Source organism: Triplophysa dalaica, chromosome 9 (genome assembly GCF_015846415.1).
Source record: "Triplophysa dalaica isolate WHDGS20190420 chromosome 9, ASM1584641v1, whole genome shotgun sequence".
Lineage (NCBI taxonomy): Eukaryota > Metazoa > Chordata > Actinopteri > Cypriniformes > Nemacheilidae > Triplophysa > Triplophysa dalaica.
In genome coordinates, this window is record NC_079550.1 from 9,867,396 (window position 1) to 10,011,574 (window position 144,179).

Sequence of the window (144,179 nt, forward strand, 5' to 3'; positions counted from 1 at the left end):
TTACCTTAATTCACCTCTCAGCTGCTTCCACAGCCTTCAATGCAGCTACAGGGACTGTGAATCCATTATAGCTGCCAATGTTGATAGGCTGCATTGACAGATGAGCGTGTGAGATGGAATATAAGGTGCCAGAATCACTACTCGGCACATCTGTTAAATCTCCATTTAGCACCAATATGCTGGATGTTCATTATACTGTTCATTTATGCTCTGCGGTTTCCCCTTAAAGGTACAGTAGAAGTAATTGTGGACTGTACTTTTTATTATCATTTTACCGAAATTTAAAGATTTTCCAAATATAATGTTTTTTTGAAATACGGTAAAAACCGTTCAATAAAATAAATAAGACTGTAAATTTACAAGAACAACTATTATTGCTGCCAGAAAATGTCTGCTTTTTTACAGGATTTATTTTCTCAGTGTTTGCCGTGGCATGCTGAAGATCACAACAGAAAATAAAAAAGTGAGGTTCATGACTAAGTAAAACAGTTTTGCAGGAAACACAAATGTTTAGACTAGCCAAAATTCTGGCTTACACGATATAGGTGGCTGTTTCACAAAACCTGTTTCGGGTGTCTAAAAATGCCCATTTTTGCAAACATATTTCCAAGTAAAGATATCATTACTGTTTACATGAAAATCCGAGAAACGAGACTGTGAAAACTGTGATGTCATGCGGATGGTTATAACATGTTCAGTCTTAAGGCATGTGCGAGTACAACCAAAACCACAATGGCGAACTTTAGTGTAGATTTACTCAACAGTATTAACATATGCCAAATTCTAAACACACATATACGCCGACCAAAAGGACATTTGTATTAAACTTGGGTATGCATATATATTTCTTTACCACGGAACGTTCCCATACTGGCCTGGCATGCATAATACAGTGCTTTAGGATCATTTTTGTTGACATGTGTGAACGCGGATTGTTTTGACAAAGTTGTTGTGTGTATGTGAAACTTCAAAAACACTAGAAAAACTATTTAGTTTACATTGTTGTCATATAAAATATAGTCTTAGTATAGAGTTAGTAACAAAAATGACCAGACATAACAAAACACTACCAACTCCTTAATGTGTGTCGACATCTAAATCCTATTGTGAAAGATTGAAGTGGAAGCTTTTTCATTATAATAGTTGTTTACATTCTCAAGTTAAACGTTTCCTCTCAAGTATAACATTAGTTGCTCTGCTCAATTCAGAAGTATTTGTGTAATTATCATCAGAAAGAAACATCTGATGTGATGGCGACAAGCAGTCTGGTCTTCTGTGCCAACCACGACATTGCTCTTTGCGTGTGTATATACTTGGATCACAGACGACCAGCAGTTTGTTAAGAGTGCATATCTCACTCCTCACGCTGCAGAAGGGACAGGCAGCCACAGACAGCTGTCTCATCAGTCTTATGCTTTGTTCCTGCACACATCTCTGGGGTCTGATCTCTTTCTCAGGGCACACGCCTACAGCTAAGGAAACTGCATGAAAGAACGGTCCATCAGACATTCTGCTGTGGTAGAAAGTGAGAGGGTCAAGGGGTCATGACCTTGTTGGTGACCAACAAGAATGATGAGGCACACTATGCACAGTTGGTACGGATGAACCTGATTGTGCATTTCTGCGTGTGTGTAGTAACATTCTTGTTCTGACACACAGCAAGTTCCATCTCTATTATCTGTTGTACTTTCTCTGACACATTCATTTTTAAAGAGCAGGTGGCCTCCATAAATACTTTTTAGCTGTTCTCGGTTCTACTGTGCCTTTTACATTTGTCATTGAGCTCTTTCAGATTTTTACAGCTTTGTTGACTCAAGCGTAATACTGTAACAATTAACCCTTCGCTAAGCCATCCCCTGAAAACCGCCACAGGCCAATCGTGGTTTAGCAACCGTAACTAGGCACGGGAGGTCTGTCAAGCTTTCAAGCGAGGGAAACATGGTATCATAAAAGTTTGGACGGGGCGGTGGAATTTTTTACTTCCCGAAACCTAAAACCCAAAGGGAGAAATGCCGGACGTGGATCAAGCTGTGTGGAAGGCCTTATTCACAACTATATGTTGACAGGATTAACAAAAACACCTATGTTTTCTCAAAGAGAACGCTAATGTTAGCTAGCTAGCTAACTCAGCACATCATTGCTTGGAAATAATGAAAAAGCTTGACAGGCGTAGCAACAGTAACTAAGGGCGGGGCTTAGCGTAGAGTCAATTAAAAGGTTAACTCATGCCGTGTTAAACATTTTATGGGTATGCAAAAAGATGCACATTCAGCTAGTTATTATCGGCAAAGTAAAGCATTTGTAGAGATTAAATATTGATTGGAAAAAATATTGAAAACAAAATGACAAAAGCATAACAAATTGCTAAATATTTAACTTAAAGTAAAAGCTAATTTAAAATATTATTAAAACAATTAATCTAAAATCAAAACTACAAATGAAAAAATAATTCATGGTTTAAAAAATAAACTTTTCATAGACTGTTGTTCCACAGACCTTAATTCTTGGTCCGCTCTTCTTCAATTTGTTTATGCTCCCACTTAATAAAAAAAGTATCATATTGCCTACCACAGCTATGCAGATGACACTCAGATCTACCGTACCTTCTCACCCATTGACTACAGGCCTATTGACTCTCTTTGCATTAATAAATTAACTGATTTGAATAAAGACAACACTTATTGTATTTGGTAACAAAGATGAAACTAACAAGGTAAACACATACCTTGACTTAATAGGTCTAAAGACACAAAGTAAGGAAATCTTGATTTTGTCTCAAACCAAGATATAGAGAAACTAGTTCATGCTTTCATCACCTCCAGGGTGGATTAGTGGACTCCTTACAGGTCTTCCCCAAAAGACCATCAGACAGCTGCAGCTCATACAGAACACTGCTGCCAGGATTCTGACCAGAACCAAAAAATCATATCACTCCAATCATCAGGTCCTTACACTGGTTACCAGTTACTTTTAGAATCAACTTCAGAGTATTATTAATTGTCTATAAATCACTCAATGGTCTAGGACCTAAATACATTTCAGATATGCTTATTGAATATAAACCAAACAGACTTCTCAGATCATCAGGATCAAGTCAGTTAGAGATAACAAGGGTTAACTCAAAACAAGGCGAGTCAGTGTTTAGCCATTACGCCACCCGTAGCTGGAATCTGCTTCCAGAAGACATCAGATGTTCACCAACAGAAGCTACTTTTAAATCCAGATTAAAAACACACTTGTTTAGCTGTGCATTCACAACCTGAGCTCTGTGCTGGTTTACATCAACTGCACCAATATTTCTAATTTCTTTTTCTTTGTTCTTAGTCTTTTTATATATACACTCACATTTTTAATCAATTTAATTGCTGTTTTATTGTTTCTTAAAATCTAAAGTTGTAAATCATTTGCATTTTAAAGATACGTCTCATTTCTCTTTGTCAAGCATTTTATGTAAAGCACTTTGAACTGCCCTTGTGTATGAAATGTGCTATATAAATAAACTTGCCTTACCTTGCCATAAAACCTTTCATAGAGAAAGTCTATGTGTTCTTTCAAATAGTTTGCTATGATTAAAAATGCATTTATTTTAGGCTATAATAAAGTAACAACTTACAGAAACTACACTAAAAGTTCCCTAACTTGAAATGTCTTGGTGTAACAGCATACAATACAGTTTATAGGGGCTGAAACTTCTCACAAAGACACCATTATACACCATACCTCCCGATGAGGGTATGAATGGTATCTTATCAGCGTACGCTGCTTTGAGTGATGAGACACCCTGGATCTCAATAAGGCTGATGTCTGGGCAAATACAACAACTCAGACTGTCTGTCCTGGCTCTCCAGAATGTGTGTGATAGGGTGTGTGGGAATGTGGATATGTGTGAACAATCACAGATGCGGCCACTGATATGCCTTGACAGTGTTTTGGCAGAACAGTTCTGCCATGAGCAAACACATTGAGCTTCAAATGCAGGGGTCTTTGTGCACAGCGGGACCGCTCCTTGCTTTTTGTGTTAGCTACTGCTATGGGCTGTTCTGACAGGCAACATCTCTGTTTGGAAATCACATTTGATTTTAGCAAATCAAACATGTATCAGTCTAGTTCTTTGCTATGTACAGTAATAGTTTTTTTACTTAACATTACTCAGTGGTCTTATAATAATAGTATTGTCTAATTTTTAACACACATATTTTAATCAATGTATTTAAATCAGGCACGCCAAAATAGTTTCAGCTGAGGTCCTATCTATGCATTGTGTTTGTTAGGTGTGGCTTTAGGCTCTTGCACCTGTATTTTTAATAATATAGGCTCAGGCAAACTAAAGGCTCTGTGTTTTGTTGAGAGTTAACTGTTTTTGGTTCAATTATAGAGCCGCAAATAGTCATAAAATCGATAAGTCAAAAACTATAGACAGCTTCAGTGGGAACAACATAAACAAATGTAATGTGGCCCAAACTTAACTTCCGGGGGACCTCCGTAAAGAACCAATAACTGCTGATTACTTTTAATGTAAATTGATACAATTAATATACAATGAAATATTAATATAAATTAAGACGTATGTAAATTAAATATGAAATAATACATATGATATGTTGGTGCATTTCTTGAAGAAAGGCTAATCACTTCATGTTCATTTACATAAATGCATGTAAAAATTAAACATGCGCAAATATGGTTGGACATTTGCTAAATAACATTTAATTTGTTTGTCATCTTATGCATACAGTTTGCATTTTTTTTGTCAAAATACAACATTTTTAAACATAATAAATTGTTAAACATAATTTACAATTACATAATTGTAAAATATGGTTAAATTGGCTAATTTTTCTTGCTGATAAAACAATTATCTTACTAAATTAATTAGATGAATTCATTTGGTGCAAATGTAGTCACATCAAAATTATATTTTCAGAGTATTCTGTAGATTCACAGAACTGACGCACACCAGTCTCGGCCTCGTCAGCATAAACCAGTCCTATAGCCCATGGCTCAGTGGCCCCGCAGTATTTCCGCTCTCTGAGTCGTGACACATGTGTTCACATATTGCATGAGAAAGTGCTCGGCTCAGTGTGGGAAACACGCATTCCACACCCTGCTGTTGACCTGTGTGAACTCTGCTACATACAATGATGTCTCAGCAATGTTTTCAGCCGAAGAAGAGGAAGTTCGACCCTCTCAGCTGACGGTCAAACACACACACATGCATACAAATAGAGACACACATATGTATCTGCTGCAGACACAGATGCTAAACTCTGTGCGGACACATGTCTGACTACCCATATGTTCTGAGTGGAACCTGATACGCACAGCTTGTCCTAGACATCACAAGAGAGGATAGATTTCAGAAAATCCTCTTTGTTTGCTATGAATAATCACACCGTGATGGCAGAAAGAGCTCTGAGAGCATCAAATGTTTTTCAAGCGATATTAGGTATCATAAAAATACACGTGTTATAAAGTCAAGTGAGGATTATGAAACACACAGGACACACCAGTGAACATCTGTTTTCTGTTTTAATATTTGGAATCATATTTGTAAAAATATAATCTGTAAGTAAATACTCAATTGTTGTAAGTTAATACAGACATTCTGTTAGCATAAAATATATTTTTAATGCGACATGATGTATATTATGACATATTTTCAAGTCTGTGTTTGCAACGCAGGGTAAGTCTGCTGGTGAAAAATCACCATTGGTCACTTCTTAAGTAAGTGTTTATGATAATCTCTATACAGTAGTTTTAAAGAAGAAACTTAACATAATGCAAAACAAGGTCTTTAAAATATGTATTTTAGATATAGTGGTGATTTTTTGTTGTTGTATTGGGGTGGGATCCTTGGGCTAGTTTTGTCACACAGATATGGCAACCCTGTTGCATCATCTTCTTGCTATATTGCCCTAGAATTATGACCCAACATTGAGATGACACTGACACAATGCAATTTGTCCTCCTCTAAAGACATGACATACCTTATGAAATGTTTGAAATCTTACAAACATCACAAGGAAACAACTTCATTCCTAGAATAACTGTATGCAATTCTGTATGTAATCAATGAACTGTTCAACAAGCATTTTAGTCTCAAATCATCATAATTGGCATAATCATTATAATAACAGCACTAGTTACATAATTAAATAGCTTTTTAGAACAACATGTGAGTGATGCTTGCCTATAAAAGCTGCCGCCTAGATGCTAAGCTGTTGTGGGTGGTTAGCTAACCCATAGTTACTGTACATCCTGGAAAGCACATTGGGTGTTCTCAGTGGTTGCTATAGTAGGTCATTACTGGGAGGTTCCTTAAGCCCAAGATAAAAAAGACCCCCTTTCAAGTCTCCATGAGTCAGTGTGCACTTCAATTTATCAGAATAAAGAAAAAAATAGTAAAATGTTTTAAAATAGTCCAACTCAAATCATACGGGCCTAGGGGCTCATTCACAATTGCATCTATTGCAAGCACAAATACATTATTTAAAATGTGGACGCACTCCTATTTCTAGGCGCCGGCACTGCATTGAGATGAAAATATTTCAACTTTTTAACTTTGCAAGTGCACCGCATGTCATGAACCAACCCATCTGCTTCACTTTTTCTGGAACAACAATGAAAAGATCATCGAGGTTGGAGAGAAATATAATCACAGCATAAATAAATCTAGCAGCAGAGTTGCTTAGCAATGGCAGATGGCAAGAGAACGCAAGCTCCTAAACGCTTTAGGAAAAAAGATATTGCGGCGTGGCTCATATTTTACGAGCGTTTTTACACGCAAGATGTGAACGGCCCTTTACTGAACTGAACTAACAGACCTGATGTGTAAACCTTGCATACGTACAAAATCGGCATTGAAATGTGATTATATGATTCATAAAAAAAATATTTAATATAAATATGTAAAGAATGGAATATAGAAGAAAATTGGGGTGAGATTTGACAATACCTTAACAATACCTTGACAATACCAATACCAAACAAATACCTTAAAGGAGCAATTCTTTTGCTGTTTTTGAGGCTTTAATTATGCTATTTGGGTGTTTAACAATGTATGTTCATGTTTCTAATTTCTATATTTCACATATTTCAAATCTTTTGTTCACCGCTGTTCCTCTTCTAACAAAATGACTGGATTTCTTACCGTCTATAGAAAGTCCCTCCTTCCGAAGCGCTCTGATTGGTAAAGCTGACCAGGTCTGTTGTGATTTGTTCCCCGCTAAGAGTGTGTGTGTGAAGATGTCCCACCCATACCATATCAGCGAGCTTCCACTTCTCAGACTGTTGTGATTGGCCGGTGCCCCTCTCAGTGCATGTGTATTCACAAAATTTTAGCAATAAACAGTAACAGTGGCGTCAACTTCAATTTATCAGTTAAAAACATGTGGATCGATCGAAGTGTAACGGAGGTCTGCTAGTGTATGTGCAAACGTCAATCTTTATTCAAGATCGCAATTTATTTTCCTACTATGGCGGGGGGAAATGACACCGCACCGCAAGCCATCAGACTGGTTATATTAATCAACACAAAAAACAAAAGCCTTAGTTTTGCCTATTTATTTTTGACCCAAGATGGATGATAAACAAGCAGATTGACCAGGAGACATTTGCAAGCAGGACTTCAATGGACGTTTTATAGAAGTGTTTTAGAGGTAGGCAATGCGCACACTCACACACAAACTAAGACACAATATCATTGTATTACACAGAACAGCTTTCACAGACGATGTTAAAGTCATGGAAGCTTTAATTTGACAGTTGGTTATTTTAGAATGTGTGTAGCTGAATTCTTATTACCAGCTCAGTCAAATGTTTACAATCTCTGATAACCAAACACTACTCCAGCAGCTCTTCCTCTCTAAGAAGGCCGCCCCCCTTTTTGGACGTATTCCTTAAGGCGAAGGTTATTAAAAGCACTTGGAATAGTGACATCATGTACCCGGGAAGTAGAGGGCTGTTGTCCGATCCAGACGTTCTCTGTAGTCCTTGAAAAGAGAATTCTATTAAAGACAATATCTCGCTTGGCACTGAACTTTGAGCTTTATCATTTTGCAGGTGTTGTTTATGTTCCAACAGCAACATTACACACTAACTTAAATAGAAAAATGGGATCGCGTGGAATGGGATCTATAACATGTAGCAGACACTTTTATCCAATGCAACTTACAGTGCATTACAAAGTATATATTTTATCATTTTTCATTTAATTTAATCTGTGACCGTTGTGCTGATACAACAATGATCCCAACTGAGCTACATGATCACTCAAATAAAACGACCTTACTCAGTTATTGCTTAGCGCATATTCCTGATGTAACCTAGCAGTGCATTAAAATGCTCAAACTTGTCATAATTTTGGCCACTGAAGGCTGACAGATGGACTTTCAATGAATCTAGGTGATGATCCACAGCATTAACTCTCACCCACAGCAATACTGGAAATGAACAATTGGCAAAGACACTCATATGTTCCACTCTATATGTCATTATAATAGTACGTAGTAAGGTTTTTGCACCTTTTGGCATTTTGATCAACTTTACAAATCTCCTACAAATAAAGAAGCTTTGTGGCACTGGTGGTGTTGTTATGTAAGAGACGATAATGAATTATAGAGTTAATCAAATTGATCAAGAGTGAATTAAATAGAGACAGCATCAGACTGAGCTGTGTGCATTAGAATGAGGTCATTTTCAGGCAAAGGGACTTTTTCGGATCGTCATCTTGTGCACATACATCCAGTACATATAACATGAATACACACTATTTATGTTCTCCTGAAACGCATGCTGTGCATTAACCAACATTACACTCAAAAACATAAACACACAGTAAGTTTGAAAAGGTTTTTATCAACCATGGAAAGGACCAGTCAGTGAAATTCAGCGCCATCTAGTGGTGATGTTGCAAATCAATGCAATCAACGGCTCACTTCACCTCTCCCTTTTAAAGCTCTATGGTGGCTGACACAGGACTAGGATGTCATCACGTTTTGGCTTCTTTGCGGAAGGAGCAGTTTTTTTTTCTTTGCGTATTTACTCTGTAGAGCAGTTTGTCTGTTAAGGGCTACTGTAGAAACAAGTGGGGAAACAAGGGGACCAAGGGTGAATATAGATAGAAATAGCTCATTCTAAGATAATAAAAACATTAAGCTTTATTATGTAAGGTCTTTATACACCTCTGAACACATAGTTATGTATATACTAGGCCTGGACGACTATTTATCGTGATACCACTAAATCCTATTGTAATCGAGCTGGCTAGGATATGCAATGTGTCGATATTTTTTTTTTAATGCGTAGCTTGTCCGTGAAGCATGGCTCTGGGATCAGTAGGAAATGCTGCTCGATCTAAAAGCAGTTCGAGTTTGAGTCGCTCATAATGTGCCTTTGAAAATGTAACACCCGTCAAACATGATCATTATAAATATACTTTATTATCATAAAAATACCCGATGAGGCTAGAGTAACAGTGAAAATTTTTTGTCAGTGGGCATTTCCTTGATTCTAGAACGTGTTATGGTCTTCTTCTGCAGTACATATTTGGAGTTTCCACACGAGAGCGCCCTCTGGCTTTCGGATGCAGCAGCATTTTCCTGTACTTCACTCAGAAGCTGTGCATAAATCACGTGATATTTATCGTTGGTTTATCGTGACAGCCCTACTATATACATTGCATTTCCGCTGTCCACAGACCCTCCTTAATCTTACACACTGGTCTTTTAACAGACATGTTTGTTTATATAATCTTAATATGCATTAGACTATGTTGTAATAAAGCAATCACAGACCTTTGTATATCAATACATCCCCAACACCTTTCAAAATTATTTCCCCAAACAGATAAACCGCAACTCAAATATGCCAGGAAAGTCTGCGGGCAGAATGTGTGCATATGCAAGCAAGAGGAAAGTTTGGCAGCGGGACCTGATGTCTCTGACTCATCTCAATTATCAGCACAACCTAAAGACAGACAGCCATAGACGGCATTAGTGATGTCATAGTGCTGCTATTACGCATCATTGGCGAGTGCCAGTGTTGCTGCTGCAGTGGACCATTGAGACGCAAGAACGGCAATGAGAGGAATGAGATCATGATCCGGGGTAATATATGATCATCTTTCTCTCTATTCCATACTGTGATCTATGACACTGAATGTGATTCATGACACATCCTGAGCAGCTGTGGAATCATTTGATGCAGGGCTGTGTCTGACGTGCCTAATGATGCAGGACCTCTAAGTTGAGAGTTAGGGATTTAATACGTCTTTCCTCCTAGGCACTAAGAAAGAAAAGCAGATTTTTATGCTTGGCAAACTTCATCTTTTACTATAATAGTAGTGTGGGTTGTTTCTAAAAAAATGGATTCGGGCTATTTTTGGACTAGCATTCTCTTCTGACTGATTTGGCAGTATGAAGTACATTTCATTTTCTGTATCCAACGTATGCCAAGTACCAAAACGTACTGTACAGTATAGCACTTTGCAACCAGTACTTTATCCCACAATGCACTGCACTCAACCTTAAAGTGACAGTTCACCCAAAAATGAAAATTCTGTCAATGTTTATTCACCCTCTTGACACACATTCACTTTTATCGTAAAGACACAAAACCAATGCCAGTACCACCGTTGTTCCGGTTCCGGGTTTATTTTGTCTTCTACAGAGGGAAGAAAGTCATAAGGTTTGAAATGAGTACATTTGGATAAAAAAAATATTTTGAGGTGAACTATTACATCTCTTTTTCAATTCATTATTTGACCAGAGTGCCACAAGACATTTAACACAAATAAATGGACGGCACTCACTGAAGTAAACGTGCAATGCGATGAGGTCATGTAACAGCAACACTTTCACAATATTTCTCACACTTTAAAACAACAGCCAGCATGCAATATATTACTTTGCATTATTTAATTAGCAGAAGGTTTTCAGAACACAGCCTATGCTTTTAAAAGAGCACCCACGGAGATATATAGCAGATGCTCTCTTTTCATCTTTGGGGCCCCAGATCCAGTCCTTAGCACCTGGGGGTGTCGGATTAGAGAAAAAGAGTGAGAAGAATAGAGGAGAAGGAGGAAGGGGGGGTGTATTAGGGCATAGGGGTGATGGGGGTGGGAAATGTTTTGCTCATGCAAACAGTGGCACACTTCTTGTATGGCACGACCCCCAGTCTCTCCAGGTCCTGGATCCATACAAAAGGGTCCGAGCTTCCCTGGCCCGTGTCTTTCAAACTCTTTACAGGCCGAGGTTGGCCCACAAGCTGGTTGAGTCTTAGCACTATGGCCCAGAGCCCCACCGCTCTGCCGTATGGGCCACCACGTGTCTCCCCGCGTGTGATTTGCATCATTGCTTTGTTAGCGAGTCCCCTGTGCATAATGGGTGCAGCCTCTATTCATAGTCTACATTTAATATGATGCAGCGAGTGGTAATGCTAGCAAGCATGTAGCAAAAAATACTGTTTCAAATTAGATGAAAATGTAAAGCATATCTGCGACATTGGTCAAATGTTTCTTTACAGCATGGTGTTTGTATAGATATGGTTTGTATTATAAAGTAATCTACTAACCAAAGTTTGCTGGAGTGTATTTTATGCATTTCATATATATGTTTACTATCATGTCCTGTTTGGAGAAGTAAGAATACTATAAATTAAAGGGACAGTTCACCCAAAATGAAAATCCTGTCATCATTTACTCACTGTCATGTGATTCCAAACCTGTGTGACTTTCTTTCTTTTGCAGAACACAAAAGACCAAATAACATTGGCTCCCATTGACTTCCATTGTACAGACACAAAACAACCAAGACATTTCTTTTGTGTTTCACGGATGAAAGAATCATTTACAGGTTTTGAACAAAACAAGGGCGAATAAATAAGGAAATGTACTTTAAAATGCATAGCTTGACTACACTAAGTTGCTTTGGAAAGTAGTGTTTGCCGAATCTACAAATGTCATTAAAGAGAAGTTTTAACTAGAATAAACCAACAGTTCAACTAGACTAGACTTCATCTAAACAACACACTACAATGTCACAGTTTAAAAATAGATTTGCAAATGACAGCAATTGAAAATCTGAAATGCATAGTACAACTTTAAGATTATATCTGGTGGAGCGGGCGCAACTGTGAGTAAACCTCTCCCTAAGCACTTCCTGGGAAGAGCTGTATGATGTGGACTCTTATTGAGTTACTCTTATGTATCGCCCTCTTGTGGAGGTAGTAGGTAGTTGTAGACACTGTACAAAACAGTCTGTTTTTGAATGGCTTTTGTTGGGTTGCTGTTCCAACAATAAAAAAACAAAATCCAAACCCTGGCCAATACTTGAGAAAAAACCAAATATCATTCCTTTTGTTCAAACATGTCTATTAAGGAAAATAAAGATGATTTATTGTTGTGATCATGCCTTGTCTTTTGTAGTGCAATATCATCACCTTGTGGTGATGAGAAACCTTGAGAAAATCTAATTTGTTTCTGACACATAGATTTTGACATGGATCTGGTATTTTTCACAGAATTTTTCAATGCAGAAATACACTCTAAAAGTAATCGTATAATTCTTATGATAATTCATGCTCATTGTGCAAAACAAACCAAAGTTTCACAATGTGTAATACTGTTCTATACAAATACGTATTTTAAGTTAAAATGTAAATGTGGGAAGTGTGAGAAATGCCATATTCGTACTTTCCATACTTAATAAACCAAAAGGAAATGAAACCATGCAGCTAGGAAGGTGACTGCATGAAATGTATAACTATATTTTTGTTTTGAGTCAGAACAAGAAAGTTTAAAAACAAATGATTAATTTTTCAATGACGGTGGAAACACCCGGATGCGACATACATACTTTCGTTTTACTGTGAAAGGCTTCAGCAATGACACGTGCAGGTGTTGGAATAGAGAGGGTAATTTTTATTTATGCAAACTTTATACAAACAAGAAAAAAATATTCCGTGGAACGTAAAAATTGACACATACGATATAATACTGGTATTGAGGACCAGTGTTTTATAAATAGTTTTGATGTTAGCGTGTTAACATTAGCTTGTGTTGCTCATGGATTTACTCAAAGATTAATTTTAGTTTTGAGGATGTTGATTCGATTGAGGGAAATTATTTGATTGATTTACATCATACAGTGAAAATGTGTTGACAGAGATAGATCACTATCTGGTTAATTCAGATCGTACGTTTTTGACTACAGTTAGGTAGGACGCAGGGCCAACCGCGTGTCCATCGGAAAAGTGCAAATCCCGGTTAACTTTACATGAATTAGCAAAATATTAATTCATTGTGCTGAGGTCATGTTTGCATGTCTTAGTGATTTTAGTCATTTAGTACGTTTAAATGCATGATTCGTTTGTGGAGACGAATTGTTGAAAAGCATTGTGCCTGTTTTTAACATTTTGTTAGTATCCTTGAGTTTTGGATATCCCTGTACAAACATGTTAATCTTTGTACAGTGCTCACTATTTTGAGTGAGCACTGTACAGTTTACTATTTTCAGGAGCATAATGAGCATGAATTTTATTTACAGGTACCTGTTCAGTGTAAAGATACTGAAAAAGTATGTAAATTACAGAGCACACAATATCTTTACATAAACAATGAAGCTATCATTGTAGAGCAGGCAGCTAAAGATTGTATTACAACTTTATGCAGATTTCAGTTCCATGTCAGGATGATCCATTCGGGTTTAACAGCGAGGTAGTCTTTGATGATATGTCTGTCCCCTTAAGGAGATGCACACCATTTAGCAGGACAGCAGGTTACAGGTAAACCTTTGAAATTAACCTGTAGCAGATGTAACACAAATTGTATTATAAAAAATGTCTGTGTTTTGTATGCTTAGAAATAATCAGGTATAATACCTATTTTCCCCCAAAATTATTTAGGATAGTAGTTACTGGAGAGAATCCAGAAAATGGTGAGTTACATTTTTTATGTATTTGTTTCAAAATTAAATTAAGATGATTTAACCTATTATTTTCTAAATACGCATCCTGGTCTTATCAAAATGATGTCTTGTAAAATTATGGTATGTAATGCCCAACTCCTAATGAATAAGTCCCCACTCCCCACCCTACTTTTTTCTTAAATATGTTGATTCCCTCAAGAACGTTTACAAGTAAAATGGGTTTTTGTTCTTTTAAATTGTGAAAATCAGAAGGTTTTCTTGGGGGGTAAACACACATCTACAGAATTAAGCTAAGTAAATGTGTGTGTAAACAGGTTAGCTTGCCAAATGTCTTCCCCAAAATAGTGCAATTTACTAGTGCTCTCGAGATACAAAGCTCCATAAATCGGCCAGTAAATATCATGAGCCTTATATAAAATCAATGGAAATCTGAAATTGACCTTACTAAAATAATAAAACAGACAGAAGAGTGTGTTTCTGTGTTCTTGTGGTATGTGTTGTTATCATATATGTTTTGTTTCATCAGCGGTTGGTCAAGTGCTGGATTCATTTGCTATGAATGGATATGTTTGTGTACCTATCCATCAAACTGTCAGAGATGGTGAGATATTTCCAGCTGTTATGAAACTTCCGCATAAAGCACTGTATGTTGCTTCTATCAAGAAGATTTAACATACCTTGATGTATGTGTACCGGCAGGACTGACTCCTGAGATGATGGATACAGACAAACGGTGCAAAACACGGACAAAAGTGCATCCAAACGGGAAGAAGAGAAAGGCTAAGAGAAGAGGAAGAAAATAAAAAAACATTATCCAATTACAAAAAGTTTTCGGTTAGCTGGAAATTGTAACCGAAATATAAAAACACTATATTTTTGTTAATATTTATAGCTTGTGTCTTATGTTTTGTTCTGTTTTTCTATAAGCTCTAAAAAACTAAATGTATAACTCTAAACGTATCTGTCCTAAAGCTAAACTATGGACTGTAAATAACTGCATTTTTCTTTTGCTTGTTAATAAACCTAAAAGCAGACATAAATAAAATGTGTCATTCTTGATTGTAAACAAATAAAACCAGTTAGAAATAAATAAATGTAACTGAAACAAAATCGAATTGAAAAAAACTAACAGTATCACATACATGCTGTACAGCTTAGACGGTTTCAGATTCATCAGACGCACACGCCTGGCCTGAAGTTAACTTCCGGTCTGTGTTTGTTGATGGCTAGTGGCTAATAATATAACTGTTTATGTTTTAATCAATTTAAATTAATATTAATTTGTGTTCATAATTTATTGTATAGTAATTGTATTAAATAAATCATTTTGTTAGTTGTGTTAAATGTATATTTGATTAAATTAACAATTTGTTGAATGGATCGTGTAACTTTGTCGAATTTAAATTAAGCCAAGTAACGGTTCTTCTACTGGTAACCCAAAATAGTACTGGCTAGACATACTTTTAACTACAGTAGCTAATTTAATTTACTTGTTATTTACTTTGCTTGTTATCCGAAATAATCTGCAGGGACTTTTCTTTGCGGATGTGCGCCGGAAGTTATGTTTGGGCCCCAAAATCACGCCTACGCAATAACATTTGTTGTTGTTGCTTTGAGGCCGTTTTAGGGTTGCACGGCGTACCGGTGCTACGGTAACATCAAGATGCTAAAGCTTTAAAATATCCACAATGTGTCTCTATTTTTGACGGTAACGGTAGTATCGTAGTACCATAGTTAATATTGCATATGAGCATTGATATTCATTTGAACACTTACATCTGCCTTTTTGCTGTGTTTCTCTCCTAAGTGAATGTGTGTTTTGAATGATTCGGACGAGTTAATGATTCAAATTGGCGTTTGAACGAGTAGGTTAAATGATTCACTAACTCAGTGGAAAATAGACGCCACCTACTGGCCGTTTTAGCTCTACTTTAGTATTTACTACAGTAAACTTTAATAAATACAAAATGTTTCATCTAAATCTGTGTTTTTTGTATAGATTTGAATTTCTGGCATGAACATGGCAAAGCATAGTGATACTACTTGGTACCGAGATACTTCAGCTGGTATAGTATCGTAAAACATGTTTATGGTAACGTGACAACCCTACCGTCTATACACAATAACTACAACATTCATTTCCTTACCAAAAGGACAATTTAACGTTTTAACACCTGATTCTTTGTAACTTGGTTGAATCCAGTTTCAATATACAGTAGCAACAGGTTGATGTCCATACACGAAAAATACATGTTTCTTACAAAAAAGAAACTAAAAATTCAATGGAGAGCTTTTGTTCCGTGGGATATCACAACTACAAAATGCAAATCTTGAAAACAAGGAATAACTGGTTTCGCAACAGGAACAAAAGCAGAAATCTAAAGAGCCACAACCCGTTTAGTTGTGTCAGACGGTTATGTCTTACTGGCATGCAGTTATGATAGTGTTCACAGCTGTACTGTGCTTCTTTCCAAGGGGTTAAATGTTAAAACTGGGTGGTTCTGGAATTGCTGAAACAGATCGGATGAGCTAAAACATTTCACAACAATTGAGAGACAACCAGAAGAGGACCAGCGCGGATCAGAAATCATGTAAATTATAAAAGAAATCTTTCTATAAGCATACACGATCTGTTATGTAGGGGTGTTAGACAAATAACTACAGCAGGAATGGAAAACTGCATAGAGCCAGTGACAAGTGCTTTCAGACAAACAGCCCTTAAAGAGAGAGGTAAGAGAAAATACATCTGAAAACACTTAATTCTCTGTCATATTTAATTGAGTTTATTTCAATTCTATGCAAGAGATAACTTTGATCTCCTTTGTATTATAAAAAATATATTATTAGAAAAGAGAAAAACAACTGAAAGTTAACTTTAATAATCGGATGTGACACAAAACTTGACGTCATACACGTTTATAATGTACTTCCGGATTAGTCTTATTGAGGACAAAATGGCTTTTGCTGATCAAAAGACGGTAACATTTTAATGCAAATTCCCTTTAGCCTATGTTTTTTTAATAGTTGAAAGCCAGAACGTAGAGTATTGAAAAACTTTTCGGAAATGCAAAATAGTAAAAGCTCTTTTAAGCATAAACGTATTTCGGCATCGCACATGGCAGTAACATGTTTCCTTGGGCGTGTTTTTTCCACAAAATGAAATTGTTTGTTATAGTCTCTGTGCTATGTTATCAGATGATCGTATGATAGTTTTCTGTATGGCTGTCCGTGGCCTGGATTTGATATATATTTTGATGGTGGGAGATAGAAAAGTTGTGTTTTTGTTTTTTAAAGTATCCTGTCCAGTGTCAGGACGATCCATATCCATCTAATGGCGTGGTGGTGAGTGGAGAGATGTCATATCCCTTCCATAGATGTACCTCTCAAATGACTGGCTACTGGAGATACTTGTCTAGGTAAGACTTAATGGAAATTTATCAAACAGGATATCATGCAGATTGTAAATCTGTAAGTCTGTCTCTAACTAGCAACCAACTACATTTTGCTCACTTTGCACATATAATTGCACAGATAATTGTAATAATTGTGTATTTGTTTTGTTTACCTAAAGAAGTAGTGCAGAGGCATTGCGAGACCCCCTTTAATGGGCCACGTTTACAATTTTGTTTATTTGTCAGCGCAGGGGTGCTGCCAGAAATTCTGGGCCCTATGGAAACCAAAATTTACCAAAATTACCAAAAATATAGAAATATGTACTTGTTTACATAAAAGGGAGAACATTTATTATCTCAAACTGCTCAATCAGGAAACATCAGCTACAGTAGAGACACGTATTATTCAATTTTATATAATTTTTTTCTGGGGCATTTTATTCATATTAAGAACGTCAAGTTTGACAGCATCGATCGTAGCAGCAGCACTGTCACTTCACAGAACACACGACACGTCAAACTGATTTTGTAATTTTTGAAGCGTGTAGATTACTTTTTGTTTTGCAAAGTTATCATCATGTGGCGAACACAGTAGATAAGACGTGTTTAGAGGCTTCAATCTTTGCGAAGTTTCGCGCTCAGGCTCACCTTGTTCGGCTGAGACGGGGGACGTGGGGGAAGGAGGACGTGGGTGTGCAGCAGCCGCTGAATCTGTGTCTACGAGACATGATAACCCGTCCCGGAGAGAGCAGAGATGTTATTATTGTTGGATGTAAATCATAATTCAGTAATTATTTTACTTAGCTAGCTAGATAAAAGCAGGTCATGTAGCAACAAAAATAAGTTTTGGAATACAGGAATAGGGCAAGAGACCTTTCTTTTTGAAAAACTGTGTGACATACTGTCGACTTTGGCGTTCTCTGTCTTCTCTTTCCTTCTTTTCTTTCCGTTTTTGTTTCCCTGACTTTTGATGTGACATGTCTGCGTGTGTCACTGTCTGCGCTGCATCATAACAAGTCCAATAAGCAAGAGACGCTACTCTAGAGATCGTAGCTCGGACAGCGCAGGTGGAATGAACCATTGTGAGAGGGAGCAGGGAGGGGTTTGACTGGAACAGTAATACAATATTTTTTTTTAAATATTAAATCTATGGTCAAAACGGACAAAATACAAATTTAGCGCACGAGGGGCCCTAGCATTTTGCATTTAATTTATGTATAAAAAAGAGAAAAGAAATAGGAAAATAAAAAGGGGGTCTGCTCTTCTGGGCCCCAAATCAGCCTGGGCCCTTAGAATCGTCCTAACCTTCCACCCCTTTACGGCGCCCATGTGTCAGCGTAATCATTTACACTGATAATAGCTACAAAAAGCGGATATAGAGTGTTGTGAAAAAGTATTTGCACCGTTCCTGATTTTTTTTGTTGCATATTTGTCATTCTTAAATGATGCAGATCATCAAACCAATTTTTATATTACACAAAGAAGAACAGAGTAAATACAAAATGCAGTTTTGAATGATGGTTTTATTTACAATCCAAACATTTCTGACCATATGTGAAAAAGTAATTTCCCCCTAAACCTAATAACTAGTTGTCCCACCCTTGGGGGCAACAATTACATTCAAGCGTTTGCGAAACCTCGCAATGAGTCTTTCATGTCGCTGTGGAGGAATTTTGGCCCACTCTTCTTTGCAGGATTGTTTTAATTCAGCCATATTGGAGGGTCTTCGAGCACAAACAGCCTTTTTAAGGTCATGCCACAGCATTTCAATTGGATTTAAGTCCCGACTTTGACTAGGCCACGCCATTCAGAGGTGGAATTGCTGGTGTATTTTGGATCATTGTCCTGCTGCATAACACAAGTTTAAGCTTGAGGTCACAAACCGACGGCTGGACATTCTCTTTAAGGATTTTCTGGTAGAGCGCAGAATTCATGGTTCCATCAATTATGGCCAGTCGACCAGGTCCTGAAGCTGCAAAGCAGCCACAGACCATCACAATACCTCGACCATGTTTCACTGTTGGTTTGATGTTCTTTTTATGAATACTGTGTTAGTTTTACGCCAGATGTTATGGGACACACAACTTTCAAAAAGTTCAGCCTTTGTCTCATCAGTCCACAGAATTATTGTAGAATCATGAACACTCACCTTAACTGAAGCCGGAGAGGCCTGCAGTTCTTTAGATGTTGTTCTGGGATCTTTTATGACCTCTTGGACGAGTTGTCATTGTGATCTTGGAGTAATTCTGGGAGGCCGGCCACTGACGGTTTACCACTGTTCCATGCTTGCTCCATTTGTTGATAATGGCTCTCACTGTGGTTCGTTGGAGTCCCAAAGCCTTAGAAATGGCTTTGTAACGCCTTTCTAGACTGATACATTTCAATTACTTTGTTTCTCATCTGTTATTGAATTTCTTTAGATCGCGGCATGATGTGTTGCTATTTGAGATCTTTTAGACTACTTCAGTTTGTCAGACAGGTTCTACTTAAGTGATTTCTTGATTCAACAGGTCTGGCAGTAATAAGGCTTGAGTATGGCTAGTGAAATTTAACTCAGTTATTCAATTCATCACAGTTAATTCAGGATGGCAATTACTTTTTCACATAGGATCAGAAATGTTTGGATTGTTTTTTCCCTTGATAAATAAAACCATCATTTAAAAACTGCATTTTGTATGTACTCTGGTTTTCTTTGAGTAATAGTAATTTGATGATCTGAATCATTTAAGCATGACAAATCTGCAAAACAAAAAAATCCAAAAGGGCAAATACTTTTTCACACCACTGTATATGCAATGTAGTAAACTAATTCATGCTTGTAAAAGCGACGCAGTCACACAGTTTAACCGGTCCGAAACTAATAACTGCCGTAATTTGGTGCAGAAATCCATGTCTGTGCACGTCTATGTGTTTCCTTGCCCAAAATGCACCACGCAGGTGCGCAAGGGTGACGACACGCCACTGAGGTAGGCTATGAAAATATGACGAAACTAAAGAAAGTTTCTAAATAATATCTATCATCGTATTCTGACTCGATCATTAATAGTCCTGTAGATGAAAAAAACTTTGTTTGGACTTTGTTTCTTTTTTTTAGATAAAATATATTTATTCAGCGAAGTCACAGGGAGACCAAAAAATACTGTAAAATTTTCCCGCTCAATGAATAACCCAGAATGCATTATGCACTGCAGTATTTTACTGTAATATACACATGCAGTATTGTACTGTGGATTTTTACAGTAATGTGCTGCTAAATCTACAGTGACTTCTAACAGTGTATGTTCTTTTTATTAGTTGGAGTCATAAAACGACTGGTTTCTTGAAATATTGATTGTAAATTCTTGAAAAGATGTAATTATTCATTGTTATCAGTGTGTAATGAATGCAGATGTGGAACAAAATTATCATGTTAATAACATATATTTTATATTAAGTTTGTTGACAATACTTAAATATTTTTTAAATACATAAATGTTAACCTTCCTCATTATTGTTGAACTGTAGGATTAGTGGTTTCAGCAAGGGAAGTTTTTATAGTGCACTGTGTTGCACATTTCTTGCACACAACAGGTTTTTAAGTGAAAAGTGATAGAAAAAGTAATGGGGGCCTGTGCCCCAGCAGAGCTTTAAGTCTAGCAACGCCTCTAGACTAGCGAGTAACTTTTTTGACAGAAATGCAATCTAGTATAGGCCTATATAGCTTATCATAGGTCTTCAGAGGTGTATGACGAATCGTTATATTTTTATTACCTTAGAACGAGCTATATCTTTTATACATACACCGCAGGTCCAGCATGTGATTCGGCATGTTTTGTCAGTCCCTGTAGTGCTTCGAAATGGAGGGGGAGGGATGGAGTGAGTCGTTGATCGAATTTGTAACATCAGCGCTAGATGCCGCTAAATTTCACTTACTGTTCCTTTAAAACGTAAAACTTTTAGCTGTTTAACATTTTACCCTGCATCACTGTGTCAATAAAATATAGAGCATGATCAATTAAACATTCAAATATGCCACAGTGCTTAATAATATGTAATATAAGCTAATGAAAAAGCTCCACGAAGTAGGCCTACATATGTTAAACATCCTCAAAATAAGGCATCTCTTACAAAAAATAACCAAGGTTTTCTTCTTAGGAGGTGGAAGGGGGGTTTCACGTCATCTGTAAAACATATTAGCATAGCATTGACGATATAGTTGGAATAATTCGGACAGTTGACTTATTTGTGTATTTTATGCGGTTTTCCTGCTCAGGGTTTCTGACGTAATCGTCGTCCCGATGCGACAAACTGAAATTATCTCCTAAAACAATGTAACGTTAGATCTCGTAGTGCCTTCTGTTGACTGGCTAGTTGTTAATAAATAAATACGCAGTTTTAAGTCACCGTGGAGGTGCAGCTTTTTCTTCTGGTGGATTCCTTGGGATTTCACGTTGGGTTTGTTTTATTTGTGTTCCACTAGAATTATTTTGTTTCTTATTTTTTAGAGCGGCCATCATTGAAGCAGAGAACAGGAATGCTGGTGAGATTTCTTTATTTATTTGTTTATCTATTATGTATTTAGCTCGCACAAGCTATGGTTAGACATTAGACATTGAACTTGCCCAATGCAGATCTAAGAATCTGTTTTATGGCAAGGACAGTGTACTAATGACGGTTTCTTGTAACAGATAACGCATTAGGACCCCATTATGGACACGGAGGGAACCGGCCTCATCCCTTGGAGAGAGATGGACCTCATGAGGAAGAGAAGAATTTTCCTCTAAAGGAGGAAAAGAAAATACCCCAGAAAAAGACGAAGGAAAGTATCCCACAATGTTAGTCAATGGAAGGGCTAAAGGTTTACCATTAGTCTATGTATTCCTGTAAAACATATATTTTTCACTGTAAAGTATTTTTTTTACAATAAACCATTGAACCATTCATATATGCAAATGAATTCATGCAATCAATACTGGTGTTTCTTGATAAGTAGTATTGTTCAAACTACAACTAGAGAATATCTTCTTCCCAAGCATTAATTCACACATAATAATGCAAGTTGGCTACATATCAAAAACTTAACAGACAGAGAAATTTAATTAACTACTGTGTAAGGTCTGAAACGTCAATGTGTTGTTTTCCGCTGAACTAAGATTAACAAATAGCAGCATCAAGTTGTGACTGAACATCCTCTGATAACATTTCAGCTCTCCTTAAGGCTTTTACAGCTGAAAGGGGGGTTGGTTTAAAATTTTCTTTTAAAGAGTACCTAGCATATGGTTTTTTAGGACCTACTTTGGTTTATGGAGTGTCCAACAACAAGTGTATGTAAATACAATGTGTTTAAACACTTTAATGTCGTAATAATAGGCAGTTTTTCGTACCTTACTTCTTGACTGACTCTCAAATGATTCGTTCGGTTTACGGATTACAGTATTACGGTTTACATGTCGTTGGATGTCACGTACATTATATGTGTAGCTAGAGATGGCGGCGATTTTACCAATATGAGCCCGAGTCTAACGAGAAAGAAGACACTAATCCACAACAAACTCCACCACGACTGGAGCAGGATGTTTGTCAGTGGCAAGTGACAACTCTTGTCATAAAAACTCCCAATGTGACAACATGCATGTTGTGCTTTTGCTCATCAATGAAATAAAATATTTTTTTCTTAAAATACTGTTAATACGTTAGTAATACTATTATTTCGTCTAAATTGTGCGTTGCCATGGTACATAGAGCATTTCAGAAAGTCGACGTTATGAAAAATGATTGTTATATCAACCGAATATTTCTATATAGGTGCACGTGCGGCAAATGTGTCAACATGCAAAGTCAATTACCAGATAAACAAACTGTAACACCCCAGAAATAACGGTACATGCTAATGTTAGCGTTATATGCATTAGCTAAACACAGACATAAGGTACAAAAATATTTCTTGAAGTTAAGACAAAAATCAATAGTCACACTTACAGGTTGTGATTCGGTGGGGCTAACAGGTCCAAATAAAGTTGCCATTGCCCCTTCTTTCAAGGATAGTCGTTTCACATATCCTGCACTGAATGCGCCAATATTATTAAAGCAATCTTCGGTGAAATGACGCGCGCACGGTTAAACCCCGGGGTTATAATCCTTTGGTATCGTTTGAAAAATGAATTGTAACCATTTTTCCTTCAGACATTCTTCCTTTGGTAGTTAAAATAAGACGGACATGAACACAGGTTCTAGACATGATACACACGCATCACGAATGAGCGACAGTGTTTGGGGGAGGAGAATTACGTTTTCACGTCAGTCTCAGCAAAACGTAGGCGGGGACTATGTCTAGTGACGTAGATACACGGGTGAACTAGTCCACGTCTCGTTTGTGTGATTCAGAGTCGACTCCCATTTTTACAAGCAAATAACTTTGTTTTTTATTCACCTTCGGACTTACAACTTGGCAGACAGCTTACTTTCAAACACGGCAACATAACAGACTGCATGAAATGTCTATTCATGATCTCATGCTACCTACTCTTTAAATTAGTTCATCAATTTATTTTCCTTCTAAACCTGTTTGCCTTCAGACGCTCTTTTACTATTTTCCCATCAGTTAAGGTCAGTGATGTTTTCCTAAGTGAAGGGTTTTATATATTTTATCTGGGTTCTATATGTTTTATCTAAGGGTTTATATCTATTGCATTTTCTGTGTGTGTTTTTTCATATGATTATTACGGCTTACCTAATATAACATTGCATTATTTTACTATGTTGAGTAGGGTCTCAGAGTTAAGGGAGAATATTAGTGCAAAACGGAATTTTCAACAGGATGTGGGGGTTGTGTGTGTGTGTGCAGCATTCCAGGCAGGAAAGGAGGACAGGAGACATAGTTTCCAAGTCCGCTTATAATCCGCGACTTTGGGCTTGTTTTTTTATCAAGTTGCGGTAAAAAATCATAAGTCGCGGGTTGCGTTTTTTTGGGCTTATTTAAAAAATAAATGTTGCTTGTTAGGAAAATTTGACAAGCAACTTTGTTACTTTAATTTATGGTCACCGTTTTACTCGCATGCATTGATTGACACTTTCAGATTACAACTAATTGCCAATCAATGAAGTAATATAAATTCTGTAACATATGTCGTCAAAACATTCAGCCCCCTCCTCCGGGAGTCCTCCTCCCCCTCTCCCCTCATTGGTGAAAAATCGAATTCAAAGTGCAGGCGCGTGACGTTGTCCAAGCGATGACATTTAGATGGACATAAATAAAACATGTAAATTATAGCAAACAATGGCACCAACAAAGTGGTCCAAGTATGGAAAAAAATACAACACAGACTGGGAAAAGGATACAAAACTTAAAGACTGGATATGTCAAGTGTTCGGTGATCAAAGCAAAGCGATGTGCAGGTACTGTAAAACTGAGATTCGTGCTCACCATGGAGACCTCTTACAACATGCTAACACAGACAAACACAAGAGGAATGCAAAACCATTTTCATCAACACGCTTAACAGATATCGGGTTTACAGTGTCAAAACCTTCTTCTACAAATCAAAAGGCTGAGCTTCAGCTAGCAACCTATATTGCTTGCCACACAGCAGTCAGTTCAATTGATCACTTGGGTGAATTAGTAAATTCGGCCTTTGAAAAGGATTTGAGCATCCATCGTACAAAATGTACAGCACTTATAAACAATGTAATAGCCCCCTGCATGTTCCATGACTTGCTGAAAGATATCGGAGAGACTCAGTATTCACTGGTTATTGATGAGAGCACAGATGTCTCTTCCGTAAAGCAGCTGTGTGTGGTAGTGCGTTACTTCAGTGTCTCATTGAACAAAATAGTTTCAACATTTTTGGGCTTAGTGGATTTGCAGGGAGAGACGGCAGAAGCCATCGCGACAACACTGACTCAGTTTCTCGACAGTGTCAGTCTTGATTTCAAAAAGTGCCTAGGCAGCGGAACTGATGGCTGTAGTATCATGGTTGGACGGAAAAACTCAGTTTATACTCACCTTCTCAAAAAGAATGAGAAACTACAACTACTTAAGTGCGTGTGTCATTCGATTCAACTTTGTGCCAGCAAAGCCGTTGAAACACTGCCTCGCAATCTCGAGTTTTTAATTTCACATTCGCACAAGTGGTTTTCTCACAGTGCTCTGAGGCGCAGAGAATATGCAAAAATTTACCAATTAATCAACCCTGGTGAAACGCCACTGATGCTCGTGCAGCTTTCAGGCACTCGATGGCTCTCCATATATGATTGCTGTGTTCGTGTATTAAAGCAGTGGGATGAGCTGAAATTGCATTTCCAGCTGTGCAAAGATGCAAAACGGTGCTATGATGCAGAAGTGCTCTACCAGATGTACTGCGATCCCTTGAACAAACTGTACCTGGAGTTTCTTATGCCTATTTTAAATGAGTTTTCTAGAGTCAACAAATTGTTCCAACTCGAAAATGGGAATGCATTTAAAATGCTTGACTGCCTACAGTCATTTTTTCGTACACTTATCTCAAAAGTAATTACACCTAGCGCCATTCCTCCTTCTGATTCCAAACTACTTGATGTCAGTTTGAATGACACAGCCCATCATCTGCCCGTGTGTGCGGTTAATTTCGGGGTGCAGTTTACTATTGTTCTTGGAGAAGCGAAGCTCGACAGCACTGCTGAAACAAATATGAAGATCAGATGCCGTGATTTTCTTCTGGAAGCTGCAAAGCAGGTGCAGAATAGGCTGCCAGCAAATATCAATACCTGGAAATCCATGGAATCATTCAGCCCATCCATGATCCTGTTACAGAGCAAACCACAGTTAGCCGCAGTATCCATGCTGAAAATGTACGCTGGTGATCTTGGGGCCCTGGATACACAGTATCAGGCAATCAACTTCCAGGAGTGGAAAACAAAAGAAGACTGTCAAGCAGAACAGTTCTGGGTTGAAGTTCTGAACTACAAGGACAGCAGTGGAGAGCAGTGTTTTAAACATCTGGCCCTGTTTGCGCTGTCCCTTCTTGCAATGCCTTTGAGCAATGCCGACGTTGAAAGGGTGTTTTCACAAATGAACCATGTCAAATCTAAACTGAGGAACAGAATGGGCCAGAGGACTCTCAGTAGCATATTGTGCATTCGCTATGGCCTAAGAAGACTCAGGATTTGCTGCAAGGACTTTGTTCCAAGCCAGGAGATGTTGCAGCGCTTCAGTGTTGGGATGTACAGAGATGGAGAGGAGACAGGGGAGGATATGGATGGTGCAGGGGAGAAGAGGGATGACTTTTTTTTAATAGGTAAAATTTTCAAAGATTTTGTAATTAATTAATTATCACAGGCTATAAATAAAAAAACAAGTTGTCATATAGAATACTAGTAATAGCAGATACATTTGGTTCTAGTTGATTTTATTAAGCTATAAATATGTGGCTGTGTTGCTCCCTTTAAGGCTCTTATTTTTTTTCTTCTTTTACATCTCTCCAACCCTATTCTTGCTCACATGTCATCGAGAGTGGTTAGAGTGTGCCCTCACGTTTTGTTGCAGTTTGCTGATTAAAATAAAAGATAATTTCCAGTTTAAATGTTGTAGGCTCATTTATTGTACAAAAATTGTTAATTATAAATTAGAACGATTGTAAATACATAATAAAATTATATTGGGCTTGTTTTGGGCTTGTTTTTAAAGCTGAGGTTGCTTATTTGTCTCGCGAGAGTTGGCAACTATGACAGGAGAGTATGCTACACATCAACGCACATACCCATATAGCGTGGGGTCTAAGAAACAAAGTTTATGTGGAAACTGGGTGGGGGAAGTGTGTTATCTTGCAGGTAGTAAAAGAAGAAGGGAGTAGTCTACGAAAATATCAGATGAAGCATCACTCCATTGGACACAAAGAAAGCAGCAAATGTGGAGGCGCTCAGGGGTTGGCCACGGTCCGAAGCAAGCTGGAAGATACACCCACACTCTGAAAGACATTATGTCTGAGATTGTCTAGCGCTGATTTTCTAATTAATAAACTTCAATTTTTGTTCAACCGAATCCCTTAGTCCAATTTTTGGATACGCAGGACAGCTGATGTCCATCATAAGATCAACTGTATTCTAGGGAACTTTCATTTGCTCGTTGTTGGGTGTAGTGAGTAAGGGATATTCATATGTCGGACTGCTGCGGGCAAGTTTCCTCATATTGTCTATGTCTACTTTCGTAATGCCGTTTGCGGTTTCCACTTTGACAATGGCAACAGACTCCGAGCAATCGAGACAAACCGGCTTCGTGCATGTCGATGCAGGAAGAATGATGCATATCTCTCTACCAATTCATCTCGGAAAACATGCTTTTCTAGCTTCAACTTTTTTCAGTCACTGACAGTTTCATCAGTCTGCGCGCTGTGCAGCGAGTCCGTCTCGGCTCTCTTGAGAGCTCCTCTTTCATGTCATTGACGAAGGAGAAGTAGCGGCTCCTATGGCAAGCCGTTTTGACATAAAATACCCTTGGCTGTACTAGTCATAATTTAGTTTTGACAAGTCAAAATTCCAATTACAGATATCTCTTCTGTAATTTTGAGTCATCACAATTGGAATTAGTATATCTATGTCAAAACGGCTTGCCATAGCCATAGACGCGTTCATTTTAGATATCTATGACGTCATTACAGATATCTCAAATAGAGTTTTGACTAGTCAAAACATATTTACAGATATTTCGAATCAGATTTCCTACTAGTGCAATTATAATTGCAGATATCTCTAATTATCAATGTGACTAGTCAAATTATAATTATGACTCGTCGAAATACAATTGAAACTATCTAAAATATATTTTATGGATGGTCAAACCAAAGTTTTTTATGTCAAAACGGCTTGCCATAGGCTCCCTTCGATTTCTGACTTGTATTCTGCGCATAACCGAGACGTTGACGTGACGTAGAATGTGTTTACCACAACTGTGTATAAATAAACGCTTGCATTTATTTGGTCTGTGTTTGACTCTATTTCCAGCAGGTGTTATAAATGCAACATTAAATGGTTTGCCAAGCCATATATTTTGAATGTTAAAGAATCTCAAGTTAAAAGCCTATATATATATATATATATATATATATATATATATATATAAAGAGCCATTACAGGACATGACAACGTTTTTAAAAATAATTTACATTTATATATTAGGCAGATGTTTTATTCCAAACTGACTTACAAAATTAAGGAAATAAACAATGAAATCAACCATGAATAATGTTTGCATTTCTCTTGGTATTATTTTACATGTAAAACATACAATTACCTGCAGACACATACGAACTATGATAGTTATATCAGTGTAAGATATGAATAAACCACTTTTGATTTGTTTTATTTGTATACATTTAGTTGTTTTGTTTTCAGCATTTGTTTTTCTGCAAAGCTCAGCTTTAGCATCTTTATTTTATCAAACAATATTTTACTTTTTGTTTTTAATGTGTGGGTATTTGCAAGGTTTTACTAGTTTACTGGACAATGTCATATTATTGTATTTGTGTTTATTGTATATACAGTGTTGAATGTAACAAACTTATTTTACAATGGTCATATTGTCCATAGGAGAGTCATGGAAATATTATGTAATGTGGTCAGTAGGTGGCAGAAAATAAACAAAATAGTATTTACAAGCTCTATTAAGACCTTTTGTAATCACAATAGTCAAACACAACGTTTGCACACATTGCATAAATATAGTTCATGACTGTGTCTTAGTTTTACTGACTAGCATTTAGTTAGGACTAGTCAATCTTGAGATTTCAATTAGACAAATCTGCCTTTTTATGTAACTGACTTAAATATATACTATGAGATGTATAGCTTGCATGTTCTGTATGTCACTTTGGATGAAAGAGTCTGCCAAATTCGTAAATGTAAATAAGTTGACTTTTTTAAACAATATAATATTTAAAAGCTTTTTTTATGTTCAACCTTATTAATGTTACACAAGTCAAAAACAACAAGTATACTGTACAACAGGTCCATTTTATTTGTTTTTATTTTTTACTTTTTTGTGATGCCAAGACAATTCTGACAGGGTAAATAAAATCAACAGCAGATTTCCTTCAGATCTGCTAAAGCAGAAATCAATATAACACAATATTCTTATTCTGGGACTTCAAAGTCCAGAACATCTTCAAATCTACTCTGTTCTTTATTGTTTTCATTTTGTTCTTAATTTCTGTCACGCTGTTCTTCAATTTTGTCACTCAAAGTGCTATGTTTTCTATTTCTGTCTACAGCAGGATCAGTTTCCTTAAAAATACACCAAAATCTGCATCTACAGTCGTGCTAAAAACTATTTTTTATATACGTATGTGTGCCAACATTATTAAAACTACTGTATGTATGATTAAGTACTTAATAGACATATATAACAGTTCAACCATAATAGAATGCAAAAGAAATGCAAGGGCTGCTTCTGCCATATGGTAAAATGACAAAACTGGTGGTGCATGGCATTGAACAATTCAAAGCTCTCACCTGTCGGATCTTGCGGCGAAGGATCAAGTCGAACAAGCCTCCTATCTATGCTCGAGGGAGAGATTGTAGTCAATGCATTTCGTCATGAACCACGCAGGTGCCGTCGGGGGCGCTATAACAAAAGCAGTCAGTTGTTTTTCCTCATGGGATGTGCATTGTGGGCTACAGCGTTTGTGTTTACATATGCATTAATGTGTGAAATGACGCACAACATCAGTGTTTCACTTACTTCTTTTAATAAACGGTGCTTCATTGAAGTCGTTATGTTTCATTGGTCAAAATCGAGCTGTTAAAATATTAGCTGCGCACAAAACAACTGCAAACGAGGAATATTTCACATCTGCTCACATTATAAACAAGCATTATTCAGACATCATCTGCAGCATGGATCGCCTGGCGTCTTTTGGAAGTAAGTATATGTCAGCTATACGTTTAGCAAATTTTAAATGTACACTTGTAACAAACTGACAAGACCGTGTGACCAATTTACAGGCATGTTCCACAGATAATACACCCCACCGTCTTTTGTAGTATTAAAAACATTAAAATGGATATTCTGTACTGTGTTGATATAATGATATGTTACAATGCTATGGTGTTCTGATACCATATAGTTTCTGCCAGAGCCTTTGAAAAACAGAGTTGCGACACACTTAGATCTCGCCGCCACGTGGTTATATTGAGCTCTCAATAGTGCCAAACTTTCAGTCTGTTTGCATGAGTTTAAGTGGTAGAGACAGCGGAAGCATCTGTATTTGCAACACATTTCGTTAAATGCCAACACAATATATGCGTTGATTAAATCTATCATAACATTTTGTCTGATGAGTGCCAGAGAGAGGGTTTTAATCAATTTTGTGTGTTTAATTTGACTAGGAAGGATGCATAAAGGGCAATACATTAAAGTATGCATGCATTCATTTTTCTTGGCCGATTGTGATTTCCGATTTTTTTGTAAGTGTGACCTGCCGATTCCGTTTTAAGAACTTTAATTGAAAGCACATACAAACAAAAATCTACTATTCTTTAATGAACAAAAAATATATCATAGCAAAAAAATATTATTACAGGATCTTTTCACCTTTACAATATAATGTGCTCTGTGGCTTGAAAAAGGTAGAAATAACCGTTGAACATACAACTGAGCAAGGTTCTCTTCACAAAGAGAAGCATCTCCACCTTGTCACCTGTTAATCGGTTTCTTCTTTCATCTACCACATGTCCAGCCAAGCAAAATAAGCGCTCACTTTCAACACTTGTAGATGGAGCAGAGAGATTGGCTCGGACAAGTTGAGCCAGTGCAGGGAAACAATCTTTGTTAATGCTCCAGTAGGCCAAAGCATTTTCGCTTCTGCTGGTGGGCAACTGGGACAGGTAGCTCCTTACCTGCAGAGAGGAGGGACTGGCCAGCAGCGGCTCCACCTTAGCATTCTCCTTTATTAGCCATCATGTACTGAAAGTAGTAGACTACATGACTTTTTGGCCTGTCGGTACTTCTGTGACTGGATCAGGTTCGGCTGAAGCTTCTGCGGCAGGTTTATCAAGGGCCTGTTCGGTCTTCTCCAGAATTGTCAAATGCACCTGTTTCACTTGATCTTTTACATTTGCTAAAAAAAGTAGCGATTCTTGTACCTTTTGAATAAACAAAGACAATATGATAGTGATGGTCACATGATAGTGTTTCTAATACAGCTAGGATGCCAGACAAAGCATTACAAATAACCTATAGTTAGTTATGTAGTTTTTCTGATAAACATATAAGATGTTCCATCAGACATAATAAGAACTACAATAATAATAATATCATTAACAAAAATGATCATAATCATGTGGCTTTATGTAATAGCTGTCTATAAACTACCTGGGGTGGATAACGGTGGCCAAAGTATATAGTGGCTCCATTTCAATGTTGCAGAACCTTTTCTGACCCGCCTGTTTTCTGAAAGCAGTGTTGTTTTTGTAGTGCCCACTCCTCGATCAGTGTCTGCCCTTTTCTCCAAAAGCCGTTTAAGTGCAGTGATGGCTGGAATCACACCTGCGGCTGTTGCTGTCAAGGAGCTAATTTCCTTAGCGAGTTCCTTGAAAGGTGCGAGCAACGTCAGGACATTTTCAATAATCCCCCACTGATGCACTTTGAGTGTGGCCGGCAGCTCGTGCTCCACTGCGTGTGTCTCCAAAGCATGTCTCTGTTCCAGAACGTCAGAAAAGTACCCCCGACTCGGTATGGTGTATTTTGGGCTGAGATAAAGCATCAAATTTCTGAAGCCTCTGTCTCAACTATGGAGAACGGCTGGTCATCAAGGGCCATGAATTCCATAATTTTTACATTATTGCTTTAGTTTTTTCACTGCTCATACCAACGAAAGTTAGGAGCAGCAGCTTACTTGTGGTTGGCATAGAGCTCCGGCTCGGAGCGGTACCATTAGCGTTAGCCACTTTCCCTTACTAGGAGTTAATATTTTGCGATCTTCCTTATACATCTTTGGATATTTGCATTTTAACTTGAGTTCTACCATCATTTGACCGCGGGATTGGTTCTGTGTGAGTCTTACGGCTACCTACATTCATAAAATTCGCCGCCATATTTTGTACAGCAGCCCTAAACGGACAAACAACTCTACAATGTGCGTTTCCTCTCCCTCTCCCCTGCGGTATGGTGGTGAAACGGATCGCAGATGATTGTGATCCATACAGATCGTACTCTACCGTTCGGAACGCGTTTGTGACCCGCGGATTAAATGTAAGTTTATTCATCATTAAGTAAGAGAGTAAAATGCGTCTCTCTGCAGTTTTAGCGCCAACACGCTCTCGCTCTCTCTCTCCAGTGTCTGGATGAGTACAATATTAAAGCGTATCCAGATAAACAATGACCCTCAAAACTGCTCCGTCACGCACGGCTAACATTACAACAAAAACAGCAACATATTTTGGTTCTAACAAACAGAAAAAACAATGGTACTCACATACTGATCCGAATCAAAGTAACCTCATCGGGTAATTTTAAGACGATCTTTCTCTCAAACGTCTCTGCTGGAAAGTATCTCCATAGATATCTGAGTATATCTACTGTGGGTCCTAACGTGTCCCTACAAGGAAGACTTTATAATATTAACGCAGGTCCTAGCTCCTGCCTGCCTTTTATCCTTCTTTTTCTGCTTAAAGTCCACAGACCTTTTATTTAGGGCTGCAACTAACGATTATTTTAATAATCGATTAATCTGTAAATAATTTTTTCGATTAATCGATGAATCGGATAAAAAAAAAACACAAGAAAAGCAATAATTTCCAACCCTTTATTCAAAAACAGAACTAAAATCTTTAGAAAGTGCACAAGCATGTTGCTCCTTGAACATCCCTGAGCTGTTATAAAAATAATAAAATCAAACAAAAATGGACTAACACAAAAAACATACACATGTATGCTTTACATCTGCCAAATATATAGACTTTTTTAAAATAATAGTGCCACCTGAGCTGCCAGAACAATAAATAATTTATAAAAACTAAAGAACAATACAAATCAGAAAACTTAACAGGATTTGTTTGAATGTAAGAACTTGTTCTCTACACTACACTGCAGACAGACACTCGCAGATGCACACACTCGCAAACGCACACACTTTTGCAGACGCACACACTGACAAACACTGACACACACACACACTCTCTCTCAAATTCACTTGAAGCTTATTCATCCAAAAAAGGCGAGTGAATAAAAACGTGTTTTTAGTCTTACAATGCAAAGCGCAAAGTAACTACACCACCCCTGATTATACTGTTATTAACGAGCTAATGCTAACTTGTGATGCTTGTCAATCTGGATAACGAGTAAACATCCGCACCAGGGACATTACGTTCTTCACTTCGAAACGGAACAAAAGTAGGATTCTGTAGTGACTTAACCTGCTGTTGAACTCCCTTCCTCCTCATCACAGACTCAAACATGTTTGCGTTTCAGATGCTGGATCATTGCCGCGTTGCTCCCGCCATGTCGCGTTTGCATATTTTGTAGTTAACAGTTTTTCTGTTTATTTAGTGTGAAATGCTCCCGCACCTATGATGACTTGGGTCGCGGGGATTTCTCTGCCTCCGTCATGTATCTTTCCTCCGCTCGTTTTTTAATTTTTGCTCCGCCCTGTATATGAGGCGCCGAACTCTGCTAGCATCAGTGCGCGAGAGACCGAGTGTGTTTACCTCGCTCCGCGCTCAAATAAAGTTTTTTTTTAATAACCAAACGTGTCCGCGTCGCGCGACACAACGAATCGATAATGAAATTCGTTGACAACTTTTTTACTAATCGTTTTTTATCGATTTTATCGATTCGTTGTTGCAGCCCTACTTTTATTTAATGTAATAAATAAGACATCGCTCTTTCTACAGTCTTTCTTAAGCCTGCATGATCTCTTCCCTGCGTCAACATGAGAACGACATCTTTTTGTACTGTGGTGGCCACCGTTGTCTTTGGACTGAGCGATTCGTGGCAAATCTATATTACAATGCTGGTGGCCGCTGTAAATCAAGAACAACGTCTTTAACTCAATTTTGACCAAATGTGTAGTTATTGTGCTTTGCCTTTGGATGGCAGTATAGAGCACTATGACACAAGTTACTTCCGGATTCAATTCTTCCAACGGATGTCTATGCGCGTGTCGCAACTCTGTTTTTCAATTGCTCTGGCTTCTACGGGACAGTTATTACCAAATTAGAGGATGTGTGTGTGTGAGAGAGAACTGCTATTGTGTATCATGGTTATTAACAGCTGTGTTTAGTACCAAGCTACAGCGTGTGTGTATGTGTATGAACTGCTGCTGTGTATTATGATTATCAGATACATTTCAGTAAGGGATATTGTTGATGTGCCTGTCAAACATCTGAAACTACATTCTGAATATGTCTTAATGTATTAATCTATTACAGATGACCTCTTCGATAAGCCGCCATGTCGTGGGTGCTCCTCTTATCTAGTGGAGCCCTACATAAAGTGTGCCGAATGTGGCCCTTCACCTTTCCTCCTGTGTCTGCAGGTAGATCACTGGATTCAGTGTCCCATTGTTTTGTATACAATTCATATCTACAGTGATGGTTTATTTAAATATTTTCTACATATGACTTATCTCGGTTATATCTCTGTTACAGTGTTTTACCAGAGGATATGAATATAAAAAGCATCAGAGTGACCATACATATGAAATCATGGTAGGATCAAATACTTCTTCTATCTACTTATTAAATATTAAACCATAAATGTTAAAAGGGTTGATCACGACAGTACTTAGATAGTTTGCAGGTTGGTCAGTTCATTCATTTATTGTATGTATTTTGATCTTTTTGTATTTTTTTCTTTTTGTGTCTATTATACCTGCGGTGCTCCATAGGTTGTGTCTTTTACAAATACTCATTGCTTTGTTCATCTTTCTTTTAGACATCCGATTTTCCCATATTAGAAACAGGCTGGACTGCTCAAGAAGAGATGGCGCTTTTAGAAGCTGTTGTGGATTGTGGTTTTGGTAACTGGTCAGTGCTGTTTCTCACTTCAGCAACAATTATATTTTGTAGATCAAAGTTTATATTAAACGATCTGATGCAGAGACACATCGGAGGTTAATGTATTTGAGATCTGGGCTTTTCTTCAGGCAGGATGTGGCTTATCAGATGCGTACAAAGACCAAAGAGGAATGTGAAGGTCACTACATGAAGAACTTCATCAACAATCCTCTCTTCTCCTCCACTTTGCTCAGTCTCAGACAGATGGAAGAACATCTGTCTCGAACAGCAGACACAGCCATTCCCTTTAAGCGTAAGGAAGCACCTGTCAATATTCAAAGCTGTTTTGTGATGAATAACAAGATACTAACATGATGTCTGATGCTAAGTATGTACACACACAATAATTCATCAAATTCTGTGAAGAAGAAAAAAATTCATGCTCCTTTGTGTAAATGAAAGCACACTGTGACCAGTGGTCTTCAAGTTCCAAAAAACTATTGTTTTAATCATTTTAGCCTCAGGTTGTTTGTCTTTGGCCTGGATTGTCTGGGAGCATTTGGATTAGTTGTTATCAAGCAGACCATCTTATCTGCAGAGGAAATCTGTTTTTGTGTTAATCTGATGTTCTTCCAGTGTGGCTATTTGTGTTTGTCATCTTGAGTTAAACAGACCCCAGCAGGCACAGATTTATCAGGCCACACTTACACTTTATCTCGGTAAATAGGCTGCCGTGGTCGGCATTTTGGTGTTAAATGAATATTTGTCAACTCGCTCTCAATGTTTTTGAACCTGTATTGTTTTTTTTGCTTCAAAATAAAGGTGGCAAATAAATACAAAGACAATTCTAAAAGATTTAAACTAGGCTGTTTATAATATTCTCATAATGTTTATTTAACAGTTAATGTTCGTGGGTTATGTCTCTTACAGCAACAGATGATCCTCCAAGACCTTCATTTGACTCACAGCTCTCCAGAGATATGGCTGGATATATGCCAGCTCGAGCAGACTTCATGGAGGTCAGTGTGTTTAAAGTAAACCCGTTTGTGTATTATTTACAGTGTCTAATCTTTCTTTCCCTCTTGAAAATTAGGAGTTTGATAATTATGCTGAGTGGGATTTGAAAGATATAGATTTTGTGGATGATGACTCTGATATTCTTCATGGTAAGTGTCACTTTGCACAAATATCGCTGTACACTTACTTCACAAAAATATTCAGACCTATAACCAGTTTCTTATTTTCCTGAAATGAGCAACCCAACAAAATATTTTTGCCACCAATCATTTTGAATGCCTTAACACAGTGAACTACAAATAAACCAGGAATAAAACACGCAATTACTTGCTGAAATTAAAAGCAGTTGGACTTGATGGTGGTCCTTACGATTTTTGTCCTTGGACACTGAAATGTTGCACAGATTTGCATTCCTGATATTTATTTTGTTCCTGGTTTCAGTGGCGGTGGAAATACACAAAGCAAAGCCTTAAGAAAACATTTTCTGTTTAAGCAAAAAAAATTGGTCTTAATGACAAACAGAATTTTACTAGATTACTTTGCTTTTCTAAATATTTACAGTGTTTGACCATGCTTTAATCTTTAGGTTTGTATGAAATACATCTGCATAGAATGCTAAATTGAATTTACGTGTAGAAAGTTATGGGCTTTATCCCGTTTTAAATAGAGTACAGATAACGGTTGACTTTATGTGATGTGTGGTGACGTCACATGTATACCCTCTGTTTCCTGCAGCAATCCAAAACGCTCTTGCATTGTGGTGAAGGGTTTTACATAATTTATATTTATTGCTATTGTCTAGTTTTTGCTTTGCTTAATCTAAGAATTTTTCTTCACAAAATAAGTTGGCTGTTGAATTTTAATATTATTCTCAGGAAATATAACATTGACTATATAGCAAAGCTACAGCTAACAATTTGTAACCGAGTAAAATGAGAGAACTGAAAATAGGAAAAGAATCATAGCAATAATAGCTGATTTGGTCATTTTTTGTAGCTTTATTAACTGTTTTTTAACTTTGTTTTCAGCTCTCAAAGTTGCAGTCGTGGATATTTATCACTCAAGACTGAAGGAGAGGCAGAGAAGGAAGAAGTATGTTTAAAATGACACTTGTTGTACTGCCATAAAACAACCATTAGGGGGCAACGGTTGAATGTTAAATCCTAGAAATTCTAACTACATTTATTTTAATAATTTAAGCATCCAAGTTTAGAAAAATAGCGATATAAAAATACTGTTAACTTCAAATTGAGAAGTTAACATGAAATACTGAAATGATTAGCAAAAGTGAGCCAATGCTTTACTCTGAGTATGCTACAGTGTAATCCAATCCTTAGCAACAGGTAAGCATGCCTGATTTTCAAACACACAGACAGCTACAACAGTAACAGATCTATGTGTAAATCACTATAAACCCTCTTAAGGGTTTGTGGTATGTGTGTGTGACCTCCGGAAACATGGGCAGCCGTTTTCTGAGGTCTCCAACAGAGAGACACCCTTCATGTTTGTCACTGGGTTTTTCAAATATCTAACCAGTAAAAAGTATTAAATAGTGCATGTGTCAACTTTGACATCACAGTATATAATCAGTTAAAATGTATATTGTGAATTTGGACATCCACAGTTTCAGAAGGACACCGACTATATACTATTGAAATAGGAATGATTAAAATTAAGATTCATTCTGCTTCATGTTTACTTGAATAGTAATGACAACAGTCACAATGAACAATCTTTCACTAAATATTGTAGTTCATCATCTGTATTATGTGTACTGGTATAATTGTCTTCCTAAAAATTGTGTCATGCTTCTGGTCACTTTAGTTAGTTTTATTGTTAGCATTTATGTGAAAGTGTAAAATATGGTGTGAATTGTTGCCTTTTAGGATCATTCGGGATCATGGACTCATCAACCTACGCAAGTTTCAGAGTAAGAATTTCTTTTTCGCATCATGGCGTCATGTTTTAGATTTGAGAACATGAGGTCAGTTATACACAAACAATCATTATCCAAACGCCTTGGCATCTCACAAATTCTATGTGGATATGAGCAATATGTTAGGTAATGTTCCCAAGCGTATATATACAGGTTGGCTTGCACACTCACAGGCCAGTAGTCATTCCCACATGATGAACCTTCCTAACCTCTGATAACACACGCCAACTGTGCAAAATGTTTACAACGAATGCCTGGATAACTGCGATCCCACATCAACACTGATCCCAGAGCAGTTCTCAGCATCTGCGATCGACCCACTATGAATAGTTTGGCATGAAATGAAAATGTTCACTCTAATGACAAAGAAGATTGCATCTTTTATTGATCTGTGCTCTCTCAGCTCCGTGTGGCTTGTGTCCACAAATACAACCCCATCTCTGTCTCTTTCCCCCTGGACGTTTCTGTGAACGGTGCTTTCGAATACGCTTATCCAATTATTTCCTCTTCAGCCGCATCGAAATAAAGAGCAAAATCCAATCGGTTTGCGTGTCTTCCTGACTCGTTTTGAGTGTGTGTGATGTGCTTAAAGTCATCTTTATTTATCTGTCGGCTCCCAGCCGCCCTCCTCATCTCCTTGCACTCTCAAGACAAAAGAGAGGCGATAGTTACTGTGGAACCGGAGACTTGTTGTCATGGAGACTGCGGGAAAGTGTGCGAGAGCGATAATGGAAGCAGTGACCAAGACCTGATGGCTCGCAGCGGTGTTGGTTTATCCTCAATACAGTTAGACATGTCTCTCATCCCAGCAGCCACAGACGGTCTAGATCGAGAAAGACCGAGTGATGTGTCTGCATCTCTCATCAGAAAAAAGTGTGGAGTGACAGGGGAGAGGTGTGTGCGCGTATGCTGATATTATCGCGCAGGCAAAATATCACACCTCTCGCTCACCCACATAGCATCTATCGGTTTCCATCGCTCTCGCTCAGTGATGGTGGGGCTGGTGGCTGTTAGTGCTGCTCGCTGATCCCTTCAAAGGGAACTGAACTTCAGTGGTGGGTGAAGAACCATCATGGATAGTTGTACTGAGCCGTTGGGCCCAGCTGGACTCTTCATACATCACTGTTGCCTAGTGCTTTTTTAAATCGTGTCAGAAGTTGGTCTTTCCGAAAGAGGAATTTTCCGAATCCTTAAGTATGTTTCTGTTCTGTTGATAGTGTTGGAAAGGCGTTACCCTAAGGAAGTGCAAGACCTTTATGATGTCATGAGACGATTTGCCAGAGTGGTTGGACCCATAGAGCACGACAAGTTCATCGAGAGTCATGCCTGTGAGTAATTAAACCTTTGTTTCAACAAAGGAAAATCTGTCTATAGAGTCATTTTTAGGCTGATCCAGGATCAGGCATAGGTTTATTAAGCGTGTGGTGGACAGTCTGTCATTCACTTGTTCTGTCTGTCTGCCGCAGAAGTTCATACAGGATGAAAAGTTCACCACTCCATCTGTTCTTTCTCACACTTTTTCCTTTTTCACAGTGGAGTTTGAGCTGAAGAGAGAGATCCAACGTCTGCAGGAATACAGAAGAGAGGGAATTCAGTCCTTCTGCGGTAAGACCAGCTGGAGGGACACCCACACTCACAAATGCATTATGGGAACTAACATAAATCAAAATGAGGTTCAATTATAAAGGGAACTGTGAGTAAGCAGTTTCAATTTTTGTTGAAGATTTCACATATGTGACCCTGGACCACAAAACCAGTCATAAAAAGCACGGGTATGTAGAAATTGCTAACAACACATTGTATGGGTCTAAAATATAGATTTTTCTTTTATTAAAACAATCATTAGGATATTAAGTTATGGTCATGTTCCATGAAGGTATTTTGTAAATTTCCTACCCATAAATATATCAAAACTTTATTTTTGTGATGCAGCAAAATGGCGAACAAAAATGGTGTGAAACACGCCAACGAACTTCATTTGCTGCTGCTTGCACTTTGGGAAACACCCACTCAATTTTAGTATCTATGTAAAGCTTAGAATTTCTTCAACATCATAACAGCAGTAAGCCAATTGATGGTGTTAAAACAAACCTGTGTTTCTAAGCTACGGCCTGCTACAGCGCCTCTGATGGACAACTTGAAAGAAGATTTCTATTTTGATAATATAGTTTGTTTCCAAAATACAAATAGTGCCTCAGATTCAATTTTCATATAGTTGTATCTCGGCCAAATAATGTCCTATCCTAAAAAACCATACATCATATGATGTGTAAATCTCAATTTCGAAAAATGTACCCTTATGACTGGTTTTGTGGTCCAGGGTCAAATGGTACCTATTCCTACTATGGAAAGTCAAAGGGGGCAAATTTTGCAAAAGAACTACTCCTTTAACTACAGTTAACCTTACAGTTATTGTTATTAAAGTATAATATTTGAAATGTTGAATAGACATGTTTAAACATTAATGCCTGAATGTAAATGATAAAGTAATTTTTGTGATTTAAAGTTTTCCACATAAAATCATCATACACAATTTAAAGATTTTTTTTGTGAATTTAATAGTCGAAATCAAAGTTTGCTTGTTCCCTCAAAACTAGACTGAGACTATAGCCTGGTTTTCACAGACCGGGTCACATTTGGTTTGTGCTGACACTAAACCTGTCATCTGTGCTGCAGGTGCTAAGGTATACGAGCGTGTGAAATGCACACGGGAGGACGAGCGTAGGAAAAGGAACATGTTGTGTGATATTCTGCAGTACATTCATGACTCCCGTGCATGCCAACAGTGGCTACACAAACAGGCTGCCATGTAAGTGTATTCTTTTATCATCACTACTCTTCCACATGTTATACTTCTCTCAGTGCAGCTGTGTTCAAACTTAGTATAAAGAATACTCGCTCTGTTCCAGTACCTAGTGTGCTGCCTACCTAGCTAGACAGCATTTTTACTTATTAAAGGTCCACTGTATGAAATTTAGCGACATTCGAATTGCAACCAATGGCTCACTCCACTTTTTTCCTCCATTTTGAAGCACTACGGAGGCTGACACGTTTTCGCTTACATATTGACTGAACGCACTTTAGAGCCGTTTGTCTGTTTAGGGCCACTGTAGAAACAACATGGTGAATTCCATGCAAGGGTACCCGCGGTGTATTTACATTTGGGCATTTGGCAGATGCTTTTATCCAAAGTGACTTACATTGCATTATCCTATACATTTAATCATAGTTATGTGCAATCCCCTGGGATAGAACCCACAACCTGCGTTGTTACAGGAATGCTTTTTTTTTTTTTAGATAGAAACAGCCCATTCTCAGATAATAAACATGACACGTCATTATGTAATTTGTACAACTCTGAAGACATACTTATGAAAATTATATTTAATTGCTGTCAAAAGACCCTGCAAAACAATAACACATTGGACCTTTAACACAAGTCAATAAGAGTGCAATAATTTTTTTTCAAGATTGCAATCCTTAAATGTATTGGATTGTGTTTTTTTAATATAATTTTACATAAAACAAACCTTTTTTCCTCCAAGCAGTGTTATCAGAAAATGCAAATTGTGTTTGCCTTTATCTGCTGTTTTATTGATGTCATACGCAATATTCAGCCTGAGCTTTTATTTAATTGCTCAATTTTGAATCTTTGTTCAGCGAGCTCATGGGTATATGCGTTGTCAATGTTTGTGTTTTTGGGTCTGGGTACTAGCTTCTAACTATTTAGTTAAGCTATTCGGCAAGAAATATTCAGTATGTGATTAAGTGTCTCTCGATTTGTTTGCTGAGATCCCCAAGAGCTCCGCACTGTATTTAAGAGACGTTCGAAAAGCATTTGTGTAATGTTGTAGTGTTGTTTACTGACTATATTACTATTTGACAGTGACGCTGGAATTACCCCTGTGGTGACTACCATCACTACCTCAGGTACAATGCTCTGCTTATCTCCACTGTCCTCCGCTCAGCCAGGGTTTTATTTTCTTGTACATACTTTAATTTTTTATATCTTGGCTCATATGGGAAACTTCACTGCACAACTAGGCCCTATTTAGTTTAGTACTGTTTTTATTGACATACATTGTTATATTGAAATGTACAATATAATGGCTTAAAATGACGATCAATAAAGATTCTTGATAAGTGTGTTCACGTTATCATTGAAGGATAGTTTTGGTGCTAAAATCTTTAAAGATAAAATAAATGCGTAGAATGAAAACGCCATTTTGCTTGTCTGGCCAATCGGCACATTACTCGTGAAGACATCTGTTGCAAATGCTTCTAGCTTTTGATTCACAGTCTTGTTCTTATCCACAGGCAGAAGAAGTGCACCTCCTCTTAACTTGACAGGGCTTCCTGGCACAGAGAAACTCAACGAGAGAGAGAAAGAGGTTTGGCAAACACCATTATATCTCCAGCCTGAGCTCATTTTGAAGACATCTGCCTCCTTGATGTGATATAATGGATCCTAAATTATTCTCTCATCATCTCCCTCAGTTATGTCAGGTGGTTCGTCTTGTACCTGGAGCTTATCTGGAGTACAAACAGGCCCTGCTCAACGAGTGCAGGCGACAGGGGGGTCTACGGCTGGCGCAGGCCCGATCGCTCATCAAGATAGATGTCAACAAAACACGCAAAATCTATGATTTCCTTATCAAAGAGGGCTACATCAATAAGGCTTAACTTTGATTGAAGTCCTCCAAGGACATCTGATAGAAATGGAGAAAGATGAATGGAATTTAAGTACTAGTTTAGTGCTTTAAAAGCATGTCTTTGGTACTGCAACTACATGTTTTTCTGTGCATAAACATGGAAACGGCACTGTTTAAACATTTTACTGTGTTGTTTTTTGTCTACGTGATCTTGAATTGGCGTACATTGGCAAAATGGCGTATTGTTAAAATTGTTGGGTGAATGTTACAAAGGCTTTCAAAAACATTTCATACAAAAAGAAAGAAATATTAAGCACATCAACCCTGTCTCCATAAACAGTATTGTAAAAATAAAATGTATTCATTGTAGTATTTGTTGTACTTCAATTTAACTTTATATCTAATATTACACTAATGAGAATGTAATGGGAATCATCTATAATGAGAATTACAGAAAATTGGTTGGGTGGGGATTGTGCTTGATAAACACCATTATGCTGAGGATCATTTCTTATTTTGAATTCTGCAACAAACCTTTTTGCATTTTAGCGATTTGGTGGGTGATTTATACACTTTTATACATTGGCCATACATTTGCTTTTGCCCCAGTGATGGTTGGAATTTAAGGGATAGTTCAATCAAAAACTAATATTCTTTATAATTTATTTGCCCTCGTGTCATTCCAAACGTACATTCTTCAGCAGAACACAAAAGAATGTTGGTAACCGAATAACATCATAGCCCATTGACTTCCTTTGAATTGATGCCAAACCACTGAGACATTTCTCAAAATATCTTCTTTCATGTTCCACAGAAAAAGAGTCATATACAGGCTCGTGGGGGTGAACAAATGAGGACAGAATTTTTATTTCTGGCTGAACTATCCCTTTAGGAGTGGGGTTAGAGGTGGAGGTTTCTTTTCTAGTAGTTATACTTGACAACCTTGTAAAATTGTTCAACTTTACTGTTAGATCAGGTTGGAAATATTTTGACAGGTTTTTGACATTAGGTTTAGATTACATGTCTACATTTAAATTGATTTTGCGTGGCCTAACAATTTCGTTTGACCCAATATAAATATTTGTACACATCTGTTTTTTTGAGCTCGTAATTGTGCTTAGATTACTATAAACACCGGCAAACCTCATGCGTGGAAGAATTAACATGACAAACTGAGTGAAATATACAGTCAAGCTCTGCTGTGACGTCTGGGACCAATGATTCTTTGAGCAGCATTAGGACATGCAGACGTCATTCAATTGGCTTTTTAGTGACATTATCACGACTGCGAGAGACGTCAACATGCCTTGCAACCCGATTAACACGTCAGATCCCACCTTTGATGATGAATCACTACCCAAATGAGCACAACCCCACTGATTAATGAAGACCTGTTTGAAGTGCAAATTTTGATTATTTTTCATACTCATTCCTGTTTGTTATGTCTCAGTGAAGCGTGCAGGGGGGTATTATAGAAAGCTGGTTATGTGACATACCCGGGTAAATTTAAGGATAGGTTAGCTGGTAACCCCAACTTTCGGTTCCAAAAACATACTTTCAGGGTGCAGCCTAGGGGCCCACCTGTTTCGGGGCCTCTGATTGGATTATTTACTTTGAATTTACTTAAACGCGAATTAAAAAATAGATGCTCATTGGCCCATAATAAGTATAACAAAAAATTTGCCGGTGATTGGATAGATGTTACATTTGGGTCACATCAGTCCAATCAGCGGCTGGTGAAATCATGTCAATCATTTTCATTTATGTCACTTGTATTGCTAGAAGGAATACGGGCAAAACGTATGAAAGAAAGTACAAAAACAGAAAATACAAAGATTAAATAATATTAAGTTAATACTGAAGTATATTATTTGCAGAGCAATCGCATATAATGACTCATCCAGCTATTTGGCAATATTTGATCCATTGGGTCAAAGATAGTTGTGGCCTAATGGTTAGAGAGCCAAATTTTAAACTCAAAGGTTGAGTTAGACTTAAGGTTTTTCATACCGACTGTATTCCTTAAAGCAGACCTTCATCCTCACAGCAGACCTTCATTTTCTGCTGCAAATAAATTATCATACATAGTGTAGTAAAGCATTACCAATGTAGTAGTTTCTAGAATTAAAAGAGTCTAAATTAATATGACTACATCAGCAACTGTTGCAAATAAAGCGGATACAATGTAAAACAAGTTTTCAGAAAACCTAATAAAGGTAGATATTTTAAAGAACACACAGAAAAGGAACAAAAAAGAGGTTTAATACTGTCTTCAAAATAAGCAATGTGATCAAATAACTATTTATTTATTTTAAATATTATAGTATAAGAATTGTGCATGTATTTAATTAAATTATTGATTTAAAGCGTTTAAAGTTTTACAATCACAATACTTAAATCATTTAATTTACGCACTTTATACACTGATGCAATTTTTACTGTCAAAAACTTTAAACTTCCCGACCGTTTCCATGGTGACGCGTGAAATCTGTGATCCATTGACAATGTCTCTCATGTTGTTTCTGTGAGCGCGGATTTACTCTGGTTATCTTTCCGGAGGTTGATTAAACTTACTCTTCAAACGGGTTCTAGAACCGACATACCCTGAGAAAGCAAGATCTGGGTTAATTAACACAGAGGTCAGGATTAAGCTGAAGGGAAATTACATTTACATTTAGGCATTTGGCAGACACTTTTATCCAAAGCGACTTACATTGCTTTACCCTATACATTTTACATAGGTATGTGCAATCCCCTGGGATCGAACCCACAACCTTGCTTTGTTACCGCAATGCTCTTACCACTGAGCTACAGGAAATTAACCCTGCTTTCTGGAATACACCCCGGTCTCACATTAGTTTGGATTATGGACCAGACACGTTTTGTGTTGTGAAAGTGTAGCTATAGACTTTTGTTTGTTTTTCATCCTTCAGCTCGCTTTCCGTGCGGTGGCAGGTTTTGTCACAACAGATTGTTCAATTCTGCGTCCAGAGTTATTTTTCCGTACGAACGTTCCGGCTCTGAGCACAGAGCTTGATCTTGTTGAAGAGGTTTGGATGGGCTTTGAGAAATGATAGGAGAAATCTCTCAGGCAGCAAAGCAGGTTTCAGATAAGAGCTTTAGGTTCAGTCACGTCACACTTGCCAATGCGGGAAAGTGGAAGGAAAACTAATAGCGCAAAACTGACGCTTGTCCCCAGAGTAGAATAGTAGTAGGCGTAAATAAAAATGATAAATGAGAAATATGCACAAAGAGTGATGACGTCCTTCCACTAAAATATCTGCCAGCTCTGTTAAATCCGATACCATTGGGAACAATGGCATTTCGCTTCAGGATGCACTTCCAAACAACAACTCAAGTCTAATTATCAAACACTTCCCCATACGTCAACAACCTAAAAGGAGAATCACTTGAGGCTATCCCTTTCAAGGTATATTAACAAATATGTATGTTTTTTCTTAACACATTATTATAATGAGAGCGGAAGTGACGTAGCTGGCAGCGATTTGAATGGAAATACGTCATCATCCCGTGTGCATATACCCCATTGAAAATTTACCGGTGCGATAATCTAGACATGCTTTAAGAGTTGTTTTGTTTTCAAAGATATGATTTACTCTCTCCAAAAAGCGTTACGTATTACTCATTACTTTATGTATTCCATATCAACCTTGATTAGTTAAGCGAATCAAGGATAGACATGAAACGGCTCTTTTAATTTATTCAAATAACTAATATAAAACTACATAAAGATTTTTTTATTACCTCACCAAAGTATTACAAATGTGATAAGGATACTTTAAAGCATGCATTTTAAAGATCAATATCAATAATCACTATTGTATAATACATAGTATTTAGTTTGATTACATCAGATGTAACTGTAATTAAATTACAGAAAAATAAGAGTAATCCCTTACTTTACTTACCTCGAGGTAATTAAATTACTTAGTTACTAGTTACACCCAACACTGATTGCTAATGCTGTTTCTTTAAATGCTATAGTGCATGCAAAAGACTTCAATCTCGTTTGACATTTTTGACTGAAGAACAGTATCAGTACAAGACCGCAGACCGAAATGGCATCTCATAATGTCTATGATCATAATGTGAGCTGAGCATAAAGCGGTTGGCCGCCGTCTGGCAGCTGAGCGGAAAGAGAGATGTTAGATTCTGGTGTCGGCTCGCTGTGTGCGTTCTGCTGTACACATGCCCATTCCCCATCCGCCCCATCTCATCAAACCAGACTTTAAATGAGATCTGTCTTTGAGGACAATGCACCGTTTCTCAGTTCTTCTCCACATTTTTAAATGATGATGTGTGTTATGCACCATGAAAATGTGCAGTTACCTTATGACCCTGCCAGATCATTCTGTGTTGGTGGTATTTTGTCAGATCATTCGTGAAACATCTGTATTTATTATGGCAGGGTAAAAAAATCCATGAACCTGCCATGATTTGAAAAAAAGTTGAGTGATTGTTGTTGCTCATTTCTGTTGCTAAATGGTATTGTTTAACTTCTAATTAAACACTTATACCACCTATTTTGCTTTTTGATGCTAAGGACATGATGTTCTATGTCTGGGATGGTGAAAGGTCTGAAAAAGCAGTTCAGGCTGAATTGTGTACGAAGTGAGTCCCCACCAGTTTAGCCAATGTGGTGAACCAGCTTCACCATTAAATGACCAGATTTTACAGCTGAAAAGAGAGAATGATCTCTTTCGCAAAATCTCAAAATTTACTATCCCAATTTATTTATTTGTGACACTTTTTGTTGCAGTAAAAAAAAATCAGGTCTTGCTTTAGCATAATGTTCTTTCATTCCTCTTTCTAATCATCTCATTTTTATGGAAATTACAGCCATCGTCAGAGGAACATGCGGAAGAACCGTTTCCCTCTTTCTCGTTTGTTGATATGAGCTGGAAAAGCTGATTTTGAACCCTCCATGTCAAAACTACCATCCAAGTCCCACAAGAGAAATTTATTCATATATCTGGAACTTGGCAGATGCAGTCACAAAAAAGTCTGTCTTTATTTTGTGAAGGTAAGAGAATTACTTTCGGATTTTCTAGTTTAGTTTCTTTAAAGGTGAAACTATCATCCATAATCTATTACTGCCAAATAGGGAAAATAAATCCTATGGGAGTCAATGGGGGATGAGATCTGAATGGTTACTGACATTCTTCCAAATATCTTCAATTGTGTTTAGCAAATGATAACAGAATTTTCATTTTTGGGTGGGCTATACGTTCAATATTCTAACGAAAAACTTTTTGGCCAGGTTTTCCAGATATCTCTGGCAAAAAAATAGAACAATAGAAACTATCACTGAATATATTTTACAAATATATCTAAAATATTGAATAGTTATAACGGTTGTTGTATTAGTTTTGATGGAAACTATAAACTGTATTATGGTAATTTGTTGGGTTATGTGGTGAGATATGTTACCTGGACTATGTGAACCAATAAATCTTACTGGAATAAGTCCCAAATGCACAAAGGAATATTGTAATGGTTGTAATGGCAATGGAATGGAATCCATTAGAATAATTATTAAATCAATTAGAATTCTGCTGATGGTTTTTAAGGGGTTAATAAAATGTTTTGATTATTTAAAGAGATATTTTGGAAGAACTGAGAATAACTCCAAGAACATGTATTAGTCATATAAACATGCTTGATTTTGGTTTCATGTTGACTTTCAGGGGAGCAGCTGTGGCCACTGGCAACCAGGTCGCCATTATAGCAAGGCAGTGATTAGCACAAATGTAAACTCGTTTTCCATTATCAACACAAAATGTTTCCTTGGCAACCAGGTCTGTGGCATTCTGCATGCTGAAAGCGGATCGGCTCAGGGGAGGATGACTGTCGAGAGACTGAACACACACACACTGCTTTTACCCTGTTGATTTTCTGACTGGTTGAGCTTCCTCTCTCTTATAACGCTCTCTCTCCTTAACACATTTCAGCTACTAAATCATTCTTTTACACCGAGCACAAACATATTAATCCCTGTTCCCAGGCTTGTTTTCATTCTCGTACAGCATGTGTTTATCGAAACGGGAAAACAATGACGCACTTGTAGCTCTTGTGCTTATAAGCACACTTTATTCCACTTCAGCAAGACTATTGTTTGTTGTACACAGGCGGCGTTTGTTGAACTAGTGCATTTTAACCTCGTACACGTACCTGGCTCTGTACAAATGGTTTGATATTTAGCACGCAGGGGCAGCTGAAAGGCTGTCTGACACTCCGCACACACACACACTCATGAAACGCTGCTGTCAGCAGTAAGAATACTGATCCCACTGATCACAGCTGTAGAGACGCAGATGCCTTCAGGATCAGACATCAGGTTGCATTGAGAAGCTCCCTGTGAGAAAGGAATTAAGTCAGTAGCTGAAAATAGGTTTCATCTCTATTATTGTTAATACAGCTCTGGTAGAATTCATTTTATACTACTAGTACAAATTCTGTATTTAGTGTGTTTTAAAGAAAAAGTCCTTCATTCTGATAATGTTGGTAAACCGGTAAAATTACAGAAATTTACTTCAAATTTACAAGTAAAACGGGGAAAACATGTAACTGCACTGTAAAACTTTTGCAAATAATTTACTGTAGTTTGATTACTACTTAATATTTTTCTATTAGACCTTTTTAAATTTGAGTTAAAAACATTTTGACTTTTGAGATTTAAAGTGATACAGAAGAGACTGGTCTCAATACTTGCATTATCACAGCAACACTGCAAAAATTGATGTTCTTTCTAAGTTTTGTTTTGTCTTTTAGTAAAAATATTTAAAACTTCTTAAATTACGATACATTTACATAACAACTAAAGTGACCTAAGATATTAAGTCTTGTTTAATTAAAGACAATTTAAGAGCTATGTAAGTTTATGTTTAAAACAAAATTGTAAGTTAAATCTACACTGTGAAATTACAGCAAAGTTTTATAGTGTACAGTAAATTACTTGCAAACCTGCTGCAAAATTTACAGCAAAGTTTTACAGTTTGGAACCCCAGCTGCCAGAAAATTTCATGTTTTAAGGTAATTTTTTACAGGTTTTTTTTTCTCAGAAAAACATAAGGTTTTATTTAACACACGTATTTACTAAGCTTTTAAATAATACATCTACAGCATTTATTAATCATCATTTGTTAAATTCAGAATTCACTAATACATTTTTATAACACTATTTTAATGCACAATCAACTATACGTGTATATTTGTACATTAACAAGAAAGGAACAATATGAGATTCTCGATTAATCATGATCAAAATATTGCTAGACAGTACTGCTTTTGAAAAAATCTTGTAATAATTTGATGTCACATGGTGATCAGTCTGTACAAACCTTAGATTTTTTCAGCAGTAAAAATGGACAGCACTGACATGTTACTACACTTAATGTATACTCAAATATTTTGTCGTATTAACTATATTAATTAGGACTAGATGAAGTTAATGTGGGAAATAATTCAAATCTGCGACCAATTTCATTAATACAGCAATGTTAATAAAGGGAAATGTTAGGCTAATTTCAAATGTGAACCTAAACGGCAAGTAAGTTAGTGAATCATTTGACCATTTTTCAAAAAGACCTGATAAGTGTCTTGATGCATGACTCCCATTATCTTGTACGAGTCGTTCAAAACTTTACTTTGTTTAGCGGAGAAACACAGCACAAAAGTAAATGTAAGTGTTTAAATGAACGTTAATGCGCATATGCAACATTACTCACGGTACTACATTAAAAAGTATAGCAGCATCGTGGGTAATTTCATACTTTAGCATCGGTATGTTACCGTAGCACCGGTACTCTGTGCAATCCTAAGGAGGGCCATTACACTATTTGAGATGCAGATTTATCTGAACTCAAATGTTGGAAAGTTATGATGTAACATATCTAACTGTGCTAGTGTTTTTGAATATTTTATCTTTAAAAAATCGTATAATTGATTTCCCTTTAATAAGTTCAGAAAAACACATTGCTCATTATTAGTTGTTGTTACCTACAAAGTACTAACAAGAGTTTTCTTGTGTTACATATCAAAATATCAAAATATCAAATATCAAAATGAATACTAATAAATGTTTGCATATCTAATATTTTGTGAAAATGTTGTGCTATGAGCTAGCATACATTGGTTGAAATTTGCTGCTTCTGTCGTACAAAAGATTTTTATTGATGGTAAAGGGTGTGGATTTGATGGGCATGTCAAATTGATTTTGCGTGGCAAATCGACAATACACTCTGAACCTTTTACATAAGGGCCGGTGAGATTGTGTCAAATTCCTCTGTCAAGGCTAAACTTCCCGATTTTATTCTGTCCTCCTGAAGGGAGATTTTGGAAGATAGTTGGATGTCTGTCTCTAGGGAGCTAGAACACTGTAGACCTCTGCCAGCATGCCTGGAACGCCTCGTCTATTTCTGTTCCAGCTCTCACACAGGGGCAGTGAAATGGGTTAGCTGGCATGTTCAACATTCTTTTCCAATGATTTAATAAAAAATTGGCCTCAATACAAAAGTGGTGAGTTGTCGTTGCCTCAGCAACGGGTGGTATCTGAACTTTTGTATCTCATCGGTCATGAACTTTTTGGTGAAAGTCTTAGTAGATGAGAGCTGTGTATGAGGACAGTGCTGAGCAGGTCCATTTAGATCAGATCATCGCTTGTTTTTTTTGACAGTGTCACTGTAATTTTGGAGATGCCTCCATGCGAGTCAGTGGAAACATATTATTGCTCACTGTCTCCCAGGAATGACTGTGAGTCACCTGACATTTCAGTCTCATTTGAATCCTGAATGGCTCTTCTCCCTCTGATTTATGTTTGCCTTATTTTTCTTCTATCTCTCCTAATTCTTCGAACAGGGATCAGTCACATGAGTATAATTTTCATCACAATTATCGCATTATTATTCTTGATTTTCTGTGGGGTATTCGACTTCTCAAATGTATGTAATTACATGTGTTGGTTATTATTGTAGTACGTTTCTTTTCCATTGCAAAAATACACATTCTGCACATACAATAAAACAGGAGCTTACGCTGAAATAAAGCTTACAAATGTATTTCATGTTAAAACAATGGTTACATTTTGATCGAACGTTTTAACTGTTTGGTAAAAATCTTGCATTACATCACTGTCATACTGAAACCTCAGGTCCAAATTTGCTGTTTTTCAGAAAATGGAAAAATAATTAAATATTGTGTTGTCAAAGTTGACAAAAACTGTTTAATGCTGTTTAATAAATGGTTAGATATTTGCAAAACCCAGTGACAAACATAAAGGGTGATAATAATTCATTTTCAGTTTCATATTTTCATTACAGTACATAAAGACCAAAGCTTTTTAAGTATTAAATTGACTTTTCCTGTTCGATAAAACTAGTTTAAATAAAGAGTGACTTGTCACATGGCTCCAAAAAGGTTTCCGATTATTTGAAGGCTTCGATTGATGTTTTCTTTGGTGCTGAATGTGCTAGCCGAGCACATGAATGAAAATCTCTCTCCTTTGCTCACAGATGGTATTGAGAAGCAGGTACTTTTATATTTTCACAAACCTGTGTGCAAGATGAGTCATCAATTAAAAGGATTTTATTCATGCCCCTTAAACAGGAAGACAGTACATTTTAAAAGTTTATTTACTTCTCATACCAATGACTCAAATAAAAGCCATAAAACTCCTATTTGAGTTCATGGAGTGTTTAAAAGCAAAAAGAAGTTGTAGGTCTCCTGCATCATCTTTTGCACACCGAGCAGTTCTTTCACAAGAGTATTTCTCTCTGTATTGTTCCTAAAAAGCTGTGAGCGCACAAGGGCCCTCCCCCAGGTTTGTGCTCTCTCACCAGCAAAGAGTATCAGGTGGGCCACAGACTTTTTCCTGGTCTTTGTCATATTTCTTTTCAGACTTCTGCTGTAACTGACACCGCTACAGTCATTCTGGAAGTTCAAACAGTACTGCTCTGTGTTTGCCTCGGAGGTGAAATACCTCAAATGAAAAGGCTTGCTCTGTGCCTCAGATGATGGAAAGACTATGAGGTTGCCTGGGGTTGGTCCCTGTGTCTTGACCTCAGTAAACCTGTGCTAAAGGGGTGGGATTGTGGAAGCTGTTCGGTAATCATGAAGACATGCTTACATAATAATGATAGAGAATTTCAATGTTGCATTTACAAAAATAAAACATAAATCTGCATGTTTCACATTTCCACTCTAAAATTGAATTTAGATATATTTTTCTCAACCTGACTTGTTTGTGATTTATGGCTATTTTATATGTAGCCTTTAGTATAAATTCACAAACGTATTCTGTATAAGATGAGCTTCAGTTGCACCTCCATCCAGACACTGAGCATGAGGCTTTAAATACCGCGCATGATGTTTGTGTTTCATATTTGTATAGATGCGTGTCGATCGTGATGTGTCAGTGTGTGTCAAAGGGGAGGCGCGTCTGCGCTCTTTCGCCGTATGTTTTCCCCAATAGAACATTTCCTGTTGTCACGCACTATAGAAACGAGCGCACGCATCGCGGAGATGCGCGTGGAGTTGTCCGACTTAAAGGAATAATTCGCTTGATAGCGCTTCGCATTACAAATATATTTTACCGTCTTTCATGACTTGAGAGTACATATATGCCTTCAATGTTCTGAGTGATCAGGTAAGTTACTGTAAGTCTGTTCTTTAGAGCGCCTCAGAAGAACACGAGTATTTTTTGCACTAAATGAAGTCCTCGCTGTCTACGTGTATTGAGTAAATTCAGCTTTTACGATGTCTCGTCTATTCATGTGTTATTTAGTTCAGCGTATTAACACGTGTTTATTATGACGCGTATTCATATGCGAATAAAAGAAAAGAAACGCTCATGTTGCACGAAAAGTGCACGTAACCCAGCGCCGATTTGTTCGTATGATTTTCCTCGATGTTTGCTTTCGCGCGTTCGCAATGGCTCTTCATTTTCCGTCACTTGAGTTTGAACTAGTTATTTTGTTGCCAATCGTGAAGCCAACAGGTTCGTTCTTGTATCCAGTTTTGTAACCGATTGCATTATTGGCAAAAACAGCCTACAATCTTTATTCAACCAACGATAGCAGCACATCGTGTGTGGAACAGGTCGAGGTGCTATGAAACAAATATACAAACAGAGATCTACAGTTCATTTTGCCTGTATTTGCTCAATGATAAGATAACTGGCCATTTTTCCATCAAAGGTGTCACGGATTTTTGGGCATTTAACAAATAGCTGTAGCATCAGACCAAATGTTTCACAGGCTTTCTAAGAAAAATATAAAACAGGTACAGTATGTTGGATTGTTATTATGAAAATGTGTGCAAATTGGTGTTTGGCACAAGTCAATGTTTTTACAAGTCAAGCTGCCAAAAGAGCATGCCTTGGTAGCCTATGATGTATTGTAAGTAATACCAAAATCTCCTGACAGCCTCATCACTTATGCACATTTTAATTTTTTGCATATTTTGAATAAACACATCATTTGACATCATTAAATTGTACATCAAGATTATATAGCTGTCGGTCATCTGTATGGGTATCATCCAAAAACTCTTCAGTTATTATAATTTGCATTTGATCTTTTTCTTAATATCCTGTGAAAACAGGCATATGATGTTGAAGCATCTTTCAATATGTTAATATGTAATCGTTTTTAATCTCACAATTTAATGCTTCCAGTTGGGGACCCACTTGTTGATTCAACATGGGTTGTTTCATTCGGCTATTGACAAGATTAAGATGATAGTGTGAACGCGGCTCAGATTCAGTTTCCTTCTTCCACATTTGGTGTGGAAGAAGGGCTGCCATTTTGGGGCTCGAGTTTCTCAGCAGGTGTCTCTCATTCCCATTAATGCTTGCGGAGTTGGAATCACCCGGGAAGAATTTCCACACACACACGAGAGATACTGCATTCGTGACCTGGAGCACAGTGTCTGTGATATGCGCTGGTGTTGACAGATTCAGAGACACATACTGGATTATAAATCTGTGTGTGTGAGGTTGACATAGCAGCCCATTACTGTCATGCCAAGAATACATGTGTTCACGCCACATGTTGCTCTGTTCCCAGTGGATGAGATATTCATTGAAGATTGATTGATTGCTTCTAATTTACTGGTAATCAACATGCCAGTGCCTTTACATAAACACCCGGAGAGTGCTTTCATAATACACGTTTACTGCAGCATTCAGGAATGAGCTCATCTTTGTATTAGAACTCTCTATCATTTCGCACCATTTTTTGATCAACATTTTTTTGTTGTTTTTTGTTTGTCTGTGAAACACACAAAATAAGGACTTGCAGTCATTCACATGAGTGTATATTCAAACTCTGAAGGAAGATTTGTCGTCATTGACACAGAATACCATTGGTTGTCATGTGTCTTGTAACCCAACCTGAAGTAATCCTTTTTTGTAAATAATAAATTAAGCATTTTTTGTTCTACAGCATTGTGTCCTTGCACAAAATTGGTGATGGTTCTTGTATCATGGCCAGGGGTTCTTTTTTGACACAAGCAAATAGAAAGAAAGGCATGAAATGGTTTGGGCGCAGACACCAGCAATGTGAACAAGGCACAACAGCGTTTTCAGTTCTGTGTACAAAGGGTCATAGGATTTGGGAAGACATGAGGTGAAGTTAATGGTTTCATTTTGCTGCTTCTTACATATATTTCAGTCATAAAATTATACAGCACAAATACTATTTACACATTTTTCACCTTTGATCTCTCTCACTTTCTTCCTACTCCTTTGCTCATCCTTTGTATAAATAGCTCTGTATGGAAAGTGAGTGTCAGCACTGAGGTCTTTGACTCAATTTGGACTTTGGGTTGCTGAGGTGTGTCTCTGTTGTTATATATCCGCCCAGTATTTCAGAACTCCTATGATGTAGTCACCGGGTCACGGCACCACATGGAGACTCACAAAGTTTTGGAAAATGGTCTTTAAAGATGTTTACCAGAAATTATTTTTTGTATTCAGCAAATGTTGCTCTAAGCTTGTATGCTTTGACAGTTTCCAAGGAATATGAAATTCATTTTTGGAAAAAATCTATACACACTCAATAACCTTATAAACTCTATAAATGCATGAATTATTAACATAGAAAAAATGAAAGAAAATGGAAAAACCGTAATCCCCAAAACATAGTCAAAGTGACACTGACTGCCCCTTTGAGTTAACAAGCACAAAAGCTTACAGAAAATGTGTAGAAACCCACAATGCATCCGTGGAATCCCAATGATACAATTTCAGAGTGAAGAATGAGTGACAGCCAGTGAGAGAGAGAGAGACTAAATGTTATTGCGATCAGAGTCTTGATTTGATGGTAAAAAAACAACATTAGCATGGATAAATGCTGGTTCAATGGAGTTAATTATTGTATGTTCCCAGCAGATGTGACCCGCTGTCAGATTCATGTCCCTTGAGCTGTGCACAATGTGTGAGGGCCATGTGGAACAACAAGGAGCCTTATTAATCAAACCACAAATGAGGCATTTTAAAAAAGATTTTCAGGGTGTGTTGTAAATATGAAAACTGCTTCTTTTTTTATGTGCTTGGGTTCGTTGACAATTTATTTTGCTTTAAATGGATAGTTCCCCCAAAAATAATTTGCTCATCCTCATGTGAAACCTGTATGACTTTGTATCTTTTTTTGGTCAATGAGGATAATTGACTTCCATGGTATGGACATTTCTCAAAATATCTCATTTTGTGTTCCACAGAAAGAAGTCATATACAGGGTTTAAATGACATGGGGGTGAATAAATGTTGATTTTTTTTAGTGAACGATGCCTTTAAAGGATAAGGGCATATTTTTAAAAAGCCTTTTAATAGAGACGACATGTGGCCGCCGGAGTAGCAAAACACCACCCTTAAAAGTGCACAACACATGAAAATGGTTGTGGGTTATATAAAATTACTTGAAAATGTCAAGTAGCCTGCTAATGCTTCCAAAATGCCATTCATGACCTGGGGGTTTAACAAGCAAACATATCATTGCGTATGGAGTAAAGTGCAAAGTTAATGGCATAGCGTTAGCTTAAAGCTTTGCTCCAGGACCACATGACTTTATGGTACTGTATGTTCTCAGGTAACGTGGCCCCTAGATACCCCTGTGCATCAGTCTCTGGCGAAATGTGCATCTGGCAATTATCCTGGGTGTCAAGCCATGAATAACAGTCGAATATGGAGCATCTGTTTTTGCAGCCTGTTTTTCATAGCTCACTATATTTTATTGAAGGAAAGCCAGTGTTCTTATGTGTATTGCATGCCTGAGGGCTCCATATCATCCATTCCTCTCGCTACAATCCAGGGGACTCTGACCCTATTTAGCACACCACAAATATCAAACCAAATTCTAAATATGAATTGCATCGGATGTCTGTGTAAACAGCACCTGTGGTTCTCTGGCAGTGTAATCACATCCTACAGCTGGCTGTGTGCTCTATAGCAACATGGGTCTGCCTTCTCTCTACTGTTTTAATCTTCTTGTATTATCAGATCTTTTGAGTAACTTCTGTTTGACCAACATCTAATAGTATAGGAAATTTTCCTTTAAAGGCATAATCATTGGGAAACCGCAACACATTACAATAAGGTAGTATTTGTTAAAATTAGTAAATGCATTAGCTAACATGAACTAAAAATGAGCAATATTTTTCAGCATGTATTAATTTCTATTAATGTTATGTGAATGTATTTGTTCTTTTTAGTTCATGGTGCAATCATTTATTGTAAACAGATAGTATAAAACCTTTTTGTAAAGTTTTAGCGAGAAAAACGAAATTATCTTATTTTGTGATCAGTAAACATTTGTCCACATAAGAAAAGATATACAGACTATTTCTGAGACATGAAATGCAGTAGCTCAGTGGTTAGAGCATGGTACTAGCAACGCCAGGGTCATGGGTTCAATAGGGATTGCACATACTCAGAAACAAATGTTTGGTATAGTAGAATGTAAGTTGCTTTTACGTGCCTGCCAAATGCATAAATGTAAACATATACAGAAAATATGTTATAAGAAGGTATTGCTAACGTTCTCATTTATTTATGACAAGCGTTTCTGAATGTTTTAAATGCTCCACTAACAATGTAAGAATTTTAAACTGTTTTTTTTAAATAAATATTATGTCATTTAATATAACAATAATATTTCTAACATTATCTGAACATTTTTCAAAATGCTCATTTAATACTACTGCAAAATTTTTGATTTGTGATTTTCTTCCTCCTGTTAGCTCGGTAGTTTCCTCGCTGCTGTGGGCCTTTTTCAGATTTGGAAAACTTTGACTAAGCAAGTGAATGTTATTTCCATGTAGACTCAATAAAACCTTTTGACTGAAAAGAAGCTTTTGATTTAAGTTCACCAGATCGAAAAAGTAGCAGATTTTTGTGCAATATGCATGAGACATTCTGTGAACAGACAGTGGGCGGTCCATGGGTGGGCCGTCTGAAACAGAGACTACTCAATCTCTATCTAACCTCCGTCTGAGTATACACACTTGTAAATGTTTAGACGCTGGTAGAACAATAAGTATCCATGTAATGCATAAAGACCTGGTGGACTTTAAAGTTCGCAAGAGGATCATCAATTTAAGAATGTGTTCGGAAGCCTGTGTTTGCATTACTATACTAAAACCCATCTGTCCCAGTTTGTGCCGGCTGTTTATCTGAACCTTCCTCTACGTGAATGGATAACAGCCTGCCATCCATTCCCATGGGACTCTGAATTACCATTACCCAAGTTGCTTCTATGATGTATTGATGTAAGTTGCATTCAGTCAATGCATCTACTTGACTTGCTCTTGGTATCTTCCAGATACGTCCAATGGTCTGTGTGAAATCATCAGTCGCTTTAAGATGACCGAGGAGAACTAAAAGGCATCCTGGCACAACCTCAAGGTTTCTACTTGTCCGTCTCCTGCCTGCGCTCCTCTATGGGTTCCAGAAGTCATGGGTTTTTCCACCATCCTGATCACCATCACCACCATCACCGTAGTTCAGTGGTACCCACCACTGTTCCCCGACTGATGCACGAAACCAGCAGCCTGTTGGGAGGCATCGCCCAGATCACCCCTTCCTTGTTCCTAAGCCGCGGGAATGTGGCGTCAAACCGCAGTCTCCTCCTGTCCAAGGGAATTACCTGTGTGGTGAACGCCACCATCGAGCTGCCCAACTTTAACTGGCCGCACATGGAGTATGTGAAGGTACCGTTGGCAGACATGCCTCATTCTCCAATCGCGCTTTATTTCGACAGCGTGGCAGATAAGATCCACAGCGTGGGCCGCAAAAGGGGAGCTGTGCTGGTGCATTGCGCGGCTGGCGTGAGCCGCTCCGCCTCGCTCTGCTTGGCTTACCTCATGAAGTACCACAGGGTTTCTCTTGCTGAGGCACATGCATGGGTCAAAGCCCGTCGGCCGATTATTCGCCCTAATGGAGGATTCTGGAGGCAGCTCATCGAGTACGAGAGGAAACTGTTTGGAAGGAACTCTGTGAAAATGATCCAGACGCCATACGGGGTCATCCCCGATGTGTACGAGAGGGACCGCAGAAACCTTGCACCTTATTGGGGCTTGTGAAGGATTTAGTTTGAGCGTAGAGGATACAGGAGGAGAATCAACTGGTCCAGCGAACCATCTTTGACCCCGTTGTATTCCGGCCTCTAGAGATGCATGTCCTTTCAGCCAGAGTATCAAGTGAGATGAGTGTTCGTGTCTGTTTTGAAGAGGGAAGACGTCATTGTGAGTCATTTTTGTGAGGTCAGAAGTGAAAGTTCAAAGGTCATTGTTCAAAATGTTGAGATGTTGAATCTCTGAGATTTTAAAGTTTTGGGAACACTTTGGAACTGCCGAGAATCATGAGTTTATGGTTGAGATTTACCCCACGTGAATATTGTGCTTATTGTTCAATTTAGCTGTCGTCTTTGTTGCGAGACAGCAGTTTGCCCTTGATTACTAGTAGCATTTGATCAAAATATATTATTGTATTACGATGTGTATTAAAACTGTGTAGAAATGACAAAGTTACTTTGACAACAGATATAATAGTTTTAAAAGGTATATAAGAGAACCTCAAAACCGTTTAACACTTTGCAACGTTGTAAGTTTAACAGATTTGTAAATAACTTGTGTATATTGGCAGAATTTTATTGAATATAACAAACTTTATCTATAAAGGACAGTGTTGGGCTACAGCAGCGCATAATAGACATTTCAGCATTCTGATAACTTTGAGATGTTTCTTCTTAAGAGACCAACAAATATAACTGTCATATTTTCAATGATTTAGATTTTATATTTTGTCTATTTGCTATTTTCCAATGTTTTTTTATTTTTTTAATTAAGATGTTTCTTTCAGAAAAGACTTCATTCAGTCATGTTAACCAGTTCTGTCACAGGCATTTTACTAATTCACGTAAATATCTACACTAACAAAAGTGTCCAATTTGATTAGTGTGTTCAAATTAATAAAAGATGAAATATTTTAATATTGTAGTCCTTGCTTTTTTATAGCTCGATGTGACTTGTATACATCCAAAAAAACAAATCATTAATGGACAAAATGTCAAAAGTTTATTTTTTTCCCTGCATTAGTAAAATAAAATGGGTATAAATTATAATCTTTGAAAAAACAGTCAACAGGGTTGACTTTAAAGTGACAGTTCAACCCAAAATGAACATTCTGTAATAATTTACAAAGGAAGATATTTGGAAGAATGTAAGTAACAGATCTCACCCCCCATTTACTAAAGGAGTCAATCGGGGATGAGATCTGTTTGGTTACTGACATTCTTCAAAATATCTTCCTTTGTGTTTAGCAGAACAAAAATATTGATACAGGCCTGAAACAATCCGAGGGTGAATAAATGATAGAAAGTTTTGGGTGAACCAGCCCTTTAAAGGGGGTAACTGATTGTGTGACTGTTGACTTTATTCTTTATCGCACAGACAGGGACTCAAAAGCTTGATGTTCTCTGTATAACAATTTTACACATTCAAACTCCTGTATCCTTGGTAACCATCACCAGGGTAATGTTGCTGTGAGGAGCGGATATTAGCACGGAGTCATTGTGAGGTAAGAAACCAAACAACAGAACCACAGGGTTTATAATAATGTGGGGTAATCACATAAATGTATCATGGGAAAAAATACTCCAGCGTTGAATGTGAACTGGTAGGGAATAAGAATAACATCTTAACCACCATTAAAGGAACAGTTACCCTTAACACCTGTATAATTTATATATGAATCCTTTTGTGCAAGTTAACCAATCCACTCTCACCACAATCACTATGGTTTAACTATACTGTACCACATTTTTTTTGTTTTTGTAGTAAAACCATAGAAACCACACATCTACCTTTCTACTTAAAACAGGTGTTATTAAAAAAAAAACTCATGTGGATTTATAAAACCATGACACCAAATGACAAATTATTATTTTTGGGTGAACCATCCCTTTAAGTAATCAATATGCTAAGATATAGTTGAATCTTTTATCTAGCTTTCATATTAGCAATGTAACAGCATTGTGTAAAACCTATCACCACTGAAAAGAAATGAGGGTTTAGAGTTGCTCTTCCATAACCAAGAATTCTTTCTGCTTTGCGAATGCTTTATGATGCCCCAGGTTTACAAAGTCATTTAAAAGGAACATCACATTAAATCGCAAACTCTACATATCACTAAGAGCTCATAGGCTTGATGTTTAATAAGATTTTCAGAAATAGCTTGAAATACAAACATTCATGTCGCTTTCACAAGTGAAAGTGATGTTCCAGTTCAATAATAACAATACCGTGGCCATAAAATGAAGAAATAATAGCAATGAATCCTCATAGAACATTGACATGAGCTTCTGGAAAAACAAATACGGTCCAATTTCTGGTTACATTGACAGTTAATGAAAAGCCAATTGCCGAATGTGAATTTATGCAATATCTCCTTGATTTTTATTATGCATTAAAGTCGTTTTGTTCACAGATTTTATTTTACAAAAACACAAGTCTGCTATTAATAGCACATGCAGAACAACTCAACTGTATTTACTTTATATAGTAGATAAACCAACAGCAATAAATCAAATCCAACCAGGCACAATCAAAATGACAGATATCAGATCAGAAAGATGATAAGGTAGAGACAAAGACATATTTCACTTCATATACAGTTTTTAAATTATTCTTCAGTAGTATACAATATATTAGACCTTCCTACAGAAAATGGCAGATCTAGAAGGTTTTTTCTAGACGTCCCAAATTCAAGTGGCAAGAGCTGTACCGCTTCAAGACAGTAAGCGATAAACAGTTAAAGTGACAGGACTTTCAATGACTCCCACAATCGTTCAGACTGTGCCTCAAGGTTAAGCTCTGGGACAGGTTCTGTTGCTCCCCTATAGCAGCAGGGCTCTAGAGCAGGTCAGGCAAAATCAACCCCGGTGGTTTGGGCTCCACGCAGTTAATCCAGAAATTAGCACAGCTGGCATGATACTGGTGACCTCCGTACATGAGCTTGAAGTTGTCCGTCTCCGAGTTGAAGGCCTGCCAAGGATTTGTACAACACAAGATGAAAAAAAACATAAAAAGGTAAAATCTCACTTAACTGCTGGTACGAGCATGCTGAGGTTATGGAACTGCAAGAACAACAGCAAGGGAATTTTTTCACTGAGAAAAAAAGTAAACTTACAATGAGAAAATATGGGATTGCATTGAGAATTTGGCCATATATTAAAATGTTTTATGGGAACTGCAAATGCAGCTATGACCTACATTTGTCGACTAACTCAACATGCACAGCAGAATAATGTCTCTCTTAAAACAAGTTGAACAGGTATTTAGTTGACTTCAGTGAGCCATACAGTCACTCCATAAATCAGACAAGAGCTCAATAAAACACTGACATCATTTGTATGATCAATAGAGGAAGAAGAAGTGTGCAATCGTCCCACATTGTGTCTATATATAGAGAAGTCAAACAAGAACCCAGTGAACCCAATATATTGACTTCACTGCGTGCACGCATGCTTTCATTCGAAAGACTCAGCTGGAGTCCTGCATTTGTGATCGGGCGATGATGATATGGATGTTAAGAGGCATGAGGCCTCTTTGCGAATGAGGAGCTAATGCTCGAAGGAGAATGAGTCATGTAGTGAATCACATCCTCCCACGCTGATACTATGAACGCATAGTATTATGCTGATGCTCACGCATGAACACAAGATTTAAAAAAAATACTTGAAAAGCAATCTTTGTGCCAATTAATTTATTTATTGTATTTCTTTACCCAAAATATTGCATTGATACTTAACAAATGTCAAACATCAGTGCAGGGTTCTTAAGAACTATTAGATACGAGAAATTTGATATTATTCAAGTAATATGCTTTAGAGTTTGTGCGTTACTGTAGTATTTAGTATTAAACAGATTAAACAATTCATCCGACGATTAATAAGAAGTAAAAAAATAACGGGGGTATCTGGCACACTATTACATGTCACCAAGAGTGTGCATTATGCATACATGACACTCTATCTTGTATCACACTGGCTTATTTCGCAATAACAGCAGGCTGCTTGTACATTATCCCACTTATTACACTGGTACTTGCCACATGAGGAAAAACCGGACACGAAATGTGAATCAGAAATATTTTATTAGCTTATTTTTGAATGCAGACCTTAAGCGAGAAACGACATTTAAATGTCACGGACAGGCAATTTAGTTTAATAATTTGTTAATATAATGTCATATACGTAATTAAAAGACAATTTTATATTTAATTTGTCCAAAAAACTGTCAAAATGATTTGCTGCATCAGGGTTACCATGTGTTATTAGTTTTGAAGGGTTGTTATAATGTACAGATAGCCGGTTGTTATCGCGAGAATAAATTTGAACAGTGTAGTCGGGACCTGACACGAATTACACAGCTTATTACAGGACTTCTTCACTCAAAAGTAAGTTATTGAACATTAAATATTGATTTGCAATATCTTATTAGTTCATTTTTCAAGAACGCAGAGGGTTTACTGCAATAACACTTTACTTACGGTTTTAAGGTAAGACAATGACGTTCAAATGCCTAATAAGTAGTTTATAAGTAATTAATTATTACAAATGTAATTTCTAACTAAAATATAATGCATTCATTTCTCTTTAAAAATATCTACTTTTCATTGTTTTCTTAAAGTTCCAGTGAACCGGACATAGTGATCTTCCTTAATTCAGTATTTGTAAAATTGAGTGTTTCAGAGTGAAACAGAATATTGACTATAAAATAGAGGGTTTGTATTTTCAATGCAATTGGATGGAAACCAGAAAATTGTTTGGAACTTGTATTGTGAAATAAAACTGGCTGCTGACAGCTGGGGTTAAAGGATATTTAGATCATTGAATTACCACAAAATCACCAAGACTTTAAATTTGTGAAATATTTAAGTTTACCAATAGCTAGTTAGCAAACCCTACATTCTGATCTGTCCCACTGTCTGCCTGTCTCTCACATAGGTCTGGTCTCACTTTCTGTCTGCCATCCACTTCATGCAGCTGTGTGAAGATCCTGTGCAATTAGCACATGCAGACATGTAAACAATACTGTGTGATGATCCTGTGGAGAATGTGTGTGTGTGTGTGATGAACGTGACGCTGCAGTAGAAACACCTCTGGATCTCTCGAGGAGTCTGCTGCAGTGGTAACAGGTGGCTCACAGCCGCTGTAAAGGTCAGACTAATTCAACTGACCTTGTTTAGCTGGTGGAAAGGTTAATTACTATCTGATTGAAACACAGTGTGCATCGACTGACACAACTTGTTGTGACAGAATCTAAAGCGCTTTAAGGCCTGCGGGGGGACACTGTAAACTACAATTCTAGCTAAGTGAAGACAGACACAGTGTAATATTTACCCTTAATTTGGAGCGATTGTCTTTTGTCAGTGCCTGTAAATAGCATAAACAGCATTAGCATTAGATAGGAAATAAGGTTTATATGAGAGTTAAACTATCAGCACCAGAGACCCAGCGGTGAAAGAGCCGTCCATTTAGATGCGCAAGCCTTTGCAAAACACTACAGGAAGGGGCAACTTAGAAAATTAAAACAGTAACATGCATTTAACTATAGTTCCCACAATATCAAAGAAAGTTTTGTAGCATATTTTTTCACACCAAACATGACGTGACGCCTATTAGATAGGTGGCGCCAAAGATAATTGATATGCCACTTACATTACTGTGATTGCAAGAAATGCAACGCTTAATACGGCGGCTCTAGCGAAAGAAGTCTATCCTTACAATTAAAAAGCCAATCGTCTGTCGACTGGGATTCTCATTGTGAAAGACTGACAGCATGGCATGACATTAAAAATGTGATAAAAATCTATGTTAAGACATAAAAATATTTGTTTAACTTTCCTAAATATACATACAAATATTACTGTTGTATTGCTTAAAAGTGAGCATGAAGCTTTTGCCAATTTGTAAATGATTAAATAACATCGAAGTGAACTGGAAAATATAAGCTTTGGAAAAAAGTGAAGTGGCTGAACACGCAAATAGCTGGTGTAAATAGCTTCATAGAGATATATTGTTTCCTTTCAAAAGTATCATCTAGCCACTTATTTGTGTTGATTCATAATGGCGGTAGGATCTAAAGAGTTGTATTAGGACCAAGACAATGCATTTAAATATATTCACCTTATTATGTTTTCATTAGGGATCCCAAAACATTTCTTTGACCATTTTTTAATCCAGTGGGCTGACAAAACACTAACATTTAATTAACATTAAAACTTTTTGGATTTTTTTTATATTGTTCACTAGACCCATCCAAGGCCATTTTCATGACATGGTGAATATATTTACACAGGAAAAAAAGAAGAGACCATTCCAAATTTACATCGAATCAGCATTTCTAGATGTATTTTGGTCATTCCAGTCCAGTGTCTGTTGAATTTCAACAAAATCAAACTTCAGTTGAAACAAAGTCATCCAACAACAACGTGAAAGGCTCACAGCACTACAAGACACATGAAAGCTGTGATAAAAATCAAGATTATGATTTCTTTACTTTTCCTAAATAAATGTACAAATGTTACTGTTGTATTGCTTAAAAGTGAATATGAACTTGTTTTCTTTGAGCTATTTTCATTTTATGTAAATGAATGCAAATAGAAAATTCATTCAATCATTTTGAAATGGTCTCTTAATTTTTTCCGTGGCTGTACATACATGTAATAGAAACTATGACAAAGAGTTGTTAATACACTGTTGCCCATTCCTGTAGACAAATTCTATTAGCAGGCGCAAATGGATCCCGTCCCTCCTTTGCACAGACAGAACCCAAATGTTAACCCAAGGTCAGCCATACCAACCATCCTCATCCAGCTGTAGCCCAACACACATACCCCAGCCGCAGACAGCATCAAACACCCTCATCCCTTCACAAGCTTTAAAAGCATCTCACCATTTCTGCTCCACCTTAAAAGTGTGTCTTTAAAACGCTGATTTCATTACCCACCCCCGACAGCGATTCTGTCCACCAATCCCCCGAAACGTAATTAAAAACGCGGGATATTAATCGAATGTCAGGAGCAGACGGAGCGACTCTATTAACTTAAGCTGGATGTGTGGTAGATCTGTTAGCACCTGTGATTTTGGTTGCCGAGACTGATGGCTGAGCCGCATCTGCTCCTCAGACATCAATCCCATGATTCCTTGCTGCAAGAGCCCTTCCTTTTCTTATTCTATCTAGAGTGCTACGAGCAATGTTTACCCCTCTCTTACATCAGAAAACCTCGAACATGGCATTAATGTTGGAGAGGTTTAAGAAGGAGAATTCTTAAAGAGTACATAACATGAGATCATGAAATTGACATTTCATGCTGTGTAATGTTGCCATGTTTGAAAGTAAGCAGTCTTGCCAAGTTGTAAATCCGAAGGTAAATGAATAAAGTGATTGGCTTGGAAAAAAGGGGAATCTACTCCGAATCATGCATACGAGTCGTCCCTAGTCCGATTCGCGAACCGCCGCGGATGTCATCACTACAAATAGCCTTGACTGCCCGCGAAAACTTCACTCTTCTCCCTCAAACACTGTAGCTCGTGAGCCTCATTCGCTGTAGACCAATCACAGCAGACTAGACCATCTGACCAATCACATCATACTAGGCAAGCAGTAAGGAGTTGATTAGACGGATGAATAGCGGAACGAATCATTTGAGAGTCAGTCAAGAAGTAAGGTAAGAATAACTACCTACGGTGTGCGTTATGACACCTTCTATATACATAAACTTAATGTTGGACACTATATAAACCAAAGTAGACCTTAAAAATCCCTAGTTATGTACCCTTTAATAAAATGATTTGTGATCGTATGTTTGGTGGACGATTGTTCACCCAAAACAGTTCACCCATAAATGAAAATTCTCTCATCATTTATTCACTCTCATGTTGTTTTTAACTATTACCAATCCTTCAGCACCAGAGTAGCAAAAACATTATTTCCATAAAACAGTCTGTGTAGATTTACTTTTGCCTCTTAATTTTATTTTTTTATTTTGTTTTGTTTAAAGCCACATGATGGTGAGAAAATGATAATAGAATTTTTATTCTTGGTGAACTATTGCTTTGATGTATGATTTTCTTGCCCCATCCCATTTGTTGATTTGTTCTCAGACCCCATGAGGTACCAAAATGACATAGCCTTCACCTATTCGCCATGTTTGGGTACAAGTGTCTACACAGTTAAATAGACATCATACCTACGTCTCAATCTAAGGAAACTCTTAAAAAAATAAAACCAGGAGCTAAAAGCGTATAACCGAATTCACCAACTAAAGCCACATAAATAAAGATTCTGTAAATTCTGATGTAGGAGTCAAATCGACCCTGTGAGTGCTGACTGTTTTTGGCAGTCTGAAAAGGGACGAGTGGCGAGAGGTGAGTTTTGGTCATTTTGGCAGCACAACAGGGATGCGTTTGCCTTCCTGACACCCGCAACATGGTGCAAATTGGAGTTTTGAGGCAGTATCCTACTCTTTTAAACAGGCGTCCAAATGTGTTCTCGTCTTTCTTCTGTAAAATGGTGAAAATCATAGAAATAGCAGTCAGGAGGGATGTTGGCAAGGGAGTTTAAAGGAACAGTTCTCCCAAAAATGAAAATTCTGTCGTTATTTACTCAACCTCAAGTTGTTCCAAATCTTTATACATTTCGTTGTTCTGATGAACACAGATCAAGAATGTTTGTAATTAAACAGTTCTGGAGCAACATCGACTTCCATAGTAGGAAAAACTGTTTAGTTTCCCACATTCTTGAAAATATCGAAAATGTATACAGATTTGAAACAATTTGAGGTTGAGTATATAACAAAATAATTTGTTTAGGGGTGAACTGTCCCTTTAACACAAGAACATCTGTGAGGTGCACGCTAATTATAAAAACAATGCGGGGCAAAATTAATATGCAAGACGTGTGCTGCACCAATGTTATGCGGATACAGACCTTGCTGCGAGAGTCCACATTAAGCAGACACACACCGCACGCCAGCTCCTTCGCATTCTTCATGCCGTGCCTCAGTATACAGGAGGAGAAGTCCAGTGAGTTCTCATCGGGCTAGAAACACACAAACACACACAAACATCAAAAACCCACCAGCTGTCAGTCAAACCTCCGATCGCACGTGCCACTCAACCAACCCGCCAACTTCACAGCTGTTGATTGGTCCTGACGATCGATACATTGGTCCAAACAAGCAGGATCAGAGGCAAGAAAAACTCTCTGCTCTCCTGCCACATTCCTTTTCATTTCCCTCCAGAGCGCTTGCGCAACTAATTTTATCGCAATTATTATTATCAGCTGGTACTGATGTTCCCTGGGAAGACTAAGATCTAGCTCTAGAGAATCACACCACAGTTTAACTCCATAGATTAAAGCACATGTAAAGCCCAAATAAGGCTGACTCATTCTCTTCTGCGGGAGAAACAATGTTCAGAAGGTCCTGAAATGTGCATACTGTAGATGTTTCTATAGGAGATAATTGGAAGTTTACATTGTTTGAATAAAATGAAAGGGCCCTATATTAACCATCTAAGCGCATTGGTCTAAAGCGCATGGCGCAAGTGCACTCAGGGTGTAAGAGTCCAAACTCTCTATTTGTCTCCAAGACATTATTTTATAATAACATAATCTACATCTATTTTTCATCTGCTAGCTAGTTGTTAACAATATTACAATGTTATTTCTTAAAAGAACAGTTCACCTATATATCAAATTCCCATCATTCACTTGATCACAAATCATTTTATGATAAAATCATGTCATGATATCTTCCTTGGTCTAAAAATGGTAAAGCCTCACAGAGCACATACATCTATCATTAAAGTAACCCAAATGGATCCAGAATGCCTTTTGAAACAAAACAACTAATATTTTTATATTTATGATACCAAAATGGCTTGTATCTACGTAAAACATAGAGAGCAGAGCAATCAATTAAATTATAACTATAACGTTGATAACTTTGAATCTCAGTATTTCTTGTGTGTCAAAAGACAGACGGTACGAGTCAAGAGTATATAAACTCAAACTATTAACATATTTTCCTTTAATGATGGATGTGTTTACTTTCCACATCTTTGCAATTCTGAGCCTCATCTAAGAAGATAACATGACAGCATTTTAGTTAAATGCAGTTAAAATTACAATATAAATACCATCAAACAATGTGTGTTCAACTTAATAAAGGAAGTCATATACATCTGGGATGGCAAGATAATGAGTAAATAATTACATTTTTTAAATATTTGGGTGAACTATTATTTAGGAGAAGTTATTATACAGGGTTACAGTTAGAGGTCACTCACAGTAAGGTTTGCTAGTGACATGAAGCCCATCAGGTTGTTCCACACACGGCTGATGTCTTTAAGCAGCTCCTGCAGTTTCTCAGAACAAACGGCCGTGGCTTTGATACCCAGCTCAACTCGCTTGGTCACACGATACACTTCCACCACACCTGTCACAGCCGAAAAAATAACTTCAGCCATAAATAAACCTTTCCCAACACATGGAGGAGTCATCGTCATGGCAATCAAAACCACGAGTGTGGATGAAAATGAAGAGACAATGTTTTGTGAATGCTACGGCATGACAAATTATCACCGGAGGCTATTCATCCTGGCAGCAACCTTTGAATGGGAAAATGAAAAGATGTTCCTTCTGCATGTGAAAAAAACAAAAGAACTGAGTGAATTGGAGCAATAGCCAGCGGTGCTGTTCCTGCAATTCCCTTGAACTGAATGTAATTTTAAGTTGAAGGGCTCGGAATAGTAGCTCTACTTTGAAGCACAAACCTGCCCAGGTCAGACCCACAATGCACTGCAGGCTCCATTTGGGTTGGATCGATAGGAAAAATTGATGATACAATGATGCCCCAGGCAATAAATAAATAGCAGCTGTTGAGATGACAACAGGCATGTTAACATATTTATTTAATCAAAGTCAATAAATGGAGATTCGTTTTCATCTTATGTTATGACAGGGTGAAAGATGATATGAAAGTAGGAGGTTGCAGAGGCAGGGTTCAAGTGAGGACATGAACAAAAATAATAGCTATATCCTGCACCGAAATAAATGTATTGCATCATTTTAAAGCGCTCAAGCAAACAATACATATAATTAGTATTTTATTTTATATAATAATATTAACGGTAAAAAAAGATGAGGACAATTAATAATGTTTTTCTTTCCATGCATACACAAGACACTTGACTTTGTATCTTGTTTTTAAAAGCGTAGATTTAAAAAAACATCTCTTGACATCTCCCATTAAATAAAACCGCTGTGTTACACAGCACATTCATTTTCACACAGTAATACTGGTAGAATACCAGAACGACTTTGTGTTCACAAAAGCAACTGCACTCTGTCTTTTAACTATCAAAATTTTGTTCACACATCATATCAACATTGTTACAAGATGATAGACAACTTTTAATAACAGATTTCCTGTAAATGTTTGTTCAATTTCTTGTGAGTTTTTAGTTTTTTATGCATTTTTATGTTTAAATAAAACCCATATTACCCGATACGCTGTAGAGTACATTATTGCCAAATAATTGTGTCCAATTAAATACCTTAAAAGTAAAATTTTATGTCATACAATTTATTTGGGTTACACAAAAAATGATCATAATAAACAGTTGTGTTCTCTACTTTCTACTTTTGTTCTCAAATTTTAACTTGGAAGGAAATTTTGATTGTGTATTTTATAGCTTTTTCTCCTGTAATTCTCATTACCGTAACACATCCTGATCTGTCTGAATGCATTATGTGCTCTGATTTAATTATAATATTCAGAAAAAAACTGTAGGATGTTGTACTAGATGTTCTTAAATGACAAATTTAAATATTCATGCAAAATAACAATGAAGAAATACTGCAAAAATGTGTCCAATAACACAAGGTTAAAATGGTTACAGTATGGAGAATTATTTGTAAAGAAATATTTAAAAAATGTGTATTAAATTATTACACTTAATCATGTCATAGCTTGATTTTAAATTTGTTGATGTGATGAGTATAAAGGTCTTTGCACATATACTATAAATATATAAATCATATAGTTTCTTATGCGTTTTTTCGTATATGGCTCTCATTCGTACGGTGTCTCTGAATTGTTATAAAAGGCCACTCCAAATGCTTGACGGAAATTTGAAACCGGTCCAATTTTTTTATGACGGACGCGTTGTGTAAATGTGATTGAACTTTGTGTACGGAAATTTCGGACTCAATGTGCAATGGGCTAACTGAAACAGTAAGTGCACCTGGACCAGTGTTGCTTACGTCCTGGAAAGCGGTCTATAATAAAACCGGGACAACCAAGATTGCAAAGTGAAGTTTTTTTCTGGTAACTCTAGCCTCTATTCACAATGACTACATCCTAATTCAAGAGAGCAAATTCGATGTGTAAATGATGCTTATAAAAAAATTAAGGGCGTCAGAGGAGCACATTTTACAAGTGAAAGAGAGAGCTGCGTAAACCTTACAGCACTCACATTTTAAATCTGTCTGTAATATACAAGTGTAGAGCCCTGCACAGACCTCAAATGTGGGCTCTAGCCCGGCCGTTGTCCGACACCTGATCAGAATTCTCCGCTCCGAGTCCGACTGGCTGCAGCATCGCAGGTTTTTTTTCTACCTCCACATTCAGGCTGTTGCAGCCATTAAAATAGTTAAGTGTTGGTTCTTAATGGCAATTATTCATTTTTCGTTTAGTTTCTTTATTACGTTAATCTAGAAAATGTGTGAAGTATTTTTTGTTTGCGGTTCAGGTGCTAAACGCATTGTTTGATTGCCAACTGCGCAAGCGCTGATTTTACTGGGGCTCTTGAGGAGCACACTGTTATCCCTGAAGTTGTTTCAACCCAAAATTATTTAGTACAATAAACATAATTATTATTATTCACTATTATTATTATTATATATATGTATTATTCACTTTTTTGAGTTAAGTGCACGATTTTCTTATGTTTTGTAAGTCTACCACTTGTTTTAGGTTCAATCAATGTAAGTAAGCTTATTTTAGTCAGTTGTCATGGCAACGGGCTGAACACGAGACAGAACCGAGACAGCCGTCAGAACACTGGAACACACAACACGATTGACTTTGGCGTGTTCTCATCAACGTTAACCGCATTTACGTCAACGTTTTCATGGTGAGTTGAATCTCTTTAAGCTTTACTCTTAAATAAATATCTGTGGTTGAGAGGTAACAGAATTTTAGAATTCGGCGGTAAAATTTCTGACTTGGACTTTTTAGTAACGCGGGGGTGAATTTGTTTTTAACAAATAAGACTCTTTGACCCATTTAGGGCGTCAAATAGCACTCGGACATAAAAAAAAAAAACGTTCGATGCTGTTCGTGCTAAGCATGAGTAACCACAGAGACAATATTTCACCAGTTCGGTTTTGTTCATATTAAATTCAGCGCAGTTTCATCAAACTTCACATTTTTGTGTGTAATGTATTTCACAAACTAGCTCCCGTTTACAAAGTGATCTTTTTCATGCATATGATGGATAATATTCCAAGTTAGATATAAAAAAGTGCAACTTCGTGGTCATCAACGTGGTGTTAGCTAAGCTAGTTAGCGTTGCTTCATATTTTTGTCGGTAATTAAGGCTTTCTGTAAATGCAGCGGAACTTAATCGACACAAAACATTACTTTTGTATGTTCAGTGTTAACCAGTGTATGTTAACAAATCGATATTTTTCATACAAGTGTTGGATAATATTCCAAGTTATATATTTAAAAAAAAAACGCAACCACATGCTCATCAACGTGGTGTTAGCCAAGCTAGTAAGTTACTTAATTTATTTTAACACTAAGTCTGCTCTCCCATGTCATGCTTGATAACATAACAGATCATACGTTTTAAATACAGTTTGCCTTGTGTTTAAGTGATACCTTTTTGAGAATAGAACACAAATAATATTTAAAAGCAGATAAAGATATTTCAATATTTAATTTACAGATTTTTATGCAAATGATTGACGAAGTACTGTACATGCAAATAACTAAAGAGAAACGTGTTTGTTAAAAGTTCATAAAGAATATTAGAAAGCTAAAATTTGTTTTCATATTTTCTACTTTCATAGCAAGTCTTCTGCTGACGAGGAATCATTTCAGCACGTGCCACTTAATCCTCACTAAAGAAACTGAAGCTTTGGCACAGCATCCTCAGTTCTTCCGCCTCCATCCATCCTCTTTTGGCATTATCTTGGAGGGGAATGTTGTGATGGACAATTTGGAAAACCTGCCTCAAGCCACGTGTCTTCTTTTTGGATTGACCTATTCCCTGCATCTTGACTATCCCAAGTGCATTACCGAGACATTTAATTTTATTCAGCGGGTGATGCTATGTTTGGGCAAGAAGGAGCTGAAAGGCAAAGTTTTAGCACTGTCAAATCAGCATGCCTTGTAAGTCTTGTATGTCTTGATTTTATGTAAACTATGCCTGTTCACAGAGTTCGTCAATGTGTTTTTTCCGGCATAGTCATACATAGTAATATTCTTGCCTCTTCATGTTTATGTGTTATATTATAAAACTGTCATTTCTGGTCCTTGATTCTGATTGGCTGAGCGGCGTTCTAAGCCGTTATAAAATACCCCGATATATAACGGCTGACCGCACCACATAGCCTAAATATCTTTTTATTTACTTTATTTAATGAAACCTTGCTAAGCATATGGAGTAACTGTTTTATAAAAGCAATAAGCCCCGCGAAGCCGTGGGTTACAGTGCATTTTATAACAGCTAAGGGGGTTTAGGCACTCCGCTTCGCGTCGTGCCCAACAACGCCCCTTAGCTGTTATAAAATGCACTGTAATCCACGGTTTCTTGGGGCTTATTGCTTTATTAAACCATGTAAGCGTACATGTTGTGACTATTCTGAGTTATGCTAATGTTTACGCAACATCTTGATGTGACAATATGTAAAAGTTTGGCAAATGTCTGTGTGGCATATAATTCAGTGTAAGTGTACATACTGTGCCTTTTCAGATTTTGGGAAATGTCTATGCTTTACATTAAAGCAATAATTAAGATTCTTCCCTTTTAGAGCCAGGCACATGTTTATCCAGTAAGTACAGTCAACAAGAACATATGGTGTCTATCTAGAGAAAAGATGCATGCAAAGTAAGAAAGTATGTTTTTCATTTGTTACTATTTGGAAATGTTGAATCTGTTAATTCAAATAAATCTTTGTAAAATGTATTTTTTGTTGTGGCTCATTGTGCATTGAGTAAATTACAAAATAGCAATTAATTTGGACTATTAAAGCAAGTTTGTGCAATTTAGTATTTTGAGTTACCTACACTGATAATTGTTGGTTATTATAAAAGATTAGGTTTGTTCAAATAACTAAAACTCTCAAATATAAATAATAGTAAAGGTTAAGTACTTTGAACGTAAAATCTCTTGTTTGTTCAACGAGACAAAATTAACTTTTTTAGGGGAACGAGTTTCCATAACTTTTTTAAGTTGAATCAACCTATATGGGCTTACAGTGCAGGTATGAATGTGGATGAATCAGAAACACTCTTATAACATCAAGTATAGGCAGAACTGCTCTCATATTCGTGATTTTAGTCTTACCAAGCAGGTACTCCATGCCCTGTGCTGATTGGATGACCTCTGTGCACACTATGGAACTGCTTATGCCATTAAGGCTGTTATTGGCAGTGGTGATAACCTGGAGGGGGAAGAAAGATTAACTTTAACAAAAGGAGCTACACGAATGGCAGAACAATTAATGTTGCATGCATATAAAACAGTTATTAATGAGTGTGGAGGTGTGTCACCGTACCTTTAGAGAGCTCTCCAAACACCTCTGCCATTCGTATGCATATCGCTCGCTCTCCTATTTGGAGAATAAATTTAACAGATTAAACATAATAAAAGCTTTGTTCATTCATAACCTCGAGTCGAATTGAGCGAAAGAGAATACATGTGCATCTCAAAGGGAACATGTGTAGCAGGAATCGGAGGGATAGAATAGACTGACCTCCACCTCTCCAGTGAGATCCTTGTACTTGTCGCGGATGATGGGCAGCGCCGGTTTTTCGTTCAGGGTGTTGGAGCGGTCTCTGAAGGGCTGCTCAGGGGCAGGAGAGGGTATGGACCGGACCATTTCTTTCTCTCCCAAACTGTGGCTGCGTTTATGGGAGCCTACACAGAGGTAATGAAACGTTTGATTCAGAATCCTGTTGAAGTATTTTTCAATGAACTTGATAAATACTTAATCATGCGGAGTGTTTTTCCCGCTGTATGACTAAAACTTTCCGAGCACTCAAGACTGTTGTTGCTGATCCAGGCCGAGCCATGAGACAAACCAATAATACATCATTTGCAACAGATAATTATTATGTGCAAACTGCACCATGGTAATATAGGCATGCATTATTCATCCTGCAGAACACAAGCAAGCTGCCACAAAACACTTGCACACACACAAGTGAATAAGGTAGACGTCCACTGGGAAAAGAACAGCAGCACGGTAAACTCATGCAATGACGGGGAATCACACCACCCGCTGGGAAACACATCAGTCTCTGTGTGATTTCAGATTCTAACAGCGCTAATCCATTGCTACATAATCTCCAGCCTTCAGATTTACTGCCCGGTTGGAGGAATAAACGCTTTTTGTTGGAACAGTGGATGTGTGTTGAGATCCATAAGAGGCTAATAAGATTTTGTTATTGAGTAAGTGCTAATAAATAATGCGTGTGTGTGAGAAAGAGGGTTTTGTTAAAGGATTTGGGTGGCTTCACTGCAAGATATGTAATGCTTTGCATTTCCGCCTTGTTTTTCAAGTACAACTACCCAAGATATATTTATTTGAAAAGAAACAAAACATTAATTTTCGAATATTAAAATACATCAAATATTGATTTCGCACAAAAATCATCTAAGTATGTTTATGCTTAAAATAACCAGCAACATTCTTAAAAATAAAGGTGCTTCACCAAGCCATAGAAAACATTTTTGTCTAAATGGTTCCATAGAAAAGTTCTTTAGATGTTAAAAGTTTTTTATTGTCTCACATAAGGTTCTTTCTGGCGAAAAAAAGATTATTTTGATTATAAAAAGGTAAAAAAAGAGATAAATCGTTCTTTTTGGAACCAAAAGTAGTTCTTCTAAGGTTATTTTAAGCACCTTTATTTTTTAAGAGTGAATGGGGTAGGAAAAATGATTTACATTTAATTTGACTTCTTTATTAAATACTTGATTTAAGTTTATTTCTCTGACACCAGATTTTTTTTTGTCTGGTTTTAAGCGTAAACTTTTGGCATGAATTTAAAAAAAAAGTTTATTTTCTTATGTATTATTAGTAGTAGTTAGTGGAGTAAGAAAAATATCCATCATGCATCAAAACATTAAAAAACGGGGAGCTCAAAACAACTGAACAGAACACAAATAACAACAATCAGACCAAAATAAATAAACAAGATTTGTTTTGATAAAAAAAAATTATCGATTCTGGAACTGTTATTTGTGCTGGGAAAACAATACAAAAAACGCTAAGAAACACTTTTTGTGTGTTCTACTGACAGTGCAGTACGCTTCAGACACCACACTGCCATCTGTTGACTTTCAGACCAAATGCAACTAAGAAATGCTTGCTGTATTTTATGTCTACTAGATGCTAAATGTCTTTTATGAAGTATACACTTACCCTGCACACACAGGTCAAAGGTGGCGAGCTCATTCTTGATCATCTCCTCGCTGGATTTCAGCTTGGCCTGCGCACTTGCCTTCAAAAAGTCTGATTTGCCAAACTTAGGCTTGTCTCCTTGAAAGGCAGCGAACTCGTCTGATGTTTCGGCCTGGTTGCCCTCCGAGCCAGTGTCAGCAGTACTGGGAGGGGAGTCGGATTTTTCAGAAACCGTGCTGGCAAAGTCGCCAAAGTCATCATCATCTTGTCCAGACTGCTCAATGGAGCCGAAGTCAGCAAATGCTTCGATCCTGCTCTCGGTAATGGCAGCACCATCTTCGATTGGGAAGGTGGTCACCTTGGCAACCGTGGTGTGGGTGATATTCTCTGAGCTTCCGAAAGATGTCTCCTTCCTGTGGACCACAGCTAAAGAAGGAAGTGCTCCTAACGACCCTCTCTGGAGCTTGTTACCCTGAGCAGATGAAAGATCTTCTTTGTCTGACCAGTCATAGCTGCCCAGACTGCTTACGGCTGACGTGCCAAAAGGGTCAAATTTTAAATCGTCAGCTTCTGTAATGACAACATCAGTCATTAAAAAAGCATCAGTGTTAAAACAATGATACTAATTACAGTGCTTTAATGCTAATAATACTTTAATATTATATATAAATATTGTTGATGTACTTCTCAAACCTCACATATGGAAATAAAAAATATGGAGATACAAGGTTTCTGAAGGACAGTAGCGATAATTGATGTCCCACTTTGGAAAACTGACATCTTTGCTTTGTATTCAAACAAATTGTATTTAAAAGAGTCGTTCACCTTGCAAATGAAACGTCTTTCATCATTTACTCATCCTCTTGTCATTTCAAACCTGTGTGACTGACTTTCTTCTGCAGAACACAAAAGAAGATATTTTGAATAATGGAGATAACAGCTCCCCATTCACTTGCATTGGTTACAATAAAAGTGAATGGGTTTCTGTGCTGTTCTGTTTGCAAAATGTTTTAACATATCTTCTTTTGTGTTCTGCAGAAGAAAGAAAGTCACATAGGTTAAAATGCCAAAAGGGCGTGTAAATGATGAAAGAATTTTCATTTTGAAGGTGAACTACTCCTTTAACAAACAAAGATGTATTCATGCATTCATCTTGCATAGTTGTACTTAGAGATTTGAAAAAGAAATGATCTACACTATATCTTAAGTAGATTCAGGATAAATACATGCAACAAAAAAATATTTTTTCAATCTTATTAAAGTTATGCACATTGTTTCCAAATCTCACTCAAACATGAAATTAATCTTATTTGTCTACAAACCATCAACATACAAATACTCTATAATTTTACCTTGAAACAACACATTTTTAAGGGGTATAAAATTATAAAATGGCTGATTCTCATTCTGCAGCTTTCTTTCTCCTTGAGCGCTGCACAAAGACGATTTGTACGTTGTGATGCGTTGATGATGCTTGGGGGTTCATAATGAATCATTCTTGATAAAATCATATGACGTGGCCCTGGTTCATTACCTATAGATTCCTCTGCTGCACACCCGCTCTAATGATTTCTGAGGTCTTATCTACCTTACAAATCCAGACAGAAGCATTCTCAGTCCAGGTTGTCAACTTAACTCGACAAGACTGGATTAGTGGTGTCTGCACACGCACACTAATGTGTGTATAGGCGTTTTAGGGTGAAAAGTGAATTATACATATTTTTTCATATAAGGTGTATTACTGCCAATCACAATTGGTCTGTGACTCAGACCACTAGATACAATTTTCAGCCTTCTGGTGAAGCCTCTCAATGTGCAATTATTCACACTTCCATACGATCATCCACGCTGACAGACTGATAAAAGAAATATTGGGTCGCATTTTGCTGTAGTCTTTGAAGCGACTGTGATCTTTTTTCAAATACAGAATTATAGACTGCCTGCAGGAGATGCTTTATTACCACATGGAAAGAAAAACATGTTTTACTCTAACAACTAATGTTAATTAATGATGTAATGTTTGAACAAATAGGACCCCTTTCATGATATGATAAACTAGGGCTATCAGTGAAATGCTTAAAAAAAACCTAATTTTCAATTTACAGACTTTTTATACAAAGTGATGTACAAATGAGAAAACATCACAGGCATCACACCAGGCCTCTAGGCCAAAGTTTTTGTGTAGCGCTTATATATTTTTATATGTAGTTCATTAATCTGCATATAGCACATTACATTTAATCGACTGACAGCCCTTTGAGAAAAAACATGCAAAAACCAATTTTCCTTAATAGTATCACAGCCTAAAGGGACAGTTCATCAGTTTATCTAAAATCAAAATTCTGTATTTACTCACCCTCGAGTTGTAACAAATCTGTATACAAGTCTTTGTTCTGTAGAACATAGAGAAAGATATTTGGAAGAATGCTTGTAACGAAACAGTTCTTGGCCACCATTGACTACAGTAGTAGAAAAATGACAATGGTGTCAAAAGTGCCTCTATTACTCACTATTTGCTTTCACACATTCTTCAAAATATCTTCTTTTGTGTTCAACAGAACAAAGAAATGTATAAAGCAATTTTTCCTACTATGGTAGTCAATGATGGCCAAGAACTGTCTGGTTATAAGCATTCTTCCAAATATCTTTCTCTGTGTTCATCAGAACAAGGACATTTACAGATTAGGTCAAATCGAGGGTGAATAAATGATGATAGAATTTTCACTTTTGGTTAAACTGCTCCTTTGACAGGACACGACCAATCAATTTGTGAAATTGACAAGCAGCCTGTGTAGTGTGCTAACTCTATCTACATCTGAGAGACGAGACTGAAGGATGGAGAGAGAAATCAAGACGGCACGCATGTCTGCTGTACCATTGTTCATATTTATTACGACAACACTGGCAGAGAGAGAAAGAGAGAGAAATCACAAAATTCCATGAAAGATCTGTTGTTACAATAGTCTTGCCAAACTAACAGTTAAAAAGTTTCTTTTTGTTGTTGCTTTTTTCTAGCATTATAAGAATACAAGAGCATGCAGAGTCAAAAGCAGAAGTCAGAAGAAAATAAAACAGGACAGATTATCCCAAAACCAGATGCAAAGCCCAGTATTGAGAAGGCACATTCACAGATTTAGATAAGATTACTTCTCATGGTCAAAGACACTGTAGTTGGACAAAAAAGACAAAGAAACCAAGAAAAAAGGAAAAGTGGTACAGAACATTTAAGCAAAGATCAAGGTGATGCTAAATACTGATTCTTTGTAGTTTAGTAAAACCCTTTGAGAACCTGAGAGCTTATCAAGAGAACCTTTTGATCTAATTCTGTACATCAGTAATACCACCACGCTTTATGTCTTAAGGTTTATGCCAACTAGATTTAATATTCACTCTGTTTGGTTCTCAAAGGGTTAAAAGAAACAGAGATATCCTATTAGAGCCTTTGTTAGATCGAGTGACAGGTAAACAGACAAAAGAGACAGGACCCTTTTTCTCTCGCCATCCTGTACATCTCAGCAGGTGCTAGTTTAAACCCACGTCTAAAATGTAATACTTTCATATTACGCAAAGCAGTATTCTCTTCATAAATACTTCAACACAATCAGGAGCAGTATTAATCAAATCTATCTATATTCAAAATAAATATGAGTTTATACTGTAATAAAAATACACTATTAAATTTGCATCTACACACTTCGGTTCTTGGTAAAAACATTTGTGTAAGTATGCCAGAAAAATGGACTGATAATTGACTGCGTGTAAATTCTTGTCAATTTCACAAATCGGGGGTTGGCACATAGTGAAGCAAAGCTGGAAGAAGTTCCACCTTTAGTGCGGTCTACAAGAGTGAACAAACCTGAAATAAACGCATGTAATAGTGAAGGAACATGTTTAGAGGTTCTGACTTGGAAAAGAGACAGTCTTAGCTACACATTCAGGGATGTGGTGCAAGCGTTTGGAAACCCAAAACTCTGAATCTGCTAAAATATTTATACCTGGGCTCTACAGGTGTACGGTAACCAAACTAATGACATCTGAAAATAACAAGAATACATTTTTACCCTGACTGGACTGAACTCTTCGTTCTGGAATGTCAGTCTCGTTGTGGTTTGAAATAGGGGTGTCACAATACCGGTATTCCCAAAAAGCGGGATATAAATAAACCTGGTTATTGATATTGCGGTAATTTTACAAGTTTTATTTTTTGCCGTAAGAACCAAAATGTTACAAACTCGCTCTAATCCCCATACTCGAAATTTCAATGTGATTTGTTGGCCAATAAAGGAGAAAATACAAAATAAACTAAATTAAAGATGAATTTGATTGATAGAATTATTTATCCATAAAAATCTTTTAAATAGACACAGTGATAATATTGTTACCATGAATTATTTTGGCAACAATAACCACAAAGTAAAAAGCTGATATTGTGACAGCACTAGTATGAAATTTTACATATCCACATTTTGGAGACAGTAAGAGCCATAATTTGTTGTTTTTTCTGGTAGATGTGTAATTAATCATAATGCAATATGTTATGTGCAATATTCTCTGGTTTTAAAAACCAAAGGTCCATAAAAGGTAACGTAACCTGATGTCGTCGCATTTTTTTTACTCGATAACATGTGGCCTTCATTTCAGTTAATTTTGATAATTTAAAATTAAAAAAAAAAAGTTACTGGAAAAGACTGAATGTTATTCAAGTGCAAACCACACTCTGAAATCAACTAAATATGAAAATTCTGATGGAATTCTACCTCAAGAGACTATGCAGAAAAGGTTACTGGGATTCTCACAGAGCGGGGGGCAATTTAAATTGATGCAAACAAAGTTTAAATTTCATGTTGGTGTGCAACTGGGATCCAACATAAAAAAAAATGTAAACCTTCAAAGTCACAAACATTTGACGTGACAGGACCGTACGATGAAATGCATTAGCTAAAATGTCATTGTTTTCATATGGTGAACGTCAAAAAAAAATGCTCATTTCAACAGAAAGGAAAGAAAAAGTAACATATTACTAATTCATATTAATGGGACCTTCTGCTTATGTTTAGGTTTGTTCATTGGGACTCTGGTGAGACCACATGAACTTATCTGAACTCTTCCGACTGTGCTTCCTAAACGCCAACCAGTGGACATGAGAGCCGACGCTCACTGAATAAAATACTGTGACGGTCTTCTCACCCTGATACGTGAGGAAATGAATGATGAAGTGAGCACCTTTTCAGGATGTCTTACATGGAGACCAGATAACATGAGAAGCAGAGAATGCTGACTGTAACTTAATGATGATTGATGACAGAAGACATTAAACCGTTGATATGAACAGACCTATCTATGAAGAGCTACAGGCATTCATACAGCATGTCACTCTGAGCAGACATTCCAAAACCCCAATGGGACCCCTCAGGGGTAGGGTTCATTAACATTGTGATCCCATGTGTCCCCTGCGTCATATGCCTGTATAATGCCAACTCGTGCTTTATTGATATGACTCGGGTTAAGTAAGGTAGTGCTGTGTATTTTTTGCTCAAGTGTGCTCATAGGCACGGCATTGAGGATTCTCCATGCACATGCAAACACGGATAACCATCATATGGACGGATGAACGGTCGCATGCAAACAAATACGACGGGATTGTAACAGGTTGATAATAACCATAACACCTGTTCATTATAAAAATAAAATGTGATATGTTTTAAGGCGGAATAGTAGTGGCTTATGTCAAGCTCATTGATCATGCTAAGACAAATCAAGTTAACTAAACTAGTCTCTGGAAAATCTGTCTGTTTACATATTCCATTCATAATCTCTATGAATATTCATAATGTTTATGAAATGACAGAGTTAAAAAGCAGAAGGAATGTAAAGTCAGACATGTTGGTGTTAGAAGAACTTAAAAGCATATTGGCATCTTGTATAATAATTTTTTCTCTATGTGGTCATACATTTTTTAGTTTACACTAAAAGTGTAACATTCTAGAGTCTGTGTGGAACGAGTGTTTGGCTGAAGGCTGGGATACACAACATTACTTCTGCTCAGATTTCTTATCGAGACTGTAAAAGTCTGCGCAATTCTTAAGATTTTGGGCATTCGGAGCCGACAGAAATTGTTCTGATATCTATGTTTGTTTCATCTTTCATGATGTGTTTTTCTGTGTGACTATGTTGTGTTCGTGAACGATTTCAAAGTCTAAAAAGGAAGATATTTCGAGAAATGTCTCTGTGGTTTTACAATGGAAGTCAATGGGGTCAATGTTGCTTGGTTACCAACATTCTAGTGTGCAATCCTGTCATTTAGTGTATCATTGTTCTCTGTAACTATTAACAAAGTCAGTAACTATATGATGCCTAGTGTTGCAAAATCTTTTAAGATTTATAAAGTCCTGTAGTTTATTCCAGCCATTAGATTGGACTGACCGAAAAAATCTATTTTATGTAACAATTTGTTAAAATGCTGCCTGGAACTGCGAAAACGTAAAAATCTACTATTTTACGAATCTTATCCAAACCTGAGACTGAGATGCAATCTGTGTCTCTATGTAATCAGTTAGAGTTTAATTTTTTGTGTGAGAGTTGGGACACATGTAACGTCACACATAACATGATGCAACATATACACTCTCTTAACATTTTCTGCTATATAGCACTAAAAGTGTTTTTTTGCTTCTTCGGGGGAGTGAAGAACCATGCTATATAGAACTATCTCCATTAAAAGAACCTGTTAAGCCCTTGTATGGTTCTTCATTCATCCCAACGCTGAAGAACCGCTGAAGCACGAAAATATGGTTCTATATAACACAAAGTAGTTCCCTTATGCTAACATTTTTCCAAATATCTTTGTCAACAAAGAAATTTATACAGGTTTGGAACAACCTGGGGGGTTTCATTGTTGGGGGAAGTATCCCTTTAAACGAAACAGCATGAACAGTCCTACAGTCCTATGTAAATGCAGTGGACACTTAGGAAAACCAACCAATGAGACATGACATCATTGACATGGACAGGAGAGAAAAAGTCACGAGTCATCCGAATTAAATACTGCATATAAATGTGCTTTCGTAACGTATCACCTGATTACACTAGGAGTTATAATACCAAATATTGTGCGGTTAGCGATAATACTTTTGAGATTTACAAGCACTTTAAGACTGGCAAAAATAAAGAATACATAAACTAAATTAAATAAATTAAATAAATAAATAAATAACAATAAATAGCGTAGGTTACAACTGTGCATATTTAAATATATATATATCATTTGAATGGGAATGAAGGCATATGAGGAAATGTATTAAGTTTTTGATATGTAACTTTAACTCCATACAGATCTGGGCGTCAGTTGTTGAGCCTTTGCGTGGTCTGAGTAGTCGACTGAGTGTGTGTGAGAGAGAGAAAGTGGCGAGAAACAGGGCCAGACTTCACCAGAGCAAGCGTACTAATTCCTCACCTGCGGCAGGGGGTTGATGGGACGACAAACCGGGGAGATCTAGAGAGCTATCGGACATCACATGCTTCAGGTCTCCTCCCATGTCAGACAATTTCATGTCCAGCTGAACCGAGAGCGCATCTTCTGAGTCGTCCTTTCCCACGCTGCTGCCACCGATGGATGGGAGGTCTAGAGACTTAACAGAGGCAGAGTCTTCTTTGGCCAGCTTGAATGCGGCCACTTTGTCTACTAGACTTTTGTCGGACGCCCCCAGTGCCGTGCAGAACTTGGAGGTCTGGAAGTCTGCAAAGTCATCGGTGTCGCTCTTGAGCGACGAGAAAGATCCCCCGCCGCTTTCTTTGATATCGTCGTAGGCCAGGCCATCCGCGGTGGAAAGTTGTTTGAAGACGTCGTACTTATCGCCACCGATTTGCTGACTCTGCTGAGACGCCTCCCCCTGGCCTTCCGCAGAAACGGCAGCGCTTTTCTGATCTCTCGAACTCCCGAATGCCATGAAGTCAGCAAAATCGTCTTGCACCGCTGCCTCCACTCCTCTTCCAGTGGTGGGGGTGCCCTGTGATGCTTCGGAGGGGCCGAAAAGAGCAAAATCGCCAAACTCCTCCCCTCCAGTGCTGGGAGGTTTGGGGACAGTAACCGGGGGCACAGAAGGGAACAAATTGAGTTTGGCGTCGGCAGTGGGAGCGGGAGGAGCAATTGTGGTGAACAGGTCCAGGTCTGCCATATTAAGAAGATTTCTAGGTTGAGCCAAAGAGGTTGGCTGTGACAACGGTAGAGATTGAGAGGAAACGAAAGGAGTAGGAAAAGTTGGCTGGAACTTGGCCTGGTCTGGTGGTTCTAGTGGAGAAATGGTGTCGGCTGTTTTGAAGTCTGTGAAGCCATCATCGGCACTGACAGACTTGAAATCAGCAAATCCCTCGCCTGTGGAAAACGAAAAACATGAATTGAAGGGTGTGGCTAAATGCATTTCATGCTGAAACAACTGAGAATGGAGAAAAAGCACGGCACAAAAAACAACTCATCCTCTTAGAAGAGAGCAATGGATTAGCAATGATATACATAAGCTGCATTAAAGATAGAAATCACAAACTCAACACAACTAGAGAAAACTAAGAACACACACTCAGAACCAGGGTATTAAGGGATAGTTCACCCCAAAATAAACATTCTGTCATCATTCACCCTCATGTCATTTAAAACGGTTAAATGACTCTTTATTCTGTAGAACACAAAAGAAGATATTTTGAAGAATGTTGGTAATAAATCAACTTTGGACCCCATTTACTCCAATTGTATCTACACAAAACCAGACAAGTAAGACAAACAGTTTTGGAATGCCATGAGGGCGAGCAAATAATGACAGAATTCACACTTTTTGGGCCCCTTTATGGGCAATGACTGGAAACCTTTACACCTGATAGAGTCTATATAGCATTTAGACCTGAGACTTTACACCTGAGAGTGATGTAATTACTAGGAATGCAGACTTATGCATAAAACACCATAAACACACTCAACCCTAAATGAGGAACATTTGTCAACGAAACAAACCCTGTCTCAATCAGCTCCCTTGTTAAGTAGTCAGGGAACTGACCAGGGAGTCTCATTCGCAAAATCCTTTCAGTGCACTGAAACGTTCATTCCCAAAAAATTCCCACAATGCACTGCAAAAACCAGGGAGCAATGATGCTCCCTCTATTCCTTTACCGGAAATCATGTGACAAGCTTGAAAACGTTTAAAGGTCTGATGAAATGTGCTTGTTTATTGTTTTTTACTGTTGTATGAGGTCTACTTATGACGTTCGCGTGGTTTTCAAATACAAAAACATAAAAATCAATAAGTAATAGGCTATTTTCTAATCTGGTTTTGAGGCCACTTCAGCAAACGGTGGGTTTTAATGGGCGTGCCACATTGAAGACACTTGGAAGTAAACGCCCACTGCTTTGATTGGACAGCAATTTGCGTAGTTGGAGGCTTCTGTGAATTTGGCTTTAGACGTAATGTAAGGTCACACATTAGCACCATTCACAGTTTTTGCACGGCATTAGTATTATCTGGAGACCCCCTGTGATTTATAAATGACCTCCTCACATCAGTATTTCATGTGACGCATTCCCCAAGGGATGACTTTACTAAAAACTTATTTCCCGGATGTGATGGCAATACTTTAATAGAAATCGCAGTAGCCAACTTAATTAACTTCATGAGACGCGATAGAACTTTCGACAAGACAAATGTTTATTTTACGTTAAGCATAAACAAACATTGCTAGACAGGCAGGCAACACAATCTCCTTAACAGTTACATTTAACAATCGACCAAATTTGTGCACTGATATGTAACAGAATAATGAATGTGTTCCTCATATGTACTTCAAACAGTATTTAAATAATAAATTCAGAGGGATGTCGGGTTTTGATTAATACCAGATTTGAAGTATCACAATGCCACTAAGTAGTCACGTCACAGGAAATTAAGTTAACGGTGTCCCAATGAGAAGGGAACCAGTGTCCTTACCAGTGTCCTGACCCGTGGAAAAGATATACTGATTCACAAGCAAGGGAGCTGATTGAGACACAGGGAAAGTTATTTTAAAACAATCTTCGGATATATTTTAAAACGTAGTTTACTTGTTGAAAGCAAAATGACGATGCAATTTTAGTCATGTGACCACTGTCTGGGATTTTACGTTTTATTTGTGAACAATTTTACTCGTTCACAGTACATGAATGTACATGTTTAAACATTTCAGTGTGGATAAGCATCTTTTGGAAAACACTTGTAAATGCATAGTTTTTTAACAGCAAAAACACTTTTAACTGTAACAGAATTAGTGTAGCCTCAGGGGTCATTTACAAGAGATCGTTTTCAATTGTAAACACAAAAAATTGATGTGTTTTGGCCGTTCGTTTAGATGGAAACTACGTTTTGGGTTACAGAAAATGCAAACTTTTCAAGACAGGTCTCAAAGTGCAACTTTTTGAAAACGGCGCCTTTTTTGTTTCCATGTTAACTGCAAGACGGAACTTTCCGATGATGAAGACGTCACGCGCATGCGTGTTACGCGCACGGTCACACGACTAGCCAAAACAATATGGGGGCTTCCCGTAATGTGAGCTCTCGCTGCTCGACTATGTATTAACATTTCCCCAGCAAAATGTGAATTTGCTGCACCAATAAGACCTGCGGAGACACACTATTTTCAAACATAACGCTTTAAAAGTGTTGCTTAACCTGTGGGAGTTTATGAAGAGAAATCACTGCAACCATTAACTTACTGGCATTATGACAGCTGTTCCCACTGGATTCTGCTCTAGTGAGACAGGGACATTTACACACGCCCACATCAGTGTATCAAATACTGATCAATCAGGAATCAACAATGTTATTCTTTACAACACTTATCGTCAACATTCAGGATGTTCAATATCTACACTGAACACAATAAACACACACTGTAGTATGGTGAAGCTGCATTAAGTCTAATTGAAGAAGCAGTTTCTATGACCTGAAGATCTGTCGTTTTGCTCAGTCGTGAAAATGTTTTTGCTGTGTAAGTTGTGTGAATCTGCTTACCAACAGTTTTTCTGTCTGAAGGTGGCTCAAGCTCGCGGAAAACACTGTATTTGTCCCCAGAATCTGGATCAAAAGAACAAACAGAGTTTACATCAAATCTCAAACAGCACAAGTGTATTTTGTAACTGGACGGTGTTAATAAGCGTAAGAGCTGGAGATTAATATGAGCATGGATTTATGCAAAACACATCTGCGAGGCCATAATTCTTTGTCTTATCTTCAAAGCGTTTGTTCAATGTTAAACCTATGACGGGAGGCTTTGGAGATATCCGCCATCCTCAAATGGCTTAATGACGTGAGTTGTGTCAACTGAAGGGTGTGTGTTATACCGGAGACGGATGCTGTGGCTTCTGCAGGCTTCTCCACTGACAGCTGCTTAAACGCTGCATATTTATCAGAGGAGGAGGTGGATGAAGATCCAGATACTGGAGTCAGCATGGCAGGAACACTGTGATCCAAACAAACAAGAAAACCCAACAAAATCAAAACAGATCAAAGTATTTGTGTTTACAAGCCAAAACATTAAAGTTTGTTGTAATGTTTCTCTTTGTTCTTTGATGCTCTCAGACTGACACCGGGATTGGGACAAAACATTTTATATAACAAAATATAAATAATGGGTTCTAATGCGTTCTCATGCTCCGTAGCTGGCCAATCACATTGCACTGGGTAAATGGCCAATCACAATGCGCTGGGTAGCTGGCCAATCAGAGCACACATCACTTTCACAGCGATAAGCTTCGATAAAAACGAGGTGTTTCAGAAAGGTGGGGCACAGAGGAGAAACAGTAATGCAAGGTATGTAAAAACAAAAGTGTTTTTTTAACCGTAAACCACGCAAACACACTGTATTAAACCAAATACACACAATAATGTTTGTTTCAGCACTCCAATATGACCCATTTAACAAAAAGAAGATATTTTGAGGAATTTAGGAAAGGGAAAAGTTCTAGGACCCTTTTTTTACTATGGTAGTCAATTACTCTAATATTAAGTATACTATAGTGTTTACTACAGGTTATCAATTTACCTAGTGAATCATTTTTTCGTTTGATTTAAACTAACCAGTTTTATTTTGGCATTTGTCTCAACAACGCTTCAGTGTGTGTTTGACGGCAGCTTATCGCTGATTTAACTTTAATTGAGAGCAGCTCTGGAGATTAAGTTTATGTGTTCATGTCCGTATACAGTGATATGGATAAGCAGTGCGGCATCAGTTAACCTCACATACAAGCAAAACGACAAACACACTTCACATTACAAGCAGTTCCATCTAATGCAAAACTGTAAAGCATGCGTGCAAAACTAGGAAATTCATTCTTTTTACAGACCAATTTTGTTCATAGCATATGCAATGTACATATCGCACTGTACAGCCCTGGTAAATATTTGACAGAACTATTAACCTAATGCTTTTTTTGGAGTATGAAAAATCCTAAATAGTAGTATATCCTAAATCATAAAATTAAATCATAAACCTTAATGCCAAAAAACCTAAATAAAATTATATTGTTTAAAGTCCCGTTAAGCTTACTTGGTAAAATTAAGTAAAATAAAAAAATAGAATGTAACATATACAGCGAAATTAAAAATAGATAAATAGAGAATAAAACATCAAAAAAGTAAACTAAACTAAAAAAAAAAAATATATATATATATATAGATAGGCAAAATAATTAAATTGATTAGATAAACAGCAGAACCATATGACAAAATTGCTGACAATATACACAAATTTGACATGGATATAAATATTCATATCAAAATGGCAATAAAACTAAAATAACTGCTGCTCTTCAATCTCCAGAAAAGTGTGCTTTCATGCGAACTAAAATATGCAAAACACATACTGGAAGGGTTTTGCCTGAATTTTATACATAAAAGTCTGTTTTGTGAGATAGTGCACCCCCCCCTCAGTCTTGGATCACTTCCCTCAAAACAGCCATATTCCAGCAAAGAACATCTCTGCTCACCTCCTGTATTAATCTCAGCACTTTTCCCTGCTTTAATTAGAGAATGATCTGGCACCCTCGAGAACCAAAACATTCCTCTAAAACAAAGGAGTCTTTGTGCTCAGTGAAGCTGATCGACTGTTGAAGGGCCGTGGCACTCAGACAACATACTTCTCTCCCTTATTCCCCCTCTCACTCCCTGCTTTCCGTAATTGCCTTCGTCGTCTTTCTCCCTGCGAGCATAAAATCTCTCCGTGCAGATGTGAATGGAAATAAAATGGGACGAGCTTCTCATCTGTCCACTGAAATGGGTTTGTAATTGTTGCATCGGGCGGATTATTACAGCTATTAAAGCAGAAAACGATTCTCTGCTCCAGATAAGCGAAGCGAGTCGGGAGGAATTAACAAAGCATAAACACAATGTCATAAACAACTAAAGAGAGATGACAAGATAATTCTTTAAGACGCATAAAAATGTGCTTTTCAATGTTTGAAGGTGGTGCTTGTACCCGCTCTGGGATGATGATGATGATAAAGTCACGCTCGGAAACACTCCCCCCGTTTCTCCTTGGAAATCTGCAAATGAGTCATCTCCAGTTCCCGCTTTGGGTGCTTCTTGGAAATCCTGAAAATCATCGTCATCTGTCTTGGCAGCCTGCTATAAACCAGTGACAAGTTAATATGTGCTTGAAATAACACACATAGTTTTTTTTAAGGTAACGAATCATTTTTCTGTAATAGGATGTTTAAGGTTTACCTGAATTGGAGGGAAGTTGGGGATGAAGCTGGTGGGTGCTTGCCCCGGAGGGTTCGGGGTCATGCCCATGACAGGTGGTGCAGGGGTGGGCATGGGCATGGATACGGGTGGCTGGGTCATGATGGACTGCTGATGCTGAGGCAGGTGAGCAGGAATGGCCATAGCCATGGCAGGTAGATTGGGCACAGGCGGAGAGGGAAACTGACTCAGGATGTCCAGACTCATAACTGTAAGGCCACTCTAAGAAATACAACCGTAATATGTATGTTAAAGCTGCAATTTTGAGATTTTAGCATCATTTAGTGGTAACGTTGTGAATTTCAACCAACGCTTCACTCCACCACTCACCCTTTCCTTTCAGAGCACTACGATGTTCCTTTTAGTGTATACCTTTAGTATACTTTTTCCATCTCTGATTTAATAATTATAAGTAAAAGATCAAATTAAACTTTGATCCGATTAATTGAAAAACAAATCGTCTAACTACTCGACTATCAAAATAATCGTTAGTTGCAGAGAGCATCATGACAATGTGCAGATATGCTCTCCACATACAAAGAATTTAGTGAGCTATTAGACGAGCACATGTGCGAGCCTCAGGTGCGATCTCTAAATTTACGATGTGTCTTTCATCAGGGAGCCAAAATTAAAAAGCAGAGCTGTCAGAAAAAAGACCTCCTTCCCCATCTGACTGTCTGTTCTGCCTCTGCTGAAATACAGCCTGATTTGTTTGCCTAAAATATTCATTAAAGTAAACTTCCATTTTCAGTGCCATTGCGGGCAACCTCAAGAGCTTATTTTTTCTTTACTCCTCTGCAGAACTGAAGAACTGGAGGACAGACTTTTCACTGAGCTTTTACATTTGCATGAGAAAAGTATTATTATTGCAAAGGTCTCATGAGTTGCTGACAAATCAACGTGCTTGAGGGAAAACAGATACCAAAGAGCTAAAGATCCCTCCTCCCCCTGGCCATCAGTCATTCACCTCAGCATTTTTTTATAACTGTCTAATGTACAGCACTATGTGCACAGACTGGTACATTTCTAAATGCAAGCAAAAACAACCGCAGGCCAATCAGCAGTATTGTGCACAGTGCACAGGATGGAGAATTAGTCATTTAGCAAACGCTTTTATCCAAAGCGACTTACAAGTTGGATAAACAATGGAAGCAATTGGGTCAAACATTAAGACAACAAAAAGCATAAGACCAATAAAAAACATGTCTCACAAAGCCTACTACAGTGTACAGAGCCAAGTTTAGTTTATCTAAGCTTAAATAACCATGCATTTTTTTGAGATATTGTAGAAAAGATATAGAAATCATAAATGATCAGTATCAATGACATCATAGATAGGTGCATTCCAGGACCTGGCGTTCGCTGGGCATGGTGTCAATAACAGATGTAATCTCAGTAACAAGGGCTTTTTCGGTTCTGACACTTACAGGATGTTCACTTGAATACGATTGCCTCTAATTTATTAAAAAAGCACGGGTTAAAATTAATCGCTCCTTTAAAGGTGCCGTGTCATTTTCTGAAGGATCAACTGACAGAAATCCAATATAATATACATAACTATGTCTTCAGAGGTGTATAAAGACCTTAAATAATGAAGCGTTATGCTTTTAATACCCTAGAATGAGTTATTTCTATCTACATACACCGCAGGTCCCCTTACAGTGAAATCTCCATCTTGTTTCTACAGGTGCTCTGAATGGACAAACAGCTCCACAGAACGAATTTCATAAATAAGTTATCTTCTTCGGGAGTGGTGCAGTGAGCTGTTGGTTGCAATTCGCAACCTCACCACTTAATGCCACTTAAAATCACACAATGGTCCTTTAAGGTACACAAATTTACTTAGTTGCACTAGTTGCTCATTGACGTGCATATTGATTGTATTTGAGTATGTATAAAGCATGTATAAATGCCTTTTTCTGGAGCCCTTAATCATTCCAAATACCTAAACCTACAAACTACATTATAAGTAGTAATCAGGAATTTATTAAGGCAAAAGTCATAATTAATAGTTAGTTGCTAGTGACAAATAGATCCTAATCTTCAGTGAGACCCCAAAATGTTTTAATAGTTTTAGTAAATTATATTTAATGTAAACTTGCTTTAAAGCAGTCATTACCTGGGCGACTCCGATCAAGGCCAATACACTATACAGCTCTTCCTTTGTAAGCTTTCCAGGTGTCGTACGGTTAGCCATGGCCCAAATCTGCCCGAGGGCCTCTCTTGGCAGACCCGATGAGATCAGAACGTGGTAGAGTTTAGCTGTGTCGATGCCTGCTGGCGTCATGGTGTACTCAAAGACCTTCTTGAACAATTCTGGAGAACAGAAACATTTTGACATTTATAATCCTAACTTTGCAAAAGAACGAAACGAAAACCAATGAATCGACACATACCTGGGATAAGCGTGTCATTATACAACCAGCCTGGCACCATGGGCTGCATGTCTTGTTGGGGGTAGACGGCTACACCTGTTTATGATGAACATGGAGACGGTGAGATGCTGTTTATGCACATTTAAGCTAAGAGTGTTTGATCAAGCATATATCCCCATGTGTCTACTGCACAGAAAGACGTCCCCCACATCTCCTGTCGGCAAAACCCAGCGCAAATGTACTGCTGACACCAAGCTCAGATGCTCGAAAGATGCTTGCTTCTGTGTTCAGCTCAGCTCCATTTAGACCAGAGCGATTGGGTTTACGAGACAAACAGATGGACACACGGAGAGGAAGGTTTAGCATTCACTATGATCCTCTGTATGTGGACAACTGCACAGAAACTCAGAGTTGTGAAGTAAATCAAGCAGCTTAAAAATGGGATTAAAGCATTTTAACCTAAAACCAAGTGGTGTATCATGCAAAAGGTCAACCAAGAAAGACACCTAGAGGATGAATATAAGTGATTAAAAAACTTTTCTTATAATCAGCACAGAGATGGTAAAAGAAGCAGGAGTGCAGAGATGAAATGATCGTGATATGAAAGTCATTGCATAGTCATTTGGCACCCTGTGTTAAGAAAAGCATACACTTGTATTTTAATTTTCCTCTTGTCTGTAATCTTTTACGTTTGGTTAATAAAGTAGCAAAAAGAGACGGAAGAGAAGTTTCAAGCTGCAAGGTGTGTTAATTTTGCCAAGATCTGCGAAGAGGAGAGGCGGCGTGGCTTCTCACCGCTGGAGCTAGTGTGTTGTACCGGCAGGGGTTCTGCAGCAGGGGGCGCTTGAACCGGAGGTCGAGGCTCAGATGCCGCCTCCATGATGAAGGCTGACCCGAAGTCGTCTCTAGTTTGAGCCCAGTTTCGGGCATTGGAGCTGCTATGAAACTGGGCCATTACGTGACATTTGGGGCCCATTTCGGATAGAGGCTGTCTTGCCTTAAAACTAACATGGGCCATCTTATCAGCTGTCAAGTCACACGAAGAGAACATCTTCTCCTCCAGAGACGGGCCTGAATCAGTTAGGGACAAAGGTTATGTTTTATCTACCTGCTACATTCCTAAATGTACCCATGAGCTTCTAAAACAACCATGTGTAGAATAATGCATCAAATGGATGTTGTTTATAATGGGATAGTTCATCCAAAAATGAGAATTCTGGCATCATTGAACCACCCTCGAACCCTCGAATGTTGGTAACCAAACTACACTAGCCTCCATTAACTTCCATTCTCAAAATATCAGACGCGATTGCTTATTGCATTGCCAAAGACATGACCCCTTTTAACACTGTTTGCAGTCCAGGGTTTAAAAAGCTAATAAACACATTGGATAAGAGATATGTCATTCCCTCCCGCGACCACTTCTCTCAATTTGCATTACCTGCACTTTATTCAAAATGCCGGGAAGACGTTGAAATAGATCTTAAAAAAGTGGTACTCGATAACTACTGATTTATGGTCCAGTAGAACAACGCAAACATATTTGAGCCTATACAGTATCAGAAATAAAGGATTTCAGGAACACAGCTTTGTTCGTGGATGTTAATTTAAAAAAAGAGTAGGGCATCCGGTTGTTAAATGAAAAGCAAGAATAAAACAAAAAAATACAATTAAAATGTTAAGGCTAATAATCGAAATAAATAATCGCAATTATGATTTTTGTCACAATTTTGTCACATGCAGCTCTACAACATATACCGCAGGTCCCCTTACATGGAATTCACCATATTGTCCATTAACTTCCCGTGTATAGACACAAAACCACAGAGACTATTCTCAAAATATCTAGACCCTGGAAAATACACGAAAAATGAGTTCAGTAATTTGTCCCAGGATCATTAGATATTGTTCATTCACACTGCCTGTGATTTTCTGGAATCTGTGCGTGCGTACACACACATCATGTAAAGACACGTGACACAATCTTGACATGGCGTATATGTGCGCGTCAGAAAAGAAAGGAAGTGTTTACATTGTGTTGAACAACATGGCAGCTGATCGGACGTTAGATGTTGATATGCAAACTTTGTATATCGAAGTGCTTTCTGGTTTTTAAACCCCCCGATCAAACAGTCGCATGATTGTAATGAGCTGCTTTCTAATTGCAGCGCAATTTGCAGTGTTGAGCATTGAAGACAATCGTGCGGCAACTGATGGAAAGCGAACATTTGACTCTATGCTCTTATCACAACTTAAATAACGATTTAGGCTCATCGTGGTGCTACCGGTCTCTTTCCTGCATTACACTTCAGCTTTGATGGTAGCTTAGCTATAAGCGTGTTGCAGAGTTTCGGGAGAGACAACCAACAGTGATCCAATATTGATATAGGGGTGGGTTTACCAAACAGGACCCGTGGAGGACTCTGAACTAAATGATTCAGCTTGTGTGCTAGCAGTACAATATATAGATGTCCCTCAGAGATCTTCAATCTTCCTTCTCTATCTCCTTGGTGTACAAAGGCAACAGATCTCCTCAAGCAATTGTCTGGATTCGGAAACGAATGGATTTTTTTTGGAAACGATCAGCAAAGCGTGCGCTGGTGTGCCGAAATAACTTTAGGATCAAGTTGGAATTGTGACGCATGTTCACGCTGTCCATTAATAAGAGCGTTTGGGACACCATCTGCAAGCTGACAAAACTGAAGGGAGGTGGAGGGTGACAGCTGAGCTAGAATCACATTTTCACAGATGGTGACCATCATGGCTGAATCAGAAGCCTCTGTAGACTGTTGACTCGATGTCAAAAGCACAGGAAGCTTACAGGCGGCGTTTGCTCCGGATTACAAGGTCACGTTTGTTCTCACTTATCTAATTGGAAGTTCTTTGAGTGCATACAGGCCTAGAGATATGTAACCTGGATGCTGCTAACTTTTACTTTGGCACTCAGTTACGGAAATCGATAGTGAGCCAATCACTGGAGCTAAAAATGTCAAGTGACTGATCACAAACACAACTCAAAGTAAAAAAAGTATAAAACATCTACAATACCGGTCAGAGGTTAAGAATAATATTAAACCCATCAAAACCATGAAATAACACAAATGTAGCTGTGGGAATTATGCTGTGACTAAAAGCATCCAAAATAAAAGAACTCTTCTATATTTTAGCATTTTAAAGTGTCCACGCTATGACTAGAATCGTACACAATTGTTCCAGCTTCTTGAAGTCTCAACCTGGTAAGCTTTTTATACAGTAATGAACGAATTTCCATCTATGCTAGACCCTTTTTGACTGCTCTTTAATTATTATTTGGTCAAAAAAAATGTTTTAATAAAAATTTATTTTAATATGTTTGCACAATTACATCTGTATCTACTAAAGTGATTTCAAAGGTTAAAAAACACGCATTCAGATTAATGTTTTTTTAAGATCATGAGAAGTGATCCTAAACGTTTGACTGGTAGTGTACATAATACAACAGAATGTATGCGACACCTGGTTACAAGTGACGGTAAAAAGACAGACGGATGAGTTACCTTGAAACGTAGGTTGGGAGCTGGAGATGACAGAGTGCTGGATGACAGGAGGGGCGGAGAGAGATGAATGGTGTGAGGGGGGGACGGGAGATGAGGGGGGGTGTGGACTGGACCCCGCCTCTAACGGCTGGCTAGCTCTCAGTGAAGGTGAGGATGGAGGGAGGGACGAAGAGGAGAATGAGGGGGAAGAGGAGGAATCTGCTGGGCCCTGAACAAAGTCACTAAAGTCGTCGTCGTCGTCAGGGAAAGCAGGGGAATGAGAGGCAAGAGAGGAATGAGATGGCGATGAGTCTGCAAAAACCAAATAAGAAAGTGAAACACAACACGCATCGTGAGTTATGAGCACACAGACGGTTTGAGAAATAAGAGTATTGATAAATGATAACAAGTGGTAGTGAACTTCATCTGGATAGGGGCTGTTTTTCAGAATGTGACCTTTTAAAGACAATGGAAATTGTAAGATTTGTAAACAGATACTAAAGAACAAGACAACAAAAAAACAGACACAACAAAACAGTTGTCCTCTAGAAACACAGGAGGTGATATTAATGTGAAGCTAACATCTGCTAAGGTAAAAAGTGAGAGTGTGAAGGTGTGAAAAATAATGTGGAGGATGATGAAAAACCAAAACACATCTGGAGAGCCCCCTTGTGGTTGATGATGGAAAGAACTGCTTCTTAGTTGAAAGTGTGATGTGCTTACACGGCTCATTCACTTTGGCCTTTTCAGCTCTGTCTGCACCAATGATGAGACCCTTGATGTCACGAACAGGGTCATAAAAACCACATGGCTGGAAAACTAATAGGCAGCTGGGATGTGTCACTGAATGCACCACTACCTGGTATCTTAGACTGTGAAGATGGTGTCGGATGCATCTTGGCGTCTCTGCTGAAGCCGTCCAGGTTTCCTTTGATGGCCTCGAGGGCATCGTCACGACTCTTCTCCCCAGTCTGTACAAATTTCAGAGTGTAAGCACGTTTAACCCTCTAGTACTCTTTGGTCACTTTTAACCACAATTTTACGTTTTGAATTTTGCTTTTATTCTTTTAGCGAAATGGCATGAAACTTGGTGAAATTGTGACACTGGCTATGTAACAAAAAAACGTCAACATGAATAGCAAAGGCTCACTGTTGCTAAAAAACACTTCAGAAAATGAATAATATTATATTATATTATGATTATGATACATTATATTTAAATGGGGGGAAAATTCATAATTATTGCATAAATATTTCATAAAAGCATAAAATTCAAAATGATTGAACAAAAATATAATACACTGATTTCGTTGATAAAAACAAGGTGTTTTAGGTATATGTGGCTCCTTAACAAGCAGGACAAGGGAGTTAAACATTTTTTTGAAGCAGATTTCTTTAAACAATATAAAATGTACATGTTCTGTTATGATTTCACTTCGTCTTTTAAGGCCTCACTTTTGGTTTGACGCTGCTCAGAAGACGTAATTTCTGCTTTTGTTCCTCAAACTGTCTTCTCTTCCTGTCCTCCTCCAGCATCTTCTGCTGCTGCTCCATACGCTTACTACAAACACACACTGATCAGAGAACAGCTCTGCTGCACAGACAATTTTTAGGAAGTTTGAATATGTAAATCCTTACTGATGTTCCTCTGCCATCTGTTTCTGCAGGTCAGCGGGGAACTGTGGCCCTGGGCCCCTCATTCCCATGAACTGAGGTTGACCCATGAACTGCATCCCAGGAGTCTGCATGCCCATAGCCATTCCACCCTATACACACAAGAGAAAAACAAAATAATCTGACATTAGAGCATTGAGCGTTACATTTGAGGGTATAAACCCTAGAGAGGAAAGAAACATTAAGGGAAAATACTAGACATTATAGATTTTATCTTACTCCAGCATAATAATTCTATTTAAGTTAGACCTCTCTGTGCCTAAGGAAGTGTCATAAAAAGTCCAAGGATGATGATGTAACTATTAAAAGCTATCGTGCAACTGCAGAGATCAGACTGGGGAAATTGTGCAGTGTTCATTTACCTTCAAAATATTTACTACATTTCAAAAGTGTATTGAGTGTATTGACATACGTATTGATAAAAAAAAATGAGACCTTGCATTTTGCACAAGGAACTTTGTATTTGGGATATATTACACACTAGATGTTAAGATACCTCAGAAACTGACCTGTATAGGCATGGCTGAAGGCATCTGTGCTCCAAAGTTCATTCCCATAATGCCCTGCATGTTGGGCTGCATGACCTGTACAATAGGGAAGCCCTGTTGTTGCTGCTGTTGCACGGGCATCATTCCTGCCATAGATGAAGGTATCAAACGGAGAATTACTGTTACTTTTTCATCATAACCATCGTGCCTTGTCAAGCCGACACAGTGTTTTTATCACACGAATATTATAAAAGATGGAAAAACAATTGGAGAAACATATCCAATCTATAATTTAAAAAGAGAGGCCAAATGCAACTAAATGTCAGCTGCGTACCTTGCGGTGGCCCAATGCCCCCTCCAACAGGGTACATAAAACTGCAACAAAAAACAAACAAACATTAAGATTTTATATTTTTGTCATTCAGTGAGCTTCACATTCCAAAGCCCTGAAGCATACTTTAATGTCACCCAATAGGGTGTCTGCCCTCTGCATTCAAGAGATGAAGAAAAACAATCGACAAGCATGCCATTCAATCTTACAGAGATAACATTTCGAGTCTATTGACATTCTATTCAAAACAGTTCCTTAAGTAATTTTGTCACAACGGAAATCAGAATCATTGCAATTCCAGTCATACAGCTGATGTTGTTTCCAACAAGAAATGAATAAGAATTGAACAGAGAGGAAATAAGGTATATGGAAGGATTATATTGTGCAGTGAGATCTTGTAATTTGTTCTGCATTATAAGTAAATGTGTGAACAGCCCTACTAAAAACAGCAAAACTGTTACCAGGCTTATAAGAATTAGTGGGGTTTACCTTTACAGCATCACTATTACAGTTGTTTGTGAACACACTTGGCAAATCTACATTTCATTCCTAAATCTCTCCGACCGATTTTAAGGGCTTTACATCATACAAACTATGGCTTTATCACTGACGCATTCATCCAGAGTTTGCCTTATTTAATTTGCCTGTTTGAAATGTGGGCTAACACTGCACTGGTGCTCTGGAAATCTGTGTCTGTCACAGAGCGAATCTGTTTGTCTGTGATGCATCTGTTCACCCGCAGGCCTACAGCTTCACTGAGATACAACAGAGGGAAGAGGAAAAAAACAAAAACACTGGATTAAACCAGATTAACATTCAGAGAAATCTGCTGTGACAACTGGGCAGAGAGACCATACAATCCAGCCTGACCAGCAATCATTCACGAAAACAGAAAATCTGCCTTTTAATGTCTGTCTGACCATTTATTCAATGCAGGACAATGTCTTTGTACATCTGAACTGGTATAAACATTTGTGTGTAACTGTGTCCACCGAGGCGCATTTACGAGCCTGAATACGGCAGGAGCTCGGCTGAAAACGCCCGCTGCATGTGCAGCGTTCTGCCCAAAGTTGAGCACTTTTCAACTCCGGGTGCCCGGTCGAATGGCGCCGCTGATCGCAGGGAAAACGCATACCACCAGCCTTGAGCGAAAAAAAAATGTGAACTGATGGCTTTTTTAAAAAGCTTTACCGTTGAAAACAATTGAAAAATCACGCCGGCCGCAGGCGTAAATCCCTCGGTGGACGCAGCCCCTTACTAATGTAACCCAAGTTTTATGAGTCTTTTTCTCTGCTCAGGTTAACACATATTCCGACAAATTAAACTGTGTTAATTAATCATATTTTTAAAAGAAATCTAAATAATAAATACATTTTAAAGTCCTGAATAATGGAAAACCTTGCCACTGTAAAACACTTTTAAAATATGCATAAAATAAGACACTCAAGGACACACTTTATTATGAATAACTATGAGGGTTGTGCACTCTGACTGGTATAAAAACAAAAGTACAAAGTACCTATATTTCACAGCATACAGTTAGCATAAGGATCAAGAAATGCTGTAATTTATACTTTTATTCTTCTCACACTCTTCTATCAAACCATGTAATCTCAACTCTCAGGACATACATTTTATTGAACCATCCGTTTATATTATTATAAACTAGAGATGCACTAATACTTACATCGGTTGATGCTGACATTTTCTATATGCAGAGCACAAATTCATTGCTTTTTCCTGTCCTTTTTGATTGACAGGACATATCAGCACTGATCATCTGCTGTTATTAAATTATCGGCCAATAGCTGATAGTAAGGTTGGGTCGATGGCCTGACAGACATTACATTGTTGACCCGACAGCTTGATTCCAACAAAAGTTTCGCTTTTGTTGATATGAAAATCGTGTTGTAAACAAACAAGAACAGGACTAGGGGGCATGTAAACTCACGCTGGCCTGACTTTATAACTGTGGAGCTAGCGCTTTATGAAGAGGATGTGCAGTCTGCGCGTTTACAATGTGTTTTCTTCTTAGATGAGAAATATACATGCCCCATGGATGCAAAAATTAAGAAACGTGATCATTAGGGACAACATACTTTATACAGTACAATTTCTGTAAGTTGACATGTGCAAACCAGAAGCAATAATATATAATATTTTCGGTCTGAAAAAGAGCAACGCCTGGTTGTTCCATCACAGCGAGGCACAAGATCGCTTGCAAGAAACTCTACTTATTCGGTTCCCCTTCGATGGAAGGAACTACCAGCCTCCATCCGAACTGCTGCGTACTTTTACAAGTTTCAAAAAACAGCTAAGACATACCTGTCAGCATTTATTTGACTTACCAATACAGTCTGTTTGTCAAAAAAATATATATATAAATAATATTGTTTATTCTCTCCTTTGCTTACTCATTTGGCTTTTAAACTAACGGTACCGTTTAGAGTTTTGAAATAATGTTTATATGCTCTCAGTCTCCTACTTGTAAGCCGCTTTGGATAAAAGGGCCTGCCAAATGAGTAAATGTAAATAATAATAGAAAAAAAATGAAAAAGGGATGGCTATATACAGTTATATTTTCATTTCCATCTGCCTCTTCGTGAGAAATAAGGATGTGAAAATTCTGAGAGTGGCTTTCTGAAAACATGCTTCAAAACATGCTTTAAATACTTTAAGAAAGCCCTAACATGGGTATTACCACAAAATATTGACATCTGAGCTATTCGTTTGTTAAAAAAAATATATTATCCTAGAAACAGCACACTAGAGTATATTCTAACTCTACAGCCATTTTTATGAATCTTTCTTCAAACAATAGAGCAGCAAAAAGCCCAAGATCTCAAAGCTGATGATCTCTGACCTTCCAGGACTTGCTATTGGTATTTGTGAACAGTTTCTAAACACCTTTGTGTTGGATGTCTATGTGGGTGGGCAGTGTTATTTATTCAGCAAGCGTCAAACAGAATAACAGATTGCATCTTTGAAATGACATTGATTGCCAGTTTTTAACGCTGTGAACTGATAAGCATCTTTAGAGTGTTGGCAGCAACAATACAATAACACCTGTTCCAATAAACTCCCTCTGCCCTCCACTGCAGCTCCTTCATAGATTCAGACATATGGAAGATGCCCATCACCGTTCAATCTTATCATTTGCTGAAATTCTTACAGAAGTGCCCAGTTCATGGAGAGGTTAATAAAGTCATCACACAAAATGTACTCTTGTGTGTATCTCAAAACCGAACAACACGGTGTAAGAACTCTGTGGTTATTCGGTTTCACGGCAGGTATCAGCATTACCTGGTGTCGCTGATTGAAACCAGACATTCATAATTCAAACAGTTAAGCAGAGACTAAAGCACTTAAGATAAATAAAACATGAAGATCGAATTTTCATCCGATCTGAAGCTTGTGTAAAGTAGCCTACTTTACAAAAAATGCAGCATGTTAAAACGCAACTCTGTCCCAATGTTAAAGTATTTAAGCTCAGTAACATCCAGGATTGTGATAATATGTCGATCCAGTTAATATCAACAGGTTCAGTAATACATGCCAATATTCAATGCTAGATACATACAGTAAACATTTTGTTGAACCAGAGTCTGAATAATGCATAATTCTGTCCGTATTCATAAATTGTGCATGCAAAAACGCCTTGGATGACTGTAAATTGTGTATCACTGAGGTTTGACACCCACTTATGTAGATTTACAATTGAAGGGCCAGTGACAGGAGCTGTCAGGCCACCTGACCCTTGTCATGTATGTCTTATACATATAGAAACAGACAATGCTCCTAAACACCCTGATATCAGCCTAAAAACACTTTTGAAACGTTGAACACAACTACAAAACAATGAATCCTCTAACTGCTTCACATCTCAACACAATGCAAGCATTTAAATATACTAAATAGGCTGTGTGACGTTAGATGATCCGCAGACAATGGCCGTGCGTCTCAAACCTAGTGAGCTACCTACATAGGCAGCTTTGGGTGCTTCAAATCGAGTTTAGGGTTTCAAATGAAACTTATTCGACATTTGAACACTGTTATGATGTCTATAAAGCTGTCTATTAAGTCAGCTCGCTGGAGTTTGAAACAGTCACTGAATGTTTCTTTTCGTCTGTCAGGTCGGCTCATCTGAGCATCAATATTTGAACAATCATGTTGCTTTACATCCACACGCATGGCGACGTGCAGATATAACGTGATATAAATGTGTCAGACGATGAATCTATAGTCTAACATCATCTCTATAGGTGAAAGTGTGACAAACGTCACATCACCATCAGCTGATCAGCATCAGCCATTGCCACTGCAGACGTTACGCGCAATAAAGTTCAAACCTGCGGGATAAACGGCTGAATTCTCAAACGGGCTCGTGAATTAAAGTTTACCGACTTCGGCAGCAAAAAATATTTGAGAAAAAAGAGACGACAAAGCATTTAAGTGAGATATTCTGTACCTGCCACCTCCCCCCGATCCGGGCCGTAGCGCCATCTTAAACGGCTCAATGAAGTGACGTCACTAAAAGGAAAACACCAGCGCCACTTCCGGGGTCACTCGCGTCGGATGCGTCACGTAGTTTATGACGTCAAGATTGTACGGTTTTAAGATTGTTCGAAAAAACTAGTTTAACACGACATTTACCAACTCTTTCAACATAAGCATGAGCAATACTAATAGATAATTATTAAATGTTTTGTAGTTGAAACCGTAATTTCGCATTTATTTGGACTAGGGCTCTTATTCTGCTCGTACGTCTCGTTTAACGTCAATTATTTGCTCATTTATATTAGTAATACTGTCTCCACCCATTACAGTAAGTGAACAGAAGATGGCGCCATTGTAATGATTTCCTTCTTTTTTGTTCAAATTATCTGCTGAAATCAACACAAATAAACACATTTTCAGTTGTAGAAAGACAGATGCTTGGAGCATCTCTAGAACACATCAGAAGTTTGTGCACCTTTGGCATTTGGTTTATTGTTTGTCAAGCCTATAAATAAAATGTTATTTATATATTCAATCCAAATAGATGTGCAATGCATATATGTGACAACATAACAGGTCTTAAGTAGCACAGGAACATTTTTAGTAAAAGACAAAAATACATTGTATGGGTGAAAATTATAGATTTTTCTTTTATGCCAACAATCATTGGGATCGTAAGTAAAGATCATGTTCCATGAAGATATTTTGTACATTTCCTACCTTAAACATATAAAAACTTTATTTTTGTGACTGGATGGCCTGTCACAGTGCCTCTGATTAACAACTTCAAAGACAATTTACTCAATATTTTCATTTTTTTGCACTCTCATATTCCTGAGTTTTAAACGGTTGTATCTCAGCCAGATATTGTCATATTCTAACAACTCATACGGTATTTATTCAGCTCTCAGATTATGTAAAAATTTCAATTTCGAAAAATGTGCCCATAAAACTGGTTTTGTTGTCCTCGGTCACATATACAAAAACTCGTAAAAGTTAAATTTAAAAGCTTCAATGTATGTATCCTAGGCCCTAAATGGGTAGTTGACAAAGCGTAGATGTGTCCTATGATGTGACCAAGAAAAAAAACTAGCTGTTAATAATTTAAAATGAATTCATATTATTCATATTTATTTGTATTATATACAGTAGCATAAGAGAAATGTTTCTTTAGTGTTTTTTTATGTGGTGTAACACCATAGGACACATACAGTATATTTGTCAACTACCCATATATACTATCTTGCAAAAGTCTTCGGCCGCCAGCAGCCTTGTTGCTTTATGTTATTTATTGACACTTTTCTGTCTCTTTATACAAACAGATACAATAAAATAGCTTCAACAAGTATTTGGTGTGTGACCTCTCTTGGAATTAGGCACATCCTAAACTTTGTTGGGAAACTGTTCTGAAGTCATCAGATTTGAAATAGAAATTAATTTTTATTTCATTTAGGTTTTAAAGGGTTGGGTTCCTTGCTTAAGTCTGAGAAAAGGTCACACTAAAATACATGCCACTTAGCCAAGACAAGCTGTTTTTCTATTTTTGTCAAATTGCGTAATGTGTTTTTAAATCTTTATTCTAAAATAGACTTTTTTTTTATTCATTTATAATTCATAGAAGTAAAAAAACACATCCATACAGTAGACAAATGTGCATTAAATAATATTATCATGATACGCGATAGTGTCATGAGTGTGTTTTTACACTGGACAAGATTGATATTACCTTCCTACCCAAGCCTATTCAGCCCTTTGAATAGCCACCTTACATAACCATTAGGATCCATTCAGAAGCCATGAAGGACGCTGTTTCCCCACTGAGAGCGATGGGTTTAGCTTGAGGCCAGCTGATATGAATGCAGGCAGGTTCCAGCAGTGGTCCTGAGACCCAGCTGAACATTAACCCACATCTGACTCTGAGCATCTCACCAATCACCATAAATCACTGCAGAGCTCACCGGCATCCACGACAGCATCAGTGTGGTGACTGCTATCTGTCAGGATTCCCTTTTTACAGTACGATTAGTATAAAAAGCCCATTTGAACACAAAGCCTGAATGGATCTATTCAGATTCCACCATCCACTCTGTGGGTCTGTGTCGATCAATAAATTACGGAAGGACCACAGAAGTAACGATAAATACTGTTACAGAAGCCGTGGGGTCATGAACATGTCTGTTTGCGCACAGTGGACCATTTCTCATCTGAGGATGATTGCAGAACATGGCTAGATCTGGAACAGTGAATGATTAATAATGACATTTTTATTTCTCTGTGCTACCCCTGATTTCAAGCCTACCAGCTGCTGTCAGTCTGGCAAGCAAATAAACTGTTTATGGCTTGTTTGTTTGTAATTGGCATGTTTTGGATATCGCCATTGAAATTTATGGACTGTGTGAATGCACTTTTCAGAGTTGGAGTTACGCTTTTTTTTAAAAGACTTAACATGCAATGAATTATGTTCATATTTTATACACTTTTCCCATCAACAAACTGTGCAAATATTGACATTATCAGCCAGTATCACTTTTATGAAACAAAAATAAATGGGAATGTGCTGATATAATATGCAAATATAATCCAATACATATTTATTTTTATATACTGTAACCAAGTGCTCTTATTTTTTAATATATAAAAACAGTCTATTCCTTAATATGCATTTCACAATATATTGGAATATTGAAATATATTGACATCTAATAATTATATATTTCTAAATGTTTTGCTACTGTTTTTTTAACAATTAATCTCTTTATTTTGGGATTGAGATTTTTTTGCCAGAATACATTATTATATGTCCTTTATGTTTGTTGCTGGGTTTTGCAAATATCAAATCAATAAAAATAATTAAAACGTTTTTGTCAATTTTGATGACACAGTATTTAATCTTTTAAAAGTACGGTTACGTTTATCTATTTCCTCAAAAACAGCCAATTTGGGCATCCGAGACATAGGAAAGACGCTGATGATATATTAAATGATATACTATGTTGACAGTTACATAGACTGTACATAGAAAAATAAGTGCATACATGCACACTATGATATTCCATAGGGATGTTATGAAAAACACAATAAATCAAAACTGTATGTTAAATGAAACTTCAAAGGTTAATTTTGATCTCAGTTTGAAACAGTGTTACCAATTAGGCCTGGCAGAGATTGGCCTCCTGACCTCTGACCCCTGCTGGGCTCTTTTGCCCATTAAAACCCTTTGGGGCTCAGCTGGAGTTGATGTAGTGCCCATTCTCCTCTGACCACTAAACACACAGCTACATTCAGTTTGTAACTTCCATTTTCTGTCCCTTTGTCCCTTCTCTCTGTTCTCTGTGTGTCAGGCTTGCTCTCGTGTTGACCTCCGGCTCATGTATGGAAGGAAAGGTCCAGTCGTTGCCTACTGTGCCTGTTGCATGTTACAACAAACATGTGGCACTATCAAATAAAGGTTATAGTTAACAGATTTTTTTTACAAAATATCAAAATTTTGTAATTGTTTTCTTTTTTAATGGACATTGACCTACATTTTTCCCGAACATGATAGATTATAGGCTATACATAATATGTAAAGTAATTTCACCAGTTTCAGGTAAACAGGTTTTGATGAAATATTTTGGGTTACTTGGTATAGCCTACAAGTAAAAAAAAATAAGAATCAAAGCAGAATCTGATAAAATAAGAAAATTCTGTGATCCCCTACCACTAACCAAATTATTTGAAGCATCCTTTTCTGCCAGTAATTTACCCAATATTAGCACCTTATTGTGTCTTTACAATTAGGTTTGTTAAAAAACATGACTTGCAGGCCAACATTTACAGCTCTGTCTGAGTTTTCCTTGAATTGACCGAAAACAATAGTTGTAATCATTGTTGTTGGCTACATTGTTAACACAGCACCTACAAAGAATGCTAAAAAGCATTGCTCTCTCTCTCTTTCTTTCTCTCCCTCTCTCTCTATTTCTCTCTCTCTCTCTCTCTGAAGCTCTTCTCTTTTCAGGGAAGCGCAGTAAAGGAGACCGGCAGTAAGATCTTTAGTGGCTCCCTGGGTGCAAAATCAAAGGCCTCATTGATAACCAAACAGGGCGACATCATTGGGTTACAAGTGTATACCCAGCAGGGCGCTCTCTTTCATAACTGTATGAGTGTCTTTAAGGCACATTCAACTAAAGACAAAAAAACCAAGAACAAAGTTTTAAAGTCACATAACAATAAGTGCATGATGGCCACAGCTGTGTTAGGAAAAGTCACTGGTTAATAGCAAGATTTTATTACTAAGAATATCTATTTTCTAGTTTTCCCTGCAATAAAAGATAACAATTATGATCAATGTTTTTAGATATTTAAACTTTTTTTTAATTATTTGTTTTTGGTGTTTTGCCTTTAATTGTATAGTTTAGTGGCAGAGAGGACAGGAAGCGAAGTGGGAGAGAGATGGGGGTGGGTTCGGGGAAGGACCACGAGACGTGATTCGAACTCGGGTCGCCCGATGCGCAACCGCGCCACATGTCAAAGGACTGGCTGCTAGGCTATCGGCTCCGACAGATAATATAAATTAAGCATACATAGTTTTTCTATAAAACATAGGTTCATGTAAAATGAATACAGTAAAGTATCTTTATGACGTTATAGTTAGAACAACCCCTTTTTGCTGTAGGGTCAAAGAGTGTGCTGGGAAAACACAGCTCCCTGAAGACAATTTTACACTTTGTGGTATTAAGTTTTGTTTCTATCAAGAACATGTTCTCATCCTCCAAACTTAGTTAGCTTATAAGGGAAATTTAAAAAAATGTTGTTTCAGGCACGTAGGAGGAAAATAAAAAAGCAGGGAGGTCTTCTTCCAAACATGCAACCCCCTTCCTCTCTCACACAAAGATATCAAATGCCTACAGAAATTTAAAATAAAGTACATAAGTAATATGGACTATGTATATTGTGTTTTTAGGAGTCTGACAGCCCCTGAACACCATCCTCCACTGTCTAGAGAACACATGCGTTCTGCTAAATCTGATGCAGGGAAGAAAATCTCACAGGTTGTAATGATGATGAAGATGAGGTTATTTTGATAAAAATATCCCTTAAATTGCATGATAAAATCTGTGTTGTGAATAAAGCTAATCAATTAAAATTACTTTTAAAAAGTATATGTAGTTTGATCACTGCAGAAGTTCTGTGTTATAAAGGTTTACATATTAAATTTCAGACAACAATACCATTACCAAGCACACCAACCCTCACACACATGTAATGAAACACACAGTGTACTTTCTGTATGAGGTTTCAGTAAATCAGATAACTTACACAAATAATGCTTGTGGGATGAAGGAGGGGCTGCAGGGGAAATGAAAACCATAAGGAAAAATACGTAAAAATAGGGCATGTAGGCTACTGTATTAATATGAAGAAATTTACCGTACTCATTTTTACAATTGTATTTTAGAATTAGTGGAAATATTCGTAAAATAAAAAAAAGTACTGGAAATTTTCTGACAGCAATGTATTTTTTTTACAATGTCCATATAAGGCAAAACAACATTGCAAAACTCAGATATATCATTTTATGAATGGATATATCATAAAATATGGTATATTATCTTGTAAGTAATATTACACATGACCTAATTTTCTCCACTATACTCCTCTATCTACACCATGATGAACAGGGCTTTTCACACCTAACCCCTTAATTCCACATCAACCCTAGGTTGACATAATCTTTATTTGTCAAACCTGTAATTTTGAGAAATCCTTCCCTGGAGAACCACAGCTCAATTTCTAGTGTGAAAAGCCTTCATAAAATAAACCAGAGAAAACAAACACGCCATTCATTTTAATCTTGAAGAAAAACTTTACTTTTTTCTGTAAGGCATAAATAGTGATTAAAAGATTGATTTCATTCTATACAAAAATAATACAATGCGGATAGAATCACATTTTGAATAAATCCAGCAGAAAACAGCACTGTAATCACAGTTCGAGTGGCAGTGGGTTCATAGTCAACATTACACCATTAAAACACAGAAGTGACCTTTTGAAAAGTATTCAACTCTCAGATGGGACTAAAAATTGTTTCTTCGGTTTTTCGAAAAGACGATTTAAGTTGACACACAGTTTAAATTTCATGGATGTACATATAAAAATGCACAGAAAACAAGGCGAGTTGTGTGAGCAGGTAAAACAACATCCTATCACATTTCCCAACTGATAATATAAGTAATGCTGCCACAACACACCATTTCAACAGGATGCTGTGTTCTATTGCACTACATAGTCCTAACATCCCATGACAATGAAGGCTAAATTGTAGGCCAATATTTAGATTACAACAGCAAGTCATTATTCACCACCATTTCTACAAAGGGTGAATGAGGAACGAGTTATCTGTTTCCCTGATCGACCGTCTCTCTTAGTTAATCGATATAACCTAGCTAAAGGTTTGGTCATACCATGAAATTTCACCATCTAAATGCTGGCACAGAAAAGCCGTTCTTTTTAAATCTGTCTAATAAAAAAGTCACTGAGAGAGATATATCTATACACTCAGCTATATTCTCTCACTTTGTTGCATTTAAGGTTTGTTTCTTCAGTTAAGTTTCAGTGTCAAAATATAACCGCAAATCTAAACTGCGTTCTCCGACACATTGCATAGTCCTACATTTCCAAAGATTGTCACATCCTGAATCACAGTTTACATTTTTTCAACAAGACAAATTGTGAAAACAACAAATGTGGACTTTCAAATATGTACATCCTTCAGACAAAAGAAATAATAATGATATAATAATCGTTTCTATTTACATCCAACTGTACAGAACGTTGTCTATACACTATGGAAGACTCCTTTATAAACCCCATGGTTGCATCATCTGCTGATTGTCATTGAATCCACTGTTCAATTAGAAGGTTTTCACCAAGCACATTCAGAAAAACACCAACTTGTGTTGTGGTCCTGTCCGAGGAACTGTCCGAGGAAAACAACCTTGAATTCGTTGGGCTTTTCCATCGCAGCGCTCTTGAGTTTTTGGAGCTTAATTTAACCACGTTATTTCCTATCCATTTGTTCTTCAAAGACCTTTTTGGGAATGTTTTTTTTCCATTACGATGGGAAATAAAATACTGTCACTGTAGTTTGAGCATTAAATGGCATCATTCCTTGTTGATCAAAGGACCAAAGTCTTCACACTTGACGATTGAACAAAACAACCTGTCAGTCTGGTTCTTGGTGTTCTCGCAGCACAGATAACTCCCACCTCAGTCCATAGTTTATTGACTAACACATCGTCCAGTGCCCCGTTAGTGCGTATTATGGGTTGCCATAGATACGGGTGTGATGAGGGGGAATGGAAAGGATGCGCTCCTGTTGCTAGGCATCGGGAAGTCATGCACAAGCTCACCAGGCCTGTAGTGGACACTGCAAAAAAATAAAAGAAGAAACGGTGAAATGGGTGAATGCACAGATTGGGATTTTCTAAGGCGCGAAAAGAATTATCATCTCCAGACCACAACCACACCTGACCAAATATATCCCTCATCTTCCTTTCCATAATCCCCTTGCTTTTCCCTCAATTGATACCGGCCTTTTTGTACTGTTTGCGCTTTTCGTCCTTTTCCTTTTTTTTGGAGAGCGGGAGGCAGGTGACCCTGTGGTGACCCGCTGGCCGACAAACAGCCTCACCTGATAAAGGTGCCGAGCAGCTGTTCAGACTATACTCATTAGATGTAGGTCTCTGAGTGGAGTAGTTTTTGTGGTTGGGGTGGGTGGGATACCTTGGCAAACAGGAGGGCTATAAAGCCAGAACGTAGTTTGTAATGTCCCCCATCGCCCACGACTGCACCGCCCAGTCCAAATACAATGCGCTGATAAGAGCCTGGGAGAGCTTGAAATTGCTCTTTTAGGATGGGGGGTGAGGAATCACATACCTGAGATAGCTAAATGCATTCAACTGAACCATTGTAAGGTTAAATTGAATGCAGAGTTTTAACAACGGTTAACAAGTAAAATGTTTGAGACGTATTCAAACTATTCAGAATCACAGAAAAAAATGATGAGAGGTTTATTATATAAGTGAAACGCATGCTGGCAGGATGTTCAAGCCACCAGGTCTGATCTTTAAGTAATGCGGCAGCGTGGGAAATTGGGCGTGCGAAAGCAGTGACTGCACACTGCATTTCAGGCTAGAGTGGTCACAGAGCGCAGGGGAAGGAGGAAGAGGTGTAATTACTGGACACACTCCCGTCCCCGACTGGAGAGCCGAAAGAGCACGAAGGCTTTGATTAACAGTGAGGATCATTTCCTGACCTCAGATGAGAACGCAAATGAGATCTGTGTAATGTCTCAATTCATCTGGAGAGCAATGAGGAGAAATGGAGCAAATGGAGATATTAAGTTAGGCCTCCTACTATTCTTATTGCATGACAATAACTGTCCGTTATTTTTCCTGAGGAATTTTAAAAGAAAGGTAAAGAGAGAAAAAGAAAGAAAGAAAGAAAGAAAGGTTTCATCAATCAGGTCTTGCTCAGGCTGGGATCACGGGTGACTGATTGGTCAGGCTCTTCAAAGGAAATAGGAATTCTGAGGAGTTTCCACATGTTTGCTCGCCTCATTGCTTCAGATGTGCAACAAACCCAGCTACACAAAAGACTTAAGCGAGTTTCCACGTAGATTCTTTTATATTCTTTCCTAGCATAGAATTAAATTTTTCAAACCTGTATGACTTTTTCCAGCAGAACAAAAATGGATGATATTTTGAAGAACGTTGGTAGCCAAACATCAATGGCCACCATTGACTTTCATTGTATGGACCCCAAACCACTGAAACTTTTCTCAAAATATATTCTTTTTTGTTCCACAGAAGAAAGAAGTTGGGTTGAACTATCAATGTTTTTAATTTGACTGATTAAACATTTCTATACCATTTGGATTTACATTCAAATGACTTGTAAAGTTGGACTTTAACTTATAAACTTCAGTTCAATAGCTGCCTTACATTTTTACGCAGATTTGTTTTTTTAAAGATTTGTGAACCATATCATGAACATGTTGGTCATTACAATCTGTGATTATCACATGCATGGCTTAATATCTCCAGAAGAGGGTTAAACCATTTGTTTCTCAAATGATTCCCGGTTGTAAATGCACACAAAAGATAAAAGATATCAAAGTAAGCTTTTTTGGTGAATCCATCTGATTCTAGTTTCTTTCTGTGTTAGGGGTTGTTGGTGACTGACCTGTTTGCTGGAGGACATTGAGCTCAGGGTACTGAGGCTGTTAGCGTCTGTAACCAACATGGGGGGAAATCTAGACGAATGTGAATACTGGGGCGGCTCCTGCTTGTGTGTGTACACTTTAAAAAAAAAACACACAAATAGGTCACATCTCATGATCCCGGATCACAGATTATAATTACTGATCTTCAACAAATGAGATAAACTGACTGTGTGAGTGTGAGACGGATGCCATGAAGGGCTGCTGGGACATGTGGCTGGGCGACTGTTGCATGAGCTGTTGATGTGGGCTGTTCAGCTGCTGCGAGAACTGCATGGGCTGCAGCGCTGCCAGGCTGCCTGTTATACTGTTGATGACGGGTACCGTCTGCCCCTGCGATGTGTTCAAACCTGGATGCAAGAATAATGAGATTGAGAGAAAGAAACAGACAAACAAAACCAAGAACGATGGCATAGCGGAAAACTCACTCTGTGCGATGGCCATGACCCCCGAGAGGGGCATTATGAGGTTGGAGGTCTGATGGTGCATGTGGTGGGATGCGTGGATGTTGGTGAGGGTGCTGACAGGAGGAAGACCTCCACCGGATACAGAGATCTAAGAAGAAAACAAAGCACTTAGTATACCTACAGATCAAAATACACCCATTCGGTGCATTGTGGAAATGAGTGTCTAACTGGTCCATTCAATAAAATGTCTAGGATTCCTCCGTCTCGACTGTACTCTTATCTTAAGAAGGTATCGGAGCATTGAGAGACACACAGAGGGTTTATTTGAATAAGTTGAGATGAGAGGAGGCCATGCTCAGACAACCGTCTGACGGCTCAGATAAGCCAACGTCGTACCCCCTTCCTCCTGCGTCGACTTCCATCCTTCAACTGACAGAAACGCACCATAAAGCCATGATAAATTCACCCTATGGCGCGAGCTAGCCGCGTCAGACTAACGCCTGAAAAAATTAATGCACAGAAAATTGGCCCGAAACAAAAGGTACACGGAGATCTCGCCCAACTCAAACATTGATATTTAGATAGGGCAGGGGGAGGTGAAAAAAAGCTGATTTAACTTCATTGAACGCCGTTGTTACTCAACTGACATTGAACAAGCACAACTCCACCCGTCTTCCTCCCTCGACGGGGCATTTAATCAATACAAACATAATGTTTCTTTGTCAGGTTTGTTGGCACAGCCATGGCCGTGCCCCTTTCTCACTACCAGCGTTTGCTAACGTCAGCCCTGCGGCGTGCCTCAGGCCAAGGCCTGCAGTCTGCCTCTTGTTTTAGTGCCGGGAAGTACAATGCTGTGTTTGTCAGACCGCTCGCTGGGTAAAGGTAGTATCTATCAGGCTCCGCTTTGTGTTTCTGTGTCAAGAGCTGACACTGTGTTATCTTATCAAGGTCCAGGAGTGCCCATGTGTGCTTACCATCTTGGCGTCAGGTGACAGGAGGCTATGGCTGGGGTCCAGGGCCCCCGGAGAGACCTGCTGCAACAGTGACTGGCTGGTCGCCATTACGCTGCCGCTATGGTGATTGATCGTCGTGGAAGAACTGACTTCGCCGGAAGCCTGTTGGCTGTACCTGACACCTGTGGTTGGAAATGAGAAAGCAAATGGTTAAATCATGAACTCTGATATTTAAAGTTATTTCCCAGACCGCCTCTAAAGCTATGTCGAGTCTGTATCTGTTGGCCGCAGACAGGTTAAGACAGAACAAATAAACAGGGGCCCCTGCACCTGTGATATGGGCCCCAGCGCTGTCAAGGCCATCTCGATGTCTACATGAAGTCTAGCAACTGTGCTACATTGACGGCCGACTGGTTGAAATAAAGTTTTATGTGTGAATTTTGCTCTGACAATCTTAAGTTTCAAGTCTAGACCTTGTTTGCCGGGACTCCTAACCTGTCAGCTGCAGGAATGCAGCATGTTTCCTCTTTATTGGATGTTTGCCAATTCCAATCTTCTCTGATATGAACAAGGTAAACATTACTCAATTAACGCTAATGTCAGACATGGTTTTTAAGCTGGGCTCTCTCTCCTCCCATCAAATATTATATTTTCATGCCGAGCAAAATTAAGTCATGGTTAAATAAAACATGCCTTATTTGTAATTGTCTCTTTCTTTTAGGTTTTCCATAGAAATCTGTCACTTACAACATGCAGAACCAGACAAACTGCTGAGTGACTGAAGAAATGCAAAATGGTCTATAGCTTCGCCACAAAAGCAGTCCCCCTTAATTATATTACGGAAAGCAATTGATCTCTCTGCCGTGTTTCAATGCACAGGGGAACACAGCAGACACAACTTTGTCCCCAGATGCACACCGCAGCATTGCCAGCTCTCCAAGGCGTCTTGTAAACACCAGGACGGGACAATAAAGCACTCCATCGAACCTACGACTTGCTTGCCACACAATGGAGGAGCAACCATAAACAGTCTTTACTTTACAGCCGTGCACCCACTAAAAGTGTCAGATGGAGAACGGGCTATTGTCTGATCTCGTCAGGCATTCACTAGGGCTGCGGGGATCTCCTCTCACGTTTATCATTCAGGTCTGCACTGTCTGGGCCATGCCGATCAGCAGGAGGGTTCGGTTTCTTAGGGAACCAGGAACTGAAATACAACCTCTTAGAACACATTATAAAAGCGATGAGAATTGTGAAATAAGCATTTGTGTAAACGGATCCTTAATTAAACGAAAAAGCAATGTTTATCTATTTTAAAATAATGCATTTATTTATTGCCTTCATGTGGAATCATCCCCTAGGAATCTAAGCCATGACCTTGCTGTTGCTAGCAAGACACATAACATTGTGTTATGTTCTTATTAGGCTAGTGAATGACCCGTGTTAATTTTCATTTTTTTATCGACCTTTATCACCTTGTGGAGTAAAATTTTTACTTTCAGTGAGGGGCTGTTCCAAGAATGTAAAAAAATGTAAAGTCGTTTTTCAAAATGTCTGTACATTTATAATATGTGGAGAAATTTACAACGTGAGGATTAAAATATTGTCAGATTATTCAGACTGTTTCTGAATTACTCAAAATTGTGTTTTGGGGATAGCTAATATAAAAACTTAAAAACAAGGAAAAACTTATTGACCACGAAACTTCATAGCTAAAAAGGCAAAGGGCGGTAGGAAGCTCTTAAGGGGAGTGGTAGCAGTAGACTTCCGCAGGTTTAAAGGGTTCAGCTCTCCCTGGGACACATGTAATATCAAAGCCTCGCTCCTCATCCCCAGGCAGTGCCCATTATAGCATTGCCGCATATGAGAGGCCTCCTGGGTCTAAGCAGGACGTACACAGCCTTTAAGACCTTCTGTGGCCTGCAATAGACCAAGCAAGGACAGTTGAACTTCCGTGTCCTCTACCTTCTTACTGTTGGGAGGGGGACCCTTTAAAGAAATTCCTTAAAATCATGACGTGCACTAAATTATCTGATTGGTGTTGTCCAACATAGTCTGAGGAATTAGAAGCAAAGAACATTTTGGAAAGGGTTTGCTTACCCAGCAACATCATAATACAAACACAAGATCACAGGCAGCCCCCAAAAGCACATATCAGCTGACCTTCCAGCAGTGGCACACCGGCCCGTGTGTTATCAACAGGCCAAACCAGAATCAATAAAAACTAGACTCTTTCTCTGATGTGACCTGCTCACGACCCCTTCAGCAAAACCAGAGTATCACGTAACTTCTGAAAGGGGAGGGTTAGACCAGGAATCACCCTCCATACCTCGAGCAGAAGCTCATCAGTCCTGTCCGGCGGTAAAGAGCCAATACCTCTGCGGACAGCTCCTGCTGTTCCGCTCAGAGCCCAGCCTCAGCCTCTCTACCCCAGACCATAAAGGTGAGAGGGGCTTGGTTGTACCCCTCCCCCTGGACCAGCAGAGATAAATGAACCCCGGTTACAGTCACTACAGTCTTCTAATATGCCGCAGACAAAAGGTTCCCCTGCCGAGGGAGGGTAAAGAGAGCAGGGAAGAGGGGAGTCCCTTATCAAAGGCTCGGGAGATGTAGTAGCCAGGGAATTTAATTGTCAATTAAGCATGCATAATACAGGCCGTGTCCTGGCAACGCGATGAGAGGACCTGCTGTGCTATTCTTGTCAGACACCAAAAAACAGCTGATGCTGCTGGCGGGGACACCTTGTAAGCCCCTTGACTAGAAGCACAGAGATTGCTTTAACCCCCATCTCCTTCAAAGACCTGCAGCTTCCCATCCTAACCAACTTCCGCACACAACCTGAGGTCATTGATTGGTCAGGTGTGCAGAGGGAACCACCACTTGCAAACATACAAGCCACTCATCGGCGCGCCGTATTTACACACAGAAAAGCAACACACCCATGACAAGAGCACTCCAGCGCTCCGGTGCTCAAACATGAAAGAGCAACAATAGGTAATAAGCCCGAGTCAGAGCGTGTTCCTTTTAGTGCCCAAGTCTTGCCATATCAAACTAAGTCAATAAATCCTCCTGGAAATACAATTCGTGAGATAACACCGGCCTGCAGTAAACTGTGTTGACCCTACAGGTGTAAGTCTCGAGAGCTGGCCTTGTGCTCGCCTGACCCACGGCTGACCCTAAACCCCGTCCAAGGGTGGCTGGTCTTTGTGCCTCAGTCTTGCATGCTGACTTCAGTGAAGCTGAGATTGCAGGTACAATGCAGATTGTTCTCGGTGTGTTTTCAAAGCTGGGAATAACAATGCCATTTGCTCACTCTGTCACTCTCATTGATCACTAGCCTTCGCTCTCTGCTGTCTCCCTGATCTCATCAACTACGTCATCTGCTTCTTCTTCTTCAGCTAAGGGAATGGTGATGATGACCTTTGTGCTAACTATCCGGACCAAAGAGAATTGGCTGCATTGTATGTTTATCATTGTTAAACATTCAAATAATAGACACAAGCTTGAAATAAATGTGTTCGTACCTTGCATTTTGCTTGTTGGGGAGTTACTGGTTTGCGGGTGATGAGGAGAACCGTGAGAGAGGAGGGAGTTAAGACTGTGCGTCGGTCCGGTGTAGGCATCCATAGCCAACTTCTGCCTAAACGCTTCTTCTTTTCTCCTGTTGGCAAACCAGTTGTAGACTCGCACCTCTGTAACCAGGTTGGAGCCGAGACCTTGAGCTTTGGATGGAGATACTCCTCTCTGGATGCACTCAGCCCTGAACGTGGTCAAGAGAAATATTGTCAGTCAGATACACATATATGTATAGCTACAGAAACGCTGCTTTTACTTTATTCTCCTTACCGGTTACATTCCTCCACCAGTGCCTCTCTCTCCTCTTTGCTGGGATTCTTTTGTCTTTCATAAGCGTGGTAGAGGATCTGTTGGGACGCAGGACCCCATTTGAAACGGTTGCGCCTGAGCTTCTTGCAAGCAGGTTCAAGGCTAGCATCTTCTTGTGCCTGCACCATACTTGGCGTGGACTGACTATACTCAGAGAAGAACAGTAGCACTTGATCCTGACTGCCTTTGTCGGACATGTTGCCACCGGAGCCTTGTGTGGCCTGGTTGAATTCTGAAACATAAGAGAGGGATTTTAGTGTTTGAAGCAATTCATATGCTATAGGAGAAAGTTACTTGTGATTTTAATAATAGTTTACCTGTGAATATTATTATAGTGTGACAACACATACATTCAAAATGAATAATGAAATTATGAATAAATTGATAAAGTTTTCAAGTAAGAAGTTGCATTTTAAAATAAATTGTTCGTTTTAATAAATTAGAAAATGTATTTGTGCTCCTATGCCATTTCATCAGCTGTCCAGTAGGGAAAACACTGAGTCAGGGCAAAGGCACATTATTCAAGAGTAGAGGGGAAGCCTGTCACGAAATAAATAAGTCACACAAAACATGCAGCAAGAAACACAAATATTAACTTACGTAGCAAAATCTCGCGCTGCTTCCTGACGTACCAGGTGTAGAGTGCCGCGCGCTTCTGCGTTTTCATAGGCGTGCCTTTATTCAGGTGCTGCGACAGGTGCGATTGGTTGAGGCCCGTCACATCCACCACCTCGCGCTGCGGTATATTGTGCTGCTGCATGTAGCCTTTGATCATTCGGGCGGCGCGCCAAGGGTCCTCGCTGTAAATAAGGGGATTAAAAACACTCTTCTTAAACAGCCGATTTATAACAAAAATATTATTTGAATCTAAATCTGAAATGTACTTTTATATTTGTAACAGTGATTGTACACTCTGCTTTTTCCCGCACCTTTCTATAAGGTATACGTTGAAACCCGTGTAAGCGCGTGCAATTGTTTCTAGGTCTAATAAACAATCGTTAATCAGTGAAGTGAATGGGTTGTAAATACTTCCAAAGGTTAAAGACTTCATTGGGTGCGCAATTCAATTACTGTGATTTAATTACAAAAGGACAAGCTAAGGACAACTGATTGTCTTTAACACAGCTGTATAATATTCAGCAATGACAGTGTAAAGCCATGAAAATGTTATAGTTTAATTACTCTTATATGTTTTTGTATATTTAGGCATTTCTCTCTTTAATGGGGAACGTCTGAAATAAAAACGGCTGAAACGAACAATTTAATTAACCAATACAATCTCATTAAAGCTTTTAAAATGTTCACACTATGCCTTTGTTAAATAAAATAAAGCATGTGTTACCTCAAAATAAGGTTGATAACGTATTTATTTGGCCTCTTTCTATAATGGACTTTACTTTATTTGGCCTACAGTAAAGCATCAACAGATTATGGACGCTTTGCCCAAAGATCGCCGACCGACAAAATTTATATTCAGAAAAAATCTTAATTCGGTTTAGAAAAACTGCATAAACAATTTAAGAAAAAACAAATAAGCCTATGGATAAATCGAAAAGATTAACGTAAAGAAGAAACGTAGGCAATTGAAATAGTTAGAAATAGAGAAATAAATATTCCGTTACACAAAAAACGAATTTGCTTTTATCGCAATTGCCTATATGTTTAAATATTTCAAGTGATAACAATTAGATTTTAATTTAAAATATGTCGACAGAGCATTTTCGAATCGCGTATTCTAGTTTCCAGCGTATTCTGTCAGCCTGTTTTAAGATGCATTAAAAGTTTCTTACCACGGCCATTTCGGATGAAACTCACACTGCACAGGACTTATTGTTGAAATCTGTCCAGACTGTGTGATTTGGAGACTGACAAAACATAAGGCTGTACGCGAACTTGGTTTATAACTTTCGACAATGAATAACTAGATCTCCATTCACGCTAATCATTCGTCACTGTGTGTCTTTCAGTTGATGATTTATAGGATAAAATTAATAACTCAACTCCACGTGCTTTAGTTTTGATTTTGAGCTTTATTTTGAGACGCTGATTTTATAGTAAGAGTTTTAGAAATAAATAATTTCTCGTTTATTCTATATAATTTGTGTAATATTGAAATACACTTTAATTGAAAGCCATTTTATAATACCAATAACAGTTTTTTTATTTTGTAAAAGAAATAATATAAATAAAATTAAAATGATTGCTATATTTTTATAGGCAGCTTAACATAAATGTTAAATTATTTTATATACTAAGTCAATAGACTTTAAATTTTAGAAAACACTGCGCGCTTTATTTTCTTTCGAGAGAGCATAGGTGGTTAATAATAAATAGATCTTCTTTAGTTGATGTATCTCTAAGCTAAAGAAATATCACAGGTAGATAATTAGTAACTAGAATGTGAAAAGAGGAAACACTGGCGCGTGGATTTAAATTTGTAAACACTTGTCAGTATCTATTTAGGAAAAAATCTAAAAATCATTTTCTTTCAACGATTTTACGCAGAACTATTTAAGTTTAATAATTGTCAAGCGAGCTTGACACTAAAAGCACATTTGTAAGTTATATGTTTCTGTTAAGATAGGCTACAAAACTTTGCTTAGTTTTGAAATTTATAAATTACAGTCATAAGTCTTTTAATATAGGTTAATTTAATTTAATTTAACCTAGCTTTTATTTTCCAACAGGCCTTTACTTTGTATCAGTATAATGTCAGTTCTACTGTCACTTTAATTGAATATAATTTTTGAGATAATTATATATACAAATCAAGCAAACTTACGCCAAAATTCGTTCGATTTCTGCCCTCTGCTCTGCTGCCTCCTCTGTATTTTGAGACTGAAGCTCTTTCAGTATTGCCGGTGTATCGTAATCATCCCCGTCCTCCGAGCCCTCGTCCCCCGATAACTTTCCTTTACTGTGTCCATTGGTCAGCGTGTGAAAAACCGGCTTTGAATCCGTATCACTCCCATTGAGTTTGGAACTGGAGGGAGACATCTGAAGACTATCCAGTTTAACTCCATAACCGCTCGGGCTTGGATCCAGGTCCTCCAAAGCTTGAAGAAGCACATCTTTGGTAACTCCGGAGTCCAATAAGGCGCTCAAAAGCTCTTGCTGCAAAGAAGTTAACTTGGAAACCATTTTTGCAAACATCTAAATGTGTACGTAAGGAGGTACAGTGGGAAATACAGTATGTCAAATTCCCCCTCCTCACGCCTCCAAAGAGTTTCTCTGAAGACACCTGCTTCCAGAAGTTAGGCCACTTCCCTGTCGGACTGAATGATATAACTTGCCATGATGCTTCAAGAGGGCAGGCAATAAAAAATATGGTAATGAGTGGGCGGCTGCTGAAGGCCTTTATGCAAATGAGCAACCAGTCCGAGGCCACATTGACTGACGCTCAGGTACAGCGTGTTTACACACTGGAGCTGCATGTTTTTATTTGCCTCTGTTATCAGCACAACTTTCGAGAACTTTGGACTTTGGGGCCTTTTTTGCATGGCTGTAATAATAATAATAATAATATTGTTAAAGCATAAAAAGTTTAAATAAGAATTTCGTTAAGAATCATTTTGACGTTAACAGAAGTCACTAAATTTTAAGTTGCTGACACGATCCATAAAATAGTCTGATCTCAATCAATACATTTTCACATCTTATATAGAATTGATTATATATGAAGAGTTTGGTTGCAACGTGATATAAGTCCGTCTTAAGAAAATACTTTTAATTATGTCATCATGTTTTTATTGTGTTTTATTTTGTTAGTTAGATGTATTTCTTGAGTTATTATTGCTTAAACCAAAACACGGAGTTCTTATTTTGGAACCAAACTCTTCATATTAAGTTGGTTAAGTATGTATATATACACCAAACATTAAAAGCCTTAAAGGAACGTCATTATGAACGTGATTGTGATAAATGTATTCACTGCAAATGTGCAAAAGCTTTGATTGAAGGTAGAGTCACGTAACGTTTTACATTTCACAAATAAGATACAAACCCCTTTAATTACACACAAAAAACATTTTATATATTTTATTATGAAAATGCTACACTAAATTTCATTTTTTTATATGTGACCCTGGACAACAAAACCAGTCTAATGGGTCAATTTTTCGAAATTGAGATTATTACATAATCTGAAAACTGAATAAATAGATTTTTTAGTGATGTATGAGTTGTTAGAATAGGACAATATCTGGCTGAGATACAACCGTTTAAAACTTAGGAATCAGAGAGTGAAAAAAAATGAAAATATTAAGAAAATGGCCTTTGAAGTTGTTAATGAGGGGCACTGTGACAGGCCATCCAGTCACAAAAATAAAGTTTTGTATATTTAAGGTAGGGAATTTACAAAATATCTTCATGAAACATGATCTTTACTTAATATCCTAATGATTTATGGCATAAAAGAAAAACCTATCATTTTGACCCATACAATGTATTTTTGTCTTTTCCTAAAAATGTTCCCTTGCAACTTGCTGGTTTTGTGATCCAGGGTCACATATTTATAGTTGTATTGTAATATTTTACTGTGATTTATTTATTTATATTTGCTTGGTTTATTGGAGAGCTTTATGCGTGTACGCGTTGGTCATCTCCCAATCAGTGGGCAACATGAACATGGGTTTTGACACTGTCTTTTTCTCATGGCTTTTTTTAACCATTAACAACAGATAATAACAAACAGTAAAAAATGTTTATCCAGAAAGTAACGCCTCAGCCTTGTTTTGAAAGCGGTGTGTGTTGTAGAGCGTAACAAGAAACACACAGAGCATTCTCTCATGCTCCAGAAAGAGATGGACCACATTAACACCTCTACACCCGGGTCAAAATGTACCCACAAGTAAGTTAGTCAGGACACAGATTCCCCGAAATGAAAAAGAAACACTAGGCCTACGTATTACTTCAAAAAGAATAAAAACGATGCATTCGTAAAACGCTTTACTCTTTGCCCTGAATTTAGATGAAACATAAAAGTGCTATTCATTCACGCACCAGGGACAGTCGTATGTGTTCGTGGAGAGGGTGAGCAGTTGGAAACGCATTAACGGCGCATGCAAATAGTCATTTAGCCAGAACACAGCCAGGTGCTCCGATCCCAACCATGAGATTTACAAGTCAGTCACGCAATAACTGAAAGAAACACACGATTCTGAAGTCACTCACTGATGCTGATAAATTTAGTTTGGATAAACTCACATCTGCTACGAAGTGTCTATACGCTTTTCTGTTCAAAGAGACTCCAGGCTGTTTGAAAATAGATATTAGATGGAAATTATGTGGTAAGGGCATAGTGATAGACAGCTCGGTTTGCATCACACAAGTAACTGTATTAAGTTCTGTGCAATTCTGGTTTCATTTGCTTACTGTATCAACACAATTTCAGAAAATGGAGCATGAAGCTAGACTCCTGAAAATATGTTTACTGTTAACTTTAATTATTTTCATCTATACATTGAGATCATGAGGGGGTTACATGGTTATTTAGGTTTTGTCAGTTTGGTATTCATAAGTCCTGCTAACAGAGGAAGAGAGCCTTATCCATCAATACATAAACCATAAAACTCGAAACTATCTAAATGGCTTTACTGGAGATAAAAACGGTTCTTCTTAGGTTTTTATATACTTTGCGCACCAAATGGTAGGATTTGTACCAAAACGAGGTAATTTAGAGTCACAGCTTTTGCTTGGTCAGATACATCACTAAATACATTTTTTATGAACGCGTCAAACACAGCGAATTTCCACAGTGAGCTCAATCCAGTTGAAGTCAGTTCATGTTGGTTTCAGTGTGAATGAAATGAAGCAAGAGGTTTTAGGTTAACCATGAGCATGGCCGGTTGACCCAAACTGTGCTTGGCAGCCATTTGGATCTGTGACCTCCTTCCACCCCTCCCTCCATCACTGACTGGGACACAGAGCGGAACGCTTGGAAAGTTTTTGGGCGAAAAGGGCAGAGAAGGTATGGTGTGTGTGTGAGATTCAGCAGCCGCTGATTATGTCTTGTTCCACACAGTAATCCGGACCTTACCCCCAGCATGCCCCCTTTGACCGTTCCACACCTCTGCTTACAAACTTAAAAACATCTGACACCTCGTGTTGTCTTTTTGGTGATTTTGTAAGTTACAGTGACACATGGAAAGGTATAATTTAAGGGTCACAGAGGCTTTTATAAATCTGGGGGATATTTTGGTAAATTGGGTCACTTTTATAATGTCGTTATATGGCCAACCAGTATGCACAAACGGAGGCCCCCCTTCCATGTTAAGCGCTTTGAATGTATAGAAAAGCGCTATATAAAGTTAAAAAAGTAGTAGTATTATTGCCATCACACATTATACGCATTATTATGTAATGTTTGCTGTATACTTATTCGTTAATTCACTGAAGCTTTGCTTAACTCTGCCCTCACACTATGAGTTATCATCTCACTATAATATTAAAAATTTAGTGTTCATGAATCTGCACTTTGACTTTTCACTGGCAGCAGTTGGATATTTGGATACTCATTAAAAGATGATTTTTGTACTTTCAAATATTATTTTGGATGGATATTATGCAAATTAGGACAAGTGTTAATTGCTGGTTTGGGCGTGACGAACATTCTGATATGAGAATCATCAGCTGATTTAATACTTATGAGGGAGATTCTCTTTACCGTGAATCCCTCAATGAACCATGAGTTCCGCTGATCAAGAACATAGATGATCTGATTGGATCTCACAGTTTCCTTTGAAAACAAATGAAGTCTTGATTTATTTTAGAGAAAACTGTTTTATTACATTTTAAAGGATGCTGCTTTATACCTTCAGAAACATAATGGAGTTTCAGTTATGCTTCATCAGTGAATTTTGCATGAGAACAAAAAACACATACTTTTTAATGTTGGTAGTCAAACAACGTTGGCCCCCACTAACTTTCATTGTATGCCCACAAACGCACATGATTCACCGTACGAAAATATCTTCATTTGTGTTGAAGAAAGACTCATTCAGGTTTAGAATGACATGGGTGAATAAACGATGACAGACTTTTTTTTAAGCCTCGAACGTGGAAATAGCATCTCAGACCTCAGACTTTTGCTGCCAGACTTCATCTCATTAAATCGGAGCACAGTTTGAGATCTCTGCTGAAACCCTGAGATTACTAGATTCTTTTCTCCAGAAATACTGGAACAGGACACTAAAGCTATCACAAATCTATACATTAACCTTTCTATTCTGCTTGTCAATCAGAAACAATTAGAAATTGTTCATAGTTCAGAATATTTAAGTGATCCTGGTCTTCCTCCCTCAACACAAACAGAATCTCTGATTTGTCTCATTGTGTTCTGTGCGGCTACAATGAATCTGTTGCTCTCCAGGGCTCAGTCTTGGGTTGACTGACACGCTGTTAGCTCAGTAAACACACAAAAGAGAGTAAGTGTGGCTGTATGTGTGCACTTTTTCTTCTTGAATTGTGCCCAAGACATAAAAGTCTCCTTGTCCCGTTTACTCAAACAACTTCTAGACGTGTGTCAAGGGCCGGTGAGTCAATGCTCTTCATCCCCACATCCTTTGAGGTTGCTTGGTGAATTATGGGGCATACCGCTTATTCTCTTTTTGCCTCATTTAATAAACTAATTCAAAATCATCCAAAAATCTATTCTTGCCCATTTTAGATTAAGCAGATTCTTCGCTTACAGCAATAACAACAGGTGTAAGGTTTCACTGTAAAATCATTTTAAAAAGATGAAAGCTCACCTATCTCTCCATGACAATAAGGAGAGGCTACTGTCAAGATAAATGAACAAAGTATGGGAGAGTTTTACAGGGGAACCCTGTCTCTGCAGGGTCAGGGTGTCCTCGGAGTCTTTAGCTCCTCATCAGGGCTCCATGACCCCATGCCCACACCTCCCCTTCCTTTTTGCCCGGGATGCACTGTTCCAACGCAATTCTGAATCATTACATCAGCGTACGAGTACAAGGCCTTACTTGAATCAGCTTGTAATGTCGTGCATTTACAACAATCTGTGCTTATAAAGGCGCTTTAGGAATGAATGTTTGAGCAGAAGAACAACACAGGGCATTGGAAAAAAATAACTCTTTGCATAATACCGTGCAAGCCATTATTCTCCAGATTACCACAATTTTGTAAGAGTTATCTCTTTTTGGAACCGAACTGTTCCTTTATTCTCCTGTTTTTTTTTTTATTGTGCATTCCAATTAATATCAACCAAACTGCAGTTGGTTTGTTTTGATTTAAGCAAAAAAATTTATCTTCAAATGCTAAAACAAAGTGATACTGAAACAAACCCATAAGATTCTTAGGTTAGGGTCACACTGCAAAATATTGCTTGTTAAGCGATTTTGTCTTGTTTTCCAATACAAATATCTACAAAGGCTTAAATCATGAAATACTTGACAAGGAAAGGTTCCCAAGATATGGAGTCTAGAAATAGTAAGAAGTTCTTTTTTTTTGCATTGAAGATTTGGGGATAGACTCATTCTCAAGGTCATTTCGCGAACCATCTATTGTATATTGCACTTAAAGCTGTAAACAATATCAATCTAAGTTTTATTTCGCAAACTTCACTGCTATTTTTAAGTTTTCAGAATAATGGTTGGTTGAGTGCCACTGCATTATTATTTTTTTATTAAATATGTATACCGATATTTCATTATTATTATAACAGTTAAGCACCATTGATTACTGTTACATGTCAATCAAATACCTTTTTACCATTCTTGACCCGTTCCAGCAGCAAAAAGCACCAGACATGCGTGGCTAGTGTCTGTTTATGGGCTTAATTATATTGCAAGTAGTTCACTAAATTGCAAATGACCAAAATGTTTATATAAAATTAGTTATAATAATAATAATAATAAAGTTGTTAATGTATCCATTAAGAAAAGACTTAACCTTCGATATGAATATAGTTTCACATTCTCAATAACGGTTGAGTATAATATAATAAGTTTTTACTCTGCAATACAGAGAGGTGTGAATGTTTGGGCTGCCGCAGACAGCAGACCGGCACAATAAATCAGACAGCTGGCGCTCAGGTTAATAGCTGCCGCATATTCAAACGGAATGACTCCGAGAAAACAAATGACCCAAAAACACACATGCAGGCACACTGAGGCATGAAAGAAAAGGGAAAAAGACGCCAACCAAATCCCATTTTGTCCTCCAGCCTATAGGTGTACATCAACAATAGTGAAAAGGTCACAAGAGACAAATGTGTTAGCTCGGTTCTTGTTTGCTGTGGAAGAGTTGAGTGGAAAAAGGTGAAGACTATTTACTACAATTCTACTTCTTTTATTTAAAAAATCTTTGAATCTATTGTGTATAACTAATTAAAATAAAACTTAAACTATAAAACATTTTGACCATAAACTCTATGTTTAGTCTGCCAACACCCTGCCACTCCTAAACATTCCAGACTAAGGAAGACCAAGGCCCATATACCTGCTAGAGGGCAAAATACTGTGTTAGTTAGGTATTAGTGTTTTTAGCCAGTGGATTTGGTAGGGATTTGCATGTTCAGCGGCTGCTTTAAAAGTTTCAGTGGTCTTAATAGACACAGGGGTCTGTTTTCTGCCATCAGTCTGCTGAAGTTTCACTCACTAGTGCCCCCAAGAGGTAGCTCAGAGAAATAAACAATTACCATTAGAGGACAAACTAATACAACTGATACAAAATAGAAAGAAATCATCATAGTAACATTCATTTTTACAAGTCTTTAAGGTTTCAAAGATAAAATAAATATACATTTATATGCTCTGAAGCAAATATAAGTGTCATGAGCACATGCAGTACTCGCTGTCATGTGCAAGAGTAAAGATGGTTGTTTCCTGCGTTTTATGGTTACCAAGGTTTTGAGTGGTTTTGTTTTGCTCCGCGGTTGTTAGTGTGTTTTGGGTGGTTTCTAGTGTATTCCGGGATACAAATAGAGCAGGGTTAAGTAATGAAAAAAGATCTGATTTCTGTATTTCATTTGGAAAAACAACAACAGAGTTTGGCAGGAATGAAGATAGATCACTGACTTTCCCACAGTTGAGATTCACTTTAAATGCCGAGTTCAAGTGTCCGGCCTCTGCACTCAGGTTCCTCTGCAAAACTGAGCTCCACGCCATGAAACATACTGGAGGTCTGAACCGAGAGGTGCATGCTTTTGGATATACCTCCCTAAATCCACTCACCGTCTCACCACCCACCCAACAACCACACACAATTAAACATTCAAAGGCAATTACCTGCTTGGTTTCCTCTGTGAGTAAGACTTGCTTTAGAGCAGTCGAATTAATGCAGAGGCATGCAGGAAAGCCATTAGCCATGAGAAGTGGAATGTTCTTACCAAAACTAAAAAAAAAAAATAGCAGATATACACCCAATTTGATACAAGAAAAAAGGTTGATCTATTGTCATTACAATTTTCCTTTTTTTCTGTTTGTTCTACAATACATTTTCTATAAAGCCGTTTCGCAATAATCCTATATAATGTTAAGTGCTACAAAAATAAATACAATTGAATTACAACAGAATGATATCATATGTTCAGAATATTCACTTATTTTATGAGTGTTAATGTAATTAATAATTCATCCAAGAATGCTACTGCACATTACTGTCTTTCACATATTGATTTATCGGTTAATGTAACTTTATTAATCAAAGCCATCTGTCCGCAAGGTAGAAAAGCTTATATCCTTGAAAGCTCTCGGGGAAACATTACACACACATGTATTGCTTTCTGAAACTTGAATAATTCAGATACATCCTTTCATAATCTCCAAATACAAAGGGCACTAAACCATCAAATGTCTGTCTTGTTTATAGGCTGTAATGTTCAAATGTTTTATGAGGATATAAAACACATGATATTGTGTTTGCTGTGCACAGATTGTTTTCACACAAAGGCTGACATTTATATGATTTCATTACCATCCCCTCTTCAGGTAAGAACAATATGCATTTTTATACCGCAGCAAGTCCTTACTGCATCTTAACCGTCACCTCCAAACTGGGACTGACGACAAACAAGTGAGCAATAACTCCAATATTTTCAAATATAAAACGCCCTTTTGAGGTTGTTTGTACTATAACTCTAGACAGAATACTTTACACTGTTTGTTTTGTTTTTTCCACAATTTTAAATAAACTTTTTCTTTATAATCTTGATATAACCCAGTAAACCCATGTTTCGAACTGTTAATAGGCCATTGTTGTTTTTTGATGTTTTAGACTGTACAGGTAATCCGAAACGCCACAGAATCAGGAACTGCAGGTGTAAAGATTTTTATTTCTGTCAGCAAATTCTGTCATCCTGTTCTGACAGCAGCAATGTCAGGTTATCTATATCCTCTTTATTCTTTTTTTTGCAGACTGTTAATGAATAACAGATGAGGTGAGGAATCAGCATATTTCTCTACAGCTCAGACACTAATCAATGTTGGTGTGGTCTGTGTAAGACACCTCTAAATGGAAGTATTGTTTTACACTTCGATGTGACCCGTCCTCTCTGTATCAGGCTCACCTGAAATACGGGTATACAGTTTCAGTGTGAATGAATCTGTACATGAGGAATGCTGAGGTATGATTAACAGTTCAATATTACAAATAAAGGTGCTACACAATGTTATAGAAGAGCCATTTTTGGCTGTATGGTTCCATAAAAGAAACGTTGACATACGAACAACTTTTCTGTTTCACAAAAGGATCTTTGTAGTGGAAAAAAAATCACTAGATTATGACAAGGTAAGGAAGAAATGGTTCTTTAAAGAACCTTTAACTGATATCTTTTATGTCGTTGTGAAGAACTGTTTTTTGAACATTTATTTTTAAGAGTGTGAAAGAGACAACGGTTCAGTTAACATCTTGGTTATGAAATTTGCATTAAGTATTTACTCTTTAGTTTCCCCCAAATCACAGATATTTCAAGTATCACGGCATTTCATGACAGTCAATATAGAATCTAGGCATGGGCCAATAGCGGTTTCAAGGTATATCGTGGTTTGGAAAGCCATGGTTTTAAAACCAATAAACGTTTCTGTTATACCGTTCCAAAGGTGTGAGATGTTTTGTGCAGGAATCCATCAGATAATGTGCTTTTTTTTGCTTATGCTTAATTAGTTGTTTGCTAATCTGCATTTATTCTATTTATGTATATGTATGGATGAATGCATGTAAGTCTAATTCATGGAAATGCATTTAAAAGAAGACTAGAAAGAGGTGCTATGGTTTCAAAATGTTGGGGAAGCACTCATTTAACCTGACATTCTGTTCATGTTTACTGTTCCAAATCTATAGTCTTCAATGTTTTTTACTCAGACATTTAAAAGAACACATTTTAAAGCTGCAACCGCAACACCATCATATCGTGAAACCGTGATAATTTGGTTTAAGGATACCATAACATCAAATTCTCATACCGGTCCATGCCTAATAGAATCTTACACAAATTCCCCTTTAAGCCACCCCTCACTCCACTCCAACCCCCAAAATAAATCACAGGCGCAAAGGCAAATTTTGTTAAAATGCACACATTTTAGGAGGAGGCAAAGCAACGATAAAGACTCACCCTAACCCTTAAACTAACATGACAGGGGCAACGTCAAATCTTTAAACGTACACCAAAACATTATTCTGTGGGCTTAGTACTGTAAATATCATAAAACTAAACAGCTATATTAACTTAGTAAAATCCTTTAAAGCCGCCCTAACACAAGGGGTTTCTGCCAATCTCATATTAATCTTGAGTTCCTATAGAGTAGTATTGCATACCTCGTATCTTTGAAGAGTGTTTAGTTTGATCACATTTATAAAAGATAGATACAGCTGTACGATTACTCTGGAAATTATACGGCGCTTGTGGGGGGGAGGGGTAGGCTGAACTAAAGCGCATTGTCAACAAAAGACAGACATCAGTTTCACTCACCGCATGCGGTTCATGTCCGGCATCTTTTAGAGCCCAGACGGCTCCATATTTCAGTTTCAAACGATCTCCAAATCCAGCGTTATATCCACCGTTTATATAACATTAATCACCCAAATGCAGTGAACAAACAAACACCTGAACTTCGCGAACATATACTCTCTCTCCTCCACACAAGTGAAAGTGACGTCTGCGCATGCTCCTTCTCCTGCTCTCCATGCTGCCGCATGGGCGTGCCGCATGCTTTTCCAGGAGAGGTGTCCAATAAGGGACTAAGAAAAATTGTTACACAACAGTTTTATATGTTCGAAAAAAACTTTCCAAAACCTGTACGATCACTGGGGGAGTGTTTAGAGCACGTAAATACGTAAATATATACTACGTAATACGCCCAACTCGTTTTTTGACAAGCTGACCATGTTAAGCATGAGAAGACAGCACGTTTAACATTGCAAAGAATTCAGAATACATGACACATTATTCCGGGGCCGCTTAAAAGTAATTCAACTGATTTTTTTAGTGGGACATATAAAAATGGATTCAAAATCCAATAGTTAATTTCTTTAAAATGTACAAGTAGTATGTACAAGTATTACTTAAGTTTATATAATGAAAAAATAAGTATTTGATTAGCAAACAATATTTTGGAATAGACACTTAATAATATTTTTTGTGGATTTTAATTGAAAAAAAAATCTCAGATTTACATCATTTTCACTTAAATTTACTTCCTTTATACAGTATATTTCATTGATTTCACAGCTGTAATATGAAATACATTTGTTTGAGGGTAAATTGATGTAAAATGAGTACAAGAATGAGGTCATACGAATTCACACGACAAACCATGAAAATTGAATCACATTGTTTTCCGACCAGACTGGGTTAAAATATAAAAGATACATTATATAAAAACACATTAGATTAAAAGTTGTGCTAAGTGAAACGAATAAAAGTCGTGCTGACTGACGTGACAATATTGGGAAATAAGTGTCCATGAACAAGAATCAATAGTTTAAATTTCATTTCCATGAGACTGTGTTGCGTATTCAATTGTTGCAAGGTGGCCTAAAACTCAAAGTGGATCTGCTTGGCATGTTATCTCAATAACACCCCCTGCCAACACCACCAAGAGATCAAAATCTTCTGCAAATACCTGATGAAATGCCAGCTAATGTTAAACTCAAAGTTATTCATTATTTCATGAGTAAAGAGGAAAACTTCACACTCAATCAACCATGGCGTCTGTCCTGACATCCCGAGACACATTTGCCATCAACACACATGGATTAATTTAACTCTTTAAACTTAATGGGTCAAGTAAAATGACGTTTTAAATTTGCAGCTGAATGATTATTGTTTGCGCGAAGCTAAAATGAGAAGGAATCGATTAAGATCTCATCAAAGGGAGATTGCTCTTGTTTTGTTTGAGGTTGTCACTATGGTGCTGGTCGGGTGACGCCGTTGGGTTAGAGGACATATGGCGAACAAACCGCCAGCAAATAAGATCACAGGTGGGTCATCAACAACCTGAACCACTCCCCCCGGAGTGGACTTTTGTCCCTTCTCTTCCATCTCCACGCTTCTCTGCTCCTTCGCTAATGAATTCATCTGCACATCTCCATTCCTTAGCCAGCACATTAACCCTGATCACTGGAGCCATCCTCATGGAAAGAACGGTCCCTCTCCAACCATGGAGGGCCTCATCGGATTGACCTTTTCACCTTGGCACCGCCTCCTTCTCGACAGAACTTCAGCCCCATTTCAACACAGAACCAATGCATGCTCAACCTCCTGCCATTCAGTTACTCACTCAACTCTTGCCAGGCATGACAGAATGTTGACAAGCCATGGGGGTCCAACTGCACACTTAGAAACCTGCCCCTACTGGGTACCAGCCATTCTTTAAACTGGATGCCATCACTACACTCACTACATCAAGAAATATAATTGTGGAAATGCATGGCCAACCAACCCCCCACCAGCTATTACTAGACTGCTTCCCCGACCTCCTGCTGAGACTATCGACCCTTGTGGAAGAACATATAGACCTCAGCGATATTATAATAGCACATAATCCAGAGCATTAAAGTCTGAATTTTTCTAAAAAATAAAATGCCAATACTGTGCTGTGATGGTAACTTTCCATCATCATTTGCTATTATTATACTGTATACTTTATATCTTAGATAGAGAATAAATCTTATTCTGCCTATATTCAAAATAAATAACATTTGTTTCAGAAATAAGGTTCTGCTTATCTGGACTTTCTACTTGTTAATATCTTTTAACCTTGTCATGTATGCAGATGTTGATAAAAAATTTCTGACTATCTTCCAAAAAACAGCAATATTAGCACATTATTTACCTGAAAAAGAGATGTATGTAAAAGAGGATCATAGCATATACTTAGTTCTACATATGTACATAACAACATATTTTTCATAGGAATACTATACAAATGATTTGAGTGAAGTAGCTCAGTTGGTAAATGTTTGTTACAAAAGTTTTATGTATTACTCAATAAAAAAAAAAAAAACATTTGAATACTAAAATAACTGGAGGTGACAACCTTATAGTAATAATATAAAAATACGACAAAGATGTAACCTTAAAGGGGCCATATGCCGTGATTACATGTATTTTGTGTTTTTGGTGTGTTGTAAGTAACACATGCATTGATTAGACACTTCAAATTGCAAAAATTAAAGTTTCTGAACAAAAGATGCATTTTATCTAAAAGCGAATGCTCGCCCAGACCTCCCTGAAATGTCTTGTGTAACTACACCCCACACAAATCTACGTCAGTTGGTGGTATGATTTGTCCGCACAAATGGATACGCAAGTAAGGTGGGCGTACCTGTCAGTACAATTGCTTTGGAACCTGAGGTTCCAACCCACAACTTGCTTTTCAGAGCGATGAGCTTTGTAAATATTGAAGTGAAGTGAAAGACCTATTTGTCAGATATGGTGACCCATACCTGAAATGTGAACGCTGCATTTAACCAATCCAGAGAGTGGTGAACACAACTACAACAAATCGTGTACACACGTTCACCCGGAGCAGTGGGCAGCTATCACTGCAACGCCCGAGGAGCAAGTAGGGTAAGGTGCCTTGCTCCTGGGAATCGAACTGGCAACCTTGTGGTCACCAGTCTGACTTTCTAACCATTAGACCAAGACTGTCCAAAATCAGCATGATTCAGAGAGGTGGGGTAAAAAAATTCTGATCTTTTCACATTTACATCTAAAAATCAACGATTATATTAGTTTTGGCCATTTCATATGAGCCGTTTAAAATCAAACAGGATTTTTTTATTATTATAAGCAGGGATTTTTATAAATGATTTATCCGTGCACACAATTCTTTTTTTATTCATTTGCTCCATTCCCCCTGTCAAGAACAACACTACACCACATGACGTAAGGCACAAAAAATAGGTAGGCCTATACTGACTGTGCAATGGCCATTTTTAGCCCTTCTCTCCAGTCCCAATTTACAACAAACCAATCAAATGCAGAAAAGAAGTCAATCGCAAATTCAGTTTCATGGTGACTTTAAAGGGGGAGATCACCCATAATGTTTCATCATTTAACCTCCATGACTTTCTTTCTTCTTCAGGACATTAAAGAACATATTTTGGAGAACATTGGTGACAAAATAATATTAGACTTCCATTGTATGGACACAAATTCCCCAAGACATTTCTTGTAATATCTTTTTTTATGTTCCACAGATGAAATAGTCATATATAGGTGTTGAACCTTGCGACGTGAATAGATGTTGACCAAATTGAAATTTTGGGTAAACTTCTTTTTTAGTATTTAGTAGTAGGTATTTAGTCCTTTTACAATCCTAACAGCCCAAAAATACTCCAGGGAAGTGGTGATCTCAATTCTTAAATTTACCAGTATAACGTCGAGATTACATCTTAATCAATTTGACGGTACCACATGCAACGCAGAGGTACCGAACAGGTAGAAACTGTGTCCCTGCGGCAAATTGGTCAATGAGCATGGAACGAAGCTCGAAATTCTCAGCAACACTCATAAAGCATTGCGCCGCTTTACAACCTCATTGCTCAACATCACATGCCTTGCGAGATGGGATTTTACCTGAGATAACGCAAGAGGGATCAAGCTTGGCTCTGATCTGACCTTTTGGCTATCCTTAACACAAACATAGTGAGAGCAGGAAATTCAGGGACACGGTCACCATAGTTTTCATAAGGGGTTTTCAGACCTCCCACGGCTGTCTGAATGACATTAAAAGTAAGGCACTAATGCACAGGAGCAATGCAATAAACTCCTGAACTGCTGATCAACTAACTGGTGAATCTTGAGGCGAGACCAAGATTTTCGCCAAAATCAAAGAGCTTCAGCGCGTTCACTGGTAGATCTTATAAATCATGTCTCGGTGATAAGCTAATTGCCTTACCCTTGACAGCAGCTCAGAGAGAAGGCAGTAAAAGGGCAGGATTACATGTGTAGACCATAAAGTCATGAAGGAGAGAGGAAAGATGTCGAAATAGCAGGATCGAAAAGAAAGAACATTTACGGCTTACATGCTTTGGGTAAGTGTAGGAACAATAGGATAATAATTTGTTTTGCGTAAAGGAATGTCATGAAAACAGATGAATTCATTATGTGATTGAGGTTATGGAAGTCAAGTAGGAGTACGAAGCAGATTCGGGATGCATATCTTCGTCTACTGTTTATGGAGCGCAGAGTAAAGGTCGAACGGAGAACAACCCTCTATCAAGACTCTTGTTGCCTCATAAAAGAATGTGTGGATCACCTTTACCCTGTTTCTTTTAGTATCACTGTTGGCCAACAGCACAAAAAAAACACAAATTTTAGAATTAAAATAAACCCACAATAGTTCTTATATTGGTGGCTCCCTTTTGAGCACATTTTAAACCTCACTGACTAAAAGCATGTGCAAAATTTTATTATGTGAAAACTGCCGAAAATGTCATTTTGTATTTTAAAGAATAGTTTTAGTGAATCAGTTTAATGGCATTTATGGGCCCGGTGTGTAGTTGTTCAGCGTGACTGCCTCAGACATTTCCTGCAATGCTTTGTTGGGTCCCATGGCTGCCACTCAATTTAGAGCAAAGCTATTAGAACAAACTACTCTTGGGGGCACGAAGGTAGATTGGGCATGACGTTACGAAGCTAATCGTCTAAATGTCCCCTGTGCAAGGACAAACTTTGAAGAACAAGGGCAACTGATCTAAAACGAAGAAGTTTGAAAAGAGGTTTTGTGAAATGTGAAGCATTTTGAACACTTTGGGAAGCATATGGAAACTTTCCCAAATTAAATCCTTTAAACTATAGACTTTCTTTGACGGTCTGATCATCTTCACTTTCTCTTGCGCCCCAATGGAGTATAACAATCAGCCGCTATTAATGAATAGAAGTGGGAAAATCATTAACTTTTCAGGGGAAATCCTGTCTGTCTTATCCTTTCCAGACTACAAATATCACAGGTCCTTCTTGACATCACCATGAAAACTATGTGATCTTGATAAGGACCGTGGGGAGGACATCTTTACTTCATTTGTGTTGTGCATTACTTTCTATTAGAAACTGGGACTTTTCTGGCTGTCAGGCAGCCAAACACATTAACCGCTATGGTGGAATAACAAATGCAACAGAATGGAGATGCATCCATTAGCGGTACCAGCATTTGAATTTCATTTTTGTTCAAAAGATCTGAAAAATATGGTAATTATGGACCAAAGACTGAATAACCAGACGTGTCCTCTCGAAGCACCTTAACCTGCAGGGAATAAACTAGCAAAACCACCACAGCCGTAAAAGCTGAATGAGGAAGAAAGAGAGCAATGCGACAGCACATCTTATCAAAAGTAATAGGGTATAAAAGAAACTAAAAGACTCTTGAGCTCCTGAAGCGTGATTGTTGTCTGAACCTACATTATCAGGCTCTCCAAGTTAATGGTGTTGTGAACAGAGAACACAGAACCTGCTCAGACATAACATAGTGTCAAAATACCAGCGTATATCAGAAATGGATATTACAAACAACGTTTATGAAAAATGATCCATGGTTTAACTATAGTAAGCATGTTTGTTTGTTTGTTTTATTTGTGGTAAAACCATAGTAATCATGGTGTTACTACAGGAACCACAGTTTTACCATATTTGTATCAAAACAGATGAAATGCCCCAAAAATAACATATAAGGGCTCCTTAAGATGACATAAAAAAGCCCTGCTGAAAAATAACAGAAACCATTCCAGAAATTCTAACAGTTTCCATTAAAAAAACATTATATCCATGAAAACCACTACAACATTATTTTATGTTGTTTGTTTTGGCCATTAAAATAGACACTTTTACACTTGGCATTAAAACCCATAATAAAGGGATAAAACCATTAGAGTTCTATTGTTTTTTCATCAGTGATTGAAGACAAAACAAGCAATAAAAACTAAAACAACTACAAATCGAGATATTTTCGTGTTTTTATGACAAATGTAATGAGTTGGGGCATTCAAATATTGTTGTGGGCAACTCCTGCCCAGGTTCCTGTATTGCATTGCTTCACCTGATCACCTTATAACTATCGAAAATACCAAAGATTTACAGATTAATGATTTTAATATGTTAACAGCACTTGTTGTACCTTGGGCGCAATCCATGTTTGAAGGGAAGTCCATTTTAATTTCGCCAAGAGAGTCGTAAAGTACAACATATGTCGCAAACACTATAACTGTGTTGTAGAAATGTAAACACAAACTTTAAATTCGCTATTTTACACAAACGCAGGGTAGACATTTGACGCTCTCTCACCATTTCACGAGCTGTTTCCATAGCTGCGGCGGCGATCACGTGTATGTCAACAGAGACGCTACGTGATGAGAGAGATCCCTCTTGTGGCGATAAGGTGCAGGAGCGAGCTTCTTTAATGGCTGCCGACACTCATTTAATACTGATATCACTTACAAATCACGACACTGGCTTCCAAACGATAAAATAATCAAAACAATCAATGAAATACTTAATTCAATGGTTGTAGTAGGAATTGTATCGATAATGTGTTGGACTATCATGTGGGATCTTATCAGATGGGAACCAATTAAACGCGGATTAAGACCCAAGATGTTACATCGGACGCACACGCCTGACCCTAAGTTAACTTCCGGTTATAAATTACGTTGATTTTATGTTTAAATTATATTGGTATTTTATAGCAGATTTATTGTATTAAATTATATGAAAACTACTCAACAGTTAATGATTCTTTGCAGAGGTCAACCAAGCTAGCCACAAACCGTAATGGCAACCATAAGAATTTGTAAAGCTTTTATAAACAGAAAACAACCACATCACAATGTAAAAGTGTAAAAAAGAGAAACAGCAATGTTGATGATACATTTTTATTAACATGACAGGGCTATGTGTGGTGGTACCTGAGTGGGTACTCTTTCACGGTGTGCAAATGTAGTCACAGTCCTACTAACAGAGAAAGCCTCAAACAGCATGTGCTATGTGCAAACTTTACAGCTCTATGTTTGTGCAGACATCCACGGATCAGAACGTAAACAAGACACATGCAAATAAATCCTACTCATTTTAAATTAAACAGCAGAAAGGAAGATGCCCGACGACATGTGTTGTGCATCTACTTATTACATTCAGAAAACTGTTCTGCAGACAGTTAGATGAAGACAACACGCTCTGTTACAATCTGTTAGCTTGATACTTGGTTGTAATGAGTTACGTATGAGTCTCCGTTCCTAAACTCTATATTTCAATACATACATCATTCTATTGAATATTCAGGTAGACATCGTCAAATATCAATATGGGGTCTCTGAAATGCAATATCTCTCCTGTATCAAAAACAAAGAAACAGAAATTAGAGGTAATGAGAACATTCTTATATCAACAGGGGATAAACTATATAGACTAGCCACCATACAACTGTGTGCTTCTGACCTTTGCCCCAAACATCCCCAAAATGGCATATAGTGCATGGAATTTTTCAATTATACACCAAGTCGCCAAAAAGATATAAATTCACAGTAGACAAATGTGCTGGTCAATACACATTTTCTAACTTTATTATACTTTTTCAACCAACATACGCGAAGAAAAACTTGGAAGGACCATTAACGAAAATTGTCAGTTAACAAAGGGCTTCTAATAAAATGCAATTGAACTGCAACATGTACACAAGTAGTATAGGATATGATCCATGCAGTTGTGCACAGCCAGCGTAGTCATGGTATGGTCTCATTTAATATTCGTAGTGTGTGGGTAGATACAACATCAGCCACCAGTGCATCACAGTCTTCATTGGAAACACATTCTACGGTCTGGTCTTCACTCAGCCAGACTTGAACAGGAGAATGGCCACCTGCCCCAAGTAGAAGTAGATGAAGTGTTTCGTCTCGTGGGTCACATAGCTGCCGAAGTTCCTTCCCACAATGCAATGCCACGTCGGATTGTATTTCTTATCGAACTCCTGTAACATGAGGAGATGAGGTTTTAGCATCAAAATGCTCGCTCGACGAAAGGTTACGAGTCTTAAATAACATGCCGAGCGCAATGACAATACAGATTTCATCTCTGTGCGATTCACCTTTTTGATGTATGCAGCAATGTCCTTCTCGATGTTGTATTTCTCCATCGCCTGTGTGGCACAATCGACAGCATCCTGCTGCATATCTTCAGACATGTCAGCGTTCTTGATCACGGCCTTCCTGTCAGTCATGGTGCCTGCAATTGATAAAAAACAGATTTAGTTTTTCGGAGAATTAAGGTAAACATTTCTTGCAGGGGACAGATGGCTTCACCGAAAGTCCAGTTGTGTTGAAACAGTGGTTCCTTTCATGCGTAGTTCGGTTCCCACAATGCCAGGTGAATTCCAGACAGAATGCCATCTCCTCAAGAGGATTTGATTTGTTAAGGTAATTGAATGACATCACTTCCACAAGAACCAAACAAGGCTCTGTGGTTATACGTCATTCCAACTTTTTTCCAGTAACATCTGTACATAGATCTTTGTCGACTATAAATAGGCAATTAAGTTTCAATGCATACAGGAATGGTGCACAGCTGATGTCAGCACTTCAACTCATACCGTGTCGATCACACATTTGACGCCCGATCGTGGATTATTTGTACACTTGTTAGTAAGACAGCTCTCGATTATGGTCTCGTTTCATTGATCAAGTCAGCATGGAGAACCATACGTCACTCCATTCACAGCGTGCGAGTTTGATGTTCGAGCAGATCAATGAAACTCTGGACGTCCAGGTGCACGCCGATGTAAATGGCGTAGCATGACAAACGCATTCTCTAGCGGAGCAACCGATCCGAAATTCCGCACGCACGCAATCGTTTGACGAAAAAGCCAAACTGTTTCCCCCAAAAAACGTCATGTGAACGTCTACAACGCAAGCATCTCAAAACCCACGCACTGAATTTATGTCGATTACTCTAAAAACAATGAACTACTCGACTCACCTTGTCAGCAATATCGGGCGACAGAAATGTGCAATTGAAAACGGTCGCTCGTCGTTCCAGATACCCCTTTAACGCTATGAGAGGAACATAAAGATGAAGTTAAACGCCGACGGGTGCCCGCTAAAATCCCTGGCTCTTCACAATGCCGTCCTACACAGCGCTCACCATTGGCTACAGACCAGCCGCTCCCTGCGTCGCTCTGCCAGCATCTTATTTCAACCCACAATGCATCTTTACCCGTGACCAGAGGGAAATGAGCTTGTTTGGTTGTGGGCAGCAGGATTGTGTAGGCCTATTACCAGGATGTGCGGAAAAGAGCTTAAATTAGCCTCGGTGGACGCTTGCAATGAAAACACTTCACGTTGAGTAAACACTTACTGCAAGGTTGTGGGTTTAATGGTTCGTCCTGCCATGGTGTACTACGATGAGAGGGTTGTGTAAATGTCAGACTTGTGCATTTGTTTGCTTGCGAGATACGTGTATCATTGCTTTTTGGATGGTTTATTCATGCAATGATGAAAGCAACACTATAATGATCACCAACGTTTAATAGTTATTGTAGGATAAACACAAATTCATAGCCTAGCTTAGGATATTTACAGTTGCTAAGCAACGTTAATACTAATTTTTCTTTACAATTCACTTGGTTATTTCAGAAAAGTGAAGCATTGAGACAGGAATTCACCACACAGAATTTATGTACCAACAAAACCTTTATTAAAGCAAAACCCTGTTCACTAAAAAGAATCAAGACTCTTATGTTAAAGGATCTGTCCATTAACAGGAGAGTGCGAATCTAAAAATGCCTGAGTAAACCCCCACCCATCCCAAGCGTACTTTAAGTTTACCATACTGCTCCTGTCGATTCCATTCCAATTGACTCCTCCAGCATCTGCTCCTCCAATGTGTTAAAAATGAAGGGCCAGAAAGTATAAACTTCTCAATGCGGTAAAGTGAAAATAAAGGGGTCTGGGAGGTACTTTTGAACTGTGGTCCTAAAAATCCTATGATCCTGGGGCATCTGATCCTGTTCCATGTATCCAGCATTCCCTATCCCTATCTTCATTATGTACTGATCCCAGTGATCCAGGTTCCACTGAGCCTCTCCTCCAATCCAAACCTTAAAATTCCAGCTAAATCAAAACAAAGGAGGTAAAGAGTTAGAATCAAATCCACTCAAACCTGCCTTTCTTGATGCATGCATATAGCGCTAAAGCCAAAACACATCATCTTACAATACTTAACACTATGCCTAAACGTAATTTTACAAGTTCAACCTAAATCGTCATCTCCATCTTGTGATTATTTAAAAGAAAGCTTACAAAGCAACACATATATGCCACTTGATTACTTCATTATTTGTAGTGTTAACCAAATAGAGCCCTGTGGGCTAAGATTTTTTTATACTTTCTAGTGAAATATTGAAACAGGATTTTTTTTTTAATTCACCCTTTTCCGCAACAAAGTATGGATTCAATAACCCTTTATTACAAAGCATTAGTTTGGTATCATGTCTAGAGGAAGACAGCATAAAATACAATTACTGTGGAACCCGCTACCCCATGAAAATTCATACATGACGTTTACAAAAATATTGGGGGCCATTACATAACCCATTGGTTGGTCTATGAAAGACTTCTACTTCATATTAAAAACGAAAAAAAGATGGATGGGACAACTCAGTTAAAAATGCATGATTAAAAAGTAAAAAAACAAGAACAAGAGTGGGGGGAAAAGGGGATGACCAGAAAAGGAGGGGGAAGACAACATTCAATACATATGCCTCATGAATAAAGGGGGAAAACAAAGCATTTGTTGTGATGTGTAAAGACTGTAAAAACAAATGGGTCAACAGCTCCACCAAAAAGTTGACCAGACAGGTGACACTGGAGCGGTTTAGGATCGAGACCGAGAACGGCTATGGCGAGGAGAGTACTGCGGGGATCCTCGGCTGCGCCGTGGGGAGTAGCTACGGCTACGGTTGTTGCTGCGGCTGCGACTCCTGCTGCGACTGCGACTTCTGGACCTTGATCTTCCATAGCTTGGACTGCGAGGACCATCCACCTTCACACGAATGTATGCAGTTTCTCCCTAGAAGAGAAAAGGAACTATCCACTGAGCATTTATAACAGAAATAAGATTACATTTTCATTATACTTACCAGAATTCCATTTAAAACACCTGTCAATGTAACACTAGTCTTCCCTTATGCATTAACATAATATCCCCCATCTGCTCTTTTTCCATTGACCATGTCAAAGTGCCTGAAGACATCTTTGACCTAACATGGCATGGTGTTGAAAGAAACTCACATGTTAAGTACACATGGTCCCCTGATTTCAATAACACTTGAGCCAATTGGGTGCAATGCGTTGATAACAAGGCATCAAGCTTGCTCACATTGGGCCTTATTCATGAAACATAACGTAAAATAGACCTTACCGTAAACTTTCCTCCGGTTTCACAAATACTTCGTAAATGTTAGATTTGATGGTTAAAAATTCCAATCACTCATTAACAGTCCAAGCATGCAAACATGTTCACAATTAACATAATCCCCACCCATGAATTACAGCTACGCAAATTATGCATCTAGGAATGCCGGAATCCTCTGGACTTCATTCTCTGGTTTGGCTACATATTAAAAGACCGGGCAAAATAAATCGTGTATCATAATGACGCATCATCAGTTTGTCTAAAAGAATACAGAACGTTACGTGCAGTTTTACGCACTACTTAAACGTGGCGTGGAGGAGGAGCACATTTCTTTCGTACCAACATTTTGAAAATACGAACATTCTCATGAAACCTAAAATTTTCAATATAATGACTTCAAGGGTGGTTTCAGACAAGCACTTTTGGTGCGCACCCGGGTTCGATTCACGCCAGAGTTTGGTTCATTTGGGGGATGTGAACGCTGTCTTCCGAAAGCGGTGGTGCAACTGCAAACTGTACCAGAGTCCGCTTAAAAAGGGAGGTCTGGTGTGCGATTCATGTGAACTCAAGTACTCCAAATCGCGGAAGTGAACAGCTATTAATGACACATTCTTTGGTAAAAATGTATGCTTGTGTGTTTCACTCACTTTTATGACGAGCCCGACTGAAATGCTCCAAGCAGAGAGCTGTAGCCCATCTCATTTCTGTTCGCCTTCAGCGGTCTTAAGAGCATTTGCAGTAGACGATAAAGTGCGGCTATGTAATGAGGCATTGGAAACCAAACTAACGGTTCAAAATAATGTATTAAAGTGACGCGAGCGATGTTATGCATTTTGAAGCCTTCTCCTGCGACAGGGTAAACAGTAGCAGGCTGATGACGCAGTAATGCAGGCTGATGGTGCAAATGACCCGTGGTTCGGACCCAAAAATAATATAAACTAATAAAAAATTGTTCAATTAATTAAAATAATATGAACGCATTCCAGCCGGTGCAGGGAGCAGTCGAACTAGGGTACGGACCAGGCAATAAAACTAAATGTGAAACTGACATTTACGCAAAAATGTGTTTTGCTGTGTTTCATGAATAAGACCC

At 37.9% G+C, this 144,179-nt stretch overlaps 6 protein-coding genes and 2 long non-coding RNA genes across 18 annotated transcripts in view; 3 read left to right on the top strand and 5 right to left on the bottom strand.

Moving 5' to 3' along the window:
- Positions 1-12,130: 12,130 nt before the first annotated feature.
- LOC130428818 (uncharacterized) lies at positions 12,131-24,460 on the bottom strand. The gene is made up of 3 exons (XR_008907497.1): positions 23,276-24,460; positions 14,603-14,705; positions 12,131-13,801 (listed from the first exon to the last, which is right to left on the bottom strand). It is a non-coding gene; the product is annotated as an uncharacterized LOC130428818 (long non-coding RNA).
- A 5,465-nt stretch (positions 24,461-29,925) lies between these two features.
- tada2a (transcriptional adaptor 2A) lies at positions 29,926-43,234 on the top strand. Its single transcript, XM_056757698.1, has 15 exons — positions 29,926-30,185; positions 34,694-34,800; positions 34,913-34,972; positions 35,199-35,290; positions 35,410-35,573; positions 36,191-36,279; positions 36,354-36,426; positions 37,306-37,369; positions 38,164-38,207; positions 39,431-39,541; positions 39,747-39,818; positions 40,890-41,022; positions 42,100-42,143; positions 42,531-42,604; positions 42,711-43,234. The coding sequence occupies exons 1-15, from the start codon at positions 30,161-30,163 to the stop codon at positions 42,894-42,896; spliced, it is 1,338 nt and encodes a 445-aa protein (XP_056613676.1). The 5' UTR covers positions 29,926-30,160; the 3' UTR covers positions 42,897-43,234.
- A 10,144-nt stretch (positions 43,235-53,378) lies between these two features.
- dusp14 (dual specificity phosphatase 14) lies at positions 53,379-60,369 on the top strand. The gene is made up of 2 exons (XM_056757771.1): positions 53,379-53,528; positions 58,702-60,369. Exon 2 carries the CDS (start codon positions 58,820-58,822, stop codon positions 59,459-59,461), a length of 642 nt encoding a protein of 213 aa, XP_056613749.1. The 5' UTR covers positions 53,379-53,528; positions 58,702-58,819; the 3' UTR covers positions 59,462-60,369.
- Positions 60,370-61,556: 1,187 nt separating this feature from the next.
- On the bottom strand, positions 61,557-103,731 carry synrg (synergin, gamma). 10 transcript variants are annotated; one of them, XM_056756142.1, is made up of 24 exons: positions 103,692-103,731; positions 99,227-99,267; positions 98,914-99,038; positions 98,369-98,496; positions 98,186-98,291; positions 97,590-97,701; positions 96,752-97,042; positions 94,011-94,286; positions 93,237-93,311; positions 92,960-93,156; positions 90,823-91,062; positions 90,575-90,720; positions 88,443-88,561; positions 88,114-88,176; positions 84,540-85,457; positions 77,108-77,656; positions 75,437-75,600; positions 75,239-75,292; positions 75,028-75,124; positions 69,736-69,884; positions 68,375-68,485; positions 67,909-67,947; positions 64,783-64,815; positions 61,557-62,422 (listed from the first exon to the last, which is right to left on the bottom strand). In XM_056756142.1, exons 1-24 carry the CDS (start codon positions 103,724-103,726, stop codon positions 62,291-62,293), a joined length of 4,200 nt encoding a protein of 1,399 aa, XP_056612120.1. In that variant the 5' UTR covers positions 103,727-103,731; the 3' UTR covers positions 61,557-62,290. The 10 variants fall into 10 exon arrangements, with proteins under 10 accessions (XP_056612120.1, XP_056612119.1, XP_056612121.1 ...); XM_056756141.1 differs by having other exon boundaries at positions 90,575-90,723; XM_056756143.1 differs by lacking the exon at positions 67,909-67,947 and having other exon boundaries at positions 90,575-90,723.
- A 5,810-nt stretch (positions 103,732-109,541) lies between these two features.
- Positions 109,542-121,975, bottom strand: hnf1ba (HNF1 homeobox Ba). Of its 2 annotated transcripts, XM_056757529.1 has the most exons (9): positions 121,010-121,966; positions 118,828-119,027; positions 118,189-118,459; positions 117,867-118,102; positions 114,364-114,524; positions 113,411-113,537; positions 113,153-113,332; positions 112,946-113,061; positions 109,542-111,128 (listed from the first exon to the last, which is right to left on the bottom strand). In XM_056757529.1, exons 1-9 carry the CDS (start codon positions 121,378-121,380, stop codon positions 111,108-111,110), a joined length of 1,683 nt encoding a protein of 560 aa, XP_056613507.1. In that variant the 5' UTR covers positions 121,381-121,966; the 3' UTR covers positions 109,542-111,107. The 2 variants fall into 2 exon arrangements, with proteins under 2 accessions (XP_056613507.1, XP_056613506.1); XM_056757528.1 differs by having other exon boundaries at positions 113,153-113,537; positions 121,010-121,975.
- Positions 121,976-129,897: 7,922 nt separating this feature from the next.
- On the top strand, positions 129,898-133,219 carry LOC130429151 (uncharacterized). Its single transcript, XR_008907545.1, has 3 exons — positions 129,898-129,972; positions 132,582-132,663; positions 132,782-133,219. It is a non-coding gene; the product is annotated as an uncharacterized LOC130429151 (long non-coding RNA).
- A 5,322-nt stretch (positions 133,220-138,541) lies between these two features.
- dynll2a (dynein, light chain, LC8-type 2a) lies at positions 138,542-140,971 on the bottom strand. Its single transcript, XM_056756667.1, has 3 exons — positions 140,651-140,971; positions 139,764-139,900; positions 138,542-139,646 (listed from the first exon to the last, which is right to left on the bottom strand). The coding sequence occupies exons 2-3, from the start codon at positions 139,893-139,895 to the stop codon at positions 139,509-139,511; spliced, it is 270 nt and encodes an 89-aa protein (XP_056612645.1). The 5' UTR covers positions 139,896-139,900; positions 140,651-140,971; the 3' UTR covers positions 138,542-139,508.
- Positions 140,972-142,116: 1,145 nt separating this feature from the next.
- Positions 142,117-144,179, bottom strand: part of srsf1a (serine and arginine rich splicing factor 1a) — a 5,022-nt gene continuing 2,959 nt past the window's right edge. Inside the window, exon 5 of the mRNA XM_056756666.1 lies at positions 142,117-142,741. Within this exon, the coding sequence (XP_056612644.1) occupies positions 142,547-142,741 (195 nt within the window). The 3' untranslated portion in view covers positions 142,117-142,546. The remainder of the gene's footprint in view (positions 142,742-144,179) is intronic.

What these genes read in the sequence shown, in the direction of transcription:
- hnf1ba (XM_056757528.1), bottom strand. Translation starts at nt 121,380, where the DNA reads ATGTTTGCAAAAATGGTTTCCAAGTTAACTTCTTTGCAGCAAGAGCTT. An exon ending in GCAGCGCGAGATTTTGCTAC is followed by an intron (nt 118,460 to 118,827) that starts GTAAGTTAATAT and finishes CTTATGTTTCAG; the next exon opens with AATTCAACCAGGCCACACAA. An exon ending in CAATGTCCTCCAGCAAACAG is followed by an intron (nt 111,129 to 112,945) that starts GTCAGTCACCAA and finishes ATTTTTTTGCAG; the next exon opens with TGTCCACTACAGGCCTGGTG.
- dusp14 (XM_056757771.1), top strand. Translation starts at nt 58,820, where the DNA reads ATGGGTTCCAGAAGTCATGGGTTTTTCCACCATCCTGATCACCATCAC.
- synrg (XM_056756139.1), bottom strand. Translation starts at nt 103,726, where the DNA reads ATGGCGCTACGGCCCGGATCGGGGGGAGGTGGCAG. An exon ending in GTTTGGAGAGCTCTCTAAAG is followed by an intron (nt 75,125 to 75,238) that starts GTACGGTGACAC and finishes TTCCCCCTCCAG; the next exon opens with GTTATCACCACTGCCAATAA. An exon ending in GGGCATGGAGTACCTGCTTG is followed by an intron (nt 69,885 to 75,027) that starts GTAAGACTAAAA and finishes CGGCTGTGACAG; the next exon opens with GTGTGGTGGAAGTGTATCGT.
- tada2a (XM_056757698.1), top strand. Translation starts at nt 30,161, where the DNA reads ATGGATCGCCTGGCGTCTTTTGGAA. An exon ending in GTTCATCGAGAGTCATGCCT is followed by an intron (nt 39,542 to 39,746) that starts GTGAGTAATTAA and finishes CCTTTTTCACAG; the next exon opens with TGGAGTTTGAGCTGAAGAGA. An exon ending in CTACACAAACAGGCTGCCAT is followed by an intron (nt 41,023 to 42,099) that starts GTAAGTGTATTC and finishes ACTATTTGACAG; the next exon opens with TGACGCTGGAATTACCCCTG.
- dynll2a (XM_056756667.1), bottom strand. Translation starts at nt 139,895, where the DNA reads ATGACTGACAGGAAGGCCGTGATCAAGAACGCTGACATGTCTGAAGAT. An exon ending in TTGCTGCATACATCAAAAAG is followed by an intron (nt 139,647 to 139,763) that starts GTGAATCGCACA and finishes CTCATGTTACAG; the next exon opens with GAGTTCGATAAGAAATACAA.